Genomic DNA, 124,309 nt, shown 5'->3' with positions numbered 1-124,309 from the left:
CAAAAAGGGTTATCATGTATATATGTATATAAACAAATGAATCCACTCAATGGCTTATCTTCCTTTTCTATAATTTCCCACTGTGGAAAAAGTCCAGCTGCATACTTGAGTACACTAATATGGTCAAAGTGGTCCACTCTTATTCATGTTGTCTTTATACTTTTTTTATTGAAATATGAGATGCATGAAGAATGAACGTCTTGTTAAAACTATGTCCTGGACTGAAGTGAATAGATGGAATTTTGAGCCTCAGCCCACTTTTTCCACCTCGACACAGAACAGATGAGATAATTATGTGGTGCATAGCCTACTGTTATCGCAGCAGACTGCTCTCTGCTTGTCTTACCCGAAGGCCACAAAGATCGGGTTCCATCTCTCATGGACAATAATCTTCTCAGGCAGGATGGCCTTGGAGCCAGCCTCTTCCTCCACCAGGTTGTATTTTCCCACAAACACCCTGTAGGAGAACTTGGAGCTGGGGGGTAGAGGGTGGGTGGGTGGGGGGGGAGAGAACAGACTGTTGAAGTCCATGCTAACCCTGACAGAAGATTTAGTGCACAGTTGAAGGATGTGATGAGCTCAAATTGAGGATTAGTTGATGTGGCGAGATGATATAGAGGATTTAAACCGGGCTGGGGTCCAGATGAGTGAACTTTTTTTAGAATGTCATTTGAGTTTGAAACCTTTGGAGTTCATGACTTGCCTGATCCTAATTTCTATTAGGGTCTGTAAAGTTTGGCGTCTTTGTCGAAGATAAGAAGGTAGATTTTGTTCTCGACAATTTGGTGCTGTTAGAAAAAAACATTTTATACATAAATGTAGATATTTTAAGACTAAACCCTCCCTGAACCATTGGAGGAATGAGCTAAATCACTTGTGTAAGTCATTGAAACAGGTTAAAGACAAAAAAAGCCCTCAAATTGTGGCCGGTTAGCTTGGTTGGTGGAGCGGGCGCACATGTGCAGGGGTTTATTCCTCGACGCAGAAGGTCCAGGGTTCGAATCCGACCTGTGATGGTTTTCCTGCATGTCTTCCCCCCTTTCTCTCCCCTTTCATATCTTAGCTTTCCTATCCAATAAAAGCAAAAAAAGCCCTCAAAATGATTTCTTTACTTGAGACACTTAAGTTAATTTGACACAGCCCTTTTTATTTTATTTTTGATTAATTTTGAATTGTTATGTACATGCTCCTAGGTTATGTTTCTATGCTCAACCTGAGGCAAAAGCTCTTTTTTTGAAGTGAATTTGTTAATGTGCCTTCAGTGTTCCCCCAGGAAAGTTGTTTAGCAAAGTGTCTTACTTCGACGAGGGCCCGGCTGGGTCCAGTTACAGACTGATGGCAGCATTTTAATGTAATGTAGAGCCCAATAGTTTCTGTAATAACAGAATCATGGACAGAATTGTGAAATTGAGAATTTAAAAAAAAGTTATAAGAAAGATTCCATGGGGCTCTACATTAAGTCAGTGCTAAAAGCTAACTGGAGATATGAAAATATGACTTTCTCTAAGTTTTCAACCGAGCCGTCTTACTGTACCTGTAGTTTATAAAAACATCTTAAAAATACATTAATAAAATAATTCCCAGTGGCTTAGGCCTAGTAGCGGGCAACTTAGGCCAGTGGGTCACCAGGCTTGCAATACACTGGGGGAAACCCTGGCCTGTTTGCGTGTATGTCTGTATTCTTAATATAGAAATGGGGAAAAAAATTTCTATTAGGGTTAAGGGTGCCGAATTAGGAACATAGTATGTTGCAGAATAAGTACAGTTCTTGTAGTGGTGGGCATTGGTTGTTGTGTTTTAGTGTTTGTGTGTTCCTCGGCTCGTACTTGATGCAGTGAGCAGCAGTCATGACCCAGTTGGCAGCAATCAGAGATCCCCCACAAGTGTGCCTCCACTCACCGTTCTTCTCATACTGTAGAGAGATCTGGAGACGAAAAAGGATAACATAAAAGATACAGTATAGAGGCAGGTTGCGGATGTTATAGATGGGTGGCATAGTTTGTAGGGGTTTAACGATACATTGGTCTGGATCGATATATTGATTCAATGATCCACGATCCAATATTATCGATGCAAAGTGAAAGTATCGATACATATCGTCTGTAAGATGCCCCTTTATTTTAGATTCCTTCATATTTATTCTTTTTCATGAAAAGAATAGTTTGTTTTTAAATATAAATGCCTGGAAGAGCTCAGTTATAAAACTGACAAATCATATTTTAGTTGCTTTTTTTGAGTTGATATAAATGTAACTGATTGTGTTAAATAGGCATATGATATCTTCTCATATCGAATGCAGGCCCCTGAAATAAATCAAATCAAAATCGTATCATGACAGACTTTAAAGTATCAGCAAATATCACATTGTTATCCAAATAATCAATGTAAAATTGAATCGTGATACAACTTGTGATTTACACCCCTAATAGTTTGACTTAATTCAAAAGCAGACATTAATTGCAGAATTCTCAATAACCGCTGGGTCTGGGATCTAATAAGCAGATGCCGGACCGGTTGAAAGATAAAAACATTGACAGATGTGAGAGTATTAGCATACCTGCCAGGGCCAGCTGTGGGGCTTGGCATCTACTCCGTTGACCACGCGGGCAGTCAGGGGCTCGATGGGTGGGGTGCCGCACCCAAGGGCTGGACCAGGATGACAAAGACATGAGTGTGATGGACATGAGATAGAGAGCGTCCATTAGTAGGAGAACAATGACATTTGATTCTTCCATACGGCAATAAACTGCATCAACGCTCTGAAAAAAGCTTTGTGCCAAAACGCGTCAGCGTTGATTTATTGTGATGTGAGCCTAATTAAACAAGTGAAATGACAGTATTTTAAATTTTATTATAATTTAATAATTTAATAATTGTATTGTTTTAGTGTTTATACGTGTTTTAACGTCTTGTAATTTCTAAGACGAACGTTAAAACACGTATAAACACTTTAACAATAAAATTGTTAAATTATTAAATTATAATAAAATTTAAAATACTGTCATTTCACTTGTATATTATGACAGTTATTGTTTTACCTGTTTTTATAAAGATAATAAATACTATATATATATTATTAATTTTTTAATTTGTCTTGGTGAGCATTTGTCTTGGTCTTGGCATTAGTGTCTAAATCCATTTTTTAAATTCTATTATTCCTTTTTCTCATTTGATGTTTTCCAAGCACTTTGAATTGCATTCTTGTTATGTTTGAAAGGTGCTGTACGAATAAAGCTTGAATGATTGATTTATTTTGTCCTCCTTTACTTGGGAACTTGAGATGTGCTACATTTTCTTCACTTTTTAAGCATGCCTATTGGATTTTGGGTTTAGCACTCAGAGGATCTCCATTGTTGAAGCGCAACCTCCTTTTTCAACTCAAACTGCATCATTTTTCTTTTCAATAAAGAGTTACACAGGGCTAGCTTCCTGTGTGGTAATATGCAGGCATGCACACCCACTCACATCAACTCGCATAAACAATTACACACAGAAATAAGAATGCCAGATGTTCTTACCGCTAGCAATGAGCACTGAGGCCAGCACAATAGGGATCATGTTGATTAATGCTTCTGCTGAGGGACAACAGGGCACACACTCTCTTTTAAACTTTCCACCACAGGCAACACCCGCTCTGAATGTGACAATGCACACTCCTATTGGTTTGTCATGGCCTTCAGGGATGCAGATGGACCAATGGCAATGAGGGTCAGTGCCTCTGGGTGGCCGAGGAGACACACAGGTGTGTTTTCTGGAACATTTCCCATGACCTTCATGTGGAGTTATGGCGTGTGCTTCGTTAATATGCAAAGGATATGTGTATTCCTGAGGGCTCACATTAGGGCTGCTTGATTATTGGAAAAAAAATCACACTCACGATTCTGTTAGACCAATATTGAAATTACGATTATTTAACACGATTATTACAGTAATAATAGATTATTAATTATATTTCTATAAAACCTGTTTGTTCTATGCAAAAGGTTTTAGATTGTGGGTTATTTATAATTATAATGTATACTCTTTATTGATCCCCTATGGGGAAATTATAATTTAAACTGTTGTTATTACACACTACACACCGGCTTGAAATACACACACACACACATGCTCAGGTCCTACACATGCGCTAATGGAGAGATGTCAATAGTGAGTGGGCTGCGACTGCTGAACAGGCACCCTGAGAGGTTGGCAGTGCCCAGGAGGTGACCTGTATCTCTCCAGCAACCAGTCCACACTCTGTACTTCGGTCCGCACCATCTGGTGTTCAACCCAACTCCCTACGGACTGAGCTACTGCCATCCCCCAAAAAAAGATGTTTATGATGTAATAGTTCCTGAGTGAGACTGTTAGTTTGCGCTCTCTTTTTTTTAAGGGAAATGTACGTGCGTGTATGTTTGCGGGTGTACACCTGCATGTGCATGTATGGGGGCGTGATAAGTGTATCGACATTGATGTGATTTTACATATATTCTTGTAATGGGTTAACAAAATACACAGATTACTCATTGACCTTTGGAAAGATGTTGCAATTATTGAATAAAAAAAAACTGTGAAACAGTTAAACAAATTATCAGTAAAAACAACTTGAACTGTGAAATTTCCCGTAATACTTTTCCCGTTTGAACTTTTTTCCCATTCTGAACACAAGACAAAATAAGAGTTTACTAAATTTGATTAATTGTACAGCCCAAGCTCACACGTGCATGGTATGTGTACTGTAAGTCTGTAAATGCTGGAGACACATTACAGACAACGTGCACATCATGGTCTGTTTTTGAACTCACCTTTGCTCCTGTCCACGACAAAGTCTCTTCCCTGAAACCTGGAATTAAACGCTTGCATAACAGCATGTGAAGCCAACATCTGGATTACTGGTACTGGCCTGTTTTCTCCGAAATGTCAAACAAAAACTCAAACTAAGAGGCATTACTATGATAAATAACCAGGGCAATGAGAAACAGATGGCGTCACTGGTGCAGAAAATATCGACATCTACACCGCAATCTTTTGACATCTTACAACGTGCACAGTTCTGCAGTGAATTGTGCAGTGCCAGGAGTGTTAGACATATTGCATGGCCATAGGTATGACCAATCACATCACTCAACATATTCAAACACTCTTGCTATTATTTTATACAGTAAATCTGCTGTTGTAAAGTAAAACGTGCCGTTTAAAACACCCAGTGTGTCATGTGGTTGTTATAATGACTTGAGTAAGTTATGAGACTTGGAGGACACAGACACAATTCCTGAGGTATGAAAGTGTCAGAGTGTGCAGGCCTGAAGTGACTCAGCATACAGACATTGTAAATCTTTCAAAGGCTGCTTGGGTGATATGATATGGCACAATAAAGGTTAGGTAGTAAACAGGTGGCGTCAGTAGAAAATGTGGCGAAGAATAGTCAGTGTTTGAAGAGGAAATGCTTGTCTGTAATAATCTTCAAGGTGTTTCTGATGAGAGATGTTGACATCAGCTTAGGAGTGGCTTAATGTCTGGTCTGTGACCTAATTAAACAAATATTGGCGTGCTGTAATAGAAAGCATTTCAGAAATGAAAAAAAAAAACGTTTTCATTCGACTTCTTCAGACGGCAGACTAGGAAGGTTTTGTTCATGAATAATTTAGTTTCCCAGTTCACCACTAGATGGGACAATTTATCTGTTTAGACACCAACCTAAGTTTGGTACAAGAAACTGCATCCAAGCTTTGTAAAGTGAGTCATTTAGAAACTCAATCCTCAATCTTGCTGGGCTTTAGCATCTGTTGAGGAGGTCAGACAAAACTTGGATGTTGAAAATGATATTGGTAAGAGACTCTCACGGAGAATACAACTTATGACAGCTGCATCTTCAGTGCAACAGTCTTGTTTTTAAAGTTGTGCTTCAAATTTAGGTTACAGCTGAGCAACTTGAGTACTGTACTTAAGTACAAATTTGAGGTACATGTACTTTACTTGAGTCTTTTCTTTTCGTGCCACTTTCTACTTCTACTCCGCTACATTTCAGAGAGAAATATTGTACTTTTTACTCCACTACATTCATCTGACAGCTTTAGTTACTAGTTACTTTACAAATTAAGATTTTTGCACACAAAACACAGTTTTTTTAAAATATGATGTTTTATTATAAATTAAACTACCCAAAAATATATAGACCTACAAGTCCAGCTGAAATGATTAGACCATTAAACACACAACAGTTTGGATCGTTTCCAGTTTCTAAAATGTGAGGATTTTTCTGCATTGAGTACTTTTACTTTTAATACTTTAAGTACATTTTCCTAATGATACTTACATACTTTTACTTATGTAACATTTTAAATGCAGGACTTTTACCTGTAACAGAGTATTTCTTACAGTGTGGTATTAGTACTTTTACGTAAAGTGCTCATATTATGCTTTTTGGCTTTTCCCCTTTCCTTTATTGTGGTATATATCTTTTTTGTGTATGTTATAGGTTTACAAAGTGAAAAAGCTCAAAGTCCAGGCCAAAGGGACTTACCATCTCCAACAGAAAACACTGTTCACAAACTGCTCCAAACAGCTCTGTTGTAGTCCAGAGGTCAGACAAAACTTGGATGTTGAAAATGATATTGGTAAGAGACTCTCACGGAGAATACAACTTATGACAGCTGCATCTTCAGTGCAACAGTCTTGTTTTTAAAGTTGTGCTTCAAATTTAGGTTACAGCTGAGCAACTATAGTTTACAGACTGGAAAAAATACTTGATAGGTTGGAAAAAAAACACTTGAAAGGCAACTACAGCAACAAAACAAGCTTAGACATACTCGGCTTGTGTGTGTGTGTGTGTGTGCACGTGCATGCGTGTGTAAGCTTCTCTACAGCAACGATTTGCAATTAATTGAAAGCTAATTAAAATGGCTCTTCAAATCTGTAAAACATAGTTAAAGGTATTACAGGCCAGCGTCCAGAAACAGATGCCTCCCTCTCCCACTTTCTGATTAAACGTCATGTTTTCATTAATTTAATAGTGGCCAGATGACACAAGATAATGAACTGAGGTGCGTGCTGTGTTGCTATAACAAAACAAAACAAAAGAATAGGTAAATGGTTTCAGTTATTGCTGTTTTTTTTTTCTTTTTTCTTTACAGCAAAACATATCAACCTGCCCTGAAATATTCCCTGAGTTCAAAACCTCTGATCTCAAAGTCGGCCTTTTACCACTGAAACAGGTTTGCAGTCAGATGCAGCCTGTCATGTTCTGAGATGAGACATACTAGTTTCATGGCTGAGCAAAGCAGAACACCTCCTCAACTGAAAGCCCCCCCCTCCCCTCCCCCCAGGGGTTTGTAACAGGCACACTTCAGCCTGTTTTCCCTATCAGAACAACAGCTGAACTCTGAATGACACCTGTAAGCTTTATGGTTGCTTTTTATTACTTTGAGGCAGTAAACATTGTGCTTGGCCATTGCCATTCCCCACTTGGAGCAAAGGAGAAAGATTTTGCAATATAATGTATAAATAATATTGTGGCAGGCCACTGCTATATTGGCTTTTTGTGGGGTGTGTGTGTGGTTTTTAACTAATTTCCCTGCATACTGTAGTGTGCCGTTGCACAGTGTGCAGGATCTTTTGATTTGTGCAAATAATCTAACAGTTAAGCTCATTCTGAGACCTATGAGAAGCCGCTTAGGCCAGAATTGAATACTTTACTTGCACATACATATATACTTCACTTGCACATACATATATACTGGTACTAAACACTTGCACATTCATACTTCACTTGCACATACATATATACTGGTACTAAACACTTGCAAATACGTATTTACTTCACATTCGCATACGTACTGTATATACTTAATTTACACATACATTTATACTTCACTTGTGCATATATGGATACTTTACCTTGCTCATACATGCATACTTCACTTGCGCATACATGGATAATTCACTTGTGCATATATATACTTCACTTGCACACAAATGCATAAAGTGTGATTATATATGTGTGTGTGCTGAAGTATGTACTGTATGTAGGTGCTCATTGGTTGCTGCTTGGGGAGGATGGTGGCGTGTATCATCCACATTGTTAAGCTTTTTGTCTTTAAAATACATAAGGCTATATTTTCCGGTGGCTGCCTTATTTGCCATCGAGCCACTCGGCTGGAGTAAATCCAAGCATGTGCTGTCTGCTGCTGATTTGCTTTTATCATTATCCTTCGTGCTGATGTTAGCATGCAGCCTTACCTGCCTTTGCTTTTCCAATTGATGACGCATATGTTTATTTCATTTTGATGTCTTTGTTTACTGTGTTTTAATTCTGTGCTTCCCAACATTCTTTTGGCTCATCATCCCGTAGAAACACCCATGGTGGGAACTAGTGATTTAATTAAATTTCATGAGTGCATCATGACTCGACTGGTTTTCCCACAAGTCTTGTACGTACTCGCCAGGTTTCCATTTCTTTCATGTTGAGTGGGAGCGAGTAGCAGGGGAGTAGTGGGAGGTGCGGCCTGTCTCAACGCATACACTGCTATAGGCGAGTGTGTTCAGAACTGCTTACTGCATCAATTATTATTTATTTGATTCAGCGGTGGAATGTGTCCAAGTTCATTTACTCGAGTACTGTACTTAAGTACAAATTTGAGGTACATGTACTTTACTTGAGTCTTTTCTTTTCGTGCCACTTTCTACTTCTACTCCGCTACATTTCAGAGAGAAATATTCTACTTTTTACTCCACTACATTCATCTGACAGCTTTAGTTACTAGTTACTTTACAAATTAAGATTTTTGCACACAAAACACAGTTTTTTAAAATATGATGTTTTATTATAAATTAAACTACCCAAAAATATATAGACCTACAAATCCAGCCCAAAGGGACTTACCATCTCCAACAGAAAACACTGTTCACAAACTGCTCCAAACAGCTCTATTGTAGTCCAGCCTTTACTTCAGAGACAAACGTGGTCACTTTGTAACACAAGTTATAATGCTCGCCTAGCTGCTAGCGTGGCACGCCCTCATACTCTGCTTCTGACTAGCTAGCAGTACTTACTGCGCATGTGCGACTCCCAACAAAGATGGAACAGAAGTGAGATGTCTCACTCTGTAGCTAAAACAGAGAGCTCAACACACAGGGTGAAAAGAGGAGCTGCAGCAATGTGCAGAACAACAAATATATGGTGTTTTATGAAAATTAAACCATGTAAACCTATTCTGGTACAACCTCTAAACAATACAATTAAGAACCTGAAAATGAGCATAATATGAGCACTTTAAGTAAAGGGTCTGAATAATTCCTCCACCACTGATTTGACTTGACGCTTATGTGCAAGTTGTTCACTTTATGTTTCTATTTTCACCGGTCATCACTCTCCTGTTTTTACCCTTAACTCTATGTATTGTTGCAGACTTCTTGAATGCTAAGCCCTCTACTAAACTTATGATTTATGAAACACTTCATAAATATCAGAGACATACAGTTTATTTAGTCTACTTCTTGTCCACTGTTCTTAAGTCTATGTTTTGTATATATGTTGTTTGTGACTTTAGTTTTCCTTATTCTTAAGCTTTTTCTACATTTGAGTGTTCTATCTTTAAGTATCTTTCTTCTTCTTTAACACAATACACAAATACATGAAGAGTTATTCATAATAAGTTGGTTTTGGAACAACCAGATCTATTTCAGATCTGAGCAGCCTACCTGCAGGTTTGCTTGGGATTTTGGAAAGCATACAGTGTAATGGAAGCGGCAAACAGTGCTTATCACTTGACAGAATATGGCATGGCCAATTAAAACTGAGTGGTCTTTGAAAAATATCCTCATTACCGTTGTTTATGTGCCCATGGCGGAAGATACTGTTGTTTTTGGCTCAAAGACATTGCAACAGTTTGGGCATAGGAATTTTGCTGCTAAATGTTGTAATATTTAAAATAATAACGGACATCTCACATAATTGCATTCAGCAGCAATGTGTAGGAACCATGCTTACAGTGTGACACACACAAGCCTAACCCTAATGAAGCTAGACAATGTATAGAGAGATTAGATAAAAGCAGCAATCGTGCACAGACTACGTGGAATAAGTGCTGTATATAATCTAAAGGTCATTTTACAGACAGCAATGTTTACAGCATGCAACAATAAATAATACCACTAAACTAAAACTCATCAATGCTTTTATCTTCAGTATAGACTCGACTAGTTTAACAGTGTCTCCCTGAAAAAAATCAATGAGACAGCTGCAGCTGATTCCGAACAGAAGTAAAGATGTTTGCTTTGTTGTATTTGGGATAAATACAATGTAAAATGTAAAAAAAGACAACAATGATTGGCACTGGTCATAGTTCTTCAAAGAGGAGTACCTTTTGCTAACGCTGCTCGAGTCCTCATTAAGACCAAGAACGTGGATCACATCACTCCAGTTCGAGCTAGTCCAGTAGTCCGGTATTAAGCAAGATGTTGTCAGACACTTAGAATATCAATCTGAGCCTGTCAGTGGCAAAAAGAGCCCTTTTGTGAAGGTAAATACAAACTGGACAATTGCCCTATTAACTTACAATGTACCTTGTTTCGCCGCTGCCAACTGCAGCGATCTTGTTTAATAGTGGACCAATTTTAAAGATTGTTGTTCTCATCAGTCACTTAGACACAAAAACATAGGAAAAAATGGTTGAAAAAAATGTATTATTATACAACGCAAATGTATTATGTCACACTATGCACACAGTGACCTGCATCATGCAGCAAAGGACACCGCCTTTCATGTCACTTTTATTACTGGTTTAACGACATCAGTCAACACTGTACATACTGCTGTTTCGTGCCTGAGATCACTCCCTTCACTTAGCAAAGGACCCAAAGGTTCAAAGGTTTTCATCAGGGCTTATTTAAGTCCTCTGTGTTTGTCTGAGCCAATCCGCAGAACGACTAGCCATGTCCAAGACCGCCGAGCCCCAGACACACAGCGGTGAGTAGACAGCACCATGTGTGTGGCCAGATTCTAGCAGGTTGATTTTTATTCATCATTTATTGAAACATGAACATGAAGCAAAGGTAAAGATGTTTGCTTTGTTGTATTTGGGATAAACACAATGTAAAATGTGGTCATAGTTTTTCAAAGAGGAGCACCTTTTGCTTGTCATAGCAGATTCATTTCATTCATAATCTATTTCATTATGAATATGGCACAGGTCTTAGTTCTTCAAATACCTTTTGTCATGCGATTTTAAATTATGACACAATAACAAAAACACATAATTCTTTTGAGTTATGTATTTAGGTATCTGGTTGAATTTGTACAGAAGAGGATAAGGGCCACATGTGAAAAAATCTATTGAGTTCTGAGTTTAAAGTCATAATTCTGAAAATAAAGTCAGAATTCTGAGAAAAAAGTAAGAATTCTGACTTAAAAAAAAAAAAAAAAAAAACTTAAGGGGGAGGTGTTCCAGACACGTCCAGCTGGGAGGAGGCCTCGGGGAAGACCTGGGACTAGGTGGAGGGATTATATCTCCACCCTGGCCTGGGAACGCCTCGGGATCCCCCAGTCGGAGCTGGTTAATGTGGCTCGGAAAAGGGAAGTTTGGGGTCCCCTGCTGGAGCTGCTACCCCCGCGACCTGACCCCAGATTAGCGGACGAAGATGGATGGATGGAACTTAAAAACAAAACATTTCACTTACAACAAAAAAAATCAAAGTGTAGACATTCATAGCATTCCTGTATTTTGGTGTATCCATTTTTAAAGCAGAGACAACAACAGCATCTAATGTAAAGTCCCTTGTATAGAATTCCACACAGAAACACACACATGCACACAAAGGCCTGCACAATGTGGTTTTGTCATAATGGTATTTTCTTGCATTTCAAAATCAGCGCCGCAGTTACAATAGGACATGTTGGCATTTTCTATTGTTCCTGCTCCAAGGTCTCCTGTTGAATCAGAGCTGGGGAAAAGAATACGCACAATGTCTAATTAACAGCTTTTAGTCATTCTCAGCTGGTAACTAAACTGGCTGACAGGTCCCTGCACAGTAAAAATGAAAAGAAAAGAAATGGAAAAAGAGTTGTATATGACAGCTTAAATCCAACAAGGTTATTTACTTGAACACCGACTTACTGTCGGTGCCGTGAGGAAAACAATTCATTAAAGTAATAGGTGTTACAAATAAACTACTTTTGCAGTCATGATTATCCACAAAATGAGAGATATAAAAAGCAATATGTGAATCTATTATCCAAAACAGTTCTGGGCTCATACTGGGTTTTTCACGAGACTCGATTTTGAATGCAGCAGTAGGAAAATACATGAAATACCCGGCTAAAAAACATGACAGCACATATTCAGGCGTCATTTGCAATTCTGCAGTAATCACAATCAAAACTCACAAAGTCTACATCGTGAGACATTGTAAAAGTCCTCAGCGGTTATCGCTCTATTGCACATTCTGCTTTTTATTGTCTGTTGTAGTGGGAATGAAGGAAATTCTGATTCTGCTGATTGGTGCAATAACAATTCACAGCATCAAAAAACCACTGATACTGTAACCTGGGCTCAGCATGGGGCTCCACATTGAACCGCATTGATTTGCTTTTGTTAATCACATAACCCTCGTATATATTTTCCCACCTCCATTATGTGCTGAGATATTAGGTAATGAACAGGAATTGGTTATTGGATAAAAGATAGGACAGGTGTCATTCACAGTGCATGACCCCAGAGAGCCATGAGTACATTCACGCAGGAGCCCCTTACAGGACATAATGTCTCCCACCACGGAAGATGTTGTGTTTTTCTCATTAAAGCACTCGTTTGGTTATCCCATTTGAGTGTTGATAGCTTAAAACACAGCCGCAGAGGTGTGAAAGAAGGCATGAAAGTGTGGCATACTGTTTCTTTATAACACAACACATTTGTCTTAAAATTAGATTATGTTCAACTGAATTGCAAAGATCTGACGAGTTTGTATTGCAGGATACATTACATAAATACTTACATCACTTTCTCGTTTGCACTTGTTCAAAGTCCTTAAACTATAAATGGTTCACAGCACCACACCTATAGTGTGTAACGTTACGCATGTAAGTGGTGACGTGTGTGTGTGTGTTTGTGTGTGTGTGAGAGAGAGAGAGAGAGAGAGAGAGAGAGAGACAGAGAGGGTTAGTTTTTTTACAAAACAGTACACAGTGATTTGCAAAACACTAGACACACTTGTATACATTAGACACAGAAGTATATCATGATGTCACTTTCTTGCAATTCCAAAGCACTGACTGTCAAATGACCACACCTGTGAGCCCATCTGTGAAACACAGCCATCAGGTGCGTAAACACATGATTGCTTAATTGTAGATAAAACCAATCAGGTTTAAGCACTATACAAATGCAGCAGGTATGTCTAGTATTTTCTGTACTGTATTTTCAGTTTTTTCAGATCTTTTATTTTGTTTGTTGTTGTTTTTTTTACTGTAATTATAACCTGTACTGGATACAGTATTTTATGTTTGCTGAGCTAACAGTGTTATACACACTACTGTAGTAGTTGTATGAAAACTGGGACATGTTTTGTTGTGATTCTCCATGTTGACATGTTGACTGATTTGGGTATATGGAGGGAAATAAATGATATTTTCCTCAGTCTGCAGCATTGGTCTTGTGTGGTGTTTGGTGAACTTATTGTATATTTGCACTTTCTCTGTGTACTTCATTTACAGTACTCTAATCACTGAGAAGTAGAATTGCTACAAGTGTTTTAGGTTAGCAACAGCAGTATTTAACTGGTTCAAACAGAATTAAGTCGTTGTTTTTGCCTCTCCTCTCCTCTCCTCTCCTCTCCTCTCCTCTCCTCTCCTCTCCTCTCCTCTCCTCTCCTCTCCTCTCCTCTCCTCTCCTCTCCTCTCTCCTCTCCGCTCCTCTCCTCTCCTCTCCTCTCCTCTCCTCAGTACCTAGCAGGCAGCGATGTCCGCAGGCCAAAGGGCTGGAGAGCATCGAGCCTCTTGTGCGTTCTGTGGAGGAAACCCCTGATCCCATCCCCACCACCATCACAGGAACTATTCCATCCTGGATCAATGGGAGCTTCCTGAGGAATGGTCCTGGAAAGTTTGAATTTGGGAAAGACAGGTATTTGAAAAATACTATGGAAAATATTTAATGTGGTTCGGGAAAGGGAAGTTTGGGGTCCCCTGCTGGAGCTGCTACCCCCGCGACCCGTTACCGGATAAGCGGAAGAAGATGGATGGATGGATGGATATGGAAAACAAACAATTTACAGTTTTTCTCGATTGCTAAGACACATTTATTGAAACTTCGTGCTAGAGCATTAGAGCATGAAAGTGTGAAGCCCAACAGTGTGTTGGGCTTCACACTTTCATGCTCGGCCCCTAACAATAATAATAATCTCTACAAAAACAATAGGTTCCTCGCACTTTTGTGCTCGGGCCCTAATAAAAATAGTACATAGTAGTTTTTAGACATTTTAATGCAGAAATGTGAAACGTTATATCTTTAAACACAACAGGAACAGCAGAGCAACAGAGGAAACCATACGAGTCAGCAGACTCAACTTCAACACTATACAGTATAGTTTTGAGATGGCCTGTATCTGCTCATCTTTGAATACAAAGGGATTGTTGAGAATATACAGTTTGGAGATATTCAGGCAACAGATATTAAAGATATAGTGCGTAGTTTCTGTCTCCTCCATGAGGCATTCTAAGTGATGACAACAACACTGTCGGGAGCATCCACGTGATGCAAGCCTTCCGTGATCTCGCACCACCCCCACCCATCCTCCACACGGTTGCTAACGGAGGATAAAAAAAACACAATGGAGATCTTCGCTGCTGTTGTCCTTTTTTCAGCGGTGATGTAAAACACATCACATTTCGTACACCATACACTACACCATTATGTAAACATAGCCATACTGAGAAATATAGAGAGAGTTTTGTGGAGCTGATAGGCTTAATTAGCTTCATATCAACAGCTTTCTGCCCAATTTATTTATTTATTTTATAATGGGACACATGCAATACTCTACTATATCAGGGCCTGTGCAATATCCTCTCAACTAGTGGATGATCTCCATTCATTTTTCTTGTCCTAAAGTACATTGTTGTCTTGTTATATATTGTCATGTACTGTACTGTCTGTGTATGATTGATAACTAATGCATGTGTTTGTATGCAGCTGTTGTCAGCGCTTCTTGCCCAGGACAAAAATCTTATCTTATCATAACTCATTTGGCAATGGCTTGAAAGTAACGGATGTCCATTAATATAAAATAGTTGCACACTATAGCTTTAAAACCATGTAGTTTAAGCTGTCACACACTGAGCCAAGCGAGTAGTTAATTCAGCCTTGACCCATGACAAATCCTAAAAAAAAATGTCCTCATGTGGATGAAGAAATTAAGGTTCTTTCTTTGTTCTTTAATCGTTTTACACAACTACCCTGGTGACAAATTACTTGTTTTTATTTTCTTCTCTCAGATACACCCACTGGTTTGACGGCATGGCCATGATGCACCGGTTTCACATCTGTGAGGGCAACGTCACCTACAGCAGCCGATTCCTGCGAAGTGACTCATACATCAGCAACTCAGAGAAGAACCGCATCGTGGTGTCAGAGTTCGGGACATTAGCCATGCCTGATCCCTGCAAGAACATCTTTGCGCGCTTCTTTTCACGCTTTCAGGTTCCGAGTATGTGTGTCTTGCTTACATGTAGCATATTACCATGTGTAATACACCTTAGTGCAAAGTAGCACCTGCACTGCCAAATGCATTATTTACGTTACGTTACATGTCATTTAGCTGACGCTTTTATCCAAAGCGACTTACAATTGCTATATATCAGAGGTTGCACACCTCTGGAGCAACTAGGGGTTAAGTGTCTTGCTCAGGGACACATTGGTTGATGTATCACAGTGGAAATTGAACCCGGATCTCCCACACCAAAGGCATGTGTCATATACACTACGCCATCACCACCACCATTTAAAAACATATTCAGTTCATTTTTGGCATGAAGGTAACAAGGTGGCTGTGCCAGATTACTACAGGCAGAGTAGAAGTCAAACAAATCAACAGAAAAAAATATATTTTCTTAATCTTTTTTCTTCTTCAGTGCTCGTACTGCAGCCTTGACTGTGCTGTATTGTATATTGCTATTGCAGCCCAATGACAACCGGTGTTGCATCATAATGTGTTTTTTTTAAGGTAAAGGGAACACAAGTCAATATTTGTGTGTGAACAAGTGTGTGTGTGTGTAGTAGTCTGTGAGGGAAAGATCAATATGAAGCATGACATAAAGCTTCTAAAAAACTAATTAGGAAGAAATTGATGGAAAAAGTAGTTTTCAGTTTTATATGTCAGAACGATGAGTTTGTAAGTGTTATAATGAATATGCTCCTGACATCTGTACGTGTGAACAGAGGCCACAGATAACGCCAGTGTGAACTTTGTCAAGTACAAGGGGGACTATTATGTCAGCACCGAGACCAACTACATGAGACGAGTGGATCCACAGAGCCTGGAGACGAAGGAGAAGGTGAGTCAGTGTAACGGATAGAAAAGTCTCTTTTGAATGCTGATTCTGATGAACAGTCAGAGGGTAAGGACGAGCGAGACGGGAGACTGTTGATAATGAGGACAACAAAGATGATGATGCTGTCCATTTAAGGTGGACTGGAGTCAATACATTGCTGTCAACTCGGCTACAGCTCACCCACACTATGACCGGGAGGGAGCCACATACAACATGGGCAACTCCTACGGAAAAAGTGGTAACCTTCCTTCCCACCTGCCTTCCTACATAACCAAATATGTCTGTATTTATGTAAATATCCTTATGCGCTCCATCCAAATATGTCTGTATTTATGTTAATATCGTTGATCCATCCTGGTGCAGGGCTAGAATGGGTGGCACCGCCCAACCCTGAAATATGATTCCCCCCCCCTCCTGATTAGATCAGGAGTACTGTCACTTGGCTGCCTGTTCTGCCAATCTTCCCAGCCCTTGTCACATGACCAATTCATGTTTCCATGGTGACTATCATAAATTCTGCTACCATGGAACCAACACTAGGATTGTTAAAAAAAAAAAAATAAGTGGCAGACTGAGCCTATAGAAAACGTGTATTGTAGTCAGATAAACAATTTGTTTAAAATGAAAACAAGTGAAACTAATAATGAAGGTGACGTTTTATTTAGCAGAATTACATTGTGTTGTTCTATCCTATCCAATATTTCCTATATTTTTTTAGACTTTCCTTTCGTGACTGATTACTAGTCCACCCTGTGCCACCCCACTTTAAAAAATCCTGGAATTGCCATTGGATCCATCCTAACAAATACTGTACAACACCTGTTGTTTTTGGGCCTCCTCAGGTTTCTTCTACAACGTCATTCGTGTGCCTCCTCCTGGGGAGAAAGCAACGGAGGACTCCGCAGACCTGGATGGAGCCAAAGTGATCTGCTCCATCCGTGCAGCTGAACCCAGGAAACCTTCCTATTTTCACAGCTTTGGTGAGACACACATTACAGAATAACAAACACCTTCTTTACAGTAAGTAGTCTTGCATGCTGGATGTATACTGAAGTGGAATTACAGTAATGAGTTCTATGAGAGATTTAGTTTTTCTGCCTGCACTGACAGGGTGAGTCTATACTTCACTAAAAGAGAGCGTCTCAGTTTTTCCTCTGCTCTTATTAATTACTAATTTGAATTCTAGTCTCTCCCTGCTTCTTTTAGGACAATCACAGCTCCTTTGTCTTTCTGCTCAGCTTTCACTCTCTTTCTTTCCATAACTCTGCCATTGACTCACACACAAAAGTACACACTTTCCCTTACACTCTGTGTCTGTTAAATCTGATAAAAAAATACACATAATCAACTTTTGACTGTAGTTTCTGTCTTATTAATTTCTTTAGACAGACCAGCGCATTGCATTATTTGAGCCTACTAGACATGGAAGCATGTACAAGTTTTGACATCAAGTCCCTGATCGTTATGATATTTTTAAAGTGGTAGTAGTGTTATTGATTTAATATGACTACTGAAACTTAGGTCAGAATCCAGGATCATGCCGATATTTCCAACTGGATTTGTACTCTTCTTTAACAGCCTTGAAGTCTTTCTTCATTTTTATTGAAGAATTAGGGCGAATAAAAGAAAAGTAATACTAGTTCACCTGTATGAACATGACTGGATGTTACTAGTCAGCTGATTTTCAAGCAGTTGATGACGAAACCGCTGATAGTGAAGCATTAAACTGATCATGACATTAGCAAATCAGCTAAGGCAAGCACGACTCCGTTGCTCTGCCCGATCTTACACAACGTTGCTCCGTGTGGTTGTTGCACTGGGCCAGTTCCCTGATAATATCTCAGTCTATATTTCCTGCAGACCACCCTTGCTCTGCCAGACTGTCTGGCACCAAGAAATCTCACAAGCGATGGAACATACGGTTATACAAGGCAACACATAATTACTTCTGGCAGTAGAGCTACAGTAGATGGGGGGGTTATGTTTAGCCCCCATGTCATGTGTTTATCTGCTAGCACAATAATTTTGGTGGGGCAGGGGCAAGCAAGATTTAGGTTGCAAAGTGATGGGGCAAAAGTGGAGTAGCAGTGTGCTTCTGCAAAAAGGATTCATTCGTTTTTTTTGCGAACCCTCCATTACTTGTCCAATTAAACAACATGGGGCAACTTGGAAACTCATTTTCAGTTTGCATACAGACATAATGCCCTACCATTTATTTTCCAAATTTGGTTCACACCTGAAATCATGTTGGCAGGTCACATAGCTTTGCAATAATTGACCCATGAATGACTCATTTCATGTGTTTATGAAAAGATTCATGAGGCATATCAGTGGGGTGACAAAAAACGAATGATGAGTTACACTGTAAAAAGTGAGATTTCCATGTCTTTTTACTATAAAGCAGGGCAATATGCTATATAAATGCTGTTAAAGTTTCAAAATGCTCAATCCACTTGGAAATGCACACAGCTTTTATTCAGAATCTGAGCATTTAAACGAACCGTCAGGACTTGTACTGTTGTGATGTCACAACTATACTACAGTATATATAGGTAGAAAGTGCCGCTACTTACAGTCATTCCCCGGCTGCAATGATGGTGCAGAGACTCCGAGAGTGCAGATGTGAAAGACCCAAATACGCTGACCAATCGTAGCAGACTGGGCTTTTTCAGGAGGGGGTCTTAAAGAGACAGGTGCTAAAAGACAGAGGGTGAATACAGGTATATTCAGACAAACAGTATGAGAAAAATAATGTGTTTTTTGAACATTAAAGCATGTAATCATATTCTAGTAGAAACCCAAAACACAAGTATGCACCTGAAAATGAGCATTATATGGAACCTTTAAATGTGTCATCCCACCATGACACAGCATTACAATAATTTATGAAAATGATGAAAACATGATGAAGATGATCTGTCAATCGTGTGTTTTTTGAATGCATACATTTCGCCCTGTGTGTGCCCTCCCTTTCCAGTCATGTCGGAGAACTACATTGTGTTCATCGAGCAGCCGATCAAGCTGGACCTGCTCAAGTTCATGCTGTACAGAATACAGGGAAAGAGCTTTCATAAAGTCATGACCTGGGACCCTCAGTATGAAACCATCTTCCACTTGGTCGACCGCCACACTGGCAAGGTGGGTTAGTTTACTGCACAGCAGCAGACACACATAGAAAGTACGAGGTAGGAAACGCACACACCCGTTTGCTGAATAGTCACATCAGAAATGGAAAGCTGCGAGCTAATCTGTTCACGCATGGCGGAGCTTTTTCCTTATTTATTTAGATGAAGTCACACTCTGATGGTGTAGCCTTTTCTCATACATTGTAACTCTCAATTTTCACATCTCATTACATAGCATACCCATTAAGCATACAATAGCAAACCTTTGTAATGTGAAGGTACAACACAGTAACAGCAGTGCCAGGGAATGCGCTTGTTCTCGAATGTTAAAAGCAACACAGAAACTCCTTCTCGTTTGTACAAAAGCCTTAATAAATCTGTGTCATTTTATGAATAAGTTCCTGATTGCTTGCTCTGACTGGTTCAACAGCAGAGTGAGGTGAAGTACCGTGCAGCACCCATGTTCACACTGCATCAGATCAATGCTTTTGAAGAGGACGGGTTCTTGGTCATGGACATGTGCTGTGGGGACGATGGTGAGGTCATTGGAGACTTCACATTGGAGAATCTCCGCAGAGGCCCGGGAGAGGAAATGGACAAGGTTAATGCATCCAGCTTGACTCTGAATCATAATGAAAAAGCACACATAATCAAAGAGTGCCTGGCATACTAATGTTTTATTAGTTTTTCGTCAGTGAGCAGCTCAGATTGAAGGTCTGGCTTTTACTAAATGATTTCAACTGAAGAAATATTGAACTACCAAAAAATAGCACGCATGTGCAATACGCTTTTGAAATCTCTGCAATTTCAAATGTGGTGAAGTTTATTACTTCAATCAAAACATACTTACCTAAAAAATAACATCAGAATTCCTCCAAAAAATATAACTGCCATATACATGTTTTATTTTGTGTCAGCGTTTTGTTTCTGTTTTAGGGTCTGATTGTCCCTGAGGTTGAGTTGCACCTTTCAGTCAAAGGAGCGACTCTCACAGTTTTTCACGTCTGTCTGATTTTGTTTGGCAGTTTTACAACTCGTTGTGCAGAAACCTCCCAAGGAGATATGTCTTGCCCCTGACTGTGGATGAACAAACTCCTTTGGACCAAAACCTTGTCACTCTGCATAAATATACAGCCACAGCAAAGAAGACCAAACCGAGAGAGGTAGGAGTAAACGGTCATTGTGTATACAAAGTAATATGCTTAACTTAACATTACACTCAATCTGGTTTTCCTGGAATCAAGTAAGAAATGGGCCCTATGATCATGATAAATGCAGCCAATTCACTCCCACACGCAATTATCCAGCATTATGAGACACTAAAGGTACTTCAAGATAGTGCTTTCATGACTTACAGCAGATAAAAATGATGTTGAAATGGGAGTCCACCATGCGGCTGAATAAGTGTCATTTAACAGCTCACACACACACACACAGACACACAGGCACACAGATACACACACACACACACACACACACACACACACACACACACACACACACACACACACACATGTAGTGTGTTTCACTATCTTTGTAGGGACCCGTCATTGACATACTGCATTCCCTAGCCCCTTACCCTAACTTTAACCATCACAACTAAATGCCTAACCTTAACCCTTACCCTCACCCTAACCATAACCTAATTCTAACCCTAATCCTAAAACCAAGTCTTAATCCTCAAACAGACCTTTAAACTTGTGGGGTCCAGCATTTTGGCCCCACAAAGCTGTCCGGACCCCACAAGTATACTGTATTCCCGGTTTTTGGACCGAACTACGAATATAGTTAAACAAGAACACACACACACACACACACACACACACACACACACACACACACACACACACACACACACACACACACAGACAGACAGACAGACAGACAGACAGACACACACACACACACACACACACACACACACACACACACACACACACACACACACACACACACACACACACACACACACTTATGGCAGAATAAAGCTGAAATGTGAAAATGTGATGTTTTAGTTGTCATGACTACCTGAGTGACACTGTCCTCAGTTCTTAGTGAGAGTGGTGTTATGTACATGTAACAGTTAAAAGTAAAAGTGCTGCTGGCTACCACAATTACTATAAGGACACTATGGTTGTTTTTTGCAATTGAAGGTATATATATATATATTTCAAAATAAAATTAAAAGAAATTGATTCATCTTAATTCAAGTTAGAGATGAATGCATGGGATCTTGTGCAGGTGTCCATTTACTGTATGTATTTTAGAGAATAATGCAGTATTGATTCCAGCCTTCAAATGTGTACAGTAAATCAGGTCTGTTGGTGTGCATTAACTGGGTACATTCTGGGCTAAAATGTAAAAGTTGCACTGAAAGTAAAATCCTCACTTCCTCCTGTGACCCGTGCAGGTTTACATGACCCACGAGGAACTTCACGATGACGAGCTGCTGCAATACGGCGGCCTTGAGTTCCCTCAGATCAACTATAACCAGTACAATGGCAGACCGTACCGCTACTTCTACTCCTGTGGCTTTGGACACGTCTTCGCTGACTCCCTGCTCAAAATGGATGTCCACACCAAGGAGCTTAAGGTTCCTATCAATCAAAGACTTCTTAGGGAGGAAGTCATTCTTAACTGTTCACATCAAAGTTATTTCTACTGCTGCTTCTCTATCACTGAGGGCAAGGAGGCTGAGAGTTAGTTTTATAACATGAAACAGCTCCGAGTGAAGCGGATGCTTATGTAATCTTCCCTGCCTAGGTGTGGCGTTATCCCGGCTTGTACCCGTCTGAGCCTGTCTTTGTTGCGTCGCCCAAAGCTACCGAAGAAGATGATGGAGTGGTCTTGTCAGTCATCGTCACACCCAGAGAAGTGAGTTAACAAGTACTACAAAAACAACACAAAAACAATCAGAAGAGCAGCAGCAGGCATCGGTAACTTGAATTGTGACAATATTCATTTGACTGAATTGTAACAGTGCACTTTGACACAGTGCTTTGAGAGATATAAGAAAAAAGATGCAAAATCCACAGTTTTCAAAGCAGACTTTGTATATGAGTTTGTGCAACACATTCTCATGAACGGGTTCGTATGATATGCTACGGAATCACTTACACACAACAATAATATAATAATAAGTAAATACAGTTGTATTGACTGTATTTACATTGCCATAATCATAGATTAATAACCAGATAAGCAAGAGTCAAAAGCTCCCCAAAAAAGCTTAAAAAACAGCGTCAAAAGACGCTTTAAATGAATGAACGAACAGATTATATTTCAGAAGTTTACTAACTGAGCAACTTTGTCTGAGAAAAAACAAAGTTGATTTTAGCCGACAAAGGATGACTGTGAGCCGGGTACAAGCACCGTGAGGGGATTGTCCTTTCAGCGGTCGTTGCAGTTGAGTTTAGCCGACAAAAGGTGACATTCATGCGGCAACGACAGTGAAAGAAAGTTTAGGCACCAAAACGACTAGGATTAGAAAAAAGATTGTGGTTTGGGTTAAAACACCGGTCACACCCTTAAGCAGTACTCCCGGGACACGAAGACACGTTCCTGGGTAAACGTGTTGTGTTTTCCCTGGGACACGAACTCCGCTCCCCCACTTGAAAGTCCTATGTTTTAGGAATTATAGTGCATTACTTTTCACAGTTATATAAATAGGCGGACTGGCAATCTGGAAGTTCTGCGAATGCCAGAAGGGCCGATGCACTCTTGGGCCGATTTGGGCCGCTGGAAAAATTTAAAAAAATGCGGCAACACTGGCATATCACACTAGTTTGACAAAAATATGCAAGACCGTACGGTTGCAGCCTGGAGCCTCCCGTCTGGTGCCGTCGGGCTTCTACTTTTCAAAATAAAAGCTTGCGTCTGGTCCACTATGTCTTCGCACTTTGGTGTTTTGGGTGTTTAAGTATGCAATAATATGTTTTAAATATGCAACCATTTCCATTCTATTCTAAGATGGTGCCATGGTAGTTTATTTGAAGATTTTATGAAATCCAAAATCCAAGGCAGAACAAAATAAGCATAGCTAACGCACGATATAGGCACAAAGCTACGACAATGGTACAGAATATGCCTACTACAAGCTCAAAAACGGAGCCACAAAACACAAGGGTATAAAACATATCACTGAATTATATTAAATTAGAGATAGCCCGATACCATTTTTTGCTGGATGGAAGTGATATGATTTCTATCTTTGTTGTTGGCCTGGCTCAGGTTAAACTCTTTGTGAAACATGAACTAACACAAACAATGAATGCCACAGAACTTTCTTTTATTCTCCAGTTTGACAGTCAGTTATAACGGAAAAACAACATAAACTACTTTAACGTAGATTTTCTTTAGGGCTTTATTATGTGGTATCGGATCGGTGAATTAACTCCAGTACTTCCCGATACCGATACCAGTGTTTTAGGCAGTACCGGAGCCGATACCGATACTGGTATCGGTATCAGCTCATCTCTATATTAAATCAAATCAAAGTGAAGCAAGCCAGTCTGCGGCTGCCCTAGTGCTGCTAGCTTGGCTTACAAGATTAGCTCCCTTGTCGTCTGTTGCTAGCAGGGTCGCTCTGGCAGTGACAGGTGTAGAGGGTGCTGCTGCTACTTCTTTCGGTTACAGCTGCTGAGTTTTCTGCCTCCGGTCTTTTAGGCTTTTTAGCCTGTGGTTGATTTATAAAGAAATCCAAAATGCGCTTTTGTGCCATGGTTAGCTAACGTCTGTACTGTTGACCAGCTGGGAAAGTTTCCACAACTATCTTCACTCATGAATGAGTGTCAGAGGCGCACAGCACGCCTTGCTCTTGGCAAAATCAGCAGATTCATTCTAATCAAATTATGTGTTTATCTCTTACTTACCAAATTTTAAAATGTATTACATTTAATTTGTAATGAAAGGAATTAGATTTATATTAATAATCAATTTATTAAAAGTACTTTTTTTTTTTTTTTTTTTTTACTATGGTTGTAGTAGTTTGTCCTTTCACTAGGGGGTGCTGAAGCACCCTCCGCACCCCTAGTTCCCGCGGCCATGCCTGGCTATATACAGTATATGTGCGAATGGTTCACGATAACAGCCTGTTTTGTGTAACCTGATCATACATATAAATCTCACAGTCTGGTACTTTCACTACCATTCTAGGGAGGAGGGTGTCCTGTGACCTTGTTCTTTAAATAAAATATTTCACCCCTCTTGTTTCCAGGAGAAAAGTACCTTCCTACTCGTTCTGGATGCCAAGACCTTCACTGAGCTGGGAAGAGCAGAGGTCCCTGTCACTATCCCGTTCGGGACCCACGGCGTGTTTAACGAGATGGGCTAGCTGCGCCACGGTTTGCAGCTCTGTAGATAATTGATGAAATTGAACCAGCAACCAGCCACTTTATCCACAGTATGGAACATCTCTGTTGATGTCATTGCCTGTAAAATTCCTTTAACTGTGAAAGAAATAAGAGCTGGGGAAAAACTGCAGACTCATGCTTTTTGTTTGTGCCTCCTTGATAGGAATAGGTGCATGTCCCCACTGTGTGCTGCCATTACAGTCAGAAAGATGGCAATCTTTTGGAGACTAACAAGACAGAAAGCCCAGCATGGCATCAGTGTACTGATAATGTTTGTCCTCTAAGTGTTCTTATATGCTCTTGTAAGATTTTGAAACAGCCTCTAGATAATGCACGAGTCCCATATGGATGGTGCTTACCTGGAAGGACTAATACTTTACGTTGAAAACATTTTCGAAAAACGAAACAAAGCATGAAAGTCAATACACACACTGAAATAAAACCCATCCCCCCCCCTTTTTTTCTGTTTAAACCCCAAAGTGTTTATGCATCATCACGCCACTGGAAATGCTATACTCCCAGTGAGAACAGAACAGCACTTAGGATACATAAAAATGCATCAGAGTAAATTCAATTTCTGTCAATGTAATGTGATAGAAATGGACAACGTCTGAAATGCCAGGGAAACAAATGGATCTAACTGGTCGAACGTCTCCAGAGAGTCTAGCAGAGGTCACATCAGAAATGTGCTGCCTTTTGTATTCGCTCAAAACAACCCAAAACAAAGTTGACGTACTGTACACAAAAAACTGACATGTTTTCATTGTTTCGTTTTCGTAAGCCGAACAGAACAGTGTAGAGTAACACACACAGACCTTACACAGCATTTCAAGAAGCCTACAACTGCACTTGTCACTCCACTGTCTCCACAATTGAGTTTACTGATGCCTATTCCATCGGCTATTTTCCCTCTCACATTGATCAGAACAGATTGATTTGAACTGACTCTGGGATCTGCACCTGATACACGCGCTAACGGCTGTGTGAAAGCTCAGAGGTTTCAAATATATTATGCCCCATGTATTTTTTGTGCCTTTTTTAATATTTCAAAAGAGACTTTCAGTCAAGAGTTACAGCGGAGAAGTTTTAAAGATATTTTGCAACAGCAAGTTCCAACCGTCAATAATTCATGACCGTACAGTACACACAGGCAGAGATTTCATCTTTAGCTTCTCTTATTACACTGAACTGAATAAAACAGGATGGAATAGAGCTACAGTACACTGTTCATAATTTAATTTAATGTAATTGATTTAATACTGGGAATTAACAACACATGTTCCTTGCTTCAACTGGGGCTGTGTCTCCTAATAAGTATGCCGTAAAGGTCTCCCAAGATACACATTCATTAGCCCATAATTAATAATCGAATCAGTCATGCTCAACCTGTGTGTGTGTGTGTGTGTGTGTGTGTGTGTGTGTGTGTGTGTGTGTGTGTGTGAGCGCGCACATACTGTATGCTCAGGTTCATTAGTAATCTCTCCTACGAGCATGACCAGTAGAGAGAGATACAGCAACCTTTGCCCTCACATGAATCTTAAACTAAATTCAGTTTTTCACAAATCTGTGTGGCGAAGCACACTATTGTGTCTATTGGGTGAGACATTAAGCATGAGGATCAATGGTTCAATCAATGTGTTTTTCTAGATAGTTTGAACACTGAATGCGTTGGATTCACCTGGGAAAGATTGCCAAGCACACAGTCAGCATTGCCAGACCTATCTCCACAGCGCTGTGGACTAAGATCTGGCTACACCACAGATACATTCCAGGTTAGGAGAAAGCATTTCTTTTTTTTTTAAAACCAATCACAATTGTCTTGGGCGGCGCTAAGTTCAGGACTCAGAGACGGTGGCTCTGCAAAATAGTCGAACCTAGGAACTTGTTTTAGTGTCATATTTGCACCGCGCAAAAGAAAATGCCACATACAATATTAAATGAAGTTAACTGTTCACACAATACATTAACGTGAGCTATTTAAACTAGCTGGATACATGGTTAAACCTAATTTGGTCTTACCAGTGTATCACCATGTGTATTTAGTCCACAACAATTCCCACCAATAAGTCCCAAAATGTCCCAGTTAGAGAGTAAATGCCATAAACATATTCTTTGTAAATCTTTACAATCATTCCCCGAAAGAACCAAGCAGGCCTGCTTTGTTACATGATCCAAGTTTTCTCCAAAACTTGCCATTTTCAGCGTGTAACGTTTGCTTGGTAGCTCGAAGGTTCTGGTTGCTGTTCCTTGAAATCGACTGGAGTTTAGAATGTAAACATAAAGAAAGCGGAAGGTGAGGGATTTCTGGCAGAACTTCCGGTAAATAAACCGTGGTCGATCCAGACTACAGTAATCCCACCAATCTGTCCCAAAACGTCCCAGTTAGAGAGTAAACGCCGTAAACATATTCTTCGTTAATCTTTCCAAGCAGGCCTGTCATGTGGCACGATCCAAATTGTCTTGAAAACGTTCCTTTTTCAGCGTGTAGCTTGTGAGCTCGGAGGTTGTTGTTTTACCCTGTAACAAAGGGATTTTGAGAATGGCAACACGCAGAGAGTGAAAGGTGAGGGACAAAGCTGTCAGGCAATTATCCTGGAAATGTATTTCCGTTTATCCAGACTACCAAGCACACTATCTACGTACAGTCATTCTGGAAGCACTTGTGCAGGCATCTATACACACTGTAGCACAAATAAACTCGCATACACAACATTTGTATGCAAGTTGGTTTGTCCTGCTTTCAAGGTGACAGTTTCAGACTGGCTCTTATTTGACCCATGAGAGTATCTATGAGCTCACTCTCAACCTCCGATGCTGTCTCACTAAGCACAAGTTAATGCACAGTCTTAACTTTGGCTGCTATCTGTATCATTATTTCATATCCTATGAATTCATAATGGTATCATCTATATTCACCATATTAGACACACTTCTCAGAGGCAGGCACTGATTTCCCTCAATAGCGATAACAATGTCTTCTATAGCCACATATGTCATTCCCCATCTTCCCGGTCTTGAGCCGCCATGTGGGAGCACGGTTATCTGACATACAGATTATCTGTCTGCGTGTGTGCGTGTCTGCAAGTGTATGTTAAGCATATGCTTAATTATGAAAAAGCGTAGCAGTAGGAGATATGTATGTGTGTGTGTTTCTCTGTGGGCCCTCTCTAATTGTACACAGGGAGAAAAAAAAACTGCAGATGCTTTATGAAGTCAGAATGGAGCAATTAAATTCCCACGAAGGGGGTGAATCGTGCAATGTCAACACGAATAATGTCCCACCATGGACCTGACAGCCTGGCTCAGGAAAAAGAAAATGTGAGGAGAGGATTTATCCATATTGCACAATCATGGATGGAAATAATGTAATGCTGGAATAAGAATCCACAATGCAAATGTAGCTGTTTTTTCCCCCACAATGTTTCTCTCTTGATTTCATGCCTTTTTTGTTATTATAAATGTTTTCCTCCTCCTGAGCCTACTGCTCAAGCAACTGTAAACTTAATACAGTTTATGCAACTGCTGCTCAGTGAGAAAAATACTTGAATAACTAAATGGCTTCTTTGTTATCTGCTAAAATGAAAGAATAAAATTGTCTGGCTTGGAAATAGTTGCTCGATATGCACAAGGCTGCCATTCTTTGTTTGAAAAAAATGCATTTCTGCTTAAAATCGAGTGAAGAATAGGCTTGATCGGCCACTGCAGCACTAACGCAGGACAGATGCAGGATACATTCATGCCGGAGATGATGCTTTTCAGTGTCCCCATAATGACAGAGCCTTCAAACTCTTGGGGGGTGGAGATGAGAATAAGCCCGGGCCAATATAGGCAGAATGAGGCTGATTTTGCCATTAAAGCGGCGAGCTCTTTTCCCTCTTGGATGGAAGCCTGGGCTGACAGTCAAACATCATTATGAGCCAGTGGCCTTGCAGTTTGTCACTGTCAGTGCCTCTAAATAGAGACTTTGTTTTCAAGATTTGTAAAGATTTATGACATTCCGGGCACTATTTAAGCAGTGATGCACAGCAAAGTCATTTTGTTTAATGTGAAGCCACTTTGAAAAATGGCAGATTCTTCTGTGCGTGGTGGACTTATTTCCTCCGAGCTCAAATATAATACGAGACATTGTGTTCATTTTTTTTTTTTTTTTTTTATCTTTCTTTCAATCAGAGGAAACCCAGATGTGTCTGGGTATTGCTTAAAATGAACGATGACATTTTCATCATCATTGTTAAAACCCTACAAAACATTTGTGAATTGCTATGACTTGTGGGTATGAAGCCCTTATAATGTCAGCCAAAAAAAAGGAATTGGCCTATTGGCCTTGATAAATACTCAAATAAAAGAGTCCCTATGTGCTGGAAGACCGGATATTCTTGCTAGGAGTGCAAGTAGCCAACACACTTATTATTGCTTCCTAATTCCTTCCTTGATGTGTTGCAGTTGTGGCCTCATTTCTCTTTACAAGGCTGTAAGGATATCCCTTATGAAAGAGATATTCATCGTGTAAGGAGGATATTATACATGAATCACAGGAATTGTTTCACAAAATGTATAGGCTTTCACAGTATCCTGCAGCAATAATACCCCAGGAGATTGAGAAAACAGGCCAAGTGAGGTCACTATAATTTCACTGCTGAGTACTACAGGTGCATCTTACCCCCCCCCCCCCCCGGCTCCCTTGGCCCTGCAGGAAGATTACAGGAACATGTTGGTAATCTTTCTATAGGGTAGCATTTATTATTGGGCCTCGATGTGACCGAGTACCACGTTTTCCAATGAGAGCACCCTTCCGGCAGCGCCCTCTGCTGGCGCACACAAACTCCTCTTTATAAAGTGCCGTGATGCCTCGACACCGACACACATGCAGTCAGTGCAAAAGAAGCGTTCACTTCCTCACACAGGAGCGCACAGCTTTTTGGAGAGAGTCAGTGGTGGTGTTGGGGGGAAAAGAAAATTACAATCCAGTCAGCGTTTTGGAGCACTTTTCAAATGAGTTCTTCTATCTCGTTAGAGATATTGGCACAGCTGACAGACCGTTTCGCGCCAGTTTAAGGAATGTTTTAAGGACAAATTGTCTCCAAGGGGCAGTCGGAGCTGGCAGTCTGAGCCCTTATAATGCGGAGAGATCAAGTCTCAGTAGTTGGTCGGTATGAGCGCAGCGCAGACGGACCCTGAGAAACTGCTTTCATGGATTGACTGATTGATTGGCATTTGATTTTTTATTTTTTTCCCCAATACCAGAGGATTTGTCTGTGTCGTGGTTAGTCTATTATTAAAAAAAAAAAAAAAAAAAAAAAAAAGAAAATCGTGGATTATTGTTGGGAGTCGAGGGGTTTTGTGGTAACGAGGATATTGATTTTTTTATTATTATTATTATTTTTTTTAACAGTTAGCCTTCACCTGGGTCAAGGATCCGAAGAGGGGAATTAACCTTTCATAAGGTGGAAATATCAGTCGTGTTGGACCCTAACTCATCTCTCCAACAATATGAAGTCTGTCACTGTGTGGATGTGCGTTTACAGCTTTCTCCTGCTCTTAGGTGAGAAGTGAAATATTGAAATAACATGTCCAATTGTGTGCAAATTGTTATTTTTTTGTTCTGGGTCATATAGAGATACATTCTGACATCAGTAGCCTAATTATTGCCAAGGAGCACTTTTTCTTTTCTTCTCATGCAGGAGTTGTTTGAGGGCACAAGGTTTATTCTGTTGTTTTTTTGTTTTATTTTATTTTCTAAATGTGAAGCCAAATACTGATAGATAGGGCGTTCATTTTAAAAATGAGATTAGTTTAGATTATGTGTAATTGTCATAGCTACAAACCCAAGTTGTTCTATGCAAGTTAAATACTTAATACTGGATCCATTAAAGAACCACAGCATCCATAGTTGGATTGCAAATCTCACGACTGGAACAGCTTTTAGGCTGCAAAGGAAAGATCTCTGAGTTTTTTTTTTTTTTTCAGTTACACATTTGTGTTTGGTTTAATATGAGAAAATCAATCATCATCATCATCATCATCATCATCATCATAAGCATCATCAGTATCATCATCAGCATCATGAGCAGCATCAGCAGCACAATGCCAATTCAAGTGTCGCCCACAAAGGCCAGTGCTTGAGTTAAAATCCTCTGACTGATGAAATATTTTCACAGTTAACTTCACGTTTCTCCTCTCTTAGCCGTTGCTCTCTGATTCTGATGCAGTATCCTCTCCTCCCTGAGCCCAATGCTCAATATCACCACACGGGGTCTCTCTTGTCATTTCACCAGAAGTGTCTCTACTGGTGTGTGTGTGTGTGTGTGTGTGTGTGTGTGTGTGTGTGTGTGTGTGTGAAGGCACGTTTGAATCTTCACTCCTGTCAAATGGTCACACCTGAGTCCCTTCTCCGAGGATCCCTGTTTACTCATTGTCAGCTGTAATTTTTCTCATAACGTAGATGTGAGTTAAGTGTAGTTCACTTTTTTTAAATTTTTTAGGCGAGATAATTAGATAGCCTCCACTTCAGTGATCAAGAATTCCTTTGATTCGAATAGGAAACTGAAAGCTGCAGTCTGACTCGTTTTAAAGGCTTTTAGATGCACTATAGTGAGTACAGATAAGCACAGGTAAAACACTGAATATTAATTAGACGAGAACTTAACAAGACCCCGTGTAGAGATGTATAAGACTCATGTGAACCATGAAGAATGTAACTGGTAAAAGATGCCTTGGCATGTATGTGCATGTCAGAGGCCCACATCAACGAAACAAAATGAAAGCAGGTTTATGATGCATGCTTGCACTTGCACACACATTAGAGCTGCACCGATTACTCGATTGATTGATTAGTTGCCAACTATTCAATTAATCACCAACTGCTTTGATAATCGATTAATCGGTCATTTTGTATGAAAATAAAGTAAAGTAAACATTTTCTGATTCCAGCTTTCTTAAATGTGTTAGTTTCTTCTCTCCTCTGTGACAGTAAACTGAATATATTTGAGGGCGTCATCTTGGGCTTTGGGAAACACTGATCGACATTTTTCACCATTTTTCTGACATTGTATTGACCAAACAACTAATCGATTCATCAAGAAAATAATCGACAATGACAATAATTGTTAGTTGAAGCCCTGACACAGATATACAAACAAAATCACATACATATTAATTTGCAAATTTCTGAGCCCCTTTGTCTCTTGTCACCCCCAACCTCTGTCCCCTGGTCCCCACCTGTAGATGAGACAGCGAGTTCCTGGGATGGTCCCTCAGCTGTGTCCGCGTCTTTGGCCACTGGGTCTCCAGGATCTCTGGGCACCGGGTCTGGGCCCGGAGCTCAGACAGAATGGGTGGACTGCATCCAGGCGAGTGACTGGTGCAACCAGAACCCTCACTGCAGCTCTCGGTACCGGGTGATGCGCCAGTGCCTTGTGGGCAAGGAGAAGGAAGCCATGCTGGACAACAACAGGGAGTGCCAGGCTGCCTTGGAAGTGCTGCTGGTTAGTCCTCTGTATGACTGCCGCTGCAGGAGGGGCATGAAGAAGGAGCTGCAGTGTCTGCAGAACTACTGGACCATCCACATGGGGCTCACCGAAGGTAGGAGGCAGATGGTTTTTTACAATTCTCTGTCTCATACAAGTCACATCACATCATGTTTAGTCATGTGGCAATTTCAGATCCTGTGATATAATAATAACACCTCTTTAAGTCATGCAGTGTCTTGTTAAAACTACAAATTTATTCCGAAATGAAAAGAGAATGAGCTGGATCTTTAATGTCATTTGTTAACTTCTGCATTATCTCTGTCGCTGTGATCTCAGCTTATAACTAGAGATGTTCTGATACAACTTTTTTCTTCTAACTTTTCCCGATACCGATTCCGATACCTGAACTAGTGTATCGTCCAATACCGAGTACCGACCCGATACCAGTGTGTTAAAAAATACATATATATTATTATGTTTTAACAGCTCTATACTACTATCCCTGTATGGATTTTCATTGTTGTACGGCCTGGTTCAGGTTAAACCCTTTGTAAAACATGAACAAACGCAGAGAACGAATGCCATCGCACTTTCTTTTATTATCTAGTTTGACAGCGAGTCATAACGGAAAAAAGAACGTAAACAAACTACTTTAAAGTAGATTTTATTCAGGGATAAATTACGCGGTATTGGTTCGTGCATAAACTCCAGTACTTGTTGATACCGATACCAGCATTTTAGGCAGTATGGGAGGCTTTTCCAATACTGGTATTGGTATTGGAACATCTCTACTTATAACATGTTCAATGGTTTTGTTACTGACTATGTCTATGTATTGGTCATGTACAACAATACATGCGTACACAGAGATGCACATGCATTGCTGCAGTAAGTAGTCTGTTTGTGGATGTGCAACACACCTCTATTGATATCAGTGGGTATGACATAGCGCATTCTTTTGCGTTATAACATTTATTTTAAACTAATGTTCCGATCTCAAGTGTACTTTACGGGCATGTACACCACACCCATTGTTGATGCTATATTCCCTCATGCCCTTTTATAGTGATACCCAGAAGCCCCTGATGAAAAATATATATGCTTTCCCACTTTCCTCACCCTGTCGAAAGGTAATGGAGCTATAATGGGATTACATTAGGTAGAGCTGTTATTGTACACTTATTGTTTTTTACCTAAAGTGTTCCATATTACCATGTAATTAGGTTAGAGTTGTATAGCTCAGGCGCTTATGTGTCCACTTATGCAGGACATAAAATAGCACTCTTGTTGTAACATTGAAACCTTCTGGTTTTACCATTGCAATGTGTTTAGAGAGCATAAAGCAGCCTCCTGAACGGACGTGACTCTTGGTCACAGGTTCAAGAGTACACAGTGAGTACTTTTATACACACAGCTTATTCCGTTTGGATATTCCTAAGGCCTTTTTTCTGAATTTAGAATTTTCCAACTAAGACATGTGATATGCCGGTATTATTCGGGTTATAGAAGAATTCTTTGGACATGTATACAGCGCATTTGGAGTGTGTCTCAATTGTTTGTTTTTTTTACCACAGTTTGTGACAGTTGTTATGGCCAGTTTTTGGCCCTTTTGCCTGTTTAAGGATTACGGTCAGCTCTGTGCATTGCTATGGTTGTTGTACACAAACCAACTAGCCAATAGTTTGTAAGGCTGAGGTAGAGATGCATGCCCCCCAAAAAAAGAAGGCGAAACCCAGCTACTTTTAAACATTATGAAAGACTTGTGTATCAACATGTTTTTGGGGACATTTTCAAGAAGGTGGTTGAAGCAATGAAAGAGGGAGGCTGTGTTTGCACAGTTAAACGAGTCGGCTATTAGTGAATTTTTTTTTGCCATCTGCATGTAAACGGGAATATAAGCGAAATATTCACTTTCATTAGCCGTGTAAACAGCTTAGTCGGAATGTTGTCTTTTTTGAAATAAGGGCAAAAAACTGAATATTATGTGCATGTAAACTTAATCCGTGTTACATACTGTGTGAAGACAAATCTGACTGAATCAAAGCGGCTGGAGATGCCTTGCCCTTGGGGCCAGGCTAAATGGGGGCCTTAACCCAACAGTGACATTACTCCGTGCTTGTACACGCGGCCAAAGTCTGTGTGACTGATGTCAAGTGTCATCCCAAGTAAACATGGAGGACACAATGTGCTCAGCTGTTTTGACATGTGGGCTAATGGTGGAAACGTTGCAAAGTCTCATTCTGGGCTTTTGTGTTGCGATCCGTAAAGTGATTTGCCAGGCTGACTGCTCATAGCACCAGCTACACTTCATCAGACTGATGGCAGCAGAGGGTCCCTGACATGAGTTCAAGGGAAATGTAATGACATGGATGCTCCCCAGGCCTTCTGTCTCCCTCCCTGTCTTTCTCTCTTTTTCTAACTCTTTCCCCTTCGCAATGATCTTTCTGTTCTCCCTCTATGTCTCTTTCTCACTCCGTTTCTCCTTTCCCCAACAAACAGCCGCATAAGTCAAAGTGTTTGTGTTTGAATGCATCATGCAAGTTGTCAGGGAGAGAGACCTCCTGTGCCTGCAGCGTGCCCTTCACAGAGCTTGTGTTTCTTTTACAAATAAAAGCCTCTCAGCACTGTCCTGTTTTGGCCCTGACGCCCCTCGGAGATAATACCCGCTTTAACACAAACCAAAAGCTCTCATAGTGCAGCTTTAATCTAATCACGATCCATTGTGCAGTCAAGCAGGCGTTTGTTAACTGGAAACAATCTATGTACAACATCCATCTCTGGAAACAAACACGAAGGGCCGAATCCCAACACACCCTCTTGAAATGGTGCTAAACCACTTAAAAAATAATTTGTGGACAAATCAGGAAGGTTTTAATATCGTTGGTGGGTCAGATAATGCATAATGTAGCTTTGGAAGTCTTACTTCACTCATGTTAATGTGGAGAGATGAAGAGCGCAAGAGTATGTGAGAGAGAAAGATGAGAAAAGCGAGGAACTAAAGATTAAAAGAAAAGGAGTCGAGCTAGAGAAGGTGAAAGGACAAGGATAGCTGACAGACAGAAGGCAAAAGACCTGTGTAACGTGATAATCTCTATAGGAAAAGTAATGTAATTTATCTATTTATTATTATTATTTATCACTACTTTGCTGCAACCTAAGACCGTAATAAGGGTGGTTCTGCAACTACGGTCACTTTTGACTCTCAAATTTAAAAAAAAAAATCTCAAAAGTGTAGAAAGCCATCTAGAAATCAGGCCCCAGCTATAAGTTGGGCTATTGCTTATGACTCGTGTTGACCAGGGCAGGGCAGGAAGTTGGCCTGCAAGCTTAAGGGCTAAACCATGGTGTCTGTGAAGAGAAAGCTAATGTTGACCAGGGATGGGACGGGGATTTGAAACAATGCCCTGCTCCCAGATTACGGCGGACAGATACTCCACTGCCTTGGGCAAGGGTGTCTCACTACCTTATTCAGTGCGTGTACTTATATTTGTTTATTTCTAATACAGAACCAAATAAATGTAGTAAAAAAGTGCAGCTGTGAACATGAATAATCATGAAGGCTCAGAGTGGACAAACACAGTAAACAGGAAAAATCAAATGTAAATGATAAAGGGCTTTCATGTTCTTTTTTATTGTCAGAAAAAATTCATTTAAGATTTTTGCGTCTTGGCTTCGTGAATGTGAAATGTAAAAAACATACAGCTAAGTTTGGACCATATCCTAGTCCTGCTATCACCAGACCAACCTCAATCTTTTAAGATTGAACATTAGTCTGGGGAGTCTGCTCTGTATTTTCTCTGCATAAGAGGCGTGATCAACGGGCATAGTTCAAAGGACTCTGTACGCAATTGGATAGTCCTTCAACCAATCAGACCAATGATCCGGGTGACGTAGCAGCGACAGAGGCATCAATACATCATCCATAGCATCAACGGGTTGCTGCGCTTCGGTGGCCGCTATGTTGAATGTCGCTTCTCTATTGTCATCATGTTAAACCGCCAATAGCGTGCCAGGTCGATAAGCCAGTTTGTGATTGGTCCCCGCAAAATTGTAACGGAAGCAGGATAGATAAATGCAGGGCAAAATCAAATCACCAGCAGATCGGGCTGGGTTTACCCAGTCTAACCATATCCACTATCAGTGTTGTAATGTAACGAAGTACAAAGACTTTGTTACTGTACTTAAGTAGAATTTTCACGTATCTGTACTTAACTTCATTATTTATATCTCCGGAAACGTTTACTTTTACTCCACTACATTTCCCCTAAGCATCTTAGTTACTCGTTACTACAAAATAAAATCAGAAGAAATTTCTTACAATGGAAAAAAGCAGGTCTGGCGAATCATTGCTCCTAGATTGCAAGTTAATGCACGCTCCATTCCAGTTGGTGTTATTTGCCAAGAAAAAAATAAAATAAACATAGGCCAAAACTAAAGAAGAAGAGGAGGAAGCATAATAACCTATAGCGTCATGGAAGCACCTGCTGCAGGCTCTGCCGCCATGGTAACAGACGATGACCACCCCGACGACAGTGGTGATGAAGATAACGTTACACACCTTTGGCCATAATCAAAAGTTTTTTTTACTTTTACTTTTACTTCTAATACTTAAAGGTGCTCTAAGCGATGTCACGCATTTTTTAGGCTACAACATTTTTTGTCACATACAGCAAACATCTCCTCACTATCTGCTAGCTGCCTGTCCCCTGAACACACTGTGAAAAAACCGCAGTCTCTGTAGACAGCCCAGGCTCCACAAACAGCAACAAAAACAAACTGCGCCAACCTGCACCACCAAACATAACAAACTTTTTTGAAAAATTGTTCCAGCCAATAACCGACAAGAAGGAGTTGGTTAAGCCATCACCGCAGCAGCGTTAGCACGTAGGCTACTTCCACAATGCGCATTCATGACTGTTTCAGGAAGCACGGAAGGGCGGGGGAGGGGACGGGATGAGGAGGAGGGAGGGGTGAGCTAGCCTCCGTTTTGTTTGATAATACTTAGAACGTCAACAAGAAGTAACGTCACCCAACATCGCTTAGAGCACCTTTAAGTACATTTAATATCAGAAAATTACTTTTGATACTTAAGTACAGTAAATCAGTAAATATCAGATACTTTAAGACTTTTACTCAAGTAATATTCTAAAATGTGACTTTAACTTCTACCAAAGTTATTTTCTGGTAAGCTACTTGTACTTTTACTCAATTATTGCTTTCAAGTACTTTATACATACTGTCCACTATTAGACTTCATGTTAAATGTTCAGAAGGTAACTTTTATAAAATAACTTTTTGTCTATATCTGCTGAAATTGTCACTATGTCCTGACAGTAGCACGTTGATAGTAAACACAAATCATTTCCCTCTGCCTTTAGGAAGGAATCATTGGAGGTTCGGATAACAGATGACTGCATTTGAAGTGTGCACATGTCTACATCCTTCATCTTTATTTTCTACATCAAAAGGACTTTATCAACTAAAAGACCATAAAAAATAGGAGTGAATCAGTTCGGGGGCTGTGCTTTAAGTCATGTACAGAATTTCAGCCATTGAACGATTCAAAACAACCTTGGAAAGATCTGCTTCTTCCAATTCATTACTTTGTCTCTTTGTCATTCCACTGAGGTTTAAGTCATTCATCTACAAAATGGTTGCAAAAAGTAGAGCTAAATACTAGGAATGAGTTTAGTTAGAAATAAAATATAAAAAATAAAAAAGTGAAAAACAGCCTGCCATTTGTCCTCATCTCTCCTCTGCTGATGTTAGAGACAAGACAAGTAGTGCTAAAGCAATAATTATTACTGTCATTTTCCAATTCAGTTCGAAAAAAAGAAAATGGTTCAGTTCACAAATTTAAAAGTTTTGTGTCTTATTTTTGTTTTAATTTTCATTTCTACTGTAGTTACGGTCATTAATGGCCTGAATACCATGGAAGGACATTTAACAATGGTTCAAAACGATGAAGGACAGAAGTGATGTCACCTTGTATGTGAGATGTGTGTTAATCATTCAAGGGTGTAACTTTGGGTTCAACAATGGGGTGTTGAGATCTTCACTTTGGAACAAAATTGAAATTTTGAACAACAAACACATCATTTTCTGCATTCTGGTGAATTTTTCGGCAAAAATTTGTGCCTTTTCTGCATCAAAGCGTACAGATGCCCCAGCCTAGGCCCTTGCAAAGGTCTATTTTGAATCCTTAAAGTGCTCATTTTATGCTTTTTTGCTTTCCCCTTTCCTTTATTGTGTTATATATCTTTTTTGTGCATGTAATAAGTTTACAAAGTGAAAAAGCCCAAAGTCCACCCCAAAGGGACTTACCATCTCCAACAGAAAACACTGTTCACAAACTGCTCCAAACAGCTCTGTTGTAGTCCAGCCTTTACTTCAGAGACAAACGTGGTCACTTTGGAACACACGTTATAATGCTCGCCTAGCTGCTAGCATGGCACGCCCTCATACTCTGCTTCTGACCTAGGTTCCTTACCTAGGTACTGCGCATGTGCATCTCGCAACAAAGATGGAACAGAAGTGTGATGCCTCACTCTGTAGCTAAAACAGAGAGCTCAACACACAGGGTGAAAAGAGGAGCTGCAGCAATGTGCAGTACAACAAAAAAAATGTGTTTTTTGAAAATGAAATCACATAAACCTATTCTGATACAATCTCTAAATACAATTATGAACCTGAAAATGAGCATAATATGAGCACTTTAAATGAGATCAAGTACAACAATGAACTTACTGACTTATATCACTGACAATAAAATATATATGTATTTACATGATAAATGCATTAATTGTTGTCATTAAAACACATTTCAACGTATCATCTGATAACCCACCCCCCACAGTTATTGTGACAACGGTGCAGGCAAAATGTCAGATGTGGAGAACACACATATGCGGATGTACTGTATTTGTAAAGCGAACTGCAGCCTGATTAGCAAAGTCAAAAAAGTGCCCACAGGGGCTCAAAAAAGAAAAGCCAGAGTACAGCGAGAACAAAACAAAAAAATCAAAGGAGCAGAGAGAGCGTGGCCACATTTCTGGCCAAAAAAAGTGTGAAGAAACACCAGGTTTGACGGGCGAAGCTGAACATGGTAAAGGTGAGGAGCTAAGAAGACTAGCGATAGAAACCTGCAATAGCGGACTTAGTTTCAAAGCTAGTGAAGAGACTGACAACAGATGAAACTAGACGACCCGAGGCATCCACAGGTACCAGCCATTTCATGCTACCTTGTCTGGAAGGAGCTACATAACGTTTTAAAGTTTTAAATTCTGGCGAGGGAAAAACTGGCTTTTTTTTTAAAAAATGGTGTATTTTAATATTCCTACACACTGGGGTCCCAAAACATAAATTGGGTGGTGGTGCTGGAGTGGGTGTGGAGGAGGGGCCTGATTTGAAATCCCCCACACCCCTCCGTAATTCCTAAAGGCTGGCCTGGATGAGCGGAGATATTGTTCATGTACAGGCTAACCATCCTTTGCTCCTCCTTCAGTGTGACAAATGAAAATGCTATGCTTATTTGAAAGTAAACTAAAAGGTCTACCCTGAGACAGAAAAGTAATCAATACTAAGCCAAGTCAAACCAGACTCACCAAAAAGTCTAAAAAAATTCTAAAATTTCAAAATCAAAATGTTAGGCCTTAAAAAGTCTTAAATTCGCAAAAGTATTGTGTTCTAGGTCTTAAATAATTTTAAACAGGTCTAAAATGTTCCCACGTCCATGTAACACTGCCTCTAATGATCATTGAATGATGTTTTTTTTTTTATCCTCTGGCGTTGTAGTTCTTTTTTTCGCTCGTCCAAATATAATTAGCTGTATACAGATTATTACTCTCTCACTTTTTTTTTTTTTTAGATTATTTTTTGGGCTTTTCCGCCTTTAATAGCTAGGTGGGAAAGGGGAGAGAGAGGGGGAAGACCTCTGCGAACCCTGGACCTCTGCGTCGATATATAAATTTCTCAGTATATGTGCGCCTGCTCTACCCACTGAGCAACCCGGCCACTACTCTGTGTCACTTTTATTAATTTTAATTTTGTGACTCTGCATTTCGTTGTGCTTTTATCTTGTGATATAAGGCTTACATTTCATTCATAAAGACACTTAAAAAGTCTTAAATTTGACTTGGTGAAACCTGCAGAAACCCTGATAAAATGCCCTGATGGAAACACCCTCCATCTGCAGTACGTTTTGTGTCTGTGAGATGTAACTGTAACTTTGTTAATAGCAAACAAGGTCCAGACACGTAGGAACAGCACGAGTGTCTCCAGTTACACAAGTCCAGTGAGAGGCCATCTTTCAAAGATGACAATTTGTGCGATGAAACAAGGTATTGCTGCCGAGAAAACATTTTACAGTTGAGAGGGAAACATCTAGGGACTCAATACCATCATCGAGGGTTGCCCGTTTCAGCAGGTGGTCGAAGCTATATTTCTGTTTTAAATTTCAAAACACATTATGTCCTGGTGTGACTCCACCAGCCTGAACCATTTGTACATATAGCTTTGAAAATGAAAATGCACTGTAATTTGTACGTATGCCACGTATTCATTGCTGTATACACCACATTGACTGCTGCCGTATAAGACCGCTTTGGTCCGAGTAGTGAGGAGGTCCGGGTGGATGTTTGGGTCATAAAACACAGTGCTTTTAAGCAAGCGGAGCGGAGCGGAGCGGAGTTTGTGTCCCGGGGAGAACACAAGACTTTCACCCAGGAAACAAATGTTCGTGTCCCAGGAGTACTACTTAAGGGGACTGGTGTTTTAATCCAAACCACAACTGTATTATTGGTGCCTAAACTTAACTGTCGTCGCCACATGACAGTCACTTTCTGTCGGCTGAACTCAACTGCAACAGCCGCTGAAAGGACCATCACCATGCGGTGCCCTGTACCCGGCACACAGTCACCTTTTGTCGGATAAGTTTAACTGTAAAGACCGCTAAACTTAACTGTCATGTGACCGATCATCACGTGACTCAGGTCACTATACTTAACTGTCTTCTTGTGACACGTAATTTTGTAAGATGTCATAAGAATTGTTGCGCATAATTTTTCGTACGATATCATATGAACCCGTTCATGACAATGCGTTGCTTGATGTGTCTTCTTGAAATCGCAGCACATTTCAGCAGGTGGTGGAAGCTATATTTCAGTTTTAAATTTCGAAACACATATTGGTGTGACTCCCCAGCTATGATGTGGGGTTAGATTTCCTTCTTGCTTGCTAAACTGTTGTTGCCTACCTTTAGGCTATAGTACAGTACTGATTGGCTTAACAACCCCAAGTTGAAGGGTGTTATAATGCCAGTCTTTCAGCCATCAGTAATGGTGCTTATGGTGACCTGTTAATTGTCTTTTCTAACGGAAAATTGCAGGCGATTTCAGCGCGCCAATGCAGCCATCCTTGATGGATAATGGGTGGTTTCTGCTCTGAAAGGGCCTGAGTTTGTGTGAGGCATTGAGGTCTAGCAGTTTGAATCTATAAAAGACGTAATTACTAAGAAAGAAACATTGGCTGCTTCACACAAGGATATTTTATTGGTCGGCTGCGGTTCTCTTTCAATTGTGCCCACAGCCTCATGTGGATATAGCCTTGCAGGATTTCAGTAATTTAAACGATAAGTTCCGCACCTCTAACATACATTAGTTCATAGCCTCAGCTATGAAACCACTATGCAGCCTGGGTCTCAAAGTAGGAATCGAAGATCTTTTGTGGGGACCGGACCTTTCAGAGCAGTTTAATTAGCTGAGCCAACTTTTACTGCAGAGAGAGAGAAAGGAGAGCTCCACACCAGTCTGCTCCAGTTCATTGTGAGAGAAGACTTTACATGCAATGACGAGAATACCAGACAATTATGTGGCATGATTTATTTTCCCCATTTCCATGAATGTCAGCGTTGCAAAGGTTACCCTGTGAATATGTCACCACATCATGCTAATACCGCAGGTTGGCCCCTGATGCTGTATGGAAAGCTGGATGAATCGGACAGTGTAAGGATGCTGTGCACATCATGATAGATGTAGGCAGGGAGGAAGAGAAATGGAGAGAGCGAGAGAGAGGACAGCAGGTGAGGAAGGGAGGTGAGGAGAGGACGGTAGATAAATGATGAGTGGGGGGGAAGGAAGAAAATGTAAGCGAGAGACAGAGAAAACCAAAGAATGAAAGAGAGAGTGGAAAAGAGGGGGAGGGAGTTACAAAGGTACACAGTATTCCTGTGTGAAACCATCATTACTATGAGCAATGGTAGCAGTCATCGGCCATTACCTTAGCCATCCACTGTCATAAGCAGAACATTTTTCCAGCCTGCCCCGCATGTCAGGGGATATGGGAAGCAGGCTTCTGCATGCTGAATACGTCCTCTGTGCTCCCCCCCCCCACCTGTCGCTGGAGACCCAGCCGGCGCACGCTAGGTGGCTACTTCATCATCAGATGAAGGGACCTGTCGATAGCTTCTGGATGCGATCAATAAGGTCTTTCAGAGCTTTCCCCGTCCTCGTCCTTTTCACCCCCTTTTTATCTTTCATCCCAAAATGTGAAAAGGATCAGTGAAATAAGATGACAAAACAGGCACTGTTTGTCCTCGTGAATCTGCCCTAATGATTTTCCATCCTGGTAAGGGTGAAGTGCCCGAGATGACTCCCATTCACGATGAGGCTGTATAGAGTGAGACAGTGTGGGCCAGGTAGCGGGGGGTTCTGATTAGCCTTTTATAGCAAAAGTGAGTTCTCAGGCTCTCTATCAGAGGGGAGAGTGAGTGACGGCCCATTCTGCTCAGTGAATACTATCATGATGTGGGCATTAAGACTCACTCCTGGCAGGAAGGTTCACAGCAGCGCTGAATGAATGTGCATCACAGAAGTCAACTACCGGGCCCGGCGGCTGTCATCACAGCATGGCTACTTCTCCCTCTCTCGCTCTCTCTTTCTCTCTTTCACTCTCTGCATCATTAATTGAAATGGCTGCTGCTCGTTGAAATACGTCAGCCGACTTTTTCGAAGCACGACTACTGTAGGAGCCGAACACATTTTATATATCTAGATTCATCTTTTGGGTCGTTATCCCTAAGTTATCAATACAGCAGCACTCATCATTTTTATAGTAAATATTTAAGATGCTTGATATCGGCTAGTTAAGCTGCTGTCAATTTACGACGTTCAACATTATGGGGTTTCCATTGATATAAAATGTAAAATGGTGAGGAGAGGCTGATATATTGGGCTGCCGCTGCTGCTGCCTGTTTTTAATGTTATCTCCAATATGCTGCTATGCCATAAAGATAATAGCCATTTTTACGGATGTTTTGCAGGATTTACACCATATTCAACATTTAGTACCTGACACCAGGTATTATAAAATGTTGATTTAGGTAAGCAAGTGTGTAACTATTCATATTAACATTACATTCGCATAGCCAAAGGGATGGCTTGAAAATTCAGCACTCATTTCCTCAGCTGTGTTTGCCCACCACGCCACACTGGATAGGAATTGTGACTTGAAATATTATTCGCAGCTAATCCAATATTCCATTTGTGTGGTTTGGAATTGAGTTTAAAATGTCAATATCACTTCAAACGCTGAGCCGTTAACTGCATTTATGCTCCAACTGGTGTTGTGTTAAGCACAATTCGAAGAAAGTTGCATTTGTTGTCACACTTTACCTTATCTTTTCTTTGTTGAAATGAGCACAGTATGGGAGGAAGCTGAGAGGATAGATGAATGCATTTATCCTAATGTAATAAAAATGTGAATGCCCATATTCCAGCGTTGCTTCTGACACATTTCTATAGAATACAAGTGTGCTTTAAGAAGTGCTTTAAAGAGGAAAGTGTTCTGGCTTGCCAGAGCTCCACTGACAGCTCATTTGCAAACTTTGGGAACTCTGAAAGCAAAGGCTCGGTCACCTTTTGTTACCAGCCGAGTTTGTGCAATAACCGGCAGGGCTCTGCAGAGGACCTCCGGCTGTGCTCCAGGCCTCTCCGGCTGTGCTAAGCTTTCTCTGTGTGTGATTAACATGAGAACAGAAGTAGTGTTGTAATATATTGCTATTACTGAAATACAAAGTAGTATGTAATATACTACTACTATAATTTCCAAAATTGCCTGCATCAAAAAATAGGGAACAATATGTAATCAACATTAAACAGGAACACAATCAGAATAGGGCACTTTGAAAAAAAAGGGTAAAAGACAGTTATTAAACTTGACGTTGCCTCCAGCCATAAACTGTTTGCATCCCCCCAGGAGTTTAGCTTCATTGATAATGCTTATGCAAAAGGATGAGTGATGGCAGGTGCCTAACAGCTTCATAAAACCCCTCATGGCAAAGGAGAGAGACTGTGAATCCACTTAAAGGCAGTATTCCTCTCATGCTGTATAGCGATTGAAAGGCCTGCATGTCTGTCTGAGCTTTGCCGGTCATGCTCCATACTGTCAGAGCAAATGAAGTCAAACGGAGGCTTAATTATAGCGATAAGTTGTTGCCCTGTGGCTAAAAACATCTTATCACTAAACAGCTGGGAAGAATTCTCTATTATGAATGCACAATTGGGTCCAGGATGACTGTCAAAGAGCACTTTTTTTTTCTTTTTTTTTTAAGTACAACAAGACCTCCTGTTTTTTTTCTTCACACCCTAAGGGTGTGTGTGATTATAGTGTGTTTTGCAATTTTTTGATTCAGCACGGCTTGTAACATCCATGTAAATAAGCGTTTAATATTCATCAAGTACTGTGCTGTGCTGCTGCTGCTGCTGCTGCGGTTTTACATTATTGTCTTATAGGTTCACCACAGTGCACACTGTACAGTTCTAATTGTGTAATTTAATGTGTACTGTTTACATCCCAGGCGGATTGTGCAGCGAAGCTTCTCTGTAAGGAGCTGCTATAATGCTAAGCAACCTCATAATCCTTTATTTCCACGTTGCTCTGTACAGCACATGTTCTTGGTGCAGTGTGGGGGTAGCATTTCACTTTTCTACGGAATATTTGCCTCTTTTTTTGAAATACACAATAAGTGTCTACTGCTGAGAACAGACATGGAAGGTGGTTGTTGGCCGAGTAAGTGGTAGTTTTGAACTCCTGAAAGGCTTCTGAAGCGCTATAGCTTTAGAAGGTAATTGTTGTAATTAGACAAGCTGAGAGAGATCTCAAGTCCGGCAGCATTTCCAGTCTCGATCTCTTGGCGGAAATGTAACACATGAACAAAGATGTGGGTAATGCAGACTGGAGAAGAAACAAACAGAAATACACTTTTAAATAAATTCATGTGCCTATATAATCTGTCAATACACAAATAAAAACTATAAATAAGAAAGGCACATACAGTGGACTCAAAACTTGGAGGATTTAGGTAATTTTCTGTCATCCTTCGGCCATTTTTATGTCTTAGTCTGCCTTTTCCTTTTTCTCCTATGTGTCTCTGGTCTGACTATCCTCTGCTCTTTTTCTCTTTCTCACGCATGCACGCACACACATGCACTTATAGATAGAAAATTCCCTTTAGTAATTCCCTTTTTATCTAACTTTAGTCATTCCTTTTTACTGAGAGCCAGTGTACAGATCTTCCTGTGCTTTTGATTTAGTTTTAATGGATCAATTACAAATTTCTGACGTTTACTTTATGATCAAATATGTTCACAGGATACATAAATAACACTGTATATGTACTGGTAAACACACACATACACACACACACACACACACACACACACACGTTTGACAGGAGTGAAGATTCAAACGTGCCTTCACACACACACACACACACACACACACACACACACACACACACACACACACACACACACACACACACACACACACACTTTCCACAACAGCCTTACTTATTATCAAAGCAGCTACAAGACAACAATTTATCGGCATCCTTTTGGAAAGCATCCGAGGAGGACTTTGATAAACAAAATGTACTATATCTATTGATTGGATCTACTGATTGGTTGTGTAGGCAGCACAGTCTTGTACCAACAGGTTTCAGATTTTCTCATTTGTAGCAGCGGGCCTCCATACCTTCCTCACAACACCCTTGCTGTGTTTCTGTTGGGATCAGAATGCAAAGCTATTACACACTGGAGGCCTTGTCTCAATCACACCGAATGGCTTTGAATTTTAAACGTGGGATTAGGGCCTACAGAGAAGCAGGCACATGGGAGAGACTCAGTCAGTTGAGTGCTAATTTGATTTTAAATTTCTATTCTTTTATTCCAGCAACACATTGTTAGCAGGGAAGATGCGTTGCACGGGCTTTAGTCCTTCAGCTGCTCCCCCAAATCACACCACAGCAGGAACTTACTCTTTGCAAAAGGAAATTATTTGATAATGATGAAAAAAAAAACCTCAGGCTACATCTGCACTACTACATTTTGGTATTAAAAAGAATATCTTTTGTTATGTTTACGCCTCACGTCCACACTACTCTGGCGTTTCCGAGCCCCTGAAACGGAGACATTTGGAAACATTGCTGCCCCTGTTTTTGTTTCAAAACTCCGGGGTTGCTTTGTAGTCTGGATAAGCACAAACTGAGAGTTTTGGAAACATTGATGCATGTCAGTCAATCTTATCGGTTAGGTAGGCTTACATACCTGTCAGTAACAGTTCCACCTCGTCATCAGTCCAAGCTAATAAATCCTTGGTCTTACTTTTCGCCATTGTTGTTCTTTCTCCAATGTATTTTCAGTATTTTCATCTTATACATCCTTGATTTCCAACTGCAGAGAAATGTCCGACAATCTGCTTCCTGTTTACACCGGCAAGCATATGCCCAGTGTATACGAATGGTCATGTGATATGTGTTAATATAGACAGAGATTACAATACTAGGGCTCCAACTCTTGTGTGGATGGAGATCGTTTTTGTCTCAAAACACTGCTTAAAAATGAAAATGTAGTAGTGTAGACGTAGCCTCTGTTGTTGGTCACCTAGTGCTATACTGTTAACTGACTGATAATGTAACATTGAAATCCAAAACATTCATAAAAAGCTGATTTGTTACAGCGTTTCCATTAATTAAGGCTGGAAACGCTGAACGCATGAACTGAATTTCCTGTCTGTTTTTGTGTGTTCTTTCAGGTTGTTGGAGCTTGAATGCACCCCTGTTTCTGTTTTGATTCTTTGGAAAATGCTCAAATGCTCATCTCCGCCAGGAGGATAACGTCTTCCACTTGAGTGATAATAAGTCTTTGTCATCCTTCCTGTTGTTCCAGGCGGTGACATGGACGACTCATCCCCGTATGAACCTGTAGCACCAAACCGACACCCTGACGCATTCCGCCTGGCCTCCATCTCTTCAGGTATCACTGGTTTGATCTTTAACACTAAGGGCCCTATTTTAACGATCTAAGTGCACGGCTTGAAGCGCATGGTGCTGGTGCGTTTAGGGCGTGTCCAAATCGCATGGTTCAAAAGGGTTGTATTTAGTGTCTTCATTAATTCATAGGTGTGTTTTGGGCGTAACATGCAATTAACCAATCAGAGTGTCATCTCCCATTCCCTTTAAAAGCCAGGCGCGTTTGTACCTTGGTGCATTGCTATTGTGATGGCGGATTTGCACCGTAAAATTTTTACTTGTAATCTTTTGTCAATGGCGCGATCACTTCCCGCTGCCTCAAGATATTAATACGGCAAGAATTCACCTGAACACACCTCCCTGTAAGACCAGCACGCCCATGGGCGCAAAGATGGGCGCAGGTGCATTTGCTATTTAAACGACGCGGGCACTGGACGGGAAATTGACAACTGCGTCGGTCTTAAACTAGCAAAGACACTTGCGTCGGGCTTTGCGCCGCGCTGTGCCGGATGCAAGATAGGGCCGTTGGTTGGTTTGTGAGATGTGAAATGAGGGAAAATATTTACTCCAGAGAGGGTAAAACAGAGGTTCCTTTGGGATAAGTAACAATGTAGTGGTCTAAAGAGCCTGTGTCGATCTTTCCTCACTGGCATTCCACTGGTCAACCGTCCTTGGCCTTCGAATGAATTGGGTTTTGTTGAGTGGTGGAACTAAGTATGTTACTCAAGTACTGTACTCAAGTACAAATGAGTCTTCTTTTCGTGCCACTTTCTACTTCTACTCTGTTACATTTCAGAGAGAAATATTGTACTTTTTACTCCACTACATTCATCTGACAGCTTTAGTTTCTAGTTACTTTACACATTAAGATTTTTGCACACAAAACACATGTAGTTTATAAAATAAGATGTTTTATTATAAATTAAACTACCCAACAATACACAGGCCTACAAGCAGGGGCGCCGTATAGGGGGGAAAATTTTGGACAAATCCAAGGGCCCATGACTGACAGGGGCCCCAAGAAATAGGTAAAAACTAATATAAAATTATTAGACCATAATCATTCAGTATATATATTTCAAATATAATAATAAAATGAATGATCTCTTTGTTTTTACTTGTTTTTGGCAGTAAAAGTTAAATATCCCCATTGACCAAAAAGTAAACATCCATATTGACCGACCACCCCCCTGTATCTGCATGAAATGGTTTGGTCCTGCCTTAGCGCACTCAGTGACGTGTTTAGTTGCAGTCAGTAGATCCGCCAGAACTACAGTGACCAGATGTTACCAAGTAACGTTAAATCAAAATCTGGTTTTCAAAAAAGGAAAGAGAGAAAAGAGAGAGAGGAAAGACTAAGGAAATGGTGCCAAACTGTAACTCAGTTTTTCACCAAGAAAGGTGGGTAGCCTATAGTCTGTGAGTGGTATTAACCTGTTGGCTTAATGTCCATAGTGAAATAAGCTAGCTAGCTACAGACTAGTGTTAGCCTACATTTAATCACCATTTAATCAGTGCAGGGAAACGTTTAGCAAGATATTCATATTAAATCATTGTCCCTGCCCCTTTTAGCAGAGTTAACAACAGATGAGTCAGCAGCACCCCAGTCTCCCCCTAACTGTGCCCCTCCCTGTCCCAGTGAAGAAGGTGAGCAACATTGTGTTAAATGACATGCCAGTTAGCATCATTGCAGGGAGTCTGTGGGGATTTCTCTGTCTCTCTTGCTCTTTTTACCATTACAAAAAAGAAAATGAAATATGTATTAATGACAGAAATTCAAACACATTAATAACAATTATTTTCTCACATAATGATCATTATAAAATAAAAAAACAACAGCCTACTGTCTGTACTGGATGCTGGACAGTTGGAAACAGTGAGTAGCTTACCTGAGCCTGCATGTAAGATACAGACAATATTCAAATAATCCAGTTTGATACGTTCATTTAGATTGAATTATGGAATGACATCTAAAGATACAGACTTTATTATTCCCATCATGAAGGGCAATTTATTTGAGAAGGTTGCGCGCACACACACACACACACACACACACACACACACACACACACACAAACACAAAAAAATCTATCGTATCTAATGTATGTAATCAAGTGGTGGTGATACAGAACTGTAGGTAATTTGGGTCAATGTTCTGTAGTGTTAGTGTTATTTATTGGTATATGGCATATTTTAATATATATACTGTATATATCACAGTATATATGTTTTTAATCTTGCATCAAATAGTGAACTGCATACTAGACTTGCATGCATGTACAAATCACCAGCAGTAAATACTGTGCTAGTACTAGTATTGAACTACAAGAAGCAAGACAGTTGCAAGCCTTTAATTAGAGTTATGTAAAGCTTTTGATGGGACAGTTAGGTCCTAGAGATGTGGTGACAACAGCTGTGCAGAGGGGGCACAATTAGATTTTTTTGTCATGGGGCCCAAAATTCCTGGCGGCACCCCTGCCTACAAGTACAGCTTACTCTCATACTCTCAGTGTATTACCCCACATTTTTTCCCCAGCTATTGATTTAGCTTTCAGTTTGATTACCTCTTTGGTTTACTAATTAAACAGCCCAGCACTCAGCAGGGGTGCTATAGCCTGCTGTCTGATGTACGGGTTATTACGGTCACGGTATCACTAATCAAGGTAGATGTTATTATAAGACACAGCTACAATGGTTAATGCAGTGCAGAGAAGCAAGTCAATACAATAGGTGTGATTGGACACAGGGACCATCCTGTCCATTGCCAGAGTTACAGGCTACAGTCACTTGGAAATTCAATCGTTTTCTTTCATCCAGTTCTGACAGGAATTTCCGGAGGATGTTCTCTTCTATTTTTTTTTCTTCTTTTTTGCCAAAAGCAATCTACAAACACTGAAGACAGCACATTTTCCCTTTCTTTCGGCTGATATCTTGCTTTGTTTTTTAACTGGGAGGTACAAGAAAGACACACTTCTTGTATAATCCCTTTAGCTGGAAATCAGCAGTGTATCACTTGTTTTTGAAAATGCGCTGTTTGATATATTAAAAGAAGGAGAGAGTACCAGAATTCCTTTTTATTTTTAAAATGCAGACTTTGATTACTTTGGCGTTTGGAGAAATTATTGCAAACTGCCTTCGCTGATTTAAGTGCATATTCATCTAGAAAGCATTCAGGAAGCGCATTCTTCCGTTAAGGCTGCACAAATTGTTATTTTAATGATAGAAAATGCTCAGAAGTTGCACCTGGATTTTGATTGAGCAACAATCATGCAGATTTATGATTTTTTTAGGTCTTTGTACAACAAACTTTCAAGTGAGTAAGACTCATGACTAGAGTGTTAAGGCAAATTCAATGTATCCTGTTGCTGTTGAGCCACCTATAGGTAAAATGCCATCAAATATTGCAAAAATAATTCAAACTTGATTCAGCCATTCAGACTCCCTATATGTAACTTTCAGTTTGTGATGATTCTAGCGGCCGCTTTGGACAAAAGTGGAAGTGTTTTTACCACACCTGCTGTCAAGATTGTTGTAACCAACGTCATAATAACTTAGATTTATATAGTGCATTTTAGGAAACCCAAGGACGCTTTACACAGGTACAGGGGGACAAGGGAAAAGAAAATAGTAGGCCAACACAAACACGGACTAAAAGGAATAAAAACATTGGTGCTACATGGAAGGGGGGTGGGGGGGGCGTAATTTAATGTCGGCTACTGACGTACAACTACATCACGTACAACTACATCATGCATTGCATTTTATGAATGGAATAAACATATTACATACCTGAGGGCCAATTCGGGGACATTTTTTGAATCATGTAATTGTCTGTGTATCTGTTGAAAGTCCGACCTAGATTGACTCAGATTTCGCCCGTTGTCTTTTACTTTCCCTTTTAGCTTTCAGTTGTTCTTCGTTAAATTTCCTTATTTCCTGTGATGGTCCAACCCCAGTATCAACCATAATTACAACAGATAACTTCTAAAATAACATTATAATACAATCAGGCCTATATAAAGAAATCTCCTGCTTCCTTTTACCTGGCTGGATACAATAAAACAGGCTTTTTTCCGGAATCTGTGACTCATCAGAATGTGTTACTGTAGCGCCGTCTACCTGCCATGAATCATTCTGTGACTTTGCAGGAAAAATGGGACCCGGGCAGAGGCATTAATAAAAAACTATATAAAAATAGCGTTCTTTTCACTGTTAGTCTCATTTTCTGTTACAGGTCATTTATGATAATCAGATGAAAAATTGCACAGTTTCAAAAACATTTAAAAATTACATATAGTCACTTTAAATGTAGCTGCAGTTGCACCATGTGCTCATGAAATATGGCCATATATGTCAAATAGACCTTCAATGATTAGGCAACCAGTCATAATAAAAAACTCTATAAGTATATAAGCAATATATATTTCAAAAAAACACATTTGTGTTATGAACCAAATTTGCTATTGGAAAATCTGTGTAGGCAGAATATGCATGGATAGAATCCAGTTCACGAGTTAAAATGTTAAAATGTAGAGTACGTTCTAAATGAGCACAACATTTCCTAAGTTTTATTGACTTATGTTTATTAGTTTTGTGATGCCCTGCTAACTAACAGTCAAGCGAGATAATAACCAAAGTACAGACGCTTAACTTTAGCCTAGCAGTGTAGGAGTACAGTGTACAACAGGGGACTCATTACTGCATCCATTTTGCTTCCGCTGTTTCCTCAATTCTCTCCAAGGTGAAATATTGGATTGGCTCTCTAAAATGTGTTTAGCCGCAAGCTTTCCTCATTATTTATCATTTCAGAAGACAGAGTAATTGATTGTGGCGCTGAGAGAAAACCACAGGCAAACGGATAAGTAATTACACACTTGTTTTATGAAAATAATTCTCACTTCGATTACTAAAACACACAAAAGAATTCATAATCCCGGCTGTAAATGTTAAACTGCACAGAGACCTGGGGAATATATGATATCTGGTTGGTTGATGAGGACAGGGGAATGTATAGGAACGGTAGGAAATTGAAAAATAATCTCTGCTACTTTAAAGGTTTTTGTCTGGGAGGTAGATAAGGGACAGAAGTTGTGATAGAAATGAAAAAGAGTTATATACTGCTGTATGCACTCATGCTCTGAAGTTGAAATTAAACTGAACATATGGAGACTCAGTTGTTGCATTGCCCCAAGTGATACCTGCAAAACTATTTCACACAGACTTCTCCTCCTAATGGGACTGTGTAGTCTTAGCCACTCAGTTTTGCATATCTCCAAACTGAGAATTTGCATTCACTGTGCACACACACAGACAAAAAGACAATGAGCACATTTAACCCTGCGTGGTCTGTCACTAAATAAGTAGTCTATATCCTTGACGTTCTACTTCCGGAACTGCTCCGGTGGCGCAGGAAATTCCATCGTATGTCTGTTTCCTACCGCTTTGTTGGAATTTTAAACTCCGGTGGATTAATGAGGACTACGGTTGACTGCGCCTCAGATCTCTGCATGGGAAATCCAGACAGCTAGCTAGACTATCTGTCCAATCTGAGTTTTCTGTTGCACGACTATTTTACAGCGACTCTGTGCGGAGTTTAACGCCGCCCATGACGATTGTGATTGGTTTGAAGAAATGCCAATAAACCAGAGCACATTTTTCTCCCATCCCGGAATGCTGTGTGGACTAGACAGACCTTCCTCCGCTCCGCAGCGTGTGGATGGTCTGGCAAAGCGAGACTACTAAATAAGTGACTTGAGTCACGACAATATACGGTAGCCTTGTGGAGGATGGCTTCGTTCGACTTCGACACAAGGTTAGAATAGTTTAGAATTTTCAATTATTGACTTGATTTTATTTTAGTTTGGTTTAAGTTAGTCTTCCGAGTGTGTTCGCTAGTTTTAGCTTGGTTTCAGTTTGTTCAGAAAGGTTTAGTTTTAGTTTTTATACATTTAGTTTAAGTTTTACAGTAGTTTTAGTTGGTTTTTGTTAGGGCCAGGTATAATGTCTCAGAAGTATGTAGCTACTGTACATATACATACAGTATACATGGTTAGTGAATAGCCATGATGTTTAATGGTTAATCTTTGCATGGTCTCACATTGCCCATTGACCTTCCTCCACAGCGCTGCGGAGGATGGTCTGGCTAGTCCACACAGCATTCCTGCATTCCACACAGCAACGTGCTCTGGTTTATTGGCATTTCATTAAACCAATCACAATCGTCTTGGGCCATGGTGCCTCTGCAAAATAGCCTCGGGAAGGAACTTGTTTTGGTGGAACATGTACGTTCAAAGCTTGTTTTAGTCGTGCAACAGAAAACTCAGATTGGACAGATAGTCTAGCTAGCTGTCTGGATTTACCCTGCAGAGATCTGAGGAGCTGTTAGCCATAGTCCTCATAAATCCACCAGCATCCATGTATAAAGTACTAAAGACCCATACTTGAGTAAAAGTGCAAGTGCTCTATCAAAAAAGTGACTTGAGTAGAAGTAGAAGTGCTCTTTAAGCACAACACTTAAGTAGAAGTACTAAAGTATTCAAACATTTTTGTACTTAAGTATTGCAAGTAGTTCATTTTAAAATTTACTACTGAAGTACTGAAAGTAAAAGTACAAGTATTGTGTTATTTAGTTTCAAGAAAGCAGTCAAAAGTTTGAATATCATATTGTTTATATTATGTCAAATGTTTAGCCAAGGCTGTAGCCAAAGGAATTAACAAATATTAATTATATTAAAAATAACAAACATTAACAAATACTGAAATAAAATGTATAATTATCACACTGTGCAAGTAAAATAAACATCCTCTCCAGCACAGTAACGATTTAAGCCCCCAAAAAAGTTATCACACACTAGCTAGTAACATGTGATGAACAGGAAAGTTAGCAAGCTAGCAAAGTACAGATAAACTAACAGCTTCACATCACAGGGTCAAATGGTTAACATTCAGGACTCACTGCAGACTCAAACAACTCAGGAATAGCTTCATCTGCTGCATCCATCCATCCATCCATCTTCGTCCGCTTACCCGGTCTCGGGTCATCTGCTGCAACAATAGCTAAATAGAAAGAGTACAAACTGACATCGTCTCTGACTTCTGAACGGGCAACCGTAATGAAAAGAAACACGACGTGATCTCTGGGATTTCTTACCTAAATTACGTAATTAGCGTACGTAACTAACGTACACACACTAACCTACACAGTCTCCGTAGCGTGAGGAATTCACAACAGTAACGAGTAACGATGCAGCACATAAAAACATCTATCGGAGTAAAAGTATTAAACTCATCGAAAATATGTACTCAAGTAAAAGTAGAAGTAGGAGAAAAGAATAATACTCCAGTAGAGTACAGATACAGCCTTTTAGTACTTAAGTAGAGTAGTGAAGTAGTTCTACTTCGTTACTATACAGCTCTGTCCACCGGACTTTAGAATTCCAACACAAAGAAAGTGGAAGTTAACGGACATTCGGCCGTAAAGAGTGACATCCAGCGGAACTTCCGACGGCAACGGACCAATCCCGGAAGTGGAATATCATGGATATAGACCAATACATCCATGATGTTCTCTTAATACATCCATGATATAGACTAGAGCCCTGTGCGGGACTGTTTTCTTCATCTCGCTCCCGGCGAATATCTGACCATTACCGCCCGCACCCGCAACGTGTGTGTTACACTCCCGCCCCTCCCGGAATGTGTACATCCCCTCCCGGCCGCACCCGCAAAACTCTGAGAATTTATGCCCGCACAATAACAGAGATGCATTGATTTTGTGTCTTCTCCCATCCCGCATGAGAAAACACGTAATTTTATAGGTTAATAGGGAGAAGATGCAGGCAAAGAAGGCAGGTGCTTGCTGCTGTTAGACGGGGAGGAAGGAGCAGAGGATGAGGGAGCGGGCGGAGAGTGGACGGAGCCTCGGCTCGGAGCTCCCCCGTCCTCGGAGGCTCAGACACGCTGGTGTCTGCTCATAGATGGGCTATACAGTATATAGCCTACTCAGTCAGTATATATGTATATCTATGGTGTCTGCTGGCGTGGGGGGGTTCCAGGCTACATCACGATCCCGCAGTGTTTTTTTTAGCCGCCCGCTCCCGCCCGCAGCAGAGTTAAAACCGCCCGCTTCCGCAAGATTTGCATTGGGTCACGCGGGACCCGGCGGGACCCAATCCCAATGCAGCCCTCTAATATAGACTAATCTTTGCGCTACTTTGTTGTTGCATTTCGGTCCGGCTCCGTAAGGTTGTGTTGCATTCAATGTTCTTGTAAAATACCCTTCTGCCATCTAGTGTTTATTTTTTTTGTCGTTTAAAAGCAAATGACCAGTGAGAAATGTTGTTGTCATAAGATATTGTTATTACATTTTAAGTAAAATCATTTAGATTTAACCTTATGGCCTTAGCAATAAACAAGCCTTTCTTTAATCTTTATTTTTATTTATTTTGTTATCTAAGATGAAATACTATTTCAGTTGCACTTTTTGATAAGAGGACACATCTGCTATTTTGCACAGTTTATATAAATAAAGGAATATTTTTTAGTCATTTCATTCTGTTAGAAAAAAGTAGTTGAGTGTATTGTTACACCCCTAATAATAACCCTCTTAGCGACTTTATTTACTAAAAAAGCGACAAATTTAGCGACATCAGACAAATTTAGCGACATCAGACCATCAGGGGAAAAGCGAGATATATTTTATTGTAATTTATTCCCATGCGTGCTGCTCAGAGCAATCACAGTCCACGGCTCTTCAGCCAACAGCACGGGGTCTCTCTCTGCCTCTCCTCTTCAGCCGTGAGCAGCAGGCAGTTAGCCGACACATCGGACTCATGGAAAAATACATCGGCTATAATATTTTTTTGTCATGCCTATTTTATTAATGACTCAGAATCATCTGTATTAGAGAAAATAATCACTTGATTCGATGTTTAAAGTGAATAAAATGGCCTTGCCAGCAGTGGTGGAAGAAGTATTCAGAATCTTTACTTAAGTAAAAGTACTAAAACCACACTGTTAAAATACTGTTACATGTAAAAGTCCTGCATTGAAAATGGTACTTAAGTAAAATTATGTAAGCATCATCAGGAAAATGTGACGCCTTTCCATATTTCTGCTTTAAATGGACATACAGCACAGTTATGCTTTCGCTTTCAGCAGGACAAAAAACGTGTTCCACATCCGATCCAAGAAGTGCAAAGTCTGTTGGATTTTCCCACCTTTTGGCCCACTGTCACGAGGTGTGATGCTGCCCATCTGCCCACCTGTCTACATTCTGCTTTAGTAGTCTGGTTACTGCCGGCTGTTGCTCACTCCTGTGACCTGTGACTGTTAGTCACTATGTCATACTGTCAGTGTCAGGGCACAGGGCATGGTTATCTGATAAATGATGGAGAGGATAGATGGAAAAAGAGCAGAGGTTACACAGGGAAGCAAACATGTGAATAGGACAATACTGAAAGCTAACTGGAAGTGGAAGTGCCTCCTGGTTACCAGCCAATGGCAATGCTGTGAAAGACACCAGTGTTCTCATTTGGGAGCGCTGTTGACAGCTCCAGTGCACACAATATAGATCCTCACCACTCAAGGTTTCTGCCTAAAAGGAAGTTTTTCCTCGCCACTGTCTCACCAAATTCTTGCTCGTTGGGAAATTGTTGTGTCTTTGTAAATTGTAGAGTGTGGTCTAGACCTACTCTATCTGTAAAGTATCTTGAGATAACGCTTGTTATGATTTGATACTATAAATATATTGATTTGAATTGAATTGAATTGAATTGAATATAGTCACCACTCACAACTAGTAACACTAAGCCTGTATGTGAAGATGATGATGGCTATGTGTTGCAAACCTATGGCTGTCATGGCTTTGTTGCAAGTCACCCTCATTAAAACATAAAGCTGCAATGATCACATTGTAATTTCAAGAAATTTACCCCGTAAACACAAATTACTATCTCAAGATCTACTATGGAGAAACACACCCACACACAGAGAAAGAGATCATGCAAAAAATGACTTCATCGTCAACCAATGACGGTCAGAGCTATCTCATACTATGAGTATTAAAACAACCAACAATGTGCCAACTCTGCGCCACTGCACTGTTTGTAATCTTAGACAGCAGAAAAGAAAAGATAAAAAATAGCATAAAATATGACTTTGAGCCATCTTAGAGATTAAGTGAGAGGGAGATTATCAGTGTCTGAGCCGTAGTAGTACTAACACAATGAACGTAATGTAGCAAATAAAAGGATGCATGTGAAATACACTTCACATGCGCTCCACTGAACCCAGGATGAGCAATAACAGTATTGTTTCTGACATGAGCAGCTCAGTACAAACTTGTTTTATTTGTTGTTTTTTTGCCTTACTTCTGCCCATAGTTGCCCTTTCTAACATTTTTATTAACCTATCTAGAGTAGGTATTTCTTTCTGGGTATTTAAGCTTGCAACAGGTCAAATCCAGAGCATCATGATTGTATCAGCCAATCATGTAACACAGATTGGATTTTTTTTTCTCCAGGTACAGCAGTAATCCTGTCAAAGGAGAGACACAAACATGTATTTTAGCCTGCTCCTAAAAGTTCACAAAAGTAATATCAAGGATGTATTTTCTAAAGTTAGCTGTCAAGCCCAAACCAAAACACCCCTTGCACCCATACCTCTTCACTTGACATTGAGGGACACTTAACAGTAACTGTATTGTCTTCAGTTCAAAACTTTAGGCACATTAACCAGGGGTACATTTAGTTTTACATTTCACTTTTGGTAACTTGAAAAAGTTCCATCATCAAATGACAGGGAGTGCCCAAAGGAAATCTATTGATAATCAGTTCTCTACCCGAAACCCCTTTAGTTGCTGTAAGAATTGAGTGCAATAAGTAATATTAATGCTTATTTTCTCTGTTCTAATCAAATTGCACTAAACACAAGTGGGAATCTAACAAAATCAAATGGAAAGATGAAGCATGGAAATGCTACAGGAAGGCACATTTGTCTTGTTAACAGTCCCACACCTGCCACTGACAGACATCTTGTTGCCCCACCAAGTTAGGTTAGTTCAGAAAATGAATCGCATTTGGTGCCTGATGTGGTATTAGTTTGTTTTAATACATGCAGAAAGCTTTTGTTGACCAGGAGTAGGGCCGCAACTTATTTTCTGTTAATCTATGTATTGTTTCGTCCATAAAATATCAGGAAACAATGAAAAATGCTTATCACAATTTCCGAGAGTGCACGGGAGGTGTTTAAACTGTTTAAAAGTCAAACATAATCAGTTTACCATGATGGAAAATAATTAAAAAAAAGCTGCAAATCTTCACATTTAAAAATCAGGAAAAATCAATAGTTTTGCCTACATGCAGAGCCCCTCTAGAAAGCTTTGGCTTGTTTCACTGAACTAGAGTTTTGATGCATAACCGTTGTTTTCTAGGTTTCAAGGCACAGTTGCTGTGTGAGTCAATAGCCCTCTTCTCAAATCAATAAGACATCATGTATGAAGGATGTGTGGCAGATAACCTTTCCCCCACAATGCACCAGGACCCTTATCAAAGCCTAAACGAATTCCGTACATAGACTGTTAATATTAATGGACAGAGCATGTGTGACGTCAGCCATTGGTTTGTGGAGATCTGCTATGAGTCATCAAGTTTGCCGTTACGGGTGTGGCCATCCTGGTTGCGGATGTAACGATTTTAGACAAGAGGGAGGACTGAGGGAGGAGCTGCTTACACTCTGCGTTACGTTACACAGTTTCACTGGCAATCACATCATAGCCACGCCCTAAAACACCCCCTGCTTTATCGTCGATTTTAAAATCAATGAGACCCTAATTCAAAAAATGAACATCATTCTGTGTTGCAGAAGACTTAAAACTAACGATTGAGACCATAAACTCATTATGAAAATGTTTACTGAGGTAATAAATCAAGTGAGAAGTGGGTCACTTTCTCATAGACTTCTACAGAAACCGACCTCCTTTTGTAACCGCATGTGTCGCCCCCTGCTGGTATTCAGATAGAATACAGGTTTAAGACACTTCCGCATTTGCAGCACTTTGCCGAACCGGATGCTTTGTCCATTAATATTATACAGTCTATGATACAGCATGCAAAGATATCATTAACTGTAATTGTCAATATGCTCCACGTAAAATGTGTTCAGTTCTCTTGACCCAACGCTGAGCTAATTAACTTAGGAACGAGAGGGCAGCGTGGAAGCCTGCATTCGGGGGTCCCTCCAGGAATTCAGTTTAACATCCCTTAGTAAGACCTTCTAACTCTCAGCACTAAGCCTCTCACCTCTCAGCTCAGTGTGCCTACCATCCAATTAAATCTAGAAAGCTGTTTCAACAGCTGGGGAAAAAAGGACCAGTGCGACCAGAGTTCTAATAACAATTAATATAACGTAGGCAAACACTAAGATCTTTGTGTGCATGCATACAGTCGTTTTTTTTTTTTGGTCATTAGGGGTCTGTGCCTGCGTTTGTTTGTGCAAGATTGGTTTTGTGTATTCTTGTGATTGTGCCCGTGTATATTTATATTATTTTGTTTATATGCTTCATTTGTTAATCAGTTCACCCTTAGTCCAGCCCTTGTCTCCCTGGGGGGGTCAGTAATCAGAGAACTTTTGTTATAGTCTTATAGTTTTTTTCTAACACGTTTGAATTAAACAACAGTGAATAATCCACAGAACAACAGGTTTGTTGTTTCAGTTTGTTAGTAGTTTTAGTTATGCTCTACTTGCATGGTGGTAATGAACAAGGACGCAGATTATTGATGTTGTGTGGGTTCAACAGACACACACATCCTGTTATGATTATTGCCAGTGACGTTTGAAGGAGCTAAACAGCCTACATATTAACACTGAGGGGGCCCACTGAGGACGCTCAAGCTTTGAATTTCACCAGAGGAAGCTTAACTTGAAGGCAAATGCTCATAAACAGCTCTAGTATTTAGAAGTGTGTTTACAATGATTTAAAATTCCTTTCGACACCCCTTTTCCACCTACACACACATGCACACACGCACGCAGGCAAGAACGCACATACGCACGCACACACGCACACACACACACACACACACACACACACACACACACACACACACACACACTTATTATCACAAGTATTTATTCTTCTCTCTGGACACCCCTCTTCCACCTACACACACGAATGCATGCAGACACGCACGCACGCACGCACACACACACACACACACACACACACACACACACACACACACACACACACACACACACACACACTGATTCTCACATACAAATATTTATTCTTCTCTCATTTCTTTCATCTCCCTTCACTCTCTCTATTTCTCTCAACTGCATGCTGGGTCACTTTGCAGCAATAATTTCTCGCTCTGAGGTAAAATTCAGTTGATCCCGGAGAACAGAAGACTCCGTAAACTCCTCCGGTCTAACTGTGATGACGTCTGTATGTCTAACTTGGCAAGGCTAGGAAGATGATTTTGTAAAATCTACTGCACCCTCTTCCTCCCTCCTGGAAACCCCACAGCGACACACAGAACAGAGCTAATGACTGATGAGCCCTTTGACACGGAAATGCTTGACATGCTCCTCAGGGTCCGGACTAAAGACTTCCCTAACAAGCTCTTGTTTGCTCACCCAGGGCCGTATTAAATCCAAACTTTGGCACCTTTCCTAATTACTGAGAACATACCCGGAGCCAAGAGCCTCTTCCTAACCTGGGCTGAACTCCGCTCTGCAGCGCAGCATCCCCTGAGTATGGGATGATATATGAAATGCAGAATTCAAATTAGGCTGACAGAGAGCAATTACATGGGAAAGAAGATCCCTTACTCTTTGGGGGGAAAAAAGCATCAAAATCCAGATACAGTGTACGTGAACGTTTTATCCACCTCCTCTCATTCATACAATTTCTCGTTATTATCTCTCTTTCTCTTTTCTCACTGGAACACAGGTCTTACTGTGTATAAACTTCTGTTTCTCACCGTCTGTCTCCCCATAGGTGTCTCCTATCTCACATTTTACCCGCTGCTTCTTTTTCGCTTCCCTTTTGCTTTCCCTCTCTTTCTTTCTCTCTCCCGTGTGTGTTATATGTGAGGAAAGAATAGATGGTTATTTCCACTATATTGCCATCAGTGGGATCTAATGTATGATACCCATAGAGTAGAGAGCCCTATTAAAAAGCCTATTTACAGTCAAACGACAGGATCACCAAAAGCAATGGCGATGCTTTAACTGTTGTTGACATCGACTAAACAGTTATGACATCGTAGTTTCCGAGGCACCATTCCTGATTTGTATCCCCCAAATTAATACGTCGCATTGTGCTTCACGCACACGTAAAACATCTTGGCAAACATTCATATTAGTTTATTCTGCAGCCAACAGGTGCCAAGATCTAATCGGAAAAACATTACTTATGACTTGGCCTGCACTTAACAACACGGATGTGCTGCTGTGTTTATTACATCCATTAATCAATCAATGCAGCCACCCGCCCATCTATCTGTTCATTTATTCAGTCAGTGCCTCGCTTGCTCATTAATGTATAGTACAACAACCAGCAAGGTAAGGAGATAGACATGTGCAAACTATTGTGATGCTGATTGTACTGCTGATGGGCTGGGTTAATTATTCTGAGAAAGAGTCGCACATCTTTGGTGAATTAGGCGGGATTAATTGAAAGCTCTCCAGCATGTCTCTGTAAGTGGCTGTCCAATCTGCTAGTCTGCGTGCTCTCATTTCATCTCTCTATCCGTCATGATCAGCTGCTGCAATCAACTGCTCAAGTCTCCTCTCCCCAAAGCTTTTTCCATTTTTGTACGTCTCATCGTTAGCTTATCAACCCCTTTCTCCTCACATTATAGCAGAACATGTTTGCTGAAAAGCGTCATTGTAATGCACTTGGAAAATCAATTATAACTCTGTAACACAATACTACACCTTTCCCCTCCCATCTCCATTTCTTTGCTTCCTTCCTCTTCTCCACCCGCTCTTGCCATCATCCTGTTTGTGTGTAAGCACGTCACAGCCATCAAGTGGGCTTTGTGTCTTATGTTCGCCCCAGGACATCTTTTTGGGTTAAGCACCAAATTCAATCTCAGCTCCCCAATCAGAGGTAGTAAAAACCCGTTCGCTGCAGCCTCAGAAGCAGCTTCAGCCCTGCTCGGATAAATCTGAGTAGTTCTTCTTTCTCCTATTTTCTTTTCATCCTGGACCCCCCAGTGCCCCACATTACAGCTTACAGATGGCCAGTGGAGATTTAGGAGCTGCAATCCATCAATGTTATGCAGCCTGAACCACTGGACAGCCGCCTCGCTAACTTCACCTCCAGCTGGACCATACTGCCCCCCTTCAGGCCCGCTTCAGCAAAACTTGGCCCACTTTAGTAAAACTTTGGCCCTGGTGCGGCCTCTTCATGCCCAGTGCCAAAGTCAGCTCTCTTTTCTCATAGTAATCACAGATGAACCAAGCTGCTCCCCCTGGGCGACATCTACTAATTGTCTCACATCCTGCCTTTAAAAGTCCCTATGTTGCAAAGCGTGATGTGTCCATGTCTTTTTTATTATAAAGCCAGTCGAGGTGTTATATAAATACAGTGAAAGTATCAAAATGCTCAATCCACAGAGAAATTCACACAGCCTGTATTCAGAAACCGTGCCTTTAAACGAGCCGTCAGGACTTCCGCACGGTTGTGATGTTACAACTATACTATATATAAGTAGAAAGTGCTGCTACAGTGTCGTCACAGTCATTCCCCGGCTGCAAAGGCGGTGTAGAGATGCAGAGAGCACAGATGTGGAAGACCCGGATACGCTGACCAATCAGAGCAGACTGGGCTTTTTCAGGAGGGGGGCTTAAAGAGACAGGAGCATTTCAGACAGAGAGTGAATACATGTATATTCAGACAGACAGTATGTGGAAAATAAAGTGTTTTAAACATTAAAGCATGTAAACATGTTCTAGCAAAAACCCAAAATATGAACCTGAAAATGAGCATGATATGGGACCTTTAAAGGTCTTATATCATGCTCGATATCATACCAGGTTTGATTCTGTTGAATAAGTGAATCTGAGATGTGATCAAAGCACAATTCTGTCTTCCTTTTTTAGTCCCTTACACAAACACGGCTGAGTTTGCTATGCTGCCAGACATCTGCTGTAGATCATTTATCCGCTCCCCACAGAGAGTGCAAGGATAAACAAGTTTCAATAGAGGATACAATGATGTCTTATTCCAATAAGAGTCATGAAAGCTAATACTCTTTAGTATTCAAACAAAGACGGAAACGGTCTCCCCGGTGGCCTGCGAAAAACAACTGAAAAAGGCAGCACTATTTTGAACACCTACGTGTGTTGAACTCAGACATGTCTCATAGCACCCTGCCTGTTTATCAGAGCACCTACATTCAACCTTGATACATCTAAACGAAAGCCCTGGTTAACAGGAAGCTAGTTGAAGTGTGCTGTTCCCAAGTACCAATAGTCTACTTCTGCTAGTCTTCAGGGGCAGTGAGTTCCGTTTTATCTGACGTGATCAGAAACTGCACAAAACCATTAATTTTGGAGGTTTGCTTATTTTTAAACCCCCCGTTGTGTTGAGATGTGTTATATGTATCCCCTATTTCTAGGATTGATAACGTGAGATGCACTACTTGGAAACAGCACAGCATCTCTGGCACAGCCCTCTAAAACAAATGGCCTTCTTCCTGCTCTGGGCTGTCTGATAGACACAGAGGGAGATTGGTTCTGTTGAATAAGAGATGAATCTCTCTGGGAGTCACCATGCCGTTACGACCTCTGAAATATCATTATCTACAGGGGAGGGAGGTTAACTTCTCTAATATAGCCTGAATACAAGAGAGGGGTGCCACAAGTGAACATGATCCTGCTTTATTACCTCAGGGAAAGGAATTTTTTTTTTTTTTACTGCCACTGTGGTATATGCAGTATCTCAGAACACCCAGACATACCTTATGACTTAACTGTGTCTTCACAAATATGATGTGCAGCCTGATGGGTAATTGCAATGTTTCAGTTTGTGATTACACTGAAAAGAAATATTAGGGAACTTAATCTTGTACTTGAACCATCCAATAAGTGGTTCTTACAGCACGCCGTGTTACAGCGACACATTCTCACTCCCAGTGCGTAAAAAAACCAACGCTTTCTCAGGTGCCTTTGCCGTTAGTTACTGACGCAAAAAGTCGACTTTACATTGGCGTCATTTTTCCACGCGCTTGGTCGGGACTCTTCGCGTCACTATTTGACGCTCTGGGTCGGGGCCAATTTGGCGTGTATTTCCACATGCTGGGGAACACCACTTAGTTAGGGTTAGGGAAAGATCGTGGGTGGGGTTAAAAATGTACGTTTAAGCCGGATTGTGCTGCGTTCTAGTTTTGTTCTATCCACGCTTCTCAGAAGTGGAGCGTCTTGCCTGCCCGACTCACAGATTTTATTATCTCTACAAGTACTTTACAGATTCATCACGTGTTAATTGAGCTAGTATCTTCTTTCCACTCCAAGCACTCCTGCAATTAAACTTCATGCCTCTCTTCTCTTTTCTGGCGTTGTCCTTATAAAAAGAGTTTGTAATGTGTTATGTTTTCCCGCCTCCAAGATGACTCTCTCGTCGTCCATGGTGTTGTACAGTAGAGGAGATGTATACGATATTGTGGGGTGTGTTTTGGTAAATCGACTGGATACTCTCGCTGTTTCCCTCCCTGCCCGGCTGTTCGAAATAGACCTGCCGCATATCTTTAGCGGAACGGAGCAGAGAGCCACTTCACGCACGCTTCCGGGATGCGCCGTGACGCGGGCGGTGGAATATCAATGGCCACGATTGCTCGCGGGGGTTGTGGTGCCTCCGGAACGCAGTGCAGATGCGCGTGGTGGAAAATAGGGGTAACTGACATGCGGAACAAGAACGTTAGGTTTAGAAAAAGACTGTGGGTGGGGTAACAAAATGTACGTTTCAGTGACACGCAGGACAGGAACAACACAAACCCCGATCTCCTGGCTGAAAATCCTGTTTTGTTTTCCTCATGTGGATTTTCGGTCTTACATAGCCTACTACTCGCTACTGTTGTCGCTCCTAATACTATGTCATCTTACAGCGCCGCGGTTGAGCTGCTGCACTGCCCGTTGCGTTCCATACAGACACTAAAGGGTGATTTTTGCGTCGGTATCTGCACTGAGAGTCACAAGTCTTTGCCAAGTCCTGTGTGTTATTTCCTATTGGCCATGTGACAAAATCAATAAGCGTCCTTTTATATATTTTACCAAGGACTCCTGTTTGCTTTGCATTAGTTCCATGAAACTTTTAAAATTAAAATATCTTGTTTCATCTTGTTTTACTTCCGTCAAATAACAAAAATAACTTTTATATGTATAACATCGAGGTAATTTGCAACGACAACTCAGTAATGTACTTATATTATTATCACACATCATAGTATTACCTGGAAATTAATCTTGTTGGTCACCGAGTGTTTATTAACATCCAATTTGGAATCATCACTTAATTCATTCATATTTCACTCAAGGTCTGAAACACACTGAATCAATAATTCAGTAAGAGTGGATGTGGGCTAGCTGCAGGCATCCCTCCAGTGGCTTACTGGTGGATGATATTGTAGAGTCTTCTTCAGCGTTCAAGTCCAACATTTGCAATGAACTCCCCGACGGTTCGAGACGCGAGGATTATTGTTTTAGTTGTTGATCGTACTTTGCAGCTGAGCCAACTGTAAACTATATCAGATTTATGATGTTGAGTCAGAGGATCAATGGAAAGATGTTCATCTTTCTGTTGTTATTGTATTTGATCCAGGTTGTGTTTGCTGAAAAACACAATAGCATTATAAATTCAAACTATTCATCCCTCTTTGGAAATGTCTTTTGAAAAATGTCTGACATCTGTTTTTCCCTTTTCGTTCACTAAAGTCACTGAGTTTTCTCTCTTCTTTGTATCCACTGTCAGGGATGCTCACCGTGGCCCCAAAAGGTTTCCAATGTCTCGACGCCGAGAGACACTGCAACCTCTGTCTTGATGCGGCCAAAGCCTGCAACCTCAACAGCAGCTGCAAGAGGCAGCGCTCCACCTACATCGCTACCTGCAACAAGGAGGACCCCAACAAGGGCGAAGCGTGCAGCAAGAAGCGCTGCCACAAAGCGCTAAGGTTGTTCCTGGACCGTGTGCCCCCTGAGTTCAGCCACAGGCTGCTCTTCTGCCCCTGCCAGAGTGTGGGCTGTGCCGAACGACGCAGGCAGACAATCGTGCCTGATTGCTCCTATAAAGATAAGGAGAAACCCAACTGTCTGGAGCTACGGAGGGTCTGCCGCCAGGACTCTCTCTGCAGGTGAAAGGAAGGGAAATAGTGGGGTTTACTTTATGTGTGCAATCCAAGAGCTGTCAGGGCAGACATTCATGTAATGCGAATGCATGTCTGTGTGTGTTAGTAAGTGCATTTTGTTTTGCTAGTTCAATGGACAGATTTTAGTGCTGTGCGTATGAGAGGAGCTACAGCCAAACACATCTGAAGATTCATTAACAACCTCTTATATTTATGGGAAATGAGAAAATAAAATGAATTTGTGCGTGTGTGAGAGAGAGAGAGAGAGAGAGAGTTCCTGTTTGATGCCAATTTCCTCCCTCCCATGGCATCCTAAAATTCTATATTTCTCTGCTGTAACTTTGCCAGTGAAGTAATTAGACTTTCGGGGGAAGCTGTGGCTATTAGACGCGAAATAAAGATGTGAGGCTAAGTTGAAGGGACAACGCTCAATTAAGCTGAACAAAACATTAGTGGATCACGTTGGCTCCATGGGGCCTCTATTGGATTCAAGCGGCCGGATTCAATCCACACCTACCCAGCCGTGACATGTTTCCTTGTGTTAGTGCTGCTGGGAGCAGGAGAAACGCAGAGGTTGTACTATCAGCCAAATCAGCTGTCAAGATCTTTTTACCCCCCCAGAACCATGTGCTGTGTCCGGCCATCAATAGGCTACACATCTATGCTCTGCGTTCATCAGTCTAATAGCATAAAGAATGTGGGACATTTGACTAATTCTAAGCATTTAAAAGCTCATTTGTGAGCCTAATGGAGTTCAACCAAGTGTTAGATCCTTGAACACTCCCTGCTAAAAATAATACCCATGATGTGTGAATTATGAGAAGGGGAAACTTTTGGCTGTGACAGATGATTAGTCAGCTGATACAGTTCAGTGACAATCAGTGGCACATTTTGTGGGTTTAATACTCCAAGTAGCTGTCCAACCTCAGTAGTCATGGGAGATGATAGCACCTTACCTGGTTCATTAGTTGCAGTAATTGCCTGAAAATTAGAAACCAGTCGCTTTCTTCAGAAAAGTACTTCAAATTATTGTCAATGTTTGCATTAATGTGACAGGTTTGGAATTAGTTTGTTTAGGTTTGTGTGGCAAAAAACAACCAATACATTGCAAAAATGACTTTGAAACAGTTTATTAGCTCATTTTGTGAGCACTAAAATTAATAATATGTTGTGCAATATGCATAATAGTCCTAAAAAGCACTAGCATCTAAGCGTGAAAACATTTCATGTCACTTTTGTATGACTTGTTGTTTTGCTATCTTTTGAATAACAAAACCAGAATCATTTGTTTCTGTAAGAAATAGGAATGATTTACAGTCACATGAAATTTGAACTAATCTTGCTACCTATGCACAACAACTCCTTGTAGGAAGAGCATCTATGTTGGTCACATTTATCACGTTTCTAGAGTTTAGCAGCCTTCGAGGCTCAGCGTTAATGGCGAAAACTCAATTCCTCTCCACCAACACTAAATCCAACTACCACGCTGCTCAAGTAGAGGAACTCTATGGCCTCCTCTCCGATTTACGATTGTCTTGATAATTACCTGCTTGCCTGCATTGTGTAATCTGTTTTCAGGCTGAGTTGCTATCCTTGACCTCAAGGCTCTCAGGTGTCTGCTGTTCACCTGCTTATTGAGAAAGATGAAATAGAACGTTTAAGCTCATTATCTGTGGCTGGGTAATGCCCCGCTGAGGTCAACAGCTCGATTAGCGCTCACACACTCATACAGTACGGACACACGCTGGCCCCAGCACCAACAGACCAACAACCATTCGGCAGTCACACACACACACACACACACACACACACACACAAAACTACACACTCAAACACAACCACTTTAAGCTTGACCGTGACTCTAATAATTTGCCGTTTGGGTGGCGCATTCTCCTGCTGTGAATAAGTGCAGCCATGCAAGAGAATGTCACTACGATTCAATTAAACGGAGATGTCATTGGTCAGTGCTGGGCTGACAATGTTCTCTGATTGGAGATTTTATTCTGCCTTGAGATGTCCACAAGGACCGCCAGGCTGTGAGATATTCCTAAAGTGTCCTCTATCTGTCTCCATGTCCTCTATCTGTTACATGATGTCAGGCATCCTCACAGGACAGTTCTATGTCCTGGAAGACCTTGTAAACATCTTATCTGATAATTTATCAAATATCTCCCAGTGATTCCCAACCAGGGGTACTTGTACCCCAGGGGGTATTCTGCAGTTGCCGGGGGAAAAATTGGAAAGTAGCTCAACTATTTTGAAAAAATAGAAATTATGATTTTAATTAAAAGAGTATATCCACACAGGGGTGCCGCCAGGAATTTTGGGCCCCATGACAAAAAAATTAATTGTGCCCCCTCTGCACAGCTGTTGTCACCACATCTCTAGGACCTAACTGTCCCATCAAAAGCTTTACATAACTCTAATTAAAGGCTTGCAACTGTCTTGCTTCTTGTAGTTCAATGCTAGTACTAGCACAGTATTTACTGCTGGTGATTTGTACATGCTCGGGCTGAGAATCTAAACTCTAATTTGATGCAAGATTAAAAACATATATACTGTGATATATACAGTATATATATTAAAATATGCCATATACCAATAAATAACATTAACACTACAGAACATTGACCCAAATTACCTACAGTTCTGTATCACCACCACTTGATTACATACATTAGATATGATAGATTTTGTGTGTGTGTGTGTGTGTGTGTGTGTGTGTGTGCAAGCTTCTCAAATAAATTGCCCTTCATGATGGGAATAATAAAGTCTGTATCTTTAGATGTCATTCCATAATTCAATCTAAATGAACGTATCAAACTGGATTATTTGAATATTGTCTGTATCTTACATGCAGGCTCAGGTAAGCTACTCACTGTTTCCAACTGTCCAGCATCCAGTACAGACAGTAGGCTGTTGTTTTTTTATTTTATAATGATCATTATGTGAGAAAATAATTGTTATTAATGTGTTTGAATTTCTGTCATTAATACATATTTCATTTTCTTTTTTGTAATGGTAAAAAGAGCAAGAGAGACAGAGAAATCCCCACAGACTCCCTGCAATGATGCTAACTGGCATGTCATTGAACACAACGTTGCTCACCTTCTTCACTGGGACAGGGAGGGGCACAGTTAGGGGGAGACTGGGGTGCTGCTGACTCATCTGTTGTTAAGTCTGCTAAAAGGGGCAGGGACAATGATTTAATATGAATATCTTGCTAAACGTTTCCCTGCACTGATTAAATGGTGATTAAATGTAGGCTAACACTAGTCTGTAGCTAGCTAGCTTATTTCACTATGGACATTAAGCCAACAGGTTAATACCACTCACAGACTATAGGCTACCCACCTTTCTTGGTGAAAAACTGAGTTACAGTTTGGCACCATTTCCTTAGTCTTTCCTCTCTCTCTTTTCTCTCTTTCCTTTTTTGAAAACCAGATTTTGATTTAACGTTACTTGGCAACATCGTGGTCACTGTAGTTCTGGCGGATCTACTGACTGCAACTAAACACGTCACTGAGTGCGCTAAGGCAGGACCAAACCATTTCATGCAGATACAGGGGGGTGGTCGGTCAATATGGATGTTTACTTTTTGGTCAATGGGGATATTTAACTTTTACTGCCAAAAACAAGTAAAAACAAAGAGATCATTCATTTTATTATTATATTTGAAATATATAAACTGAATGATGATGGTCTAATCATTTTATATAGTTAGTAGTTTTTTAGTTATAATTTTATATAGTTATATAGTCAGTTATAGTTTTTACCTATTTCTTGGGGCCCTTGTCAGTCATGGGCCCTTGGAATTGTCCTAACTTTTCCCCCCTATACGGCGCCCCTGTATCCACATATTAACATGAAGTCAACTGTAAAACCTGAACACTACGTGTTGCAGTGATGTAAGAGTGTGTGAAAACTAGTCAGCAAGCGAGCACAGGCGTTTAAACAGGTAGCCAAAAGTAATGACTAAACCATTTAAAAGATTACCTAAAAGTAATTAACCCGCTGAGGATGAAAGACGCACCGGCCTGTCCAAACAATGTTTGATAAAACTCCTACTCAAAAAGCGATATTACAAAATTTCATCTCAGACATTTATTTACAATTTTATTCATATACTGTATAACCTAAGACTTTGGTTAACTCATTTCAAGCACCGCAACAATTCGTACAACACAGCATAAGTTAAGGTTTGTTTTTAAGAGATTTGAGGAATTGCAAAAAGTGAACTTCAACGTTTCAGCTTTAGTGCCAAATTATCTCTTTACACATTGCTCTAGGAAAAATTTGGGCATCACTGTACGGAAAGCTGAGTTTCTTCTGAACATTTTGATATGAAACACATGGGGAACAGTTCTATGCAAATACTTTAAAAGGTACATTTAAGAAGATGTGTGAAAATGCCCTTAGACCTCAGAGGGTTAAGAAAGGGTAAAAAGTAACTAAAAGTACCGTTAATGGATAAATGGTTTAGACATCCAGCTTCACTCCAAGTAGTAGTAGCCTAGAAGGCTGGTAGTAGTATGATTGCTGACCAAACTAACCTTAACATTGACAGTTTTGGGTGGAAAAAATAAAAATATCCACTTATATAATTGTGTTACACATTTGGAACATACATTGGAAAGCGATGACGGGGTACGTGGGTTCATTTGACAGGGCTGTGGGGGTACCTCAGACCAAAAAGGTTGGGAACCACTGCCCTGACCAACATGTTATGTTCTTAATTTGTTCTGCCCTTCCAGTACGTTGTACAACCAAATTGAATTTAAAACATATTTCTCTTGCTAATGGAAAACAAAGTCTACAGATTAGAGTTTGTTTTGTGCAACCTTGGTGATAAACGCAGTTGAACAACCCTAGAAAGTGTCCTCCCAAAACTCTTTAAACACAGAAGTCAGTCAGAGCACACTTGAGTTCAACACCAGAGGAAACTTTCCTTGGCTCTGTTTTCCCCCTCTCAGAGATGTGTTGATAAAAGCAGGGGAAGATCATTCAACGACAGGCCTGTCTCCCCAGGGGACGCCTGTCTGACTCCAAACAGGATACACAGCTAGCCCAAGCCTATTTCATTTTAATACAAGGAACCAATCGAGAGAGCGGAGGAGGGAAAGGCAGGAGCAAAAGAGGGAAAGAGTGATAATGAGAAAGAGAGAGAGAAGGAAAAGAGTAGGATGGAGGTTCGTAGAATCGATCCGGGCCGTAAAGCTACTGCAAGCGGGTTGGAGGTCAGCGGTTTGGTCACACATCTATGGATCTCTGCAGTAGACTCTGCAGGCCATCCCAAAAACAAGCTTCTCTCTTCACTACATACTGTACTCAGATCATCAAAGGGTCACGGCTCAAAACTCAGCCAAGTCAAAACGGATTTAAAAATGTATACTCAACTATTTTATTATTTATTTTAAACTTTGAAATGCCAGCAGTTCCTAGCTTTACACCAGAAAAAGAAAATACATTGAAATACTTTATTTTTTTGAGTTTTACCTGGAGCACATTGGATGCCAGATTGGCTACAGTTTGCAACTTTGGAGACTGTTCAGATTGTTCCAGGTGGAGCCCAGAGCTCAATCAAACAGAAAATACAGATTTGAAAGGATTTCAAATATAATTTTGGCTTGGGCTTAGGTGGCATATTGCACTGGAAGTTTTCATTCTCTCCCTGGTCTCTGTGGAGACAATCACTGACACACTCTGGAGATCTAGGGACTGTAATGTAGATGGACAGAGAACAAGCATTAAGTGGAGCAGCTCTTATTTCGTGAACCTGGTTGTACTTCTGCTGCAGTTATTACATGATTCCCTTCCATAATCCTAAACAGAGAAAAAAACAGGCATACTGTACGTCAGACAATAAACCTGAGTTTGTTACTGTTCTGCTATTACACTCTTACTTACTGCTTATAACACTCTGTGTTCTCACCATCCTTCCAATGGATCCAACATCTATTCATTTGGGACTGCTGCATCCACATAGTGACAATAGGCTATATTTAGATTTGTTTGATTTGTATATTTAGATGCTGGTTAGTGTGAGCATGTATGCAAGCGGATCAACTCCCTATCCATTCCATTCAGTTCATGCAACACAAGCCCAATGAAGCCTAACCCAAAGAGCATTGAGTTGTAAATGTGTACTCTATTGATTGTCGGAGGATCAATGCAACACTTTGATTAATATCCCCTGGTCTGCAGGCTCACTGGGTGCTCTTTGATTGAGTTCTTTGGCCACTGGTTATCAAAGTGGAGAGCCGAGAGACAATCGATCATTGTACAGGTATCCTGACCCAGTTTGGGAGATGTTCTGTACCAGGCCGCTTTTTTCTCGCAGAAAACTCACAGTGTACTAACACCTCATCTCTCTTTCACACACACATACACAAACACGCGCTGCCCTAAATGAAAGGGTCCGCTTTGTTGTTTCTGACAACTCAAGGCTCCACTGAGGGGGAACGGTGTAGGGAGACTGACTGGCCCAGATGGCATTACTCTGTATAGCTTCTGAGACGAAGCTGAAATAAATCAGGATTGCTGTTGCACTTTTATCATCACTTTCTCTCTCTCTCTCTCTCTCTCTCACTCTCTCTCACACACACACACACACACACACACACATATACACTTTTGTGCTCTTGTTCTTGTGTGGAGCCTTCGGCGTATTCCTTGGCCACTCACCCTTCGGTGAACCTCGCGTTCGCACTTTTGGTCAGTTCTATGATGCACTGTAACTTTAATGAGCAACCAAGACTTGACTACGTGGAGATACACAGTAATTGCATCATCGGGACTGAGTATGTAAATTTCATGCTCAATCCCAATATGCCTGAAGCTATAGAATCATGAGGGGAAACAGACAGCCTACTCTGAATCTGTATGTGTGAACAAGGCATTTACCATCACAACTATATGCCTAATTATTTTGATTATCTAGTGCATTATGAGGGCATTCAAAGTGAATTACAGTATAATGCATTTATAATGTTTCATGACTGCACTCATAGTCTCACATATATGTCGCTGATTCAGTGTATCCACTGTCATAAAACAAGTTCAAGTGTCTTTTAGTCAGGGGTTAGGGTTAGTTATAATAACCATAGTTATAAACTATAGGTTGACTGATGGGGACTTATAATACATTATCACTACCTATACTCACCTGTACCCTATTAGTCTCTCTTTGCCAGACCTTCCTCCACAGCGCTGCAGAGGAGGGTCTGGCTAGTCCACACAACATTCCGGGAGGGGAGAAAAACGTCCTCTGGTTTATTGGCATTTCTTTTAACCAATCACAATCGTCTTTTGGGCGGAGCTAAGCACGGAGCTAAGCATGGACCAACGGTACCTCTGCGTCAGGAAGAACCTGTTTTGGTGGAACGTGTGTACGTTCAAAAGTTGTTTTAGTCGCGCAACAGATTGGACAGATAGTCTAGCTAGCTGTCTGGATTTACCCTGCAGAGATCTGAGGAGCAGTTAACCATAGTCCTCACAAATCCACCGGAGTTTAGAATGTCAACACAAAGAAAGCGGAAAGTTACGGACATCCGGCCTAAATGAGGGACATCCAGCAGAATTTCCGGCGGCACCTGAGCAATCCCGAAAGTGAAACATCGTGGATATAGACTAATATCCATGTTCACGCCTCAACAATCAACTGTAGTAAGGACTCATCGTAAGCTATAAAAGTCTATGCAGTATCTTTAGTTATCATTGTTTGTGTTAACTAAAGTGAAGAACATGATTACATTGATGTACACATAGTCTCGCATTGCCAGACCGATCGCATTTCTTTAAACCCATCACAATCATCTTGGGCGGCGGCGGCGCTAAGCTCTTGACGCAGCGATGGTGGTCACACACATTGGTTACAATAAAAGTTGTCGAAGTGAAGTGTCTTTTCTGATCGCGCAAAGCTCTGGTTTTGCAAGCGAAGCATGTGTTAATTGGTGACCTTTCCCTCACACATAGTACAGTTTGCTGCAGTGTGCCGCGGCTCTAATCAGACCTTAGGGGAGACGTGCTCAGCTCGCTGGCTACACATGAGAGTGGCAAACGGGGTTAGAGGAAAGTAAGAGAGAGATAGAGAGAGAGGAAGACAAGTTGTGAGAGGGATGGGGCAGGAGTTGGAAAGAAAGAACTGTACATTTAATTCCAATACATGGATTAGTATATACCCATTTACTTTCCTTACTGTAATCTCTTAGGGAACATATACATAGGTTAGGGTATAGTGGAAAACTGCAGTCATTACTTTCCTTCACAATGTCTTCCGCCAACAGTACCGTATCTATTATTAAAGCAAACATTATCAATAGGACTTCAGCCTTATCTACAGAATGGTCGACGGGTGGTTTTGAATGTATCAATTAGGGTCTGCTCTTTCACTCTTCATCATTCTTACTCTGAACTTCTCTTTGTACTTAAAGTCAGGAGTCTGACTGATAGCATGCACACTGTAAACCTTTGATGTAAATTTACAGCTAAAATCCCACAGTATCTTACTGTTTTAATGTTCTACAGGATCATGCTGTGAATGGCAATATATTCTGGGAGAAAATCATAATATGGTGCAGCTGGGTAGCTCATCTGGCAGAGCGCACGCCCATATATAGATCAAGGTTTACTTCTCGATGCAGCGGCCAAGGGTTTGACTCCGACATGCGGCCCTTTTCTGCATGTTATTCCCCCTCTCTCTCTGCTTTCATGTCTTTAGCTGTCCTATAAAAATAACAAGCCTATAATGCCCAAAAGATAATCTTTAAAAAAAAAATTATAATAATATTACAGCACTATCTGCGAATGTTACAGATTACAGGTATTAACGGTTAATACCAATGCATCTTGAGAAAATAAAGGAAAAGGCTGGAATTACACTGCAGCTAGTATATTACTGTAAATTCAAATAATACAGTAAGAACTGTATGTCTATTTACAGTACAATACCTTAAAATGTAAAAACAGTATGCTTACTGTAAATAAACTAGTAAAGTAGTTTACTGGCGAAGTTGCTGCCAGTATATGACACACTTCATCGGCTTAGGGACCGTTCGGTGTTTATGGAATGGACCACCGGCATGTGGTCCATTCATGTCTTTTTATTCTTTGTTGAGGTTAGGGTCACCCAACGTTTTTTAGTCTAGGGGGGAGGGTCACCCAACTTTTGTATTCATGAAAAGCAATATGACAGCAACACAAGTGTGGAGTTGATTTCGTGGCCAGTCAGCGAGCTTGTTACGCCCGCAATCTCTTGTGGAGCATTATAACTTCGAAAAAATAAACATGTTCCAGTTAATCTTATAATGGATATGTGTGTTGAGTTATTTAAACAAACGATCGGGGAAATAAACGCCTCTTGTCCGCGAGTCTCCTGATAGAGCTCCAGCCAGCTCACAGCGGGGTCTGTGGAGGTGGACAGGCCGGCAGGCACCCGCCGGCTGTCACGTCAGACTGTGGAGCTTCTGAACTCCAAAGTCGGACCAAATTTGCAATAGCCATCAATTTTCTTAAAACGGCCCACATTTCAGCTCTACATAGTTGATTTCTTGCATAAAAAAGTCTCAGAAGTGAATTTAGTAATGAAATAGCAGACGAACAATTTAATTTTTGGATTTATTACAGTAAATATATTACATATTGGACCTTTAGTTACCGGTTGTAACTGTTCTGCAAGCGTTTTGCTAACTCTGCTAACACTTTTTCAGGGACAGTTCATCCATTTGTTTGACATGTACACTTTCTTTCGGGGACAGCTGTCTGCCTTGTTCGGAGAGTATTTAGGGAGTTCAATAACCTTGAATAATCTACTCGTCCCTTACCAAACAGACTGGGTTTTGTGTGTGGCATGCTTGATTTAGCATTCATCCCAATGACATAACATTCAGTAGGGGGTTGTAAGACATCTGCAGCGGGTGGTGTAGACAGAAAGCGAGGGAGAAAGTCAAAGAAACACAGGCTTGCCAGCCAATTTTCTGGTCACCAAACAAGAAACATTGCAATCATGCATAAGTAAGTGTTTCAAAATAAAACAAAAAGTGGGTTAATTCGATGAAAATGCAAGTTCAGATTGTTGCTTGTTTTTTTCTACGTTGGATTGGCTGCTTAAGAATGCAGGGGAGGTTGTGTCACCAGACAGTTTTTGTTGGTTTCAAGTCTCTGCTGAGCAAGGGGACGAAAGGTTGTGTCATGTTACAGCTATACTAAACTGCCTTGTGTTTTGACTGAATGCCATCTGTCCACATTGCCCTTTTAGAGTATTGACTGGGAATCCCAATGAGTACAGTGCTAACAAAAAAGGGAGGGCTCCGTCCAGGCACATTCAAGAGAAAATAGCTGCCGGTAAAGTGGACAATCAACTCCGACCAGCGCAACAAAGAGACTGTCTCTGGGTCACCAGCGGAAATTTTAAGAGGGAAAGCAGAAGTAGAATGCCGCTGTAGCCAATCATAAGAGCGTCTTTTAGTGGAAGAAAAAAAAAAAAACTGACAGTTGCCCTTTTAATCAAAATAAATTCATAGCACTCGGCTCACAAGGTCAGTGCTGTATTGTTAGGCTTTTCATAATACTTGTTATGATGTAATGAACCGTGCTGCACAATGCAGAAAATTCTGTCAAAAGAGTAATAGTGAAATCTCAGCTCTGCCAGGACTCTGTGATTGCTTTGGCATTTAACATCAAGTGACACACACAAGGCTGTTCAGTACTATTGATTGAACAAGGGTCAGATATCCCTTGCCGTGAGTTTGCACATGTGCACTGCGATGACGATCAGTTTATATGACAGTGACAAAAGGACAGAGGGAGAGGAGAGGAGTGGAGAGGAGAGGAGTGAAGAGGAGAGGAGAGGAGAGGAGAGGAGAGGAGAGGAGAGGAGAGGAGAGGAGAGGAGAGGAGAGGAGAGAGGAAACAAGGACAAGAGAGATTGTGGTTTTCAAAGTCCCTGTATCAGACTATTTTCAGAGAAGAATCACAATCACAAAAATCCAAAACAAAGTCAAGAAAAGAAAATCCTAAATGCTCTGTGGAGGAGGATGGATAGTTGGTGGTTCATTTTTGATTTGTTTGACAGGTTGTGTTGTGTTTTATTTTATTAAGGACAGGAGAGGAAACAAGAAAAGAGAAGGGGACAAGGAGAGAGAGGAGACAAGCACAGAAGAGAAAACAATGAGAGAGGAGAGGAGAGACAATGAGAGGAAACAAGGGGAGATGAGAGAGAAGAGAGGAAACAAGGAGAGAGGAGAGGAGAGATAAGGAGAGAGATTTCCGTTTCAGTGAGAGTTTCTGTCATTCAGTTTATCAAATGTATTTAAAGTGTCCATAAGACATGGTCTCAGTGCACTTTACAATTAAAGGAACACAGAAATAACAGATAGCGACAAAACAATTGTAAACAAAAGTGAAAAAGGTTGGTTTGTGAAGGAAGCAGAAAGGATGGTGTGTTATGGTTGGCTGTAGTATAGTGGGTAGAGGTTAGCCTGGAAATCTAGACCCAAATCCGAAAGATTAAGGGTCTGGCAATAAGTAATGAAAATGGCCCAACTCGAGGGGCAGCACCAAGCATGCATTTGAAAATATCACTTCACATAATTAGATGACACTACGACCAATCACAACAATACACGGGGTGACGTATCCAGAGCATACCCATGCGCTTAGCTACCAGTGGAGCTAACTGGTAGATTAAACTCTTGCCGTATCCGGCCTTCTTACAAAGGAGCGATTTGAGCGCCGTCTTCTGTTCCTCTTTTAGATAAAAAGCCAAGTCTAACTCGTTCATTGTAGCGGCCAAAGCCGTTTCAAACAACTGGTGTTCATCCGTAGCCATCTTGCAATGTTTGCTAATGAGTTTGACTTTGCAGCGCTGTCGTCATCTGTTTAGCTCACCTCTGGCCCGCCTATATCAGATACACTGATGTGATTTGTGCAGCTCGGCTACAAGGGCATAGTTAATGAGCATCATTACTGCATGCCAGAGTGACTCGCTGAGCAAATTCAAATTGTGCTCTCGCGAGAACTCTGGATTTCCAGGGTAGGGTAGAGGTGGGTTTTGGTCAGTGTAACGCTTATCAGTTCAATTTTCTAAGCACAAACGGACATTCTGAAAAACAGAAAAATGGGTTCAAATATCAAATTTTTCATATTTTTCCGCCTTGACAAATAAAAAAAATTGGATCTTTAACCTGTTTTTCCAATTTTCTCTTTTTATTCAGAGGATCAGAAATTTTGAAAATTACAAAAATTGCGTCTGGGCTCCAATTATTCAATACTGCAATGATATTCTCTCCCGCGTTCCACCTAGTTACCAACGATTGGTTGGCTATTATCGTGGGTGTGTCTGGATGTGTTTATAGTTATCAGAATCAGAAAGGGCTTTATTGCTAAGTACGTTTTTTACACATACAAGGAATTTGTCTTGGTGTTGGTGCATGTCACACATTCTCTAAATATAAGAAGGATAAAAAGAATATAAACTATATAAGTATAAACACATACACACAGGATGTATTAATAAAGATAAAAATAAAATGTTAAATAAAATAATACAATAAGTTAAAAAGTAGTAAAAAGGAACGGTACAGCAGAGTAAGTACAGTGGCATGAGGAGCCAGAAGTGGAGTGTGGAGAGAGTCAGGGTGGGTTACGGACCTTGTTAATAAGGCTAGTGGCGGAGGGGAAAAAACTGTTCATGTGGCGTGAGGTTTTGGTCCTGATGGACCTCAGCCTCCTGCCAGAGGGGAGTGACTCAAAGAGTTTGTGTCCGGGGTGGCCACAATCTTTCCAGCACGCTTCAGAGTCCTGGTGGCGTATAGGTCCTGGAGCGTCGGCAGATTGCAGCCAATCGTCTTCTCAGCTGACCGAATGACACGCTGCAGTCTGCCCTTGTCCTTGGCAGTGGCAGCAGCGTAGCAGATGGTGATGGAGGATGTGAGGATGGACTCAATGATGGCTGTGTAGAAGTGTATCATCATTGTCTTTGGCAGGTTGAATTTCTTCAGCTGCCACAGGAAGTACATCCTCTGTTGTGCTTTATTGATGAGGGAGCTGATGTTCAGCTCCCACTTGAGATCTTGGGAGATGATAGTTCCCAAGAAGCGGAAAGACTCCACAGTGTCAATTGTGGAGCCACAGAGGGTGATGGGGGCAGGTGAGGCTGCGTTCTTCTTGAAGTCCACAACCATCTCCACTGTCTTTAGAGCGTTGAGCTCTAGATTGTTTTGATTGCACCAGGTCACCAGGTGGTCAGCCTCCCACCTGTAGGCGGACTCGTCACCATCAGAGATGAGTCCGATGATCAGAAGTTTGACAGACTGGTGACTGGAGGTGCAACTGTTGGTGTACAGGGAGAAGAGCAGAGGAGAAAGAACGCAGCCCTGAGGGGATCCGGTGCTGATGGTCTGTGAGTCGGAGACGTGTTCCCCCAGCTTTACATGCTGCTTCCTGTCAGACAGGAAGTCAGTGATCCACCTACAGGTGAAGTCATCAAGCTGGGAGAGTTTCTCCTGAAGCAGACCCGGGATGATGGTATTGAAGGCAGAGCTGAAGTCCACAAACAGGATCCTGGCGTAGGTTCCTGCGGAGTCCAGGTGCTGGAGGATGTAGTGGAGGGCCAAATTGACTGCATTGTCTAAAGACCTATTGGCTCTGTAGGCAAACTGCAGGGGGTCCAGGAGGGGGTCAGTGATGTCTTTGAGGTGAGAAAGCACAAGGCGCTCAAAGGACTTCATAACCACAGAGGTCAGGGCGACGGGTCTGAAGTCGTTAAGTCCTGTGGTCCTTGTGTCTGGATGTGTTTAGGCGGGCATTCAAGAAGACTCGGGACAGTCATGTCGATGCTGGATAATTACGAGAATATAATTCGTAATCTTGTTGAGAATTTAGGTTATACTTGCGGTCAAGTGCAAAACTTCTTACAGACGAACTTTGGACTGAACAGGGGGGCAAGCATCTCGTCATTATACAAGTTTTGCACAGAGCGCAACATACACAGGCTTAATTATGCAAGACTAGGAAGGGAAGGGACACATCAACTTTTCGCGTCTGCGGCAGTCTCAAGTGGTCCTGTGTATGGGCGGAGGATGGCAGGGTTCCGGTTAGGTGAGAAAAGTGTCTCTGAATAAAAACAGAAAATTGGTAAACAGGTTAAAGATCCAATTTTTTAATTTGTCAAGGCGAAAAAAAAAAATTGGATATTTGAACCCATTTTTCTGTTTTTCCAAATGTCCGTTTGTGCTTAGAAGATTGAACTGATAAGCTTTACACTGACCGGTTTTCAATCTAGATTTAAAAATGTAAACTGAGTGAGTATAGTGGGAAGCCATTCCACAGATGAGGGGCACGGTAGGAGAATGCTCCTAAAATCTGAAGTTATACAACTTATACAACTCCTACGCTATAACCAACAGATTTGTTTTGCAGGAGACCAGCATTGAGGGAGCGGAGAGCGCGTGCTGGTGTATATGGTGTAAAAAGCTCAGATAAATAAGGTGGTGCGAGTCCATGCAGGGCCTTATATGTTAAAAGAAGAACCTTAAAATCAGTGCTAGCTTGCTCTGGGAGCCAGTGAAGAGAGGCTAGAATGGGTGTTACATAATCATATTTTCTGGCTACGGTCAAAGCATGAGGAGTGACAAGGAGAGGAGAGGAGAGGAGAGGAGAGGAGAGGAGAGGAGAGGAGAGGAGAGGAGAGGAGAGGAGGAGAGATAAGGTCGGAGGAACACAACAGAGGAGCAGTTGGGAGGGGAAAAGCATTGCATAGAGAAAGATCTTTTGTTTTTCTGTAACTGCCATTATGTCGGCAGCTATTGTGTCATGGTTATTGTTATGCTTTCTTAAGACGAGTGAGAGATAGGGTTTCTAAAGCCTCTCTAGGCTGAAGACGGAGGGAAGTGATAAGAGTGGGAAGCAGTAATATTTAACAAAAATTATCACGCGTAGAAGATTTCATATTTGTAGACGGAGCACAGAGGGGAAGTCTCTAAACCAGATAGGACTCTCAATAGACTGTTGTTTCTAATGAAAAAAAATGAAATTATAAGACTTTGGAGCCTGATAACTGTTTTTCCTTCCTGCCCCTCCTCCATCATGGGGAAATGGTTTCCAAGACAGACACTCATCTGATTCATCTGAGTCACATTGTTTGTCACAGGCATCAAGTGATTGGAATAAGAATCCATGTAAAAAGCCATTAGTTTTCTATTACTGCCAAGCTGGATGAACAGGCACTCAGGGCTCAGCCGAATCACTGTGTTTAAAGTGTCAGGTTGGTTGAAAGAAGTCTACCTCTGTGGGGGCTCCCCTGCCACTTCCCTGGGGGCTGAGTGGCTGAAATGACCATAAAACTCTGTTGAGCTAGACAGCCTGTAATTTCAGCAGCGAGTGGCGCTTTGCCGAGGTATAATGGAAAGCCCGTGGAAGCCATGAAATTTGCTGAATCCCGGTGTTGGAACACCATTGTCTGAACACTCAGGACACCTCTCTAAACTTTAAATTACTGTTTTTAAGCCATCATTGTCTGAAAGAGCTCTGCATCTAAAAAGAAACACAGTGCTTGTTCGGTTTCTTTAATCTCCTGCGGTCTTTGCCTTTCCTGCGAAAAAATCTGACGTTCACATTCTTTGTTAGCGCGAAAGACCCTTTATCCATAAGAAATAGAAAAATGGAAAATGTGGTTCCACAGGTTGCTTTGTATCGGCACAAAAGAGTTGTTCTCGCTCCCTCTGTCTGTTGTATCTTTTTTATCATCTGTGGCATGATTGTGGGTACAAGTGCCTTCTTTCACTTCAGCAGGAACGGATGAGAGAGGAGGACAGGTGTGGAGAGGGATAGGTTTATGTTTTTGTGTGTGTGTCATCTTTTTTTTTGTGAATTATAATTATGTACTGTGCAAAGGTGGAAAGAGTACAAAAATATTCTGCTTAAGTAAAAGTGCTATTACTTTGATGACATTTTAATTAGTTAAATTACTGGTATAAAGATCTACTCAAGTAAAAGTAAAAAGTAGCTCATTTAAAATGTACTTAGAGTAAACGGTACTTATCAATCAATCAATCAACATTCATTTATATAGCACGTTGTAGCAACCAGCAGTTATCCAAAGTGCTTTACATCAAGAACCATGAATAAAACAGCATAACATCCAATAAAAAGAAGAAAACATAGAAAACAGTAAAATCAGAAAAGGTTACATAGAAACAGGAGGAGGAGAGGGAAAATGTGACACTGCTACTATGTATTGAAGGGGCGCTAAGCAGTTTTGGCTATTTCTTCGCTGTTTTCTTGCTTTTTGCTCGCAGGTTTCTCTATAGAGCTCCCCCTACAGCTTCGGAAAAGATATTTGGCAACAGTGTCGTAAAAACTCGTTGGCGACTCTCCCCTTGACCCATGACGATAGTGTGAAAAAGAAAAACTCCATCGCTAACTTATTCTCATAGCTAGCCAGTTCCTGGATGGGGGCGTGTAGCGGCGTGTATGTGTGCAGTGCCGTGAAGCAATTTGTTATATCGCAAGACCTGATATCACGCGATACTTCCTGGCGCTGAGGCCGTTGGCTCGCCGGCCCAAAGTTGTAAGGGTGGTTTTTCAGCTCACAGGCGCTAGGGGGAAGCGAGACGACCACCATTCAACCCGAAAAAGTCATATAACCATTCCAATGACTCCGAAGCTGTTCAGTTAAGGTAAATTAAGCTAAAAAAAAAACTGCATAGTTCCCCTTTAAAAGCCATTCTAAATTCTCAAAAAATGTTGAGTTTGGATCTGAATGAGAGATGCGATGGGGGAGAGATATACTTTTTTTTATTTATATTTATTTCATATCTTATTTATACTTGTGCTTATTTAATTAAATCACAGTCTATTGTATTGTAATTTGAAAAAAGGCACAAAGCCAGTTTGTTGACAGATACGTTGCCAAAGCAACAACCTTTTAGATTTTTTTACTCAATAACGAATGTGATTTAAGATTTAGCAAAGTACAATACTTCAAACAAATCGTATGTATAAGAACAGTAAAGTAACAGTAAAGGTACTGATTTTTAAAAAAGTACTTTAAAAAGTAAAAGTACAGAAAAAAAAACTACTGAATGACAGTAACGTGAGTAATTGTAATTCGTTACTTGGATTTTGTCCATCTCCGGTCCGTCGTATCACTGTTTGAGTGTGTGTATTTGCGTGCGTGTGCATCTTCATTAGTCTTTGTAGCCACGGTAGGGCAACCATACTATACATCCCATTTTCTCAAGCGTGGCTTTAGATGTGATGTTAGCAGCATGTCACATCAAGACGCTCTCCGGGTGATTTGAGAGGAGGGCGGATGGAGTTGGAGTAATGAAGTGAGTCTGAGTGGGGTTTGCTGCTGGAGGCCCAAGCCCATCACACCACACTGGCTGCATCTCTGCTTTAGTGAAAGACAGCGAGAGAGAGAGATAGAGAGACACACACACAGACAGAGAGACAGAAAGATTGCAACCTCTTCACCCCATATTCCCCCTCAGCCGAATCGGCTTGTCTCTGCTGTCTTTATTCGCAGTTGAGATGCAGCATAACTGTAAGCACATTGTTCTTTAACTTGCTGCAACAACAGAAGAACTCTCTCTCTCTCTCTCTCTCTCTCTCTCTCTCTCTCTCTCTCTCTCTCTCTCTCTGATAGACAGTATTACAGCCACATGTACCTTCCTCTCTCAGTTTCCTGAATGACAATGTCCCTCCTGCCGAAAGCAATAGATTCAGTGTTTGCAAATAAACATGCAGGTAAAGGCTCAGTATCTCTTATTACAATGCATCTCATCCAATCCAATTACTTCGGAACCTTAAGAAAAAGTCACAAAATTATGAATAAGTATCATCAAGTAGCGCCACCATAGAAGGTATAATAAGTGATACAGCCACAATGCATATTTAAAAAACAAGGCAGTATGTATATGTCTGTGACATTAACATTCCACCTGTTTAGGCTCCTGTGGCATGCAGCGTTGTGCAGCATCAGCACTGTTTAATATGAATCTCTTAATCAGTGCATACAATGCTGTAGATGCATCTGTCAAAATGTCTCCCTAACTACGGTTCAATTAAATTACTAGATAATAGGTCAAAAAGTCGTATGCTTGACAGTTTTGCTAATATATGTGAATATGTGAATTTGAAAATATATGCAAATGTACAATTCACATACTGTATGTTGTCAGTACTGCCATTATTCTGTGTGAAAATATGTATCTAAAGGTGCTATATCCCATGAAGTGATTATTATCACCTGATATTTTTGATCATTGGGATAATTACTTACTGTAGGTAAAATAGAATATCACCTGGAAAAGGCTTGAGACATTATGGGAATTTGCATTTTGTCAGAAGTCTCCTAGATTGCTTAATGGAAGAACATTTGCAAAGAGGATACTGTTTCTGTGACACCAATGAAGGTGCATTTTATTTTACACCTTGTCTTCACCTTGCATAGAAAAGGAATGAGAAAGAAAATGAGGTGAGGGAAAGAGATACAAGCTGTTATATGTCTGGTATGGACAGCTGCATTGCTGAAAAGCACAACAGTGTAGCTGCTCTGTCAGACGAATGGAAAAACCAGGTTAGAAAATGTCATAAATCCAAAACTATTTTGTTTTTAATTAAAGAAAAATGTATACAAATGTATAAACATCTTTACAAATGTATACACATGTAATAACAACATAACACATGTCACACATGACATTTAAGACCCTTAGAAAGGTATAATGTGCAATTTTAGTTCAGACCATCCCATAAAACGTTTTCAAACAATCAATTGAAAGTGAAAGTACCATACGTTGTTAGTTCTGAGGGCCATCCTTCTTTTCTTCACAAACATAAACAGTTAAAATGCAAATCAAGGCCAAATCATGTGTTTCGACTCTATAAATGGGTTAGACCCATAGACTGTTAATATTAATAATTATAATTAACAGTCTATGGTTAGACCCTAATGTTCACAGCCCAGACTAGCAGCTGGCTTCTACACACCCAAGTAGCCCGTATGAGCAAATTAGATGTATGTGAATTAATTTAGCCAGTCTCCTACATACGTTGTCCTACAGCAGGGGTGGGCAATTAATTTTCCCAAGGGGCCACATGAGAAACAGGGACTGTTGTGTAGGGCCGGACCAATAGGCTCAACTCAATTCTGCTCAATATTAATTTTATGTCAGGCTGCACGTTCTCAAACGTCTCTTTTTTCTCTGGGTATATTAGCGCAGCAGAGTCCACCAAACACTCTTTAATAAACCCCCCTTCAGAAAATGGCTTACTGTTTTTGGCGATTTTGTGGGATATCACAAAGCTGGTCTTGACTGCTGCATCCCTGGATGCATTGTTGCTTTTGCAAAGCTTCAGATGTGTGTGGCCGCTCTGCATCAGTCAAGTTGTTGTATTTCTCTGTGTGTTTAGTATTGTAGTGGCGATTCAAATTATAATCCTTAAACACAGCGATCTGTTCTCCGCAAACTAAGCACACGGCTTTACCTTTGACTTCAGTAAATAATACTTAGAAGTCCATGTTTGGTTAAAAACTCAGCACTCTGTATCAACCTTTCTTTCCAATGTGTTGACATTTTTGAGGGATAACAGCTCATTCACGTCCATGCTAACATCTCCCACTCAGTTCGCGGCTTGCCGACCAGAGCCATAGGTCAGAGTCCCATAGACAGTAAAAGAAGGTCCGACCATCCGACCCTGCAGTTCTTCTTCTACTTCTTTTTTTATTTGTGACTTGCAACCAGAGAAGAAGATGCTGCATACGTTCACACAAAAAAAGAATGCCCAGCTCTGGTGTAGTTGTTCCGGGCGCGATTTGTTTTCTTCCTTTCGGTTTTCGTTAGTCAAAGTTTTTTTTTTACTCTGTAACGGATGGGATTTGTAATGTAGCGAAATACAATACTTCCCTCAAAACGTAATCAAGTACATTTTAAAATAACCATTTTAAAAACTGAAAAATATAAAATACACAACAAAACTACTCAATACAGCAACGTGAGTAAATGTATTTCGTTACTTTCCACCTCTGGAAACAAGCAGTGCCAACACCACTGGCTCCAGATAAAAACTGGCAATTTATGTCTTTATGGTAATTACATTAAAATGTCTCACAATAATCGGACAATGATGTGTTGAAAACTTCCCCCATGGCGTCCTTTAGAGAAGAAAAGGAAGCTATCAGGGCGGATATCACAAATGAGCCAAGCCAACTGTTGTTTATCAGGCATGAAGTTGACCGAAAATTGGCAACCAACTGGAAACCAGAGAACACATTCAGTCAACTGCACTTACTTTGTGTGTGTGTGTGTGTGTGTGTGTGTGTGTGTGTGTGTGTGTGTGTGTGTGTGTTTGTGCGTGCGTGCGTGCGTGTTAGTGTTCACTGAGGACAAGACAGCCTGGGGAATGTTACAGTACCTTTGAACTTATGGCTGCAAAAAGTGGTCAGACCAGGTCAGAAAGCATTAGTGATGGCAGAGAGGAAGAGAGAGAGAAATGTGCAATGGATTGTGATTCACTTAGTGGGCAGCTGTGATGTGAACAGTACAGACAAAGCAACTTTGCACACGCTACTCCCAAAAATGCTACTTAAGTGGATTAGCAATGCCACCCTGGGGCTCTCCACAGACTTAAAGCTGTGATCACAAACGCACACTAAAAACAAACATACTATTTCCATTTTGTTTGTGGGGAAAGTGAGTTTGGGAGACGGTCGAGATGACCAGGATAAAACTTTGGAAGCCACGGCCAAATGAGAGGCATATGATCTCTTTTGTTTTCATCCTTACACAAATGCACTACCGCTGGGTTTATGTTGCAAGCGTGAAAATAGTAAATAGCTTGTTGAAAACTGTCCTCCCCCGAAAAAAGGCACCCATAGGTCATTTGTTCAAGTAACAATTACAACTCATCTTTACATTTCTAGTGGCTGTAATAATTATGGCGGAATCAAAAAAACAAGGATTTGTGTCCCGTTTAAAACTAAAAGTAACTTTAAGGAACAAACAGAGTTACATCACCTTTAGAATAGAATACACTTTATTGTCCCCGAGGGTAAATTTGTCTTGGGCTTAGTGCTACAATCTGTTGCTTCACAACACAAACATGTAACAGAAAAAGCATTCTAAAATTGACATAAAATCGAAATAAAAACATATACATAAGATCATAAGATCAACGAAGCATCTTAGGACATAAAGGAAGGACACATATGAATGTACAGACAATACTACATCTTAAAAAGTGACTGTAATAGTAACTGGTGTATTTATTGCACTTTTGCTCTGTTGTGCTAATATTTACTATTGGAGTTCAGCAGCTTGATAGACGTTGGGATAAACGATAAAATAAGTCTAAAATAAGTTTGTTTTACATCTCGGCACACAGAATTTTCTCCCTGATTTAGGGCCACATGCTTAACGTCTGATTTTTCACCCAAACCATGATATTTTTCTAAACATAACCGAGTAGTTTTTGCGCCTAAACCTAACCGACCGTTTCACAATGTTAAGGACGTGTTTGAAACCGACTTTCTCTGGTTTAGACATATGGACGAAAAACGCTCCTTTGGGTCGTATTAGAGGATAGGAATAAACAAGCTCGATGGTGTTTTTTACCTCCAAGGGCGCCTTCCAGGCAGCTAACCCTAACCTTAACCCTAAACATAACCATTGCCACGCTGCCTGGGAGGAGACGTTGGGGGCAAAAAACACCAAAGACCAATAAACAACCCATATTGTCATATGGTTTGGAGGACGTGTTGGATTGTTGGTACTGAGGTGTGAGTGAGCCCTGGTTTGCCATTCAGGACGCCTGTTGTAGCAGCCCAGAAACAGATGCTGCATATACTTTCCCAGTTGAATGTTGGTCCCAATTGGCAGATGCTTCAGAGTAAAAAACGGTGCCAAGGAATTAGGCCCCTGTGCTTTGAATTTGTGTATTTGTGTTCATGTGTCGTTTGCTTGTGACTAAGCCCCTGCCTCTCCATTTTTGTCTGTCTGTGCTGTGCTTCATGTTTGTTGTGCAGGTCGAGGCTGGCTGATTACATGGTGAACTGCTGGGTGACTCCGCAGACAGTGAGCACCTGTCCCAACCAAGACAATCATCAAGCCTGCTTGGCCTCCTACGCAAGACTCATCGGTCAGTACAGCCGGGGCTGTTGGGGACACTGTGATGGAGTGAGAGTGTGTTTGATGCACATTTACCTAGAGCTGCAAAGATAAATCGATTGGTTCGTCAAATATTAAATTAATCGGCATCTATTTTGATAATCGATTAATCGGTTTCATTTTTTATGAAATCAAAAGTGAATCTTTTCTAGTGTCTTCACTCCTCTATGACAGTAAACAAAAAACAAAGACATTTGAGGACATCATCTTGTGCTCTGGGAAACACTGATCAATATTTTACCCCATACTATGACATTTTATAAACCAAAAGACTGATCGATTAATCAAGAAAATAATCGACAGAGACAGATTATTCTACAATGAAAATATTTGTTAGTTGCAGCCAGCACCCCTAAAAAATAATAGCTGTCAAAATAGATTCATTCATCTGCAATTTGTATTTGGCTGTATGCCTCTGTTCTAGGGCCTCCACGCACTTCCACGTGCATACGTGGAAAGCATGAGGCAGGGAGAGCACACCTCCCTGCCCTTCCATGTGCATGTATGGAAAGCCTTAAGCGGGGAGAGCAGCAGTGCAGGATCCCCATAGGGTACAGAACAGAGCAGCATCAATTACAGAGACACGACATTGATTAAGTCAGACAACATGAATTTAAAAGGAGGAGCTAGGGTGGAGGTGGGTTGCAAGCGCTAGCAGAGATGCAGCAAGGTAGGCTGGGAAAAGCAGTTTAATTAGAGCGCACTATTTGGAAATCCAATCAAAAGAGGGAATCAGCTGAGCCATCAGCTGGTGTGCTGGCTTAGGAACTCTCAGCTATAGGCTGAGATAATAGCCGAGCTTGACCCTGTGACCTGCCTGAACTTACACTACGCTTCATTCTGTGTTAATCTATTGTGAGCTAAGGAGTTCAATCTGCTCTAGGAATATCACAGCATCGTGAGACGAAACCCAGAATCCAGATGCCTAGATCATTCAGAAAATAATTCTGAGCCATTTTCAGAAAATAGTGCTCGTCAGCCATTAGTAAAAATCGCATGAATCTCTAATTTCCACATTAATTGATACTGCATTTTTTAAAGGTCTGCTTTTCCATAGAAAAATATCTTATTTAATTTGTAATACCAACTCATTTTTGTAGTAATGGCCCTGTGGCTTAGTAGAAGTAGTTTTTTTTTTTCTATTCTAATTCTAAAATTACTTTAAAGGGTGCCAGGCCAGGCTCCCCTGGTTGCAGCCCTACATTTAGATAGATAGATTGATAGATTGATAGATTGATTGATTTTTATTGATCCCAAAAAATGGGAAATAACGGTGTTGCAGCAGCAAAATATCAGACACACAGCACACATACAGAGTAAACATTAAATAATAGGAAACAATATACATGAAATAACAATAGAATACTACACGAGCAATATTTAAAATATATACAATTTGGAAATAAAATGTATAACTGTTTCAATAGATATAGATAAACTTAATGTGCAAGTTGTAAAGAAAATGTACAACTGTTTCACTAGTACCTCCAAATCCCACAATCATTTTCTATAATTTCAGATCCATGGTGTGATAAAGTGGTTATAGACAGTGGGTTTTTTTTTAAAAACTTTTATCATGAGCTCCTCATGATGAGTTTTTTTCCCTCCTGGCATAAATCTCCCCCAGCACACTGGACATCAGGTCACTACTAGAAGTAATTAGGCAGGAGGGGCACAGAGAGAATATTTACTTGATTAAAACACTTGATGACCATCTGTTTGCTCATAGTAAATGTTGCTTAAACAATGTGCCCGGACTGGTACATGCATTTCAACCCCAGCCAACGTTTGATAACAGCACCTTGGTAATGTTGCGTCGGCATCAGAGAGCTCACGAAGAGTTCCAAATTCAAATTTACATAAAATAACGTTTTTGCATAGTGCTTGCTGAAGTGTCCATATTTCAGTGTCAGTCACTGCCTCCAGTGGTGCAGTATGAAGTGATAAAATGCCATGGCGCTTCCTGGATTTCTCTGGAAAATGCTACACAAAGTGCATCTAACACCCCTGACTCCAGCTGAAAGCATCGACACAGAGACACATTTGAAAAGTGAAATGTTTGGTACAGTAGTGCTATATTCAAACAGCACACACACACACACACACACACACACACTTCCTAAAGCACCTACTTTGCAAAAAATTCACAACGTAATGGCCTCTTTGCATCTAAAATAAAGCATTACAGAATGCTTCACCTTTCCGTATTACTCAAAAAGTGCAAACCTATTCCTATGACTAACATTTTGTTTTCCATTTTATATACTATTTCCAAAATAATGTAGTCCATTATTGTCCATTAGTGACCTATAACTAATTTGTATATGTATTTGTGTGTGGATGCCCTCACAGGGACAGACATGACTCCCAACTACGTCGACAGCAGCTTCTCCAACTGGACCATCTCCCCGTGGTGCACCTGCAAGGGGAGCGGAAATCAAGAAGAGGAATGTCTGAACTTCCTGCGTTACTTTACGGATAACACATGCCTAAGTGAGCCATCCCGATACTCTGCATGCATCTGAAATGGCTTTTGAAACAGATATTGGCCCCAGCAGTCATATAATATTGATAAGAGCACAAGCATGTGATGCGGTAGTTACTCTTGTTGGAACAGCAGCTGCTGGTGTGGTCGACATGTTTGTTTTCCTCTCTCACGTTGCATATTACGTGTTAACGTAGGTGGGTTAGAGATAACGCAGGGAGGGGAATAACATTCATCTCATCAGACATTGCGTTGTCCTCAGGTCAAATTTGACCCCTTTTCAAAGTTTCTATATCAAAAATATGGGTTTCTTTCAACCAAATTGTCCCCAAAAAACATGGATAGTTCCATACACGAAATAGGCTGTAATTATGCATCAACATACGTTCCTCTGATCTTAAAGGACAATTCCGGCGCAAAACGAACCTAGGTGTTATTAACAGATGTGTACCCACTCTGTCGCTCTCTGGGACATGTTTTCATGCTAATTGAATGTGTTTGTAGCTTGAAAGACGCTAGCGCGGACCGCTGACTAGCTTACAACGCTACTATTCAGGGCACAGGGAAAGTAAAAACAAATCGCTATTTATACCACTAAAAAGGCTCAAAATATCACCAAACTTCAACGGTAGCATAATGAGGGTCCCTAAATGTTAACCGAAGCATTGAGAACTATGTAAGTGTACAGACAGTTTATTGAAAAAATACATTATAAAGACACTCACGTTCATGTTTACATGCCGCCGCTGTCTTGAAAACCAGTCATGACTTACAGCTGGAGATGCAAACTAAAATCAAAAGCAATTTGCTCAATATATCTGAAATAATCACACTCTGCATAACTTGTCTAGTGTACTTACTCAGTGGATAACTGTCCAGCTGGTCCCTCCGGTCTGGGTCGCCGTCTCCAATTTATTTTCGGGACCAGTGTTGCCAACTCTTTTCCAATGAAAGTCGCTAGCACCAGCTCCAAAAGTCGCTAAAAGTCGCTAGATGACGTCATACGCTCAGTTGCATATCTGTGACGTCATTACGCAATCATTTGTATAAAGCTTAGTGGTTGTGTCAGCAAGGTAGCTAGAAAGAAATATAACTCTTTAGCCAAATAATCACAAATTCAATACAGGAATTTATTTTACCTTATAATTATTACTTAGGTAGCCTATCTTTGAAGTAAAAAAAAAAATAATTCTACAAAGGGAGGGAAAGATCGATAAAGAATTATCAAAGAAGGCTGGCTTGCCCAGGGCCAGGCCAGCTCAGCGGAGTCTTTCTCCCATCGCGTCCTGCTGTCTCTCCTACCACACCCTGTCCCCCTCTATGTTCCATACCCTTCCCCTTCTAACTGCCTGCGCACTGTGCGCAGTGCTGCTGCACATGAGGAGAGAGGGGAGAGGCTGCTCCGCTGCTCCTCAGTCACAGAACAGAAGACTGTTTTGGTGGCTACAGAAGAGAAATACCTTGCGTGCTCGCTGGACAATACTGGCGACTTTTCTACAGAAAGTCGCCAGATTTATCGCTAGTCGCTTTTTTGAAACAAAGTCGCTAAGTTGGCAACACTGTTCGGGACATGGAAAAAAATTTCAAGTACAGCCCTGTTTATCAGAGAGGGGAAATCTTCAGACTGTACAAAACACTGCGTCTCTTGGGTGTCACGACACAACAGGTCCCACTCCGTGCAAGACAGACACTCCTGTTCGGTGTCCATAGCTTCACAATGTCCGCAGGTACACCACCAGTTTCCCGAAGTAAGAGGCTGGGTTGCGGCATTGACTACCGGTAGCTCTCTCTCTCTCGTAGCCCTTTCACGGAGCTCCCGCAGCTCTTCGTTCAATAAACTGTCTGTACACTTACAAAGTTCTCAATGCTTCAGTTAACATAGGGACCCTCATTATGCTACCGTTGAAGTGTGGTGATATTTTGAGCCTTTTTAGTAGTATAAATGGCGATTTGTTTTTACTTTCCCTGTGCCCCAAATACTAGCGTTGTAAGCTAGTCAGCGGTCCACGCTAGCATCTTTCAAGCTACAAACACATTCAATTCGCATGAAAACATGTCCCAGAGAGCGACAGAGTGGGTACACATCTGTTAATAACCCCTAGGTTTGTTTTGCGCCGGAATTGTCCTTTAACTATTAACTAAAAAAAAACAATAATAATTATTAATTTCTGGGGGTTTTTTTACTAAAAATGTAGGCATAATTTAATATGAATTGGGTTTATTGACCATGACTTTTGAAAACAAGTGTAAAACTAGTAGTAATAAGTTGGAATGAAGTTGGCTAAGAAAATGTAACACAGAATTGGGTGATACTTTATACTACAGGCAAAACAGACCGGGTCAAATTTGACTGGAAGACAACACAAAGGTTAAAATAAAGATTGTTCACAAGTCCCGCATTTCGAGTCCGAGTTGAGTCTGCAGTCTTTTGAGGGCGAGTCTCAAGTCAAGTCTGAAGTCACTATGTGTGCATCTTACAGTGGTGGAATATAACTAAGTACATTTACTTAAGTACTGTACTTAAGTACAAATGTTGAGGTACTTGAGTCTTTTCTTTTCATGCCACTTTCTACTTCTACTCCGCTACATTTCAGAGAGAAATATTGTACTTTTTACTCCACTACATTAATCTGACAGCTTTAGTTACTAGTTACTTAACAGATTAAGATTTTTGCACACAAAACACATGTAGTTTATAAAATCTGTTTTTATTATAAATTAAACTACCCAACAATGTACATGCCTACAGGTACAGCTTAATTGATTAGCCCATTAAACATTTGACAGAACTGTTTTGATTGTTTCCAGTTTCTAAAATGTGAGGACTTTTCTGCATCGAGTACTTTTACTTTTAATACTTTACATACATTTCCCGATGATACTTAGCTAACATTTTTAATGCAGGACTTTTACTTGTAACAGAGTATTTTTACAGTGTGGTATTAGTACTTGTCAGAGGTGGGGGACTTGAGTCGCACGACTTGACTCGAGTCTGACTCGAGCCGCCTATTTGAGGACTTGAGACTTGCTTGACTAACATTGAGAAATGACTCGAATCGACTTTGACTTGAGACAGATGACTTAAAAAGGACTTGACTTTTTATTAGCGTACTAGCCAGGCCGTATTCTTTTTTTCAAGGTATTGAGGAGTTACGTTTTGTTTTTGGAACATCTTTGTGCTATACGCGCCACCCTGCCATGTTGCTAGGCAACCTTCCAGAGCGCGGCAGACCAGCAGAGGCAAACATAGGAGGCAGCCGTCATGGAAGGGATTATGCTCAAAAAAGTGAAAATCGGATTTAAGGAGTTTGTAGTCGATGCTCGTTCAAAAAAAAGAATAGCTGTGTGCAAGGATTGCAACTCCAAAATTACGGACACGACAAACACAACAGCCAACTTTATCCGTCATTTCAAGCAACACAAACAATGGTAACGTCACGTGAATGTGTCTTTTAGCTAACATTGACGGCAATTTTTTGTATGACTTGACTTGTGACTTGCTTGATCTATAGCAGTGACTCGACTTGACTTGCTTGATTCTCACCACAGTGACTTGAGACTTGCTTGCTCTTGAAGGTTAACACTTCAGACTTGCTTGTGACTTGCACATGTGTGACTTACTCCCACCTCTGGTACTTGTACTTAAGTACCTCTTCCACCACTGGCGACTTAAGTGCGACTCGTGTCCGTGTCTCAAACTCGAGTCTCCATATCGGGTTGGATACTCTTCAGACATTCCAGCTATTCAAATGTCAAAAGAAAATTCAGTTGATTTCAATTTGAATGAAATAATGTTACTTAAATGAAACAGAAAACAAAAAAAACAATTTCTGTTATTTGGTTATGACAAAAGAGGAAATAAAACTGATAAAACTTCTTGTACTCCCAATGAAAATGTCTGCTACATAGTTTGATACAACTTCCCCACTGATTAAGTTGGAATTATATGCTCTTAGTTTCTCAGAAACTAGGCATTTCTTATCACTTCTCATTCCCCCTTTGGGCAAGATCTACCCGGACTTTAATACAAAAGAAACCATTTGCATGTCATTTTCATATTCAATCTGAGAGAGTTAAAGGGCTTATCCCTTGCGGCAGACAAATGTCATGAAAAGGAACAGATCCAGCACAAATGAAATAACAGTAGAAGCTAAAATATATATCATCTGTACATCTAATGTATAACACGTAGGGTGCAGATAGACAGAGTGGTTACCTCAAACATCCTTATGCTTCTTGCACTGAGAAAGTCAAATACGGCGAGCTCCTTGCTTGCTATGGTGGAGCGAGCAGTGTCATCAACGCTACAAGACACCATTGCCTTTAACATGTTCCATTGTGGGGATAATGCTTTCAGACCATTTCAATGGATTGCTGGGGTACCGTTTTAGCTGAGTGTGCAGGATGAGGGATGAGGCTGGGAGCTGAGGAGGCGTCTTGAAAAATAACACAAAATGCAGCATCTCCTCTCTGCAGTCAAGGGGAACAGGCGGAAAAAAGGAGGGAGGAGAATACAAACAAAAACACACTCACTGTACGGTGCTACAGTATATACATATATATCTGACAAATTATCTTTCAGCTCCCCGTGGCCCCCATCAACCCCACATTCTCACCCCTACAACCCAAAGCACATTGCAATTGAAACCATGTGTTAAACAAATAGTTTATTACCCACACTCTCTTCCCCGCTCTCCCCTTACAAGATCAAGCAAAGGAAAAGTAAAACAGAAGAATAGTTTCAACATTTAGTCAAATATGTGTGGAGGCCAACATAAAACATTCCAGCTGAAAGGATATTGTAATACGTCAAACACAGTCTGGACCTTGATTCCCCTCCTCCCCTCTGTCTCTGCTCTTCTAGTTCTCTCCTCCCTTTTCTCTTACTCCATCTGTCCCTGCAGGTAGGGCAATACATGCTACGCCCAGGGGTTAAAGGAAAACTTATCCAGTCATTAAAACATTGAAGTGCTATTGGCAATGAGCTTAATCACTCAGTGAAACATTCGGGTGCAGTAAAACATCCTGCGTGGAGGCCCTCCAGCCAACTAGTTTGATTTATGACTTTATTCCCCCATCGTACGGCATCTGTAGGATGTAGGCGAGCTATGGACGACCCTGACAAACAGATGCGTAACATTGCATGTCTCAGCAGTACTTCACTAGCTCTTCACTGCTAGCATTTAAGTTGTTAGGCTTCAGTGGCGAGCTCTGTTCCTCTCTGTGCTTTTTATTTTCCAGCAGCAGCCAAAATCACCAGCGTCGAACAGAATGAGAAACATGAAGGGGGCTTTTGTATGTGTTAAGTGTGCAGGTGTATGCGTGCTTGTGTGCAGCACTGTGTAGGTGGACAGAGGATGTGACAGGCAAATCTATGTGGCCATGCATCGGGAGTACTAAGGACTGTGTTTGTGTCCATCCGATTATGCATGTGTTCCAAAACTCTCCTGTTTGTCCTTTGTGCGGTGGTGGGGAAATGCCATTTCTCCTTTGTTTGGGAATGTTTTGAATTTGATCAGTCACATGAATCTATTCAAAGTCATATCTGCATGCTGACCTTATAATGGAGGTGGTTGCCAAGCAATTACATGCCTTGGCTTCTCTCTGGCTGAACAAAGAGAAACAAGCCTTTCGTTTTAAAAAAACGGATGAGCAGTGAAAAGGTGCTCAGCCCCTATTTTACCATATCTAGCTGAAAAGCTGACTGAACAGGGATTTATCACATTTTTGCAGACTCACACGTGCACTTAGACACAAAATTATACACATGCATACAGTACATCTGCAGGCGGATACACAAGCACTCATATGCATTCACAGGCTGCTGTCTTCTGTTTAAGCTGATTGATTTGCTACTTTTAAAAGATTCCATTTCTGAGTGTACAACTGCCGGCAAACAAATTGGAGGTTCATTATCTCAAGTGCGGACATTATGCCAGTATTTGGTCAGGATGTTGCAATTTGAGACCGGCTGTTGCAATGAGCCGGGGACATGAACCAAAGTTGTTTGTATTTAATTACTCACTACTTTGATAGCATACTATAAACATGTTAGGCATTCAAAAAGAAGGCACAGCTTAAAATATTAAACATACGGCAGAGTTGGTAGTTTGTAAGACTGTAAAAAAAATCCTTATCCCTTAGTGACAGATTTCCCAACAAATCTCTGATTGCTGTTTTTGATTACTTTAACTCTCAAGCTTACTGACGAAGCAAAAAGACTGGCTCTCCTTTTCTTTTTTACTCCATTCCAACTCCGCCCTCCCTCGGTTGCCAAAGATTGGGCAGGGGACCAAGAAGTTGACTTAGAGTTGTCTGTCTGCTAGCTGGCTTCTTGCTGGGACTGCAGTGAAAAACAAATGACTTTATATCTCTGTCCCTGCAGGAAATGCCATTCAGGCCTTTGGTTACGGGATAGACAACATGCAGAACAAAAACGCGTCTGTCCCTGGTCCCTCTGCGACGACCAAGACGGGGACAGATTGGCCGGCGGGCACCTCAGAACCGCCCTTTGTCTCCATCCCAAAGGTAATAGGTTTGCATTGATTGTTTCATTGCTTGGGATATTGCAAGTGTTACATTTATTTGCAAAATTATTTTTGTGGCAGCACAAATAATTATAATAAATAAATTCCTTGCTTGCATACATTTGCTAAAATGGACCACAGAAACACTCCTCCACTCTGCTTCCATGAAAGGAGGATTTTGTACAGAGGCAAAATCATAAAGCTCGCACCATTCACAGTCACATCACATTCAATCTCTGTGCTTGTTAAAGCAATTGGCACATCAGAACAGACGCTTTATAATAAGACAGTTTATGCTACACCCAAGATGATGACATTTGGTTGAAATATTATATTTCTCTCTCACACAATGAAATAGTGAAATAAATGGGAGGGGAGGGGAGGGGAGGTAATCTGGATTAGAGGTTCTAAAATACTGGCCCAGGGCCTGTTCTCGGCTCAATGCCGTCTACTCTGAAGACTGCAGTCAACTCGGCTATAACTGGGTTTTCGGAGCAGAAAAACATCAGTCTTTGCTGTGCTGCAAGAATGCACGTGTGTTTGTCTTTTAATAGAACTGTATTTCATTTTCTCTTCAAATAAAATGTGAAAATGACAGGACCATATTGTCTACCAAAGACTCCTACCCCCGCCACCCCCCCTTCCCCTCTCTGTCTCTTGAACAGGACGGAAATATTTCACTGCACTTTGGACAAAGGAGAGGTTTTTCTTCTTCTTTTTTTATCTAGCTGTTGATTAGTTTTCAAAATGAAATATTATTCAGCTTTACACATGTATTTTAGATGTGCCGTGCAGCCTTCTGGTGTAAGACTAATGATGTCTTTCACCTTTGCAGGAGACCCCCTTCCTTACCAAGTTTGGCTGAATTAGACACTGTAGTATAAAACTGTACTTTGTAAAACCTTCTGCTGCTGCTACTGCTGGTGCTGCTGTTGATGTTATTGTAAATGTCCTTTTTCAATGACTTTTACAGATTTACACAAAATCCAAGCAACGCGCAGTGTTTATGAATGCAAATGTGCGTGCTGAATGAATGACTGCCATTAAGACATCTATTTTGAGTAATTCCAGGGCCTTTCACGGCCATTAAATGGTCACACCGCAGTATTGTCCTTTACGCAGAAACCCGCATTGTTGTGAAGACAGCAAATTAAAACCTTAAAAATGTTGCAAAGAGGAGAATTAATGAACAAGCACCACTGCTAACAATAACAGTGTGTATGTTTGGGAAAGGTATTGGAGAGAGAGAGAGAGAGAGAGAGAGAGATTGGATGGCGGGGAGGGAATGGATGGTGGATTTCTCCAAAGGCTCTGTGTGTGTGTGTGTGTGTGTGTGTGTGTGTGTGTGTGTGTGTGTGTGTGTGTGTGTGTGTGTCAGTATTAATGCAGCGCTCTGTGCCTGTCTCACTGCAGCATGGTGTTTAATTTATTGTAAAAATGGTAATTAGGAAACAATAAGACGTGTGATTACTCAAGCAGGAAGTTTATAATTAGAGAGGGAGCTGGTAGGGACATTTTGGGCTGCCCTGCGCTCTCAGACAACTATGCCTGGCAATTAAAACTTGTCAAACTTCCATGGCAGATAAATTGGGGGAGTGTTGTTATGGTATGAGTCCTCTTGGCAGAAGACTGACTGTCCGTCTTATAAATCTCACGGCGAGACCCCACACTGGTACGGACACACGTGCATGCACACATGTAAAAACAGCATGTGTAACAAATAGCGCTGGGTACCGAATTTGACACTTTTTAGGCACAGATGGAATTGCCTCTAAAGTATCGAAAAATACCTCGTCATTCCGTACCCAATTTCAATACCTAAGGAGTAAATCTCATCAGCGTGACTGAGCCAATAGGCATGCACCATGCTTCTACCAAGATCTAATAATGATTGTGATTGGCTGTCTAACGTTACACGTCGTAGAGACATGCAGGAAAAACTACGTTGCACTCAGAGACGGGGCTAAAGTAGTAGGAGCTGGAAAAAATGAGCAAAAATATCACGGTGTCACAGTATTACAGTATTGCAATTACAACTTTAAAATGTATTATTTTGAAATGTCTGGGTAAAAACTTTTTTTCCATTGAACTCAATGTATTTTATTTTAACACACTGGCAGGGAGGGGAATTTCTAAACTGCACTTTCTGTCTTTGACGACTCATATAACAATATCTCATACCACAGGAACAGTATCCCGGAACATTGCCCATATGCACAACAAAACAAAACATGCAAGAATTAAATCCCCCTACCAATACTATAGATAAAGCCACTCGACCAGCCATGTCAAAACACTTAAAGTCCTCATATTATGCTCATTTTCAGGTTCACAGTTGTATTTAGAGGTAATATCAGAATAGCTTTACGTAGTTTAATTTTCAAAAAACACCATATTTTTGTTGTACTGCACATTGCTGCAGCTCCTCTTTTCACCCTGTGTGTTGAGCTCTCTGTTTTAGCTACAGAGTGAGGCATCACACTTCTGTTCCATCTTTGTTGGGAGTCGCACATGCGCAGTAGCTAGGTAAGGACTACTAGCCAGTCAGAAGCAGAGTATAAGGGCGTGCCATGCTAGCAGCTAGGCGAGCATTATAACGTGTGTTACAAAGTGACCACGTTTGTCTCTGAAGTAAAGGCTGGACTACAACAGAGCTGTTTGGAGCAGATGGTGAACAGTGTTTTCTGTTGGAGATGGTAAGTCCCTTTGGGGTGGACTTTGGGCTTTTTCACTTTGTAAACCTATAACATGCACAAAAAAGATATATAACACAATAAAGGAAAGGGAAAAAGCCAAAAAGCATAATATGAGCACTTCAAGGCCTATTTATCAACTTCAATATTTAATGGAAAATAATCTCAAAATGAAATAGCACAACGTGGGGTCAACACAGCGCTTTCAAGCCGGGGAGCGGTGTTCACTTTGCTGGCGAAAACAAAATACTTTCACCCAGGAAACGCTCGTTCGTTCCTCATGATTGTTTTAATCCAAACCACGATCTTTTTCCTAAACTACCCTCGTTTTAGTTACTAAACTTAACTGTCAGTGCCGCATGACGCTCCCTTTTTCTGGCATAACTTAACTACCACGGCCCCTGATAGGACCATCATCTGGCTGTGCCTGTAGCCAGCTCACAGTCACCTATTGGCAGCTAAACAACTGCCGCTGGTAGCCGGCGTCCTGGAGCTCTGTAGCAGCTAAATACAACCAGCAACTGCTGCTTGGATTTTATTGTTCAATCGCACTATAGACTGTTCACATTACAGCGCTTTACTTAGTTTAAAATAGGCTATTTCTATTTTAGGTATATAATTAATATATGGTCTAGGCCAGGGGCGTTTTTTAAACCAAGGACCCCTTAACTTAAAGAGAGACGGAGCAGGGACCCCCTACTACTAATATTGTATAAAATGAAGTTGCATAATAAACTGGGCCTACAATAAAGTGTAGGGCGGCCTAAAACCTTTATACATACATTTTTAGTGCAAACTAAGCTATTAAAAGAAATAACTGTCGGCATGATTTTATGAATCATGTTTTAATGTTACACATACATGTGGCAAAGTGAATCCTTATTAACTGTATCTGTGGATGGCTACATGAGTGACTATACCTTCCCTTTAGGCCAGTAAGTCTATCATCAGTGGGGATTAATAGTCTAATAATATGTTGCATTCATGTTAAGACATTTTCATTTTTGAAAGTTTTGAAGTAGATGATCACTTTGAGGAGGGAATACATTTTGTGATACATTTTGAATTATAAAAATAATTCAGCAGAGGGAGGGATATATAGACCAGAAAGGGGGACATTCGAACATTTTTGAACGACACCAAGCCCTAGTAACAGATTGCATCAGGTTTGTGATGGATGGATAAACGACCATGACATTAAGGGATAACCTTTTATATAAAGCAGAGTTAGAGAAGAGTGAGCATCGGAGAATCTGCGGTCCGTGACTAACAGCCTGTTCATGTCAGTCATACTGCTCATTTAGTGTATGGAGTATTTTCAGCTAACTTGGATGCATAATTACTCAAAGTGTTACTACCAGTGGTTGTGGGCTTTATCCCATGCTCAGTGAGTAAACATGTGGGCTAAAGCTCTGTCCTCTGAGCATTGTAAGTCAGAGGGGTAGCCATCACAAGTCCTGCTTTGTTTATATGGAGAACAACAATATTTCCCCCCCATATACTGAGATGTTTCTGTTGAGTTTGATGAGGAAAATTGTAAACCCACAATCATTTCTTTCTTATATTCCCAAGGTCGGTGTCTCACAGATTTTGTGTGTCTTTTGTAACATTGATTTGAATTTTAATGTCCTCGCTTAACAGATTCTTGAACAAGGAATTGTTTAAGTACAACTGTTCATTCTTACTGCGTTTCAAGTTAAATCCTACATTTTTCGCTGTCGGGTGAAAACTTTGTATGTCCAAAACAGTTTTTCAGGAAATGAAAACAATTTGAAAACATTTGATTGAGCTATTTACCTCAGACGAAATTACCTCGTCACTGTTTAAATAACGGTTAAACACACAAACAGACGTAAAGGGTGACCAACAGCACTTATTTATGATAAAAAAATATATATAGAGAGGTTTCTGCCCGACAGCGACGAAATGTACTACAAACCAACCTCTGTATGTGTGACCCTCTCCACCCTGGGAAGCTGGTGTTCTCAGTGTTCCCACACTGTCACTGCCATGTGTTGTTTTTCAGCTCAATCCAATGGAATTGATTGTGGACACAAACTACTTGCCACAGGGTTACTCGATTACTTGCCTCGGGAGATGCAGCCCTATTGCACTGTAAATTTGACAATGTGCTGATCGATAATGAAAACACTCTCTGTTACATGCGTATTAACCGCCATGTGGGATATTTTCTTATCAACTGTTTAAATAAATACTCGTGACTGTTTTGCATTATCTCTCTCTCTCTGTGCGCATGTGTTAAAGCATCAGGAAATGAGTTCATGTTTTGACATTGTCCGTATTCCGTCACGGTGAATGCATTTGTATTCATATGTTTGTGCATTTTGTGTGTGTGTGTGTGTGTGTGTGTGTGTGTGTGTGTGTGTGTGTGTGTGTGTGTGTGTGTGTGTGTGTGTGTGTGTGTGTGTGTGTGTGTGTGTGTGTGTGTGTGTGTGCCTCCTCACAAGCCTGAGTGTATGTGTGGATATTGGCTGCAGCCGGAGATCTGGACTCATGTCAACAGGCTGCTGCCACACATCACTGCCCTTGCTAATTAATTGGCTTTTAGTCGCGGATGTGTTTGGTGCATTGTCAAGCTACCCAAAGCTTTTTTCCCCCCTTTTTTTTTGGCAACTGTCATTTAACCATTTCTTTGTAGAGCGTGAATGCAAAAGCCCAGGTACTGTGATAACTGCAGCTATTTTGGATGCCCCTCCTTTCCCTACCTCACTCTCCCTTCTTCCTTCTTTCCCTTAACAGGAAAAAAAATATGCCTGTCCTGTTAATATAATCCAACACAATTTTCTTGTTTCATTTTTTTTTTTTCTTCATTTTCTAGTTCATATGTTGCCTTGTTATGTTGTAAGATGAGGTGCTGGTAGACGACATCAGATTAGATGTTTTTCTTGTGTACAGGGAAATGGACCAAAGTGCAATCTCTGCAAAGGTTACATTGGTGAAGATGAGTTGAGGAGGATGGAGGAGGAGGAGAAGAAGGAGGAGGAGGATATGTTTCATGTTCCTTATGATTTTTCTCTGTATTGCTGTGCTGGACTGAAAATGGTGCCTCCACAAATTGAGCGAGAGAGAGACTTTAACTTCGAGGCAAATGGTTATGCTTTGTGTTACAAGAATCCGAGAAAATGGAAAAACTATTCAAAATGCTAACAATTTTATGGGAAAGCACATAATAAGGCAATTGCAGTGTGGATATAACAGTGGAACTCTGGAGGCCATGGGGTTTAATATCTGGACTGATGTGTTCCCACTGAACAGTGTAGCAAACTGCATTTCTTTCTCTCTGTTTTGCACACGTTTATTTTCACTGCAGGGTTTTGATTGTGCACAGTCAAATGTCATACAAATGGTCTTGCAAGTGTTTTGTCCGGCCTCTGCTTGCTGTAATTTATGCCTGATTGGGAGAACTCCACAGCTGCTGCTGGCTTCTGTAATGTAGTGTTTGGCTTCGTAGCATGTTTTTCTTGTGAATAAAGTCTGTAGTGATGGCTTTAAAAACGTGTTACAGCTTAAAACAGACTTGCAGGCACAACCTAAAAGAGTTTAAGAAAAAAGAAAGAAAGTCCTCACAAGAAGCTTTCCTTTGTTGTCGACTTGTTTCAGAGTCGGGGAGTATACTAAGCAGCAGGGCCTTGAAATATACTTCACATATCAAAACATTTGTTGGATCAAACTCTTAATGTCCGTGCCATGGATCCATGTAATGTCTGCCTCTTACTCTGACTTTCTGACTCTTTGTTTTCCCTTGTTCCCCTCAGCTCTCTGACCCTGTCCTGTCTCACCCCCCGTCTGTCTCCCTCTGCTCCTCTCTCCTCATCAAATGCCAGAACAAGGAAGCAGCACGAGTGTCTGAGTCATGTCTAACCTTTACACGTCTCTCTCCCTCTGTGTGTCCCTCTATCTGCCCAGTATCCTGAACCAAGAGACGGTGGCCTGCACAAAACCCAGGGCTTGCCAGAGGATCACTCTGCCTGTCTGTGTGCCAACGTCTGGGTTCTGCTTCCCGGCCTGGCTTTGGCTCTGGTCCTGGCCCAGCATGCCTTATAGAAGCGCCAGGAAGAGAAAAAAGAGGTCATCCACCCACAAGCTGATCCCAAAAGCAGAAGGTGTTGTTTCTGAGACTGATATTAAGAAAAGGATGCATCTCCAGGCAGTTGACATAGATGGCATTTAGAGTAAAAAAAGGGGAAAAAAAAGAGTTGGAAAATATTGAAATTTTACAATTGTGAATGTGTTGTTCATTTGATGTATTGCTAGGGCAGAACATGACTGTGATGAAGGACGTCGCTTTACAAAGGACCCTTGGTAGGAGAGGCCACGAAGGACTGGGACTCCTCCCTCAGACTGTGACACAAAATCCCTGAAAGACTGAAGCTGATTATTTCAAAGACTTCTGCACTTTTCTCGCCAAAGGAGGGAGAGAGGGAATGAACAACATAATTAAAAGAAGACAGGATTGACAGAAAAGAAATTGTTGCGGAGGGAAAAGGAATGAGCAAGAAGTAAATGGGGTAGAGTGTGAGAGCGAAAGGAGAATGAGAGAGAGAGAGAGAGAGAGAGAGAGAGAGAGAGAGAGAAAGAGAGAGAGAGAGACATATTTCTGCTATGAGTCACACTTTTTTTGTCTTGAATTGGTTTTCGACTTAATCTTCTCTTGGATGAACAGACCACAAATGAATGGGCGGAGACGGGGGGATGATTACATTCTGTCTCTTCAACACTAGTGTAAACTCTAAACTGTAAAGCCTACTCAGTGTTCTAAGTGTTGGTATAGTATCCGTGACCATAATCAATCTACCGTAACAGCTCTTTCATTTGGGTGCTACAGTACAGTAATTTTTCAGCAGGCGGCGAAAAAGATCTAAAAATGGCGACATAACCCGTTAACGGTCCTTTGGTCATTTGAGATGTTGTTGTTAATGACTGTGGGTGTGCGCCATACGTCCACCTGCACATGTGTATATTTCTGTCTCTATGTATATAAACAACACTTTTCTTTCATTCAACCAAATGATATCTACGGTACCTTGAATGGACATTACTGTATGCTGCAATGGCTCTGTATCGGTACTAATGGAAGGCCTTCATTATCTGCGTTTATATCTGTCTATTAAGGTTTAATCACAAAGAATGTATACAGGGATGCAATTAAACAAGCTCAAACTGCTTGGAAAGCCCTAACCTGTGTTCACTGAGTTTGTGTGGGCAATTATTATGATGTGTGTGTGTCTATGTTTCCATACAGAAGAAAAAGTAGCTTATAAGAAGCAGTGTGGGGGTTCGTTCTGCCCCTTCAGAGAGCCGAGGTTATGATGCATAGTGTAATTACCTGCAGGGTTTTAAGAGAGTCAGTGCAGCCACCAGTTGTTTTTTTTTTTAAGAGCTTGTGACCCTTTTAACTTTATTGTTCTTCATTTCATAGAATATTTAAAGGTCCAACATATTGGGTATTCAAAAAATACTATATCTAGTATATAGTATCTACAATATATCTATTGACTGAAAAAATGTCCTTTAGGAGGTCAATTTTTATATGAAGCTGCCTTCAAAACAATGTAGTTTGGAAAATGCAGTGTCAACTTAAATGAATAATTTGACATTTTGGGGAAAAAAAAGCTTATTCACTTTCTTTCCAAAAGTTAGATGGGGAGATCACTACCCTTCACATATCTGTACGCTGAATATGAATCTACCGCCAGCAGCTGGTTAGCTTAGCTTAGCTTAGCTTAGCATAAATACTGGAAACAGGGAAACAGCTAGCATGGCTATTTCCAAAGATCTGCCCAGCTGCACCTCTTAAGCTCACTAAATGACAAGCAAATATCTTGATTGTTTTGTGAAAATGACACGTTGTGATTTTAGGGGGTTATATGTGCCGGAATATTTACCTTTGGACTAGTCTCGCGTTGCCAGACCTTCCTCCACAGCGCTGCGGAGGAGGGTCTGGCTAAGGCACACAACATTCCAGGATGGGAGAAAAACGTGCTCTGGTTTATTGGCATTTCATTAAACCAATCACAATCGTCTTGGGCGGCGCTAAGCCCCGGAAACAATGACGGTGCCTCTGCAAAATAGCCTCCGGAATGAACTTGTTTTGGTGGAACGTGTACGTTCCAAGGTTGTTTTAGTCGTGCAACAGGAAACTCAGATTGGACAGATAGTCTAGCTAGCTGTCTGGATTTACCCTGCAGAGATCTGAGGAGCAGTTAACCATAGTCCTCAGAAATCCACCAGAGTTTAGAATGCCAACGCAGAGAAAGCGGAAGGTACCGGACATCCGGCCAAAATGGAAGACACCACTTCAACAATCCCGGAAGTGGAATGTCGTGGATATAGACTTGCTTTGGACAGAGCACCTTTGTGCTAAGCTAACTGGCTGCCGGCTTCATATTAAGTGCAGAAACATTAAAGTGCTATCAATCTTCTGCAGCAGTTTTATACTAACTTTGGACAAAAAATTGTTATTATTTTTTTTTTATAATTTTTTAAAGGATCAGTTCAGATTTCTGTAATCATTCATCCTGTCCACACGTGATGTGATCCCATCCTAGAGAGGACAGTCCTTGCATCACTAGGACTGTGGATTTTGTCCCCTATGTCATGCTAGTAAGATAACTTATATTTATCTTTTAATTTAAAAATGAATAAAATTTAAAAATGCAACATACCACACACTATACCCATTTGAAAAGGGATAGGAAGAAGCCTAGGCTTGTCAAGTCCTACCCCAGGTCTTCACCAAAGACAAGTGCACAATCCAATAAGATAAACTAAACAGACAATTTTAAATAATACATAAATACTCCTCCAATTTATTTACCTATTATGGCCACTGTCGACAGAGTTCAATACTTTTATCAATGTACATATGGAAATGTGAGTGTCGTATTAAAAATGTTAACCTATCCCTTCAAAAAACCTAAACTTCTGACTGAATCATTTGTAGCAAGATGTATTTTTGTATGTTTGTACATACATAATTTTGTCTTTGCAGTGAATGAGTGTTGACTGTTCCCGACGTACAATCACTATTTCCACCAAAATGTTTATGTCTTCAGGCGGCACATCAAGTATAGTGTTGTGCCACGTAAGTGCATGGTACTGAACCAAACGGCTTTATGTCAGCAGCTGATGAAGAAAAAAGGTTTACAATCTGTCACGGGAGCAGATGTAAAATCAAACTCGGCTCAATATGTTATTGTTAACTGTAGTTGCACCGTATACAGCGTGGTCAGGTCTGGCAGAAATTACAGTGATTTCTTAAACTGGTGTGTTTACTGCTCTGGGCTTCTGAGAATACAACATGTCAAACACTTGAATATGTATAATTTGTCACCATGAGCTCCACATTCAGCACACTTGAACAGTGACACCGTGTTTGATGTTTTGGCTCGGTCTTGTTATCATTTTGGATGTCAAAAGATATGGTGATTCTATGAGTTGCAAAGTACAAACAGTTCCATTTTAGGGATTTTTAACCAGTCTCATCACAACAAATAATCACGCATTTGTAACAGTAAACATTTCAAACTACTAAAATGTTTTAAAAGATAAAGTGATACACAATACATGAGTTATTTATGCTTTCAGACAGAAGCAGGAAGCATCTCTTCTTTTTTTTATCAAATATTGTTCCTGACAATGCTGCAGGGTCCTTTTGAATCCTAATGTACAACTGTAAAAGCTTACAAGCTGCTCTTAATTAAGGTAGAGAATACATGGTTTACAGATATCGTCTTCTAAGTAAGCGTTTTCAACGCAGTTCAATTTAAACTAATCTATCTGATCATCTATCTAAAACATACAGTATCTGCCACATCAACAGTAAAAGTCAGGCACAGTGTTTGAGAATAAAAAAGCAAGGGATTCTTATCCTTCATCAACATTCAACAATTTTAGAGGGAAACATCCATCAAAGATGAAGCAGAGTTGCCAATTACCTTGCCTCAGTGGTCTATAATGCAATATAGCCATAATATAGTGCAGACCCCATCACAGACTCTTTTCTCCAACACAGACGCAGGTCCTCTTTATAGCAGGAAGACATTATTTTTTACATGCTTACATTTCATACATCTCATATTAAGTTACAAATATAGTATATTTTGGCAAAATGTGTGTGAGTCCAGGTAGACATTTACCTGCAGTCAATTACACCTCTATGTATTTTGCATTTTGCCTGTATAATGTCTACAGCAGGATTATATTACTGGGAGAAAGGTAAAATGCAGACAGACTGCAGCATTTGTACCTGGATGATAACAAGGATCTGGTAATGTTTGTGGGTTGTGTACTGTGAGAAGTCACTGACTAACACTTCATGTTCAATCCTTTTGACAACATAAAATGTTTTTTTTGGCTTTCACTCGATGTGTGGAACCAAATAGAGTTCTTCATGCCTCCGCAGCGTGCCATAAATGTAAATCACAGCGTTTGCCTGTTAGCAGTATATTATGTTCCATAAATGCAACATGAAAGTGAACTTCTGCCCTGCTGCTGTGTATATTTTACAATCTGCTCTATCAGAGAATTTACAGCTTTACAGCTGGGCTTCCTGTTTACGCAGCTGTCACCAGAACAATGCTTTCTATACCTCCCTACCTATTAATCAAACTTTGATTTGGTCAGTTTGTTGCTTACTTTTCAGAAAAAAATGATGACTCACTGTGAGTGATTATATAGTCTGCTTCCTGTAAAAAGCCAATCAAAACTGGCAGATAAATTAGGGGTTTTGACATGTAGAAAATGCAAATAAACTGATCAAAATTCAAACCTCCCCTCTCTACATTTCCCCCTCCTTGGAGTGGGTCGGCGTTGGGGGGTGAAAAAGGCAGCAGATCAGCAGTTTCTACACAGCTTAAGAGAATGTATATGCAGGACTACACAACACACAAACTACAATTTAGAAATGTATCAGAGTTGGGGTTTTCTGGCAGATATTACCGGTGCGGGAGTGCAGCAATGGGACAGCTTGAAAAGAGGCAGAATAAAGTGCTTTTATAGAGGACAAAAGTGAATGATGCAGCTGGGTTTGCATGTTAGATGGTAAGCCTATGATACGGTTATCTGTCTGCATGATCATAATTTAAGCTACTGAGACAGAAATGTGCGACTAGCGTCTATACAACAAAGTGCTCAGCTGCACAACTTTAAAGAGCAAACCCCCCCCTCCAAAAAGGAGGTAGTTTCTATGGAAGTCTATGAGGAAATAGTCTCACATTGCCAGACCTTCCTTCACAGCGCTGTGGAGGAGGGTCAGGCTAGTCCACACAACATTCCAGGATGGGAGAAAAACGTGCTCTGGTTTATTGGCATTTCTTTAAACCAATCACAACGATATGCACCGGACAGAGCCCCGGTACTGCTGTCGTGCAACAGAAAACTCAGATTGGACAGATAGTCTAACTAGCTGTCTGGATTTACCCTGCAGACAGGGCTGGACTGGCCATCTGGCATACCGGGCATTTTCCCGGTGGGCCGACGCCCTGAGACACGAGCTGTAATAGTTATGCTTATGCTGGAAGTTTAGCATCCATGTTAAAATTGACAAACGACCACCAAAGCGCAAGGGAGGCGCAGAGAAATTACGGGAGAAAAAGATTAAGAATCTACAGGCGGATTCCTCAAAATGTGCCAACATTTCGGACATGTTTGGGGCTGTAGTAGCTGCTTCAACATCAGCATTACCTGAAGTAGAGAAGGAGGAGAGGTGGCTGGCTATACAGAGAAGCAGAAACATCATGACAGGGAAGAAGCCGAGGAGGAGAGTGACCATGACAGGGCCACGGGAGCGAGTGAGGAAAAGATGGAAGAGAGAGTAGATGACGATGTGGTAAGGAGTAGGCATATTAACAGGGACTCTCAGGAAGGGAGGGAGGCTGTGTGTGTGTGTGTGTGTGTGTGTGTGTGTGTGTGTGTGTGTGTGTGTGTGTGTGCGCGCGCGTGCGCGCGTTATGTGCCCCTCACGTCATAACGACAACAAGCAGTTAAAGTTAGTGGCTGTCAGGTAACCTAACCATAGGCGCCGATACCGTGGGTGCTCCGGGGATCGAGCACCCACGGAGAATACCGAGCACCCAGACTGCCAGTAGGCTACATACATTTTAAAAATAAACATTGCAGTTGGTGCTAAGTGGAGCGTCTGTCATAGTGTGATTGGTTATGTCGCTGTCAGTCCCCTTCTCCATATCCTATCCATCAATCACAGCATCTCTCGGATGAAAACACCTCTTTAGTGACCCCGCTCCATCCCCCCAGTGCGTGCGTGTGTGAGGGTTCGATAGCATAGTGGCGGTCCGCCACGGTAAAATTTCCAGCGCCGCAGTATCAGAAATAGGGCAGACGCACAACAGGGTTTCCGCTATGTACACCGCGCACCACCGCTCCTTCAGCTGTTTATGAAAAGTCATAAAGTCGTAGCGCCGTCTGCTCTACTGAACTCAAGCGAACTGTCATCCGCTCTCTCTCCCCCTAGGGTGAGCAGACCAACTGGAACAGTGACAGGACGTCATCACTCGCGAAGTTATGGCAACCAAATAAACAACAGGGCGAGTACTACTTCACTCAATAAGTGATAAACAGCGACAAAGGCCGCGACATGAAATCCGCACTCACGCCCGTGAAATATGACAGCTACAGTTTATTGGAAAATAGCATTGTGGACACTGAAGTTGATGAATTTAGTGTTTATCAGACCCCAGATGAGACAAGAAGCTAACGTTAGCCACGCTGCTGTGACGGTCCCTCTGCCTCTGACTCGCCGCTGCAGGAGACTGTGTGTATTCCTCCGACACGCTGTAGTAACGTTACTGATTTAAAACCGTTTTCCAGGATAGTGGGGGTGTATACCGCTCAAAACCAACATGAAAAACGTAGCTAGTAATGTTCACTCAGTGTTTTGTTTTGTTGTTAAACTGTGTGTAAAATGAGCGGTGACGTTAAATCACCCTATGGTACCGTCTATTTTCTGGATGGTTTCAAGGTAACGGTCGGTAGCTTACATTAGCAGATAAGCCCATACTCCGTCCAACACCCCCCTCCCCCCCTCCCCTCTACCGCTGAAAAAAATTCTAGAGGAAACACTGGAAATGCAAACATTTTTGGACTACTTTTTTTTTAAACGGCGTGCGCCCATGAGCACCCACGGAGGAAAACATAAATTGGCGCCTATGAACCTAACTGCTTAAGCTTACATTGAAAATTATAAGGGTTGGCCTGTTGGGTGGCTAAAAAGTCTGTGTGATCTATAAAATATGTGTTGATACAAGCATCAGTGTTCCTTGAATTTCTTAATTAGCTTATCTTGTATTGGTGCTCTTTTCCAGGGCATATACTACTCTCAGCTTCATTGTAGCTTTTGGGAAGGGTTATGGTTATTGTATTTAGCAGACACTTTTTACGATAGTTAAAATTAACAGTAAACTGTTTTTAAAGTTGCTAAGCCAATATTAAGCAAAATATTAATAATACCAATTATGACAATACAATATCAAATATCAATAATAAAAAATAATAAAAATACCATAAATAGACTCTAAGAATTAATTAATTATTTAAGGGTATACAGATAAGTCTTTGGACCCCTTTTGAAGGATCCAAAATGATCACATGAACGCAAAACACTAGGCAACTCATATCATAGAATGCACGCATATTTTAAGAGGACTGTCTGCAGGGAATGTGTGACCAATCATGGTGGGTGTGGGCCGCCTGGGCCAAAAATGCCAGGGCCAATTTTTTTGTCCCAGTCCAGCCCTGCCTGCAGAGATCTGAGGAGCAGTTAACCATTGTCCTCATAAATCCACCGGAAAAAATTCCAACACAAAGAAAGCGGAAGGTGACGGACATCCGGCCGTAAAGAGTAACATCCGACGGAATTTTGGGTGGTAACGGACCAATCCCGGAAGTGGGACGTCGTGGATATAGACTAATGGGGAAATTATCCTACTTCTCATTTGATTTATTTGATTGATTTATATTATTATAACCATAAGTTCATCAACCATACGTTTATGGTCTTAATTGCTAGTTTTAAGTCTTTCTTAATACAACATGATGTTCATTTTGTCAATTATGGTCCCATTTATTTTAAAATTTACAATAAATCAGGGGATGCTTTGTAGTGTGGCTACACGCCAACCTGTCAATCAGGACAGATGCTTAGCAATGCTAACGATGCTAACGTTGTGGACATTAAAAATAGACCTGAACTTGTTTTGGGGTGTTGTCAATGTTTTAAACTTTGACCATCTCACTGTGTGTTTTCACTTCTTCAGTTAATTGGAACACTTTGGTCGCCTAAAAATGTCTTGTTCAGCATTCTGCCAACCAACCAACCAAGCTAGCTAGCTAGCACTACTGTTAAGGGAATGTCTGCCGATTTACAACCAGCTCTGTGTACTGCCGTACATGCAGACGAACAGCACCAGTACCCGGAGGTCCGCGTTTACCCGCCGGTAAATCTCCGCTGCATAACTAGTGTCAGAAGGGTTGAAAATCTGCAACTTTTCCTCTTTAGCATTTAGCTTAGCGCATTTGAAACCATACAAAACACTGGCTTAGATGCATCATCCTCGCCAGCTCCACTCTTTTGTCTAAATACTCACTACTCACTTCTGGCTCTAAAATTCCAAGATGGCGACCGCCCAAATGCAAACTCCTGGCTTCAAAACATCGGTCCACAAACTAACGGGAGACGTCACCGACGCTACGTCCATTATTTTTTTTACAGTCTATGGTTTAAACAGCGCTTGTCTCTGGGTGTGATTGCATGCATACACAAGGCTGTGGCATGTGGATATGATTGGGAAAGAGTGAAAAATCTTGAAACAGAAAATTTGCTAGGAGAGCGATTTTCTTTTCTTTTTTTTCGAAAGGAATCCTTGCGGAGTCCAGTTTGTTTCTTCTCTTTGCAGGCGGGTAGAAGTGGAGAAGAGGAGGAAGCAGGTAGCAGAGGGGTTTTGGGGGCACGGGAATAAGAAAGCGGCAGGTAGCTGTACATTTCACAGTTGATTAATGAGTCAGTGGGATGATGTCTCTTATCAACACTCTGCACATGGCGGCTAGAGAAGAAAGGTTTACTGGGGCTAGGAATGCTCCAATCATAGACGGCTCCCATTGCCGTCCCATCATTCCTTTCTGTGCTCACCCACCTGTTTTTGTTGGGCTCTCTTCTTCTCTTCTCCACAGCAGTCTGTAGCTGATGCAATTGAACCCTTTACCCAGTGTTAGGTAACATGCCAATGAGTTTTGCCTGAAAAATGAGTGATACATCTGCTACTGTGCAGTTCACAGTGTGTATCCGGGTCTTTGTTTGGAGATTACCACACAAACTGATGTAAACGCTTGTAATAAGTTGTTAATGTGGCTTATGTCATCATGCAAGAAAAAAGTATAGTAGGCAGCCTGCTGACAGCTGAAAAAGATCCTCCAGTAAAATATGTTGGTAATAGTTACAGATGTGCTTGAAAATATATCACTTTCACGCATGACAGAACTGGATGTTTGATATAAACTCCTGTTTATCAAGTTTGACACGCAGCCTGGATGTGATGATCCTTGATAAATATGTATGGCATGCAATAATGGTTCTCAAAACCAGTGCAATACGAGCTGAGAATGATAGTCATTTCAATGCCTGGGCAGAAAAATCCAGCCACAGCATGTATCCAAATGCACTGTGAACATAAATCGCAGGGTAAAAGAAATGAGAAAAGAAAGAGCAGCAGACAGATAAATTCAAAGCAATGGAGTGCTCATACTATTGTGTGTAGTATATATATATATATATATATGTCCTTGAGAGGTAAAATATTACTTTAATGCCAGCAAAAAATGTTTGTCACGGGCAGTAAGCCAAATTATTTTCTTGCTGCCTTCATTTGTTCCACTAAAGGAGTTAATATTTTACTATGATGTGAGAACTCTTTTCTGGTTGATTGATTTGCAATACGGTGTTAGTGGCAGTTGTAGGGAATTAAAGTGATTAGAGAAACACGGATGCAACACCAGAGAATATAGCTTTCTCTGGATGGACAGCTTCTTTGCCTTTCTTAGATGAATCAGAGAAGACAGAGATGGGAAACATAAAAAAGATGGATGTGAAAGCGGCTCTGCGTTTAAACCAAACATCAAACTGACATGGTATCGGTGAAGCCAACGGTTTCTTTACTCGGAAGTTTGCATATCTTTTAGCATATTATTTACTCTAGGATAAGGAAGATTAATACCTGACACTAAACATTAAAAAGAACATCAGGCAACGTGGGATGCTTTCTTTTGATTCACTTTGCTACTCTGACACTACAGTTGTTTTTAAGGAGAGACACTGCAGATAAATACGGAAAATATTTTAGAAAGCACCATTAAACTTCCCCAGTTGATTACTTACATTAAGAAAATTATTGTTTGTATTTGTTGTATTACTGTAATATGCAAATGAGAAATGTACAGGCGCAAATAGACAAAGTGTAGTAAAATAAACACCTGAATGTATGTTTTAGATGTTTTATTTCCACTAGTCTGAAAGAAGACACGTTATAGAAGCAAAATAGCCCAAAAACTCAAAATTGAAAAATTACGTTTTTGAGTGTCTCCCCTTAAACTACAAAACCTTGCTTATTAGAACATTAATGATGGATTTTGGAATTCCAGCACACAACTGCGCTGCACTTCAAATGAAACACTCCAAGTTGGCCAAACAAGTGGTGGCAGTTCCAGATGACAGTGAGAAATTATTGAAAAATGTGAAGTTCAATACCCTGTGTTCATGCAACCCAAGTGGTGGCTGTGCACAAATATTTCTGCCTCTCCAGTGGATTTACTGCCATGCAAGACGAATATAATAATCATTATAAATGACGCATCTGCGATGCAACCTTTTTAGTTTGTTTTTTACATTACATCAAGCCTGAAAAGCCTTTTATATTTGAAATATATTTTGGCCTAGTCGATACCTGTCCATGTCAGAGAAACACAGTATAATCACAGTCTAAAAAAAATCAGTTGGAGGTCATTCATGATATAATGACAAAAGCATGGTATAAAGAAAAGTGCCTCTTCACGTTGTGAAATCTGGATTTGAGGGTGAAATCACTGCCACACTAGCCTGGGAAAACCTTGATGAACTTCTGGCAAATTTGAGATTTGCTCTGCAAGTCTGTCTGGCCAAGAGCCCATTCAAGCCCATTTCCAATTTTTCCAAATTGAGGCACCAATCACAACCGTTGAGGCGGGCTTTACACGATGACGATAGCGCATCATGCTCGCTGGTTGAGATGTTTTTCCGTCGCTCTGCATACGTCATCTCCTTCATCGCTCTGATTGGTTTTAGGTCTATCCAATGCCAGAGGCATTTGAGCGGCGTCCGTTGGTGACGCCCCTTTGGAAATGGGCTGTGAATGAACCTTCCCCAGACCCACTCTCAGTTACAACTGAGAAGGATCTGGTGTCAACCAGGCTACTGCCACACCCAAGGCTTATGAATTCTTAAAAAAAAAAAACGTGTTTCAATGACCGAGTGTCTTGAAAGAGAAGCTGGAATTGTTCAGATATTCTAGTCTGAAAAAGCAAATATCTGATGCATTTGAAAGTGTTAAATGGTCTGAAGAATTGTAAGAGTTCTTCAGACTTTTCTATTACTTCATCTGACTGTTGAAACAAAAACTTTCAAGAAGGAAGACAACACTTCCAGACACGGCTGTCCTTTCTGTCTATTCACTGTCCAGTGAAGTTAGTTTGACCTTCCTTTTTATTTGCGCTCATGAGCTCGAGTATCTCAGATGGACTGAAATGTTATTTTCCCCGTTTTTATTTGTGAGCTTCCAAGAAATGCTTTTACAAAATGCCTCAGTTGTTAGTCAACACGGCCATAGATGGACTGGCAATCTGGCAGTTTGGCAAATGCCAGAAGGGCCGATGCACTCTTGGCGTTTCACACTAGTTTGACAAAAATAAAAGCTTGCGTCTGGTCTGCTATGTCTTCGCACTTTGTGTCTTGGGTGTTTAAGTATTTAATAATATGTTTTAAATATGCAAGCATTTCCATTCTATTCTAAGATAGTTTATTTGAAGGTTTAATGAATTGTGTGCATTATTTAATTATGAAAGCCTGTAAGTGTGCCTCATGCTGCAGAATTGCCAGGGCCGAATTTTTGTCCCAGTCCGCCCCTGAACACCTGAATGAGCCCATTATAAAAATATGTAGGAGATACTGGTTTTTAGAAGTGATAGTTGGCAAAATCTTGTATATATGTTATTGGGAAAGAGCCAAGAAGGGCTGTACTACGGTGGCCCTGAAGTGCAAATCACAACAGCAAATAGGAAAACACGACAGCAAATAGGAAAACACCTCCTTTTATGTTAACACACAGTTAATGAGAAGAACACATGCATATGGATTTTTTTTTATTTTTTATTTTTTTAAAGAAAAACAAAAGAGGCTTTATTTTTCCATTAAATTATGTTGTTCTTTTAATGAATTGTTAAACTGTCTCTGTGTTTGCAACATACGATACGATGTAACTTATGGCACGTTGTTTGACAAGTGAAAATTGTTTCAGCGAGGGAAGAGAGAAACACAGAGACAGAAAGAGAGACTGTAATTGGAAATCAAAGCAAGGGCCATATATTTCAAACATCTTTGTTGTCTGCCAAGGAGAGTGGACAAGCAGTATTGAACCAGACCACTTGAGATGTAATTCCTTGCTCCAATGAAGAAAGACTGGACATTTCTATTCATCTATTTCATTTCAAGTCCAAAAAAAAAAAAAAAGTGAAAGGTGGAAGAAAGAGAGCGGGACAGAGAGAGAATGAAAGAGAGACATCAGTGGGAACAAAGAGGCATTGGAGAGAATGCGGAATGGAGGGAGAAGAAGACTCAAGCTAGTGGAGCTGTGAAACAATCCGATATAGATTCTGCCATGGCTGTGTGACTTTGACTGCGTCATGCTCACCCCTCTGCCTCTCACATGTGGGGTGGTTATTGATGGAGCCGTCATATCCAGGCTGAACATCTGTAATGAAATTCTACTCCTCTTATTGGATTTGGCGATGGGATCTCTGGCTCTCTCTCACAGCTGTACTCTGACCTTTATTGCAGCCACAGCCATCCTGTGGAGGGAACATACTATATACACACACAGAAGGCTATACAGCACTGTGTGGAGTCCTGCGCGTAGGGATTATGTTGCTGCTCACCACTGTAGCTATTGTTTACGCTCTCTGGATTGGTCTGTCAGCACTGCATTTTTACTGTATTTATTTGCTGTTTTCCATTCTCTGATAGATAGATAGATAGATAGATAGATAGATAGATAGATAGATAGATAGATAGATAGATAGATAGATAGATAGATAGATATATAGATAGATAGATAGATAGATGGATGGATGGATGGATGGATAGATGGATAGATAGATAGATAGATAGATAGATAGATGGATAGATAGATGGATGGATAGATGGATAGATAGATGGATGGATAGATGGATAGATAGATAGATAGATAGATAGATAGATAGATGGATGGATAGATGGATGGATAGATGGATAGATGGATAGATAGATGGATGGATAGATGGATAGATAGATGGATGGATAGATGGATAGATAGATAGATAGATAGATGGGTGGATAGATGGATAGATAGATGGATGGATAGATGGATAGATAGATGGATGGATAGATGGATAGATAGATAGATAGATAGATAGATGGATGGATAGATAGATGGATGGATGGATAGATGGATAGATAGATAGATAGATAGATAGATAGATAGATAGATAGATAGATAGATAGATAGATAGATAGATAGATAGATGGGTGGATAGATGGATAGATAGATGGATGGATAGATGGATAGATAGATGGATGGATAGATGGATAGATAGATGGATGGATAGATGGATAGATAGATAGATAGATAGATGGATGGATAGATAGATGGATGGATGGATAGATGGATAGATGGATAGATAGATAGATAGATAGATAGATAGATAGATAGATAGATAGATAGATAGACTTTTATTGATCCCAAATTGGGAAATTCCAGTGCTACAGCATCAAAATATCAGACACACAGCACACATACAGAATATACAAGAAATACTAAATAGGATAGAATACAAGAACAAATATTCAAAAAATATAAATTAAAAAATACAAAGGAAAGAATGTACAAATGTATTTACAGGTTGGGAATAAAAATGTACAACTACTTAAATAGTATTTATAAAGATGTAAGTGAAACCTGTTTGTGCAAGTTGCAATTAGTGCAGTATTGTGATGTCTCATCCAACACTCAGTGATGAAGTGTTAAAAAGTGTTATTGCCCGTGGTGGGAAAGTAGAATGTTCGCAATCGAATCAGGAGTTACATTGTTTGTGCTTTCTAAAAAAAACGTATTATTCTTGCAACAGGAGAGGGCAGAAGGCAAACATAATGGACAAAAGCTCCCGAAGAAAAAAGCAGGAGTGAAAAGTTGAAGCAGAGTTGGTATCAGCAGTGGCTGCAGGCGGCGGTGGTTGTTGGGAAGAGCTCTGCAAGAAGTAGTATGGGGGGGGCGAAGGAATGTGGCTTAATAGAAATTAAGTAGAATACAATAGAATTGAACAGAATATGATATAAGAAATGGTATGAAGCAAGGAAAATGTATGAATAATGTATCAGTAACGCACTAGAATGGAATCTGAATATTACAGTGGTCCATGTAGAGCCATCATGGCCACGGGAGGAGCTTTTTTGCATCTGGATTTCCAAAGGGAGGAAAAGCAAAAAAGGCAAGAGAGCAAGGAAGAGGGACAGCACAAACAGAGCGAGGAGACAGAGTATAAAATTCACATGACAGGTCTCGTTATCTTGAATGCAAATGCCGGCTGTGTGTTTGCTGGAGTGACACATTGGTTCTTTTATTGATAAATTGAGGACCAGTATGCTATAATGCTAGCAATATACTTTGCAGAGGCCCGGGTAAAGGACCCACTCTAAAGGCATAGATGATGACAGACTGTTTAGACTGCGTCTCATTACTCTTGCACCTCCCGGCCCAGCGAGTTTACATGTTTATGACGTACACACAGCCAAAGATTCATTATTCCTGCTGCCTGTGGTGATTTAAAAATGGTATGGGTGGATTTTCTTTGGATTACAGGAGCTCTCAAAAAAACAAAAGCATTAGTTTTTCTCACTACTGGCATATTTGAATTTAGAGCATGTGACCCATCAAGGCACCTCCTGCAGAACCAAAACAGCAGCAATACACCAACGATTTCAGTCAATTTCAACCTTTTTGGAATTTGATTACATTGTAATGGTACGAAAGATCGAGATCCAGGGTACAAGCGGCCAAAATGTGTTTCCTCAGGAGGGTGGCTGGTGTCTCCCTTAGAGATAGGGTGAAAAGCTTAGTCATACGTCGAGGAACTCGGAGTAGAGCCGCTGCTCCTTTGCGTCGAAAGGAGCCAGTTGAGGTGGTTTGGGCATCTGGTAAGGATGGCCCCTGGGTGCCTCCTGAGGGAGGTGTTTCAGGCACGTCCAGCTGGGAGGAGGCCTCGGGGTAGAGACAGTACTAAGTGGGGGGGATTATATCTCCACCCTGGCCTGGTAATGCTTTGGGATCCCCCAGTCAGAGCTGGCTAATGTGGCTCGTGAAAGGGAGGTTTGGGGTCCCCTGCTGGAGCCGCTGCCCCCGCGACCCAACCCCGGATAAGCAGATGACAATGGATGAACGATGGATGGATGTAACGGCACATGTCCACTGTGGCGTTTTTTAGACAGCAGGAATCGCCTCGCTTCCCAGCAATGGGCACTTGCTTGCCACTAACAAGCGCTAGCAATTTATGCAAGAAATAAGCTATGCAGTTGCTGAATCTGTCTTCAACGGTCAGTTTAAAAAAATGTAGTGGGGTTTTAGAAAGGCGGCAAGTCTAGCTGGACGCCCCTTATTTGCAAAGAGTAGCCTGGACCTCAACTTTATGGAAATGAGGAACAGGCAAATCGACGGCCTGCTTCTTGAATGTCGCCGCGACGCTACCATAATGCATTGCCCGGCTGCTCACAAAGACAGTGAATGGGAAGCATGGAAATGGAACGTGGACACATACGATAAGTATTTCCTTAATGAGGTGGAAAGGAAGGAATTGTGAGACAGCAACCCTGACTCTACTCATTACATTGTCTACACTCCTTTGGTGATATAAATGTATCTTGTGCCAACATTTCCTGCATATTCTCCACCTAATTCCACAACTTCAACCATTTTAAACATCAGACTACATTCCTACAAGTCACTGCGAGGTGTGGAAATCCATTATGCAAATATATTCTATCCATACTTCTGAGTTGAAGGGACCGATATAGGATTGCATTCTCTCTGTGGACATGCATTCACTGCATATAACCTGATGCAAGTGTCTTCCAGACTTGTAATCATATTTATATGAACTGTACATATCCCAGCAGGAGTGATGTATGAGACCCAGTCACTGGAGAAGGATTTCGAGGGGCCAACGTCACTATAAAGCAATAAAAAATTGGCCAGCGCGAGCAGCCCAGCAGCGTGTCAACAAGGATTCAGAAAAAGAATTATTTTCATTGAAAATTCAGAAACTCATTTCTTTCCCCCTTTTATTTCTAGCTGATGAGCAAGTGTTCCCCCTCACTAAGGGTGCTGCAGGGCTGCACAACAACTTGCTACCCCTCGACCAATTAGAAAATGACTCAGCATATGAAATACAGTACACTGTAGTGCTTCATCAATTACCGTAAAACAGAATATTTCGCTGCTCCAGCAAATCTGCCGCAACTGTGGCGGCACTTTTATTTATTTCCCGGTGTTAACAGTCATATCCTAACCAACTGCAAATAATATAAATGAATTACAAATATTTGAATGTGATGCACAACCAAAAACCAGGAGGGAAACTTAAGGGTCTGGACTTGTTGGAATGAAGTGGCCGTTATTCGGGATTGCTCTTTACCACTGAGCTGACGTGTCAACATGTCAAACAGTATTGATAAAAGTGCATTATCGTAATGAATATTACATTTGTCAGTATCAGCAGCCAATACATTATACGCTCTTAATAATGATGAAGTGTTTGTACATGGTATTAATTCACTTAAAAGGGGGAAGATGGAGACAAGAGAGATTTTGACACCTTACGATTTGTCGCTAAAAACACAGTAGAGGTAAGTTCAGATCAAAAAGTGCAGACAGAGATTTATTCAGTGGAGAGAAAGTCTGAATGAAGGGGAATATCATACAAAGCTCAGTGCAAAGGTAGAGAGCAGCTCGGGGAATCTCAGTGCGATATCGCAAGTGTGTGTGTGTGTGTGTGTGTGTGTGTGTGTATATCCTCACATAAGGGCGTGTTGATGCTTGTATTTTTAAGTCTTTGCCCAGGGCCGTTGTACTACCCGGAGTCTGTGTACTTTATGTATGCATTGAGGCATAAAGAGAGTGGGGAACAGAGACAGAGGAGAGGGAATGAGAGGGAGAGGTGTGAGGGATGAATGGAGGGAAGAAGAGGAGGTGGTGTTGAATCCCACGGCGCCCCCCCCCACACTCCTATACCTGACTCCCTCCCTTCAGACGTGAGCTCCAGGTTTGTATTCTGAACGCGGGTTTTGGCTGGAGAACCACACTCCACAACCAACAAACCCCGACCCCAGAAGACCCCACAGGGCCTCCAGCAGCTGTGGACCGACGTGCTGAACAAACCCAATGTCAGGTCAAAACACCTGCTCTTACAACCAAACATCAGGCAGGGCTAAGGTAGAGTGAGGGAGAGGGAGGAAGGAAAAAAGGAGAGAAAAGGAGGGGGGAGTGCAGGGAGGGAAGGTGGACGAAGAGATGTAGACAGTGAGAAATAACGAGAGAGTTGGGGAAATGGGGGAAAAATGAAGGGGGAGTGGGGCGGTGATGTCTTACAGATCAAGTACAGATAGTGATGTGAAGGGTGAGGCCTGTATACACTGTGTGGATGTGTGTGGTGTGTGTGTATGAAGTGGAGAATTGAAGAGAGGGAGCAAAAAAGGGATAGATATAGAGAGGGGAGCAGAGATCAAGGGAAAAAAAGACGCAAAAAAGTGAGAAATCACAAACCTGAGATTTTTTGGTGCTCTCTTTCTTCCACTACAGCAGTTTCTTGCTGAATACTGACACAGCACAGACACTTACCAGGTGCTGCACTTTGTAGCTACAACTGACAAAGTTCTGAAGATGAAAATCTGTATATGCTCAACTGCAAAATGCACAAAACAGTCGGCGCATCCACATCATAGACAGTAAAATGAATGGACAAAGTGACGCCGTAGACGTCCACGGAGAACAGTGAAGTCTATTAGAAGCACTTTTCCGGTGATGGCTGAGCGTTACTGCGCAGCCTCAAACTGAGCTTGACGACATAGATGTGCCGTGGGCAACCTGTCTGAAAGTTGTAAATCTTCTGGTAGCTGTGCCAAGAGAAATCTCAATCATTCCCAATCTTGCAGAGACGGAGAGCGTAGGTATATGTAAGGAGATAACATAGGCACAGGCTAATTATTGCTACCTAAAATGCTAGTTAACATTAGTGATTACACTTAAACAGCTAATGTAAGTCGAAACTGCCTCGAGCTTCTCCTGACTATACGGTAATTTGTCTACTATGCGACAGAAAGTCACGTGGTTATGACACAATTGTTAGCCTATTTTTACAGAAACGGCTGCTATGGAGCCATAACGTGAGGTACAAGGTAATGGAGCCTTTTATACATTGTCATGTTTCTTTAGAAATAAACAATGGACAAATAAAGTCTTTTAAACGCTTCAGATGTAAAGTTATTCGCTGTCAAAGTGACGCCAAAATGAATGGGAGTCGCTAACAGGTGATGGCTTGCTAGCATCAAAATGTCTCCATAGGAGGTACACTTTGGGGATGCTCGCTTACCCCCTTGATCCACATGATACAAGCCTTCCGTGATCGCGCACCACCCCCACCCCCACCCCTCCCCCACGCAGTTGCTAGTAGCCAAGGAAGACACGGAGGATTAAAAAAACATGATGATAATTAATTAATTAGCTTTGTATCAACTCATTTGGCACTGGCTTGAATGTAACGGACGTTCATTAATATAAAAAAGTTACGCACTAAAGCTTCACTGTCAACATTTTGGAATGTACATTACGCTTAGGGTAAGTTACTAGCTATCTTCATTATCCCGAAGAGGCACTTTGTTTTATAGCCAGCAGAAGTCTGGATCAACAGAAGTACATTTCCAGGATAGAGCCTGACATCCGGCGCAT

General features: G+C 41.0%; 3 protein-coding genes and 1 long non-coding RNA gene across 4 annotated transcripts in view; 2 read left to right on the top strand and 2 right to left on the bottom strand.

Moving 5' to 3' along the window:
• ela3l (elastase 3 like) overlaps nucleotides 1-3,672 on the bottom strand; it is a 6,685-nt gene extending 3,013 nt beyond the window's left edge. Inside the window, exons 1-4 of the mRNA XM_031305981.2 lie at nucleotides 3,519-3,672; nucleotides 2,558-2,646; nucleotides 1,827-1,924; nucleotides 347-475 (exon numbers count right to left, since the gene is read on the bottom strand). Of these exons, the coding sequence (XP_031161841.1) occupies nucleotides 347-475; nucleotides 1,827-1,924; nucleotides 2,558-2,646; nucleotides 3,519-3,558 (356 nt within the window). The 5' untranslated portion in view covers nucleotides 3,559-3,672. The remainder of the gene's footprint in view (nucleotides 1-346; nucleotides 476-1,826; nucleotides 1,925-2,557; nucleotides 2,647-3,518) is intronic.
• A 7,036-nt stretch (nucleotides 3,673-10,708) lies between these two features.
• bco2l (beta-carotene 15, 15-dioxygenase 2, like) lies at nucleotides 10,709-25,128 on the top strand. The gene is made up of 12 exons (XM_031305975.2): nucleotides 10,709-10,948; nucleotides 13,919-14,096; nucleotides 15,467-15,678; nucleotides 16,410-16,525; nucleotides 16,658-16,760; nucleotides 17,365-17,502; nucleotides 19,500-19,660; nucleotides 20,078-20,248; nucleotides 20,673-20,810; nucleotides 22,058-22,240; nucleotides 22,411-22,521; nucleotides 24,863-25,128. Exons 1-12 carry the CDS (start codon nucleotides 10,915-10,917, stop codon nucleotides 24,977-24,979), a joined length of 1,662 nt encoding a protein of 553 aa, XP_031161835.1. The 5' UTR covers nucleotides 10,709-10,914; the 3' UTR covers nucleotides 24,980-25,128.
• A 4,726-nt stretch (nucleotides 25,129-29,854) lies between these two features.
• On the top strand, nucleotides 29,855-106,199 carry LOC116054422 (GDNF family receptor alpha-2). The gene is made up of 8 exons (XM_031305976.2): nucleotides 29,855-30,540; nucleotides 32,223-32,579; nucleotides 47,692-47,778; nucleotides 66,754-67,132; nucleotides 89,154-89,266; nucleotides 91,648-91,788; nucleotides 98,166-98,308; nucleotides 104,928-106,199. The coding sequence occupies exons 1-8, from the start codon at nucleotides 30,489-30,491 to the stop codon at nucleotides 105,063-105,065; spliced, it is 1,410 nt and encodes a 469-aa protein (XP_031161836.1). The 5' UTR covers nucleotides 29,855-30,488; the 3' UTR covers nucleotides 105,066-106,199.
• A 6,395-nt stretch (nucleotides 106,200-112,594) lies between these two features.
• On the bottom strand, nucleotides 112,595-123,874 carry LOC116054236. Its single transcript, XR_004106031.2, has 3 exons — nucleotides 123,865-123,874; nucleotides 117,895-117,899; nucleotides 112,595-112,776 (listed from the first exon to the last, which is right to left on the bottom strand). It is a non-coding gene; the product is annotated as an uncharacterized LOC116054236 (long non-coding RNA).
• Between the last annotated feature and the right edge of the window lie 435 nt (nucleotides 123,875-124,309).

The sequence above is a fragment of the Sander lucioperca genome, chromosome 2, assembly GCF_008315115.2.
Source record: "Sander lucioperca isolate FBNREF2018 chromosome 2, SLUC_FBN_1.2, whole genome shotgun sequence".
NCBI lineage: Eukaryota > Metazoa > Chordata > Actinopteri > Perciformes > Percidae > Sander > Sander lucioperca.
The sequence above is the reverse complement of the archived record's forward strand: the minus strand, read 5'-3'. Positions and strand labels throughout refer to the sequence as shown.

Bases quoted from the DNA above. Each gene is read 5' to 3' on its own strand.
- bco2l (XM_031305975.2), top strand. From the start codon at position 10,915: ATGTCCAAGACCGCCGAGCCCCAGACACACAGCG. The intron at 15,679-16,409 runs GTATGTGTGTCT...ACGTGTGAACAG, and splicing joins TTCACGCTTTCAGGTTCCGA to AGGCCACAGATAACGCCAGT. The intron at 22,241-22,410 runs GTTCCTATCAAT...TTCCCTGCCTAG, and splicing joins TCCACACCAAGGAGCTTAAG to GTGTGGCGTTATCCCGGCTT.
- LOC116054422 (XM_031305976.2), top strand. From the start codon at position 30,489: ATGAAGTCTGTCACTGTGTGGATGTGCGTTTACAGCTTTCTCCTGCTC. The intron at 67,133-89,153 runs GTGAAAGGAAGG...TTTGTTGTGCAG, and splicing joins CGCCAGGACTCTCTCTGCAG to GTCGAGGCTGGCTGATTACA. The intron at 89,267-91,647 runs GTCAGTACAGCC...ATGCCCTCACAG, and splicing joins CTCCTACGCAAGACTCATCG to GGACAGACATGACTCCCAAC.